We start from the raw sequence: 144179 nt of genomic DNA, 5'->3' as shown, positions 1-144179 counted from the left end.
AATCACATATATACAACGAGAAATTTTATAGAGTATTTGTAGATTTTGTGAAATTATAGGATAGGATTTTTTGATTAGGTAGGAAGTGAACCAAAATTAATCTCGATATGATTTAGCAAGAAAATTTTCCTGAATTTATGCAGAAGTTTACTGAGAAAGTTGAAAAATTCTTCCACGGCCATTGAATAATAATAAAAAAACTAGAAACGATATTTTTTTATTCGCCATTTTTATCAACCGTTTCTCCCAAATTTGAAAAAAACTTGAGAAATGAGAAGATATTAAAAAAATAACCCCTTGAACCGTACTGTAATATTTCACCAATTAAATGAAAAATCAGGAAACATTCCCCAGCTCTGAGCAGATATTCCTCGAGAAAAATAAAAAAAATTTCCATAATAACGTGGTGGCACGTGCCCATATGGATAATCCCCGTAGCAGGTGAACCGATACCAATTGATACTCCCGGCCACCGTCGAATCGCAATTCCATATTGAATTCGCATGAATGACACGTATGATCAAGCCGACAAGAAAAGAGCATGCAACTTGCGGATACTATTGTATCGCACGGAAGCAGATGACGTTTCTACAAGACATTGCCATTTTCCCAATAAAAAAAATATGAGATGAATGCTGAAGAGTAGGCCAGGGTAACGAAACTCCTACCTACGAGCCCTCCCCCACACCCCCGACCATTATATCATGTATTAAAGCTAAATTTTTTAGCTATTACTCATGAAAAAAAAAGAAAAAACACGAAGAATCGGGTAAACACGCTACGCACCGCTAGAACTGTGCAAGCAACCGAAGCAACAGATGACACGGTCCGCTCTGACTTTCTATCTCTATCCTTCCCCCTTTTTTTTTGCCCCGGTGGGAGATGGCACGATACCTTATATTAAGGGGCGTTGCGACTCGTGCCATGTGGCACAATCCGGTGCCTCGTGGTGGAATTGAATACTGGGGGTAGGTGTGCATTTCTATTCAACTCCCCATCCACTTATTATACCGATACAACAAATTTCCACACGTGCGTCATTGAGATACTCAATTTTTGAGGGGTTGAAAAGATTGGTGAATTCGAGACGGTTCAGAGAAAAAAAATTCCATTTTTGAATATTTCGACCAGTTGCGCCCTTTTGATCCTCGATCCATCGCGTCATCGCATGAGGGTCGGTTTTTTAAAGGGGTTATTGCTGATATCTTCTCATTAAAATTTTTTTTCTTCAAATTTTTGAGGATCTGTTAATAACATTGACGTTGTAGTATTTAGTTTATTTAATTTAATCATAACTCACAGAGTGTCATTACTGAAGTTTATTGTTAACTTTTGCATAAATTCACAAATTTTGACACTAAAAATGCTGTATTTTTTCTTTCTTAAACACCTGAAAATATAACACCTTAATATGTTCAAGTGCAGTCTCTAGTAAAATGTTTTATGAAGATGACTCCGGTGAGAAATATTCATCCTGACGACGGAAAGAATTCAGGGGTAATGGAATGTGGGGGACAGAGAAATAACTTTGTACACAGTGGATTTAATACGTTAATTTAAGTTTATTGAAAATGGCACGAGGAAGAAATGTCTGTTCACTACGACCTACCACAGCAGACTAAAAGTGGTCAACGAGACCAAAAGAAAAATCGTCATAATGTGACAAAGGATCCCCAGTTCCTTTGCCACATGACCTCATGGCTTATGTTTATGTCTAGTCCCAACATCTCTTTCTATATTGATACATTTTTGAAACCATAGACTAATAGAAATTAATTCGTACAAGACTGAGGCTATATTCCAACAAGGGGTTATTGCCAATATCGTCTCATTTGTTAAGTTTTTTTTTCAAATCTCAGAAGAACTGTCAATAACATTGTTGTGAAAAAAATATATCGTTTTCAAGTTTTATTATTATGTAAGCACTCCCGAAATTTCATTATCGTGGATAAGTTTTACAATTTTTTGAGTAAACTTTTGCATAAATTCAAAAAACTTCCCCAAAAATTTAGAAAAATAGATGCACGGCTATGAAAACTTTTGGATGATTGAATAATAAGAAAATTAATAAATGGTATGTTGAAAAAAAGGAAAAATGAGAAGATATTGGTAATAACTTCTTAATATAATTAAGTGAAGTGTTTCAGTCTCAAGTAAATTGTTTTATAAACAGAACTCAGGTGAGAAATATTCATCCTGATGATGGAAACAAGGTAGATCCAGGATTGGAGATCGAGCCTCGGAGATCCAGCGTGGCAGCAATCTTGATTCCATCGTTGAATCCTATATTAATTCAACTTGAGTGGTACATGATCCTTCGAATCTTAAACCAATCTTGAGAGAGTCTTGTTCTTCCAGGTTGGAAGACCCACGATACAACGAAGCTTGATTTCATTGTCGAATCCAAGACTCATTCAAACTCAGACATAAATCTTCCATTCAGCCCATATAATTCTCAGGTTTATAAATAACGTATCTCAATGTAACCAATTGTATTCCACTAAAACACTTCAAGGAGTTATCAATGGTACTTAATTATTGGGGAATTATCAGGGAATTCGAAGGGTACGTTGAGCGAGCCTCCATCGAGCCTGAACACTTAGTGAGTTGTCAAACTAGGCTGAATTTTGAGAATCTAGGCTCACTCCACCTTGCTCAATTCCCAATCAAGTTTGTTCCAATCTTCATTCCATCTCACCTGAAAAATACATAACTTTGGCATCAAATAAATAAATAAATTATCGATTTGATAAACTTAAAATAGCTTCATTAATAAGATGAACATTAAAGCTGCAATTGTCCATGAATACTTCAAATAAAAATATTATTTGATTCGAAGAGATAAATTTTTCGCAATTCGCTAATCTTTACCCTCTTTGAAATAATGATCTTGTCGATGTATTCTGCTACCTGCTCCGACACATCGTCGACCCGAGATAACTAAGTAATCCTGTTGTGAGTGAACTTGGACGCAGTCTTGCTTCCGAAGATCCTAATCGATCGGAAGTCGATACATTTCTGTTCTTTTTTTCTCCGGTGGCTAGACGGCTCGAGACAGAAACATGAAGATGGGCAGCGGTGAGTTTTTTTATCTCAAAGAAAGTAGAAAAAAAATCTGCCTCTGAATGAAATCGAGAAATATGTGAGAGGGTGTCAGGTGATGGTGAAAAATAGGAAAAATATTTACTCACGAGGTTCTACTTTGTTCACACCATAAGGCTAGCGAGATAACCCTCTCTCGCTACCTGAAGCTACTGCATCGATTTTGCCCCCGTGATGTGGAAAAAATTGAAGAGAAAACATTTTTTTTTTTTGGTCAACCCATTCATCAATTTCGTCATATCATCAATAATTATTAATTGGATAGAACTATCTTCCCAAAAGACATTTTATTCGCGCGAAAAATATTTCTTTGGGAATCATCACTGTAAAATCAGGCAAATTTCCTAAGAAAAGGAGTACAATTCAATTTTATAATTTTCTTCCTACGTTACAGATAAATTTGATTTTCTTCTATTTGATTCAGATTTTTGTCAGAGTTTTCAAAAGTTCGAGAGCCTTCAAAAGTTTTTCTTTATGGAAAACTGCTAATTTATTTTGGCTTAGAGTGGGCGTAGCTCGTCATGGTCAACCAAAATTACGCCTGAAATCGATTTAACCGGTCGATTCTTTTGAAGAAGCTGATCAGTCAAACCCCTTGACCCCAGTGACTACTCAGTCAATCTGCCATGTCACTGTTGTTTTCCACCCATTCCTGTTCCCTCGGTTTAACGAAACTCTTTATATTTTCTCTGAATGATGGGGTAAAGGGTTCACCCTCAACTTTACACCTCAATTTTTATTACTTCATAAACAAAAGACAAAGCCTCCCCTATTATTTATAACATAATAAAATTACAATATTCAAAATATTATCAAATAGTGTTAATTAATTGAAAATTATTGCAATAATAATATTGATATTAATTTATTTAGCAGAAACAGACGTGAAAAAATCAAAAGCGAAATAGTAAAATGAAAGGTCACTTTTACTGATGCCCAGCTGTTGATGAATATCTCGAAATCTACGAGAGATATGAAAATTTTCATCAAAATCTTTTTTCTGAAGAAAATTGAGTACTGCAACAAATATTATTACAACAATTTCGCTATCTCGCTTAGATTCGGAGAGATTGCTTGAAAATTGGACTGAGAAATGAGTTAATTTATCTCGTTTTACTACTTCGCTACTGAAATAATATTAATATTAATAATCTTTCAAAATTTACAATGATTTTTTCTTACTGTTTTTTCGCTGATGATTATCTCAATGTTGATCAATTTACGATTTATGTCGTGAGAAATCTATCAACTGGGTCAACTCCATAGACACGAATTATTTGAATTTCACCTGTGCGCAGTGAAATGCTTTCTTCCTTTTCATTCTGAATATCCTTCGCCCTGGAATTGTTTCCTGTGGTCTGCAGTTTTTCACGCCGGATCTCGTGGCTTACCGACATGTCTCATAGCGATACGTTTCTCTTTCAATTCGGGAGGAAGGAAGCAAGTTCCGCCAACGAAGTTGAGTATTTTAGAGAGGAAACTGAGGCATTGGTAGGTCCTGCGATGTACAGAGAGGAATATTCCACAAAAATTTGGTAAAAATTCCGTAATTCGCGAGGAAAAATCTAGGTCCGAATAAAATTAGGGAAAAAAGTACAGAACGCTCAGTAAATAGTACCCAGCCAGTTACATAATTTTATGAATTTAAATTTTTAATTTTTACAGAACTTTTCATCCTTTTTATTGAATCCTTTGTTATAGTTATGGGACCTTTAAATTCCGACTCTTGCGCGTAATTTCTAATGAAATATTTCGTTTTTTTTTTATTTCTTGGTTTTTCATCAATAATGATTATTTTTCAAAATAATTCATTGACTGATGTTGACCAAATAACATATATAAATAATAAATAAAAATGTTCAACGGCAAATTTTTTTCAGGGTATTTATTCCGTACAAAATTTATTCATTTTATATACTCAAACACTACATACTTTGATACAATTTTACATCGAAATTCATTTACAAAATCAGGGGGAATTTTATTTACAAATCACTCGGGTGATGAATGGTAGGTATTAAAAAATATTCATGCCTCTATACTATTAGTTTAAATAATAAAAAATACGGTTCATACAGGCTTGACTAGAGCAAAACAAACAATCCAGTAAATATTATTAAAAACATTCACAACTTGAATACTTTTTCATGTCATCTATTATCTATTAACCTAGAATCAACTGTCGGCACTCCTTATTGTTTAAAAAATCTTATGAATTATTTACGAGTGAAGAGAATTAAATTCTCGGTCAATCTCGCAATATTACCACACAATCTTTGGTCTCTTAGCTGTCTCGTACGGTCTGTTATGGCATAATCCACATTGTCAATGGTATCCGTCATTTTTCCTCCATTAAAAGTTCCCGACAATTTGTCTGCGGTATTTCCGTCGACGTAGACTTTACTCCAAAGATTTTACTCAGTTAGAAAAAGCCACAATTTTTTTTGCACTTTGAAATTTGATTCGCTGTTTCTCAAACCCATTTTCTTTTGTCGTACAGTTAATGACAAAAATTTATGACAAAATATTTCGCAGATTATTTATAATATTAAGAAACTGTGGCTTTCCATGGAATACCCCCCCCCCCCTCTACGGTTCCCCGGACATGAGAAATGAGCCAGTGTTGGCCCATAACTGGCGGAGTGTTGGGCCAAGACTGCCATCACTGGACCAGCCCTAGCTTGATTCTCATCTTATACCAGGGACTGAGAAAAAATATTATTTTGTCCATTATATTTGTTTCGGACAACCAAAAGCCTAAAATTTTCTGTCAAAAATTCACTTTAAATTCTCGTCAGACGAATATTTGATGGCAGAATTACATTTTTCTCTCAGAGTAATGAGCAATATTTCATTGAATGGGAATAAATTTATGCCGTGTTCAAATAACAGTCTACTTTCATATTTTCAAGTGAAATTTAATTTTTTTTTCCAAAAGATTTATCTCCCAGAGAACGTTTTCATACTTTTTTTAAGGGAAAAGTCTTGAGAAATTTATCGGGGGATTTTTGAGGGAAAAAAATCCGGATACCATTTTAATAATTATCATGCAAATCTACAACTATTAATGATATAATACGGAGAGAAAAATTCAATAAAAAACATCCGAATAAAGCATGAAACTCACCTCTTAAAAGATAATCCCTTAGCAAAATGGAATTTTAATAGAAAACACGTGTTGCAAATCCGGGAATTATTACTTAAATTATACTTTTCCGGATAAATTAATGAAAAAAATCCTTCAAAGTCTTCGATTTCTTGTCTTCCACTCCCATGATTACAGAAATAATTCCGTAATTTTTATTGAATATTTTTCTCCGTGTAGTAATATTGTAAATTATTGTTTCAATGTTCGTTGTCGTGATTCTCGAGTAAATCGCAAAGTGCAGCAATATATGTCTGTGCCATTTGCAGTGTCTCAAATTTACTCAATTTGTGATCGGCTCCGAGACTCGGTACAACTTCTCTCAATTTATCAAATGCATCGTTCAATCCGTTCATTCTGCGACGTTCCCGCGCATTGGCCGCCAGTCTTCGACGTTTGAGAACACCTGGTGATGGTGGGACATCGCGGGATCTCCGTCTCCCTCGTCGAGGGCTCGACGTCGGCGAGTCGTGAACCTATTAATTACATTTTTATTCATCACTGATGCTCATTCGATTACTGCATTTAATTCTCTATTTCAAAGAGCGAATGGACGTGGACGGCGCCAGAATCCAGTAATTTTTATGTAAATTCTAAGAAACAATTTGAAGTTGGAGTCAGAGTTTATTGTTCTACTATTATTGATCGAACTGGTTGGTGAATCAACGTCACCATAAAGGAGTCACCAAAAAATTGATGGATTTTTTAAAATAAACTCTGAGGGTTTACGGGAGCAGACGTTCTTAAAAATAATGTTACAAAATGCAGAAAGAAAATTTGGAAACATTAAATAAAGGTGAATACAATTAAAAATTTTTAAATATGAATATTGTAAAGCTTTAAGGGGTTACTCTCATGTGATCACTTCGAAAAATCGATTTTTTTTTTATATTTTGACAGTAAAACCTATTGAAAACATGCTGTGAAAAATTCAGACCGAAATTCATAGTATTTGATGTACTTGATTCGTAAGCGATTGTCTACCAGGCTTTAAACTTTAAACGCGTTTTTCTCGAATCATCATTTTCCGAAACGGTCAAGGTCCTACAAGACAAAGTATTTAACCGATTGCTTTAAAATTTACATATGTTCTTCTACTCATTTATAGTTATCGTCTCTATCAGAATTGTTTATTTTCGAAAATATTTTCATATTTTTTTTAAACGATTTTTAACGAAAAAGAACAAGATTTTTGTGATTTTTTTTTTGAAGTTCGATATTTTTTTTTTTTTTAATGAAATTGATTATATTTGGTAGGGACGATAGCCGCAGATCTACTGAAGAATAATCCATTCGATTTTTTTATGTCAGACAACATGAACAGCCGCTATCACCTTGACCAGTGAACTACCTTTTTTTGTTGGGGACTGCTTTGACTTAGAAAAAATATATGTTAAAAATGTAAAAAACGAAAAAAAAATTTTTTTTCGTACATTTCAAAATACAAATAAAAATATATTAAAAAATCAACATGATTGAAGTTTGTTGTCGCATAAAAAAAAATTTCCTAAAAAGTGGTAAAATATAGGCGTTCACATGAGAGTAACCCCTTAAGAGGACTCTAGACAAACCCATCAGTTCTTCCGCCAAATGATTCTCCATTGAATTTTATCAAAAACATAATGAAAAGACCTCCATGTTGGGGGTAAATAAATCAAATGTCCCTACCGATGCTGCCTCCCAATAATTTTTTCTCGAATCCCCAACGTCTTGATTCCTGTCATGTTTCACATTGTATCCAATCTCCTGGGACGTCTCGTAGCAATATACAGGACCTTGATAATCCATTGAATTCTCCTCTACAGAGCTATGTGACGTAAATCTTCAAATCAAAAACAAATACGGAAATTTCGCATTAAATTCTGGCCAACACGATTTTCTCACGCATAAAAAAATAATTAAGTTGAACGAAGAGAAATATTTAGAAAAATTCTCGATCTCACATTCCTCACTCATCGATTACGCAATTGGTGGGGAAATTTCACGCAAAAATGACAGAACTTCGAGAAAAAAATCCGTAACGGTCTCGTAAAATTACAGGCAGACACGTTCCTGCGGAGTTATGGAAAAAATGTGAAATTTTTATTGAATATTTCTCTCCACGTAATTAAAAATCGTCATTTCCCTTAATTATTCCGTATTAATAAATTACTTGTGTACTGAAAGGGTTAAGCTACTTATCTCCATCTACATAAGCCTTTTTCCCCAGAAATTAAATAACTAAAAACATCAAAAATTGCAGTTAATCCAAATTTCCTGAAATTTATCCTCTTTCACTTGGTAAATATCTCTGCGGTGTGACTAGTGTCAGAAGTCAATTTAAAATCGTAATTTCCCTTAATCTCATTTGCATAAATCCTTTCTCAAAGAAATTAATTAACTAAGAACATCGAGAATTTACGTTTCAATTTAATTTCAATTTAAAAGTATTTCTCTTAATCATTCCATGTCAATAAACAAATTGTGTACTGAACTGACGAAAGGACTTATTTTCATCTCTATAAATTCTTTCGATACGAGATTAATTAACCAAACAAATCAAAAATTTAAGTTACCAAAACTCCCTATAATTAATCCTCTTTCTGACTAGGATCAGAAGTCAATTTAAATTCTTCATTTGCCTGAATCATTTCATGTCAATAAACAAATTGTCTACCGAAATCGTTAAACGGCTCATCTCCATCTGCGTAAACCCTTTAGCCAGAATATTAATTAACTAGGAACATGAAGAATTTAAGTTAATGAAAATTCCCTATAATTTATTCTCTTTCACTCTATAAATACCTCTGTGGTGTGACTGGTGTCAGAAGTCCATAAGTCTCTCTCTCATACCCATCGTGCACAACATACTCATGACAATTATCACTGCCATAACTGTCATTACACTCGACATTTCTCCTCGGAGTACCAGCGACATCACCAGCATTATGATCATTGTAATGACCCGTCACATGATCGTAATCCGGTGAATTGTACGGCGACGGATACAGCGGTTCGTAGGTTCTGACTGTTGAATACGCTGGTATCAGCATCTCCGATGACGATGATTGGTACATACTGGGGGCATTGGACAGCAGTGCCATCATTCACCTCCCCAATTCACAAAAAAAAAGGAAAAAAAAAATTGCACAGATCAATTCTCCCCAATTTCTCCAATCACTCGTCCCCAAAACGAAATTTCCCTCTCAACATCGCACATCCCTATCAACCCACTGCACCTTAATATCCACTGAGGAGAGCTGATGACACTTGATGTAGACTGTCAAGGGTCTCGTCCTCACTGGATAGTGGTTGGCGTTTAAATGTGGCGCGTGCCAGGGCGGTTTTTTCTTCTTTTTCGATGTGCATCAACATATGGTACCTCATTTTCGAGCTCATCCCTAGATAACGTACACCTGGTGCCATTGGTCTGGTATTCTGGCGCTAAGGGAACGTGCCTCTCTTCCCCCTGTCCCCACCTCTGTCGTCTCTTTCAACCGCTGGACGTATCTCCAGACCTCTTCGAGGGATCGTGCCCCTCGTTTCGCATACCTGCACATACGGTGCAACAAGCGCGGGAGATGTGATGTTTTTCAAAGTGTTGGAGGTGGTTGCCGGTCTCGAGGGTCGGAAGGGGGAGGGGAGATGACGAGTGCCAGCTGATGGGCTTTGATAATGAGATTGGTAGTGGGGTGGGGAAATGGCAGGTTAAAGACATAGTAACGTCAGTGTAGGTGACAGTGTTGATAGAACAATTTGGTTGATATTAGGAAACGAATCTCCTAGACGGAGAGAAAAGTCCCAGAAAAATTACTCTCGGGCCCTAGAATCAAGGTGCAAAATGCTAGAATACTGTAATGTATTTTATTTATACATAAAATTTTTTATCAATACCATACCATACCTTTTAAAATTCCTATCTAGATCAGTTTATTTTACTGTACCTTCCTTCACTTTTTACTGTGCCCCACAGTAATTTTTCGTTAACTCATTGTGACTGAAATATATCCGATTACTGCCGATATTTTACTCTGTCATGGAACCTGTTGCATCAGTCGTTTAGCGTTCATCTCGTCGTCAGTTATTAGACTTTAATTTTTTACGAGACCGGTAAAGAAATTTTCTCAAGATGAAGAAATTTTACTAGACGGAGTCGGAATTTTTCTTGTATGTGCTGGGAGAGTGATGGAACAGGTGGATGGATTGGTATCTAATGAGAGTTCTTAACTGTTAGCATGATTTGTGAATTGTGAGGGAACGACCGGTCGAAGAGAATTAGGATTAGAGAGACAAAAATGACGGTTTACCGGAGCCGGGAATTGAACCCGGGTCTCCTCGTATCGCACCAGGCACTCTTATCGACTGAGGTAATTTGTTTAAAAGACATGTCTGCTTAAGCAAAAGGAAGAAGGTTGACTGGAGGATATGGTACAAATCTGAGGAAAAGATGGTGTGGTGGTGAAATTGGAGAATGTGGGACATGTGTACGAGCTGAGTATTGGAATATTTTAAAATAATATGTTGTGAACAAGTGGGCGTTTAGGAGGTCTCGGTGACGGTCGGGATCTGATTGTTTATTTAGTATGATGGAAATAGATGATCAAATAGATGGAAAAATGCAATAACTGTTCTGGTAACACGTGCAAATATCTGTATTAAAATATCCAAGACCAAAATATCCTTCAACAAGCTTTTTTTCGTAATTTTTTTTCCAAATTATCACATATAATACCACAAGTGGTTCAAAATTATCGAATATTTCCCGATAGATTCGTTGCAAACAAATGAAGGAGTCAAGTTTTTCAGGCTAAAAAATCACGAGTGCGAAGCACGAGTGATTTTTCCTGAAAAACTTGACGAGCTTATTTGTTTGCAGGGAACCTTGAGGGAAATATCAGATAATTTCGAAGTTCGAGTGGTATTCGGGGGATTATTTTTTGCATCCAAATCTTGGCCGATAGAATTGCACCATGAGACATAATTTTCAACGAATTGCCATTAATCTGTCAGATACAATTGAGGGTTACTTCAACATTTGTTTTTTTTATATATATCAACATGCAAAATTTCCAGTGAAATTTCCAAGAATATCCGCTGAAATACCGTGTTGACTATACAAAATAACGTCGAATGGTGCAATCCTATTGGCCAAGATTTGGATGGGAAAAATAATCTCCAAAATTTTGATCATTATTTTAATTCCGGTATTTAATCGGAAGGTTCCGGATTCGAATCTCCGTCTGACCGATCCACTTTTTTTAGTTAAATTTTCGTGTAATACGTTATCGAAAAATCCTTACCGTGAATAGTGGTTTTAAAAAACACTCGAAAAATCGTTTTGAATATATTTCGAAAAACAATGTCGACAGGATATTTACGTTGCGGATATTTCCGTCGTGGATATTATGATATGGAACCACGAATTATGGACTTGTTTTACAGATTAACATCTATTTGTTCCCCACAAACGATCATCCGTTACTTACTAACGAATGTATATTTGATAAATCTTGTTTGACTTGACTTTCATGATTCGGTAATTATCAACGAATATTCATGTGGTCATATTCAACATCGTCACTTGTTGATAATTGATCAATGTCATTTTAAATAAATAAATCGTTTTACCAGTCTGTAAATGTCAGATTGAAGACCTTTGGAGGATCGTCTGCGGCCCAATTTTTGTGACGAATTTCGTTACAAATAAAAAAAAACAAAAAAATACTAGTAAAAATTGAATAAATCAAATAAATACTACTAACAATAGTAGATTACAGACTCGATTAACACAGCATTTTTGATCTAGCACTCGACACAGTTAAAAATTGCTTTCGTCTGTGATTAATGACAAATAATGTCATAATGACATGAATAGTTATTTTATTTTTTACTAATGAAGTCTTTAGTTGAAAGAAAGAAAGTATTTAACCAGAAACGTAAATTATTTGATCGCAATAAAGACAAATGAAAATAGAGATTAATGAACGTTGAATGAGATCATTATTGAAGAAATTGGGGGGTAATTTCCGAAGTTTGAATTGAATTTTTTAAATATATTGTTGTAGGTTTCACCGGCCCCTCGTAGCGAATGAATAAAAATGAATTATCAATTTTCGATTTCCCGCTCATGATACAGTCCTATCCAGCGACTTTCACTGGTATATGTGAAATACTTTGTCGAAGCGACAGATGCTTTTACAATAGAGCTCATACCACGCTGTTATAATACCGAGGTATCTGCCTTAATGACGCCAAGAACAACGGCATCAGTCGTATATTGCAAGTCAAGACAGGAAGTTGTGAGTGGCACGCGACTTCCAATCACCGACGAAAACAATTAGAGAATCGGATGGGAGATGATATCAAGATGTACTTTCTTGAATTCTGTATTGGTTTCCTGCAGGGGTGATAGACTGCCTCACGAAATTAAACGCTCAATTGTCACGCCAACGATGGATTGACTTCATCCAGTTTTCAATGAATATTTGGGAAATTAAGGGAGAGGGAAGAATTTTTCTCGCAAGGTTTCTGGTGAATTCTAAGAGGATTAGAATTAGGGAGAGGAATTCCCGCTTTGACATAGCCGGGAATGGAACCCGGGTCTCACAGCTTCGCGACGGGCCCTCTTACCGACTGAGCTGTCGGGTGCCTCCTAATCTGCTTCAGCCATCAAATAATTCTAAGAGAATTAGATTTCGAGAAAAAAAATTTCTGCTTTGTCACAACCAGGAATCGAACCCGGATCTCCCGACATCACCACATTGCATACATCCTGAATAAATGGAATAGATTGACCGTTTCATTATCGATGATTGACTACAACAAGTTCATGAATATACATAAATGAGAATAGTTACAATAAAAAATAGTTCGGGTGAGGGTGATACAACCGAATGATTCAAGTTACCAACGATGTTTTTACCTACGGTAATCTGCAGGTCTGTGATTTTTAAACCAGAGTATGAACCCTGTCGATAACTTAGCGCTGTTTGAATTTAACTTCGGTAGCATGACTCTCCCTCAGTCCCTCCCTTCCCAACCGTCGATAAGTCAATTTTTGTCAAAAATTTCTCATTTTCAAATCCCATTTGAATTTTGTACTTAAAATTTAACGATCGATCCCGGACAATCAGTTGCATTGTTGGGAAAGACTGTGATATTTCCCTTCAAACATAAACTTCTCTTCGAACCTACGTGTCCACTTCAACAATTAATTTGCATTAATCTCAAAGAAAGGTTATCCTGATAAAACCAGGTCATCATTTGACTTGAAGACCTTGCAACAATTTCTGCCAAAACATTGGATACGTGAAAAATTTATTAAACTCATTTTCCATAACATCTTTAATTTGTTTACAAAAAACAAAGGATTATGAAAATATTTCGATGTACAAGAGAATTGCGAATGCAAGACTAGATATGAAGAGTGTAGTGGTTGCGAATAGAGCGAAGCAGCTTTTCTTTTTGTCTTTGGTGGATTTAGTCGCTAATCGAAAGTCTTTTCGCACCTGAAACAATAATAAACAATAATAAAGCTTCTGTGACGAAGTTCGTATTAAGTATTTCAATTATTTCTTAACAATTAACAGAAATGAGAATCATTAATGAACTGGGTGAATTCATGCCGAATTAGATAGCACTGCTCAGCGATTTTTCTACTGAAATGATTGGTGGAGTGCATTTTTTGGAATGATTAAACTGAATTATGTTGATTATGTTAATAAATGGCTTGACAACTGTCTCGATTATGCTGTGTAAAAATCGGGGAAGCAAAGAACATCATACGAATTTTAGATTAACATGTGATACAAGACGTTTTCAAGGAAATCACCAGACTTCACTTTCTTGTAAAAATCTCTGATAAGGCAATGAAAAATTGAGATAATTGGATGCTTCAGCGGTCAAATTAACGATAATTTGATATATTCTTATCGAAAATAGCACTGTTCACTGCAATTATAATAAAAACTTTGAAATTTTCATATTAAAGAGAAGAAAATTTTTAATTTCCCACGCGTGACATATACTATAGATATTACATTTTACGGGGTATATTATTTGTCTTAATCGATAGAATGAGTAATCTCGGGTGTCTTTTGAAGATCTCGATGAGGTCCTGAGACTGATATATAACTGGCAAAAAGTATCATTTTTTAAGTGTGACATAACGTAAAAAATGCAAATAACTTACAATAACTCAATGAAAATTCAACGAAAATGGATTGCTCATGCACCATTTTAAAGAACTATTAACACATTTCAAACTATTTTACAGATATTTCTGTTGAATTTACGCAGGCCTTCAAAAAAACCTATCAAAGTGAATTTTAAAGGAAAGCTTAACATCAATTTTTCGCTTCAAACTCTGTTGCCTATGAAATCAGGCGAAGTCATAATTTTCTTTTAGAAATGAAATTATTCAACTTATGTGTAAGAATTTTCCTTAATATATATTCAAATAGTTTTTCTCCCCAACCAGATTTAGTAAAACCTTATGATGACCAATTTCGCTATTTTATACAAACAATAAAATCCAAAATTCTTTCTATCATCCTTCTTCAGCTCTGGACCTGTTAAATATTTTTATGGAGATAATCCTCACTACCTGTTCAATTGCTAAATTATTTTATAATTCCGTTCTTCCATGGGCCTATTGCCCCTTATTTCTACATTTATTACATTTCACCCTTCTTGATTCTTCCAGGCAATTTTTTTTTTGGGGAATCGTCTCGAAAAGACACCAACCTCTCTCTCTACTTGCACCTCTCCAATCATAATATGGTCTTTCCCATCCCAGATAATTTCATCAATCACATGGTATTTCTAGAAATTTTTCCCCCCCTTTTTTTTTCATCCCTCCAACTTTTCTTTCCAAGTTGTCTCCATAATTAGTCCTACTCCTCAGTATCATCCCAACTGCCAAAATAGTCACCTCATCCGAGGTCTCCAGTCTCATTATATTTGTGCATAATAAATTCAATATTTGAGATAAATCGTGAGTGTGATTCATCCCCCCAACACAAATTAGCTACACAAAGAACAATTCGGCGTCTAGCAGAATTGTAAATACTGCTCTGTTTAGGTCAGAACTCTGGATCTTACAACGTCAAAGTATTCAAATTGAACGCAGTATTAAACCAATTCAATAGAAACTCACATAAGACAACGAAAAATGATCAGAATTGAACACATTACACAAAGAAACACATTCAGCAAAATTACGGAACTCTCGGTTAACTCATCGATTACGGAAGTCTATTAGGAAAGTTTATGTGACTGTATCATAATTTTTCACTGACGATTCAGATATAAAATCCAGAACGTTCAGGAGAAATTCTCCGATAGTTCGGTAAAATTTCCTACAACTGTACTTGGCTCCGGAATGACGGAAAAAATGCAATTGTTATTGAATATTTAAGCTGTAATCCAAGTTAATATCAACTCGATAAAATTTAAAATTGTCTACCGTAATCTCCAAAGTCTGTGCCTTCTTCACCAACTCATCGAGCCTTTCACCCCTGTCGATGATCTGCTGCACGGAATCCAGCAAAATCGTTCGAATATCCTGCAGCTCCTGTTGGACTTTCGGAGTTATATTGAGGATAGTCTCATGTCCGTATTCTTCCTGCGTTAGAAAAAGTGACAACATCACATAAAAACGAGCGAAACCCTGCGAAATTACCATAATCTTGCCCAACGGGCGGGAGAGATAGCCCACCGAATTGTTGGGCAAGTCCTTCGACAGATCCGCCAGGATGGGCAGCTCTCGATAGACACATTTTACGTGGTTCAAGAACTCCTGAACTTCAAATGCAACTTGTGACGCCTCGACAGGTGATCCTTCTATTGGCGTCAAGCAGGCGTACCACAGTTCTCCGAACAGCAAGTGAACTGTGAATCTACACTGACAGAAAATTATCTTTTTCACGAAGTACTCATTTCCTTGGGAGATTAATTGATTTTTATTTTTGTAGATTGTGTTGTCAAACATAATAATGTCAACACGGAGAGAAATATTCAGTAAAACTTAGGTAGAAGTTTCTCATAAAGATACGATAAAGACCCTTCGGAGTTTCTATTGGACCTCTGTGTTCATTCGGAAATTGAAGAACTTTCGCGTAATTTTTATTGAGCTATATGTAGTATCGGAAAAAAATTATAGGGAAATCCTCAGTGTAAAAATGATAATGGGTCGAATATGATAGACAGATGTCCTCCGTATTTTATTAAGATAGTACCAGGGCTATAAGATTATATTGTAGTGGTAGCGTAGGTGCTATTTGTGGAGAAACCCTGCAAATAGACGTGGATTGGTACAGGGATGCAAGCCTGTACGATAAAAGCACTTAGAGGGTCATATTTTGTGGGTTTATGAGGTCCACAGATGTGACAGGCGGGAATACTTGCAGCCAGCGAGGTCCAGGGATGCTAGGAGCACGTGACGTGATTAGGGCCCAGTCCAGGGTTGAGAAAGGAGACAGAGTGAGAGTTGGTTTTGAGCAACGATAGACGATAGACGTGTGGTTAGACAGTTAGGACTTAGACGTTTCGTTTTGTTTTGTGTGCTTAAGAGTTTCACAAGAGTGTGTTAAGTGTGTATTAAATAGTGAAGACATAGTATATAGTGTTAATATCAGTTCACCCTTTTTCCTAGAAAATAAACTGTCCTTATCTTTTTAAAAAGTAACCCTGCATATATTTCAATAAAAAAAATTATTAATTAATTGGATGCGTGAAGGCTGAAGGCTGAGAATGCGACTTAATCTCCGGCTCAGTAATGAGTAATCGGTGAACACCAAATGAAGTGTATTGAAAATAATGAGGCAAGGGTCAAGAGAGATTATACCGTTGAATTTACTTCTAGTATTAGTCTAAAGAAGGTTAGACGCAGTAACACATAGATATTTCGTGAGATCATCGGTTGATTAGTTGTAATATCATACTGATGTATCTTGAAACGTAAGATACATCAGTAAGAGAAGGTAAGAGGAAGAGTCTGATTGTAAGAAGTTGTTAGTCACTAAGAAAAACTTCCCAAATTTAATGAAAATATTATAGAACTGTTGTTTTTATACTAGTTTTAAGTTTGCAAATATTGGAAATACTGATTTTTTTAGTGAATGAAATGTCTGATTAAACAAGAAAAATTAGTGGGCCCCGCGCGATTCTGGGAAACGCGGGTTCGTCTCCCAGTCGGATTAAATCGGAAATTTTTTCTTTCTAATTCTAATGCGAATTTCGGATAACGGATAATTGAATGCAAAGTTGTCGTGCCTCGAGATACATCAGTATTATCATCCAATTCTTGACCGAATCATGGCTTACCCGGAGAGAAAAATATAAGAATTTTTATAGTGCGATTGTACTGAAAAGTACTACTATATACTATATATAGTACTGAAAAATTACTGTGTGGTACAGTAAAAAAATGAAGGAATGCCCAATACAATAACCCGACCTAGATAGGAATTTTCAAAAGATTTCTATCAATTTTTCATTGAACCTCAAATAAAAAATTAGAGACCTTCAAATTTTATAGTGCCAGTTAGTAAGTTTTACGAAGCCACATATTGATTACAAACTTTACGGTGTTGACAGGAATTTCGATGTGTGAGTAAAAGACCTTCCAGTATCTAACATGTTGTACCTCGATTCTGGTGTCCGGTACAGTAATTTTTTACAGACTTTTATATCCGTATCCAAATTTTAACAGAATTGCATTGTGAAATATTATGTAAAAATTCCGTTATTCTAGAGCCACATATAGTGGAGAAAAAATTTTTTCCAAGTGTTCCACAATTTTTATCTAAAATTTCTGTGAAAAATTGCGATACCATCACATAACTTTCCTCAGTCACTTTCATAATGGGTAAGCGAACTCAAGTTTCATCACTTTTACTGAATATTTCTCTCTCTCTCTCTCTCTCTCTCTCTCTCTCTCTGACTCTAAATGAAAATAGCCCAAAAAATTTTTGTATCATCTCAAGTGTCTACTTCAGCGAAAAAGTTTTGATTACCAGACAAATAACTTGTTCTTCAAATCGATATTTGAGTTCTCACACTTCAGCGACATAGACGCGTATTCATATTCCATTTCTAAATTTTAGAATGAAAAGAATGAAATTTTCACTGGAGGAAATTTTCTGCTGGTAGATACTTTTCTTGGGCCCAACGCATTTTGTTCAGCTGAACAAATTTTATTCTCTCAGTGCCTGATAAAGACAAAAATTTTAGTTACAAGAATGAGATTTCCCAAATGGAATTTCCCAGTTGGATCGATTACTCGAAACTTTTTTCTTATTTGAAATTAAAAAACCACTTGACTTGATTGGAAAAGTCAACTCCTTGTTGTGGGCTAATAACATTCGCACCTCACATTTCGTCGAATTACAACATTTCTTAACAATAATTTTCCCTCTCTCACTGCGCGAAACTATTCCCTTCTGAAATTTCAGCCAGAATTTTCTCGATACAGTTGTAATATTCATATCAATTTACTTGTCACGAGTGATGCTTATTCGGTCCTCCTCAATGCTCGTTAAGTCTTGCATCGCTGATATCACAATATCTCGGTGATGGTGCGTGTCATGACGCGGATAGCACGCTATTATCTGCCGTTGCTGTTTATTAAAGTAAACAATCACCGTGTAAAGAATCGTTGTCACCATGATGGAGGACTTGGTGATCGGATCTGACGGATGGACCTTCAACACTTCGTATTACAATTTTTTTAACAACTGACTAGGCCTTCATTAATTCCAACGAAACGGTCCGGTACATTAGCGATTTTATGTGTCGCCTTCATTATCACGAGAGGAATGACGATAGAGAGAGAGAGAGAGAGAGGGGTGAAGCAGTCGATTGATGGCTGAAATTTATTCCTATCAACCGAAAAATTTCAAAAATTTCTACAAAACCCGTTGCAGTACCAGGATTTTCATGATTTTTTTAATTATTCGGATTGTCCTAGTCGCAGCGACAGGGACTATTCGTACCAGAAAAAATCAATAATTTCAAACAAAGAAAAAAAAATATCTTTAATATTTGGACGTTATGGGGTTCATTCCAAGCGCGAACCCCGGGCGATGCTGAGTGCTCTTGGGGCTCAATATAAATTCCTAACTATTGTGCGTTGAGTTCAATTTGAATGCTTTAAAAAATAGATTTCGACATATTTCGCCTTCCAAATGAAATCACTGCAATCCTCATTTTTTTCCGTTTATTAATATTTATTGGAAATGCTTGGACATGTGATTGTTTGTGTATGTATGTATATTTATGGTAATTTCTTAAAAATTATTATTATTATTTATTGGGAGGATTAGAGACGAGTGTAGAAAAATTAATAATATGCCCATAGGTCTTGTCAATCCATGTCAGTATTTTAGTTTTTCGGAGAACAGTATCACGATATGGAGAATAATTTAAGTAAAGAGAAAGAGAGAGGGAGGAATGAACCTTTGAAGGGGCCTTTTGCCAAATGGGTTCAGAGCGTGAAAATTTTGGTTTCTATGAGTCAGTTGGTCTGGAGGTCATGGCAGAAAGATACACCTTCTGCGTGCGATTAAATAGAAGTTAAAGTTCATACTCGACGCATTTTAGTATTATTTAACAATCAATCTTCATAACCCCTATTATTGAAAAATGGTGGGTGCAACGACACCCAAATATATATAAATTAATAAATATACGTTAAATCCACATTATATAGATTATGTGTAAACTATATATTATACATCACACTTACAATTTATTTTACTTATAATTACGAATTTATATATTAAGAAAATAAATTAAGTCTATAAATATACATACACACATGTCTATATTTATTTCAATTTAATTTCACAATTAAATTGTATAATTTATAATAAATTTTATTGCATGCTCTATTTAATGCATTAAATATATATTCTATGATACGAAAAAGGGCTACATAATGTAAAAATCCGAGAGGGTATACATATAGGGAATAAAATAAAAAATATATATATTCTGTAAAACATGTACTCCTTTTTTGGAATGTGTAATTTCATAGAACACAATTTTTAACATTTTTCATCTTAAAACAATTCCATACTCCTTTTCCTTTCACAACACACCCTAAAATACGCACGATTATTCGAAGAAGACTTTGCGGTGCCCTATATTTCTAAGGAAAACCCCCGTAAATCATTGGTGTCCTAAAATCCAATGTCACAGTTCTCTCCTCGAATTGAAGATGCCAATAATTTTTATCACATCCCCTGTTGATTTCATCATAATTAAAGAATAACATTTGTTATCTTCAACTCCCCTAAAATGTCAAGAGCGCGGGGGAGATTACCGAGTATCGTTGTAACTATAGTCTCTTTCCAGAAACTGTACTTGATGCCCATTCACGAGGAAGTGGGAGATGACAATGTTTGAAGAGGGGGAACACACAGGCGTCTCCTTAAAACTTTGTTCCACATGTAGCTTCCGATAGTGTTAACAAACCAACTCCTCGCTTTCTTCAACATCAAATCTATAATTTGAACTATCTGTCTTCTGAAATCAATTTGTGAGATCGATTGCCATCAGCTCTGGCTCTGAGTGTACAGAGATAAAAAAATTTGTAGGAGAAATTCTCGATATTGAACCGGCCACACCCGTGTCATTCGCAGAATCCAATATTTGGAAATTGTGTCAACATGCCCCACTACAAGCTAACGTACTTTAATGTCATGGGCCTGGGTGAGCCCATACGATTTCTTCTGAGTTATGGTGGTGATGAGTTTGAAGACATTCGTGTCATGGACCGTGAGAGCGAGTGGCCTAAAATAAAGCCAAGTAAGATCTTCATCTCTCAAAAAAACTATTCGTTATCGTGTTAATAAATATCTCATGTCTCGATGTTTAATCAGCTTTATAACATTCATATTCTCGTCAAGAACTCGATATAACTCTAGCGAGGTTGTTAATCCGATGTGGTTACGTAGAGAGATCGTTGGAGAGTGTCCCTAGTCCTCGGTTGGTCTGGAGTGAGAGGTCTACTCCAAAGACAAGGCCTTTCGACTATTGGTTGGTTCACGGGTTGTGCTGTTTGGTCATAAACAGCTCGAGTGTTTACGTTATTCTCTGAGACGTTTATCACCGGTCGATTGTCCGAGTTAATGGCAAAAATATTTCCAAGAGATAGTTGTATAGTTTCATCCCACCAGCCCGAGAGTTATGACTTTCAACAAAATTGATTCTCTCATGTGCTCTAGATTGACTGTGTTACTCTTCTGGGGTTGACTTCAACAATTTCGTAGCGCAGTGGTAAAGCAAGATAGGTCACTTTACTGATCCGATCTGTTTTGGATGAATATCTCGGAATCTGGGGGAGATAGGGAAATTTTTATTGGAACCTTTTTTTGGAGTGAGTTGAGGACTATAATAAATGTTATTATAAAACATTCGCTATCTCTCTTAGATTCAGAGATAAGTCGACTCATTTCGTGGTACCAGTGGCTGGGTGTAGAGCTATTTTATTTAGAAACTATTCAACAGCGAGTAATAGTTCAGATGTTTTTCGAGGATTTGAAAACCAAACAATGTTACGATAACTTTAAATAATTTTTGGACCTTTTATTCACCTGAATTGCCTTTTCCGCTTTTTTAATAGTTTTTTCTCAACTTTTTCCCTCGAGAACCATAAAATTTCTCTTTATTGCATTATGGACAGGAATTGTTAAATAATAGCAGAACGAACTGGCTTATAACCACCAAAGTTTTCACACTCTCGACCCATTCGACAAAAGCCCCTTATTCATTCATTCCTCTCTGCGTCCACCTGAATTATTCTCCTTATCCTATTACTGTTCTGAGAAAAACTGTAAAATATGAGTTGCTGGAAATATTTTATACATTAACTGGCACCAGTGATCCGTTGTAAACGTCTCAGGCAAGAACGAAAACTATTGAGCTGTTGGTGACCTGAACAACCTAACACGTGGACCAATCCAATAGACCAAACCGTCTGGTCTTTGGGGCAGACCTCTTACCCTGGACGAACTGAGGCCTGGACTGACTCTTGAATGGTCACTCGAGTAAATCACATTGGAGTAATAATCCTAGCTCGTATTATATCGAATCCTAAACTAGAATAAAATGGTAATTAAATACTAACTAAAGATTGAGACGTGTAATTAAATAGAAGGAGATATTTCTTTACATTTCACGACATACTATTAACTTTTGTACAGTTATATCAAGTACTCTCAATACTCTTCTTTGATTCAGCTACACCATTTGGCCAATTACCTGTCTTGGAGATTGATGGCAAAGCCTTCTCTCAGACTCTACCAATTTGTAGATACCTCGCTAAACCATTGAATTTAACTGGAAAGACTGATTTGGATTCGTTGGAGATTGATGCTGTTGCAGCTGCTCTTCATGATTTAAGAAAACGTTCGTAGGATTTGTTACTTCTTACAGCATGATTGATGTTGGTGGTGACTATGAGGTTTATTACAGAGGTTGCCATGTTCTATCGTGAAGAAGATCCTGTACTTCGGGAGAAGAAGAAAGAACAGACTCTTAACAATGTTCTTCCTTTTTATTTGAATAAATTGGAGGAACGGGCGAAGAATAATGGTGGTTACTTCCATGGTGGTGAGGTGGGTCCACAGTACTCTGGTGATTCTCATGGAGATCTGCATTGAATTCGGCAATTTAATGGCTTTTACTTTTTGACAGTTGAGCTATGCTGACATTTTCTTCACTGCAATTCACGATTCACTGGCAAATGCCTGCAGTGTTGACATTACAGAGGGCAGACCGCATCTGAAAGCCATCAGGAATCAGGTTTTGGATATTCCTAACATCAAGAAATGGGTGGAGAGACGACCTAAATTGCAATTTTAGACTGAAAACAGTTTAAATTGATAAATTCAGATTTTAAATTCTCTGAATAGAAGAGAGCCAGTCCGGAATCTTTTTGTATTAATTCCTGTTTTGCCCCACAGTTGATAATTGCTTTCCATTGTTGAACAGATTATCGACGAGATTAAAGTCGCAATTCTGCAAAAAAAAACTTGAAAAATTCTGCTTTCGGAAAAGGGCCAAAAGTAATAAAAGAAAACACAAAATTGTGATTTTTTGTTTAATAAATTGCACATGATTCTACCATTTCGAAGAAATTTGCAATAACAAACGTGGTAATATCAAATCACCATTAGAACTCGATAAAATATTCGATTTAAACCCCAATTACCCATCAAGAGATTCCCTCATTACCCCTCCCCAAGTCTAAATGAACAGTAAAAATCCTTCCCCCAATCATAACCACACTTTCACCATTTAAAATTGGCGCTCTCAACTGAAACGACCAATGGGATTATTGTCTCAACTTGACCAGATTTCGATTCGATTCGAGATTTATCGGTACCATACATAGCGCATTTTTAGACGAGGACCACAAGATGACTTTTCTCTAGTGTCTACAGACCGAAAAATGAAAAAAAAACTACAAAAGACACTGCCGCCATCTCCTAGAATTTGCTCCAAGCCTCATCATCCCACACTCGCCCTCCACAACCCACCCACATAACGAAATACGCATGTAGCCTAGCGCCTGCTAGCGGCCACAAAAGACCTTCCCGTGACCTCGAATGATTGTTGCGCGGTACTGAATGCGCGGTAAATGCACAGTGGTGGATTAATCGTCAGTGCTCGTGCCCGCGGAGCTGAAAGCAGAACCAGACATCTTGTAGTAGAATTTAGCGGCGTGGTCGACCGTGGGTGTCGAGTCACGGTGCGTCGTGGTGGTTACGGTGGTATCGCTCGTGTGAACGACGTGTGATTATCCCTCGTCGTATCTCCGTGGCCCCATACCCGTGCGCCCTTCCCCCCCGAAAAAATATCAAAAAACAACCCTCCCCCTGGCACTCGAAAAATCCAACACTCAAAAGAGACGAAAACCAACGAGAGAAAGAAGAAAAAAACATCCTAGATCCATAGAGTGCATACAGACAGCCACCACATACTCACACATTCTCACCACATACGCCTATCTCTACACAACATCATTAAACTCTTTCATATCCGTGTAGTGCATTAACACATGCACAGTGTCTCCAAATTGACCCCCGCGACGGCCAAAAAAACATAAGTTTTTTCACATTTTTTTTTAGAACATTCTGTGCGCGTAATAATCACAAATAATTAACTCGTTGGTACCTTCAATAATTCACTGTCGATAGTTGACGCTCAGTGACGCGCGGGATAAACAACAGTAAAATCTAAACAATATCGTATGGATAAAGAGTCCATAATTATCTGGAGTTGATACCAACGCCCGTGACACAATCTCGACCTTCGTATTGTCGTTTATCGTCATCGTATTCGTGGAATAGCCCTCCTGGTGTGTTATCGCGTGTGCACAAGCCCTTGAGCCCTTAACATACAAAAAAAAAACAGCCTAAAAAAGGAGATTGTCTACGGCAGTTGACGAGCCAACGAGGGATCATTAATTTATTCATCAAATTTATTATAAACAAAGTGCTTGTGCTCTCTGATGGTTAACAGTGCGCGATAATATTAAGCGCAGTCTGCAGCTGCTACCGCCTTCTCGTCATCATTCACCCTCCCTTCTCCTGAAATTTCTCCCCCCTGTTCCCACCTTCGTCCCCTCGTCGTCCCTCTTGTCCTCCTCCTCCCTTTCCCCCCTTCCCAACCCCCCACCCCTTGTGCGGTTACTCGCGCCATAACGCGACGGGTGTCTCAGCGGTCAAGATACTCATCCTCCCGTTCTCCTTTCCTCCCTCGTTTTCGCTTCCCTCCACTCACCCCCTCCAAAAGTCACTTGTGTTTTTACCCCCACTCCGTGACAATCCAAAACAATTACATATTCATCGTGTGTTGTTAGCGTTGAGACTCTGCAGACACGTTTGTTGGTGTTATTATTTTTTTTTAGTTTTCATTTAACTGTGGATTATATTGTACATTTGACCAGTGTTACAATTGTATTATTGAGTGGGGGTTTTGTTGAGGGTGAGGTGGTGAATTTTTTTCGTTGATACAAAGTACGCGGCCGATATCAGCCGCTGAAATTTCAAGAAAATTGAGACCTAACGGACGACAGGATGACCACCAATAATTCACAGAAGCTCTCCACCACGGAGCGTGTCATTAAAAGTGAGATTTGTATTTTTATTTATACGATGAATCCTTACATTGACAGATGAATTTTAGATTAAATTGATCATTCATTAAGTTCCTTGGAACAAGTTGGTTAATTTCGCTCATTTGTTCTATTTTATCTTTAGGGAAATCTAGGGAAGTTGAATGTTTTTTTTAGGAAAATTGGAAATTGTTGTTGGGGATGAATTTATTTAGGAATCTGTTTGAACAAATCAAAGTGTCTGTTTTGCCCCATGAGTGCCTTTTTATCGAATAGGAAGTGAGTTTGTCAATGGGAAATCGTTAAAATGATGTGACCTGAACTCACCTGAGTGCAATTTTTTTATTTTTCTGTGGTCGCGAGATATTTTTTTGGCTTTCAAAATGAGACATCACTGGGAAGAATTGTTTGATTTTCTTGGAAAATATTAACAATTGCCTGCCCCCCCCCTTTTTTTTTTTGATTCGTTTCATTATCATATCTGTCTCCATTATTTTCCCAATTTTTTTTGCTGTTTCTTGTACCACAGTCGGTACGTCAGTCCTCTGTTATTAAGGATTTCTTTATCCTCCTGTTCGACATACATTCTATTGTCGTAATAACCCTTTTATAAATCATCATGATCTACTGCAGGATGTGATAATTGTGGCGAATGCCTTCCTGGTTGGAATGCATCTCAGATTAAATGGAAAAAAAACAGCCCTCTGGAACGGCAATCCTTCACATAGGAGTGTCCGTAAACGTGAAAACAAGGCCGAACCGGCGTCGAGCTGAGATTGATTTTCTCCGCGGGGCCGCGACGCCATTGCTATCGACCAGCAACCAGCCCTCGAGTCACGCTTTTCCGTTTTCCCGACTAACGGAGTTCTCCATACCCTTCTGAGCCGCACCTTTTCTTCATTCATTTTGTTTTCAAACGCTACGAGCTTCTTTTTTTTCTATTGCTCGATGACGAGAGAGGGAGAGGGGCAGGAGAAGTGGAGAAATTCTATTTTTTGAAGGAAAGTGTTTTGGTAATTTTCCTGGTGCACTCGTCCATTCGTTTCAGTTCCAGTGGTCTTCACTCGAAGCTGGGGAGCTAGAGAAAAATTCGGGTTGAGGCTAAGGGTGTTGAAACTTTTTTAAGTGATGCACTGATGGAATGGTTCGTTTGTTTCAGAGTTGTAGAAAATTAGATCTGAAGTTCGAAGTTGAAATTTTGGAATTTTTGATTCTGAGTTTTTATTGTTAGAGGGAGGAGGGAATTTATTGACTTGACGAAAACAATTTTTTTCGTTTTTTGACGTGTCTTATGAACTATTATGTATAAAAGATTAGATTTTAATATTAGAATCTTTTAGGAATTTAACGATGGCGCTGATGGAATGCTTAGTTTGTTTCAAAGTTGTGGGAAATTAGGTCTGATTTACCAGAGTAAAAATTTTATAATTTTTGTATTATGCGTTTTTTTATTGCTAAAGACCGTACAGGTTTTATTGGCTTAACGAAAATATTTTTTTTCGTTTTTTGATATATCTATGACAGTACGAATTTGTCTGATGAACTATAATATATATAAGATTAGATTTTAATATTAAAACCTCTTAGGAATTTATCGATGGCGGTGATGGAATGAATTCAAATTGGTGGAAAATTAGGTCTGATGTGGAAAGTTGAACTTTTGGAATTTTTGATTATGGATTTTTTATTGCTAGAGGCTGTACGAGATTTATTAACTTGATGAAAACAATTTTTGTCTTTTTTTAATGTATCTGTGACAGTACTGATTGGTGTCTTTTGAACTATTACTTATGTGAGATTAGATTTTAATGTTAAATTTTTTTAGGAATTCATCAATGGTTTTTATTAGGGCTCACTCAATGATAGAAATATGCAGGTCATATGGGGAAGGGGGTACTTGGTTCTGGATTTTCTTCAACATTTTAACGGTATTAGGTTAATCACAGTTTTTTACACGAAATTTTCATTCAATTTGTTACTGATAAATCGGATGAATTGGGAAGCATTCTAAATGTTTCTAAAAGTATCAGCGATAATTTAAGAAGTTATTACTAATATCATGTAATTTCTCGTGATTTTTGGAAATTTCTGGGAAACCGTGTAATAGATGGGCGTGGAAAAATATAAAATTCTCAGGGTTTATCAGTATTCAATGAATCATAAATTTCCAATTGCGTTTACTTTTCTAAATTTATGATCAAGTTTTGGAAGTTTTTGCAAAAGTTTAATGAAACAGTTGGAAAATACTTCCACCATGATAAAATTTCGTAAGCCATTGAATATTAATAAAAAGTTAAAAATGGTATATATTTTCATGGTAATTGGGTTGACCGTTTCTCAGAAATTCGTAAAGAAAATTCAAAAATTGGAGAACCCAATTATCTTGAATTCCAAATCTCACAGCACTGCACGGAGGAACATTTCTAAGATAAATTTTGGTAATCGCCCGAGAAAGGAGGCGCAAAGTAATGGCCAGAGAAGAATTTTGAAACTGATACCTGAAATTTTCTTCATTAAAATAGGAATTTCCGCTGAAATTCCCTAAACATTTTTCAGAATTTCCCATACATTTGATCAAAGATTTCTAAATATTTCTAACAAAAGTTTTGGTGATCGCCCGGGAAAAGAGGCGCAACAGGATTTCAAAGGTAGCACCCGAAATTGTATTGATTTAAATAGGAATTTCTCCTGAACTTCTAAACATTTTTCAGAAATTCCCACCAATTTGACCAAAAATCCCACGAAATTTTACCTTAATTAGCAGTATGGCATTTTTCGATAACTCAGTACACAGAGAGAAAAGTTCTTAAAAAATTACGCACCTATTTAAAAACTGCCAGTCAAAATGACGAAACAGTTACACATTTTTTCACCGAATGTTCCATACTTTTTCTGGAACATTTTAGACTTTCTCCTAGAAGTTTATTGAAAAAGTGCGTAATTCGTCTGCAATTTTTATCGACTATTATTTTGACTGGTAAATTTCCGAACAGGCAAGTCATTTTCAATAATTTTTCTCTCCCTGTAATTATAATTTTTTCACTATTAGTATTGCAATATTTGCAAAACATCTGATAGAAAAGACCGTTGCGAAAGTTTAAGAGAACTCGTTTATTCTCACCTCCACTAAATAAATCGTTCATTAATTTCATAATCGCGCGATATAGGGGAGTCATAAAAATTTCGGTACAGATTACTAACTGCATTATTAGAGCAACATAGTTGAGAACTTTGGGACTCTATTCTGGGGAGAGACAAATGCCACGTGGGTGGAGTATAATTTGTTGTTTCTCGTAAATACATGATTTTATATCTAATCATGTAAACAATTGAATCATTCAGGGTATATAGCGACGCGCCTTATTTGTTGCAGGTTTGGAATGAATCCATTGAATTTCTAAGGGGGCGAAGAGAGAGAGAGAGGGGGGGGGGTCTGATGAAGCACTCGTGCTATCCATCAATTTGGTGGAAAGGGGGAACGTTGAAGAATAGAATGAGTCGATTTTTTTAGTTTAGTGTTATCGATTAGTGGAGGTGATAAGTGATTTGCGGCAACATTTAATTTTCTTTACTAAGATTTTTTCGGAATTTTTTTGAAAATGATGAATGACACAAAAAATTGATTGATTTCTTTTGTTTCGAGATTTTTTTTCTCTGAAAAAATTTCATAAAAAAATAGCAAACAATTTTAGTACGAAAATTTGGAAGAATAATTAATTCTCTGTACGAAATGAGGTGAATAATTAATTAAATGGTGAATTTCGCAATTACTAAATAGATTTTTTTTTCTTTTGAAAAAGATTTGACAACCATTAATTTTTAAAAATCCCCCCACCTACATCTGTCGCACGTAAATCATGATATATCTCTGGTGACGTTGATGTAGTCATTAATGACAGGCTAAATCGACAATTAATGAGCGATAATGATCCCTGTAAATTGATGTACGGAGTTAGTCCCCCCCAGGAACTCGTAAAACGAATCCAAGGAGTCCCTTATCTCCCCACTGGACATCCTCATCCCCATTAGACATGAATCTAACAGTTGGAATCACCGATGTGACGGCAGTTAAGTCAGCGTTGAAATGGGCAGGCGAACCTCCTGGTAATATCAGTAGACTCGGGGTTTGGTAGCTCACGGCCGGCTGGAGCGTAATAATAGACACAAACAAACTCATTTGGCTGGGTGGCCAACTACATTTGGCCTGTTCTTCGTTCTCTTTAAACAGTATCCCAAACCGTGCTAACCAATAGTTGGAAACCACCTCGACATTATTTTCGAACACTTTTGCATTGATAAAATACGATAATTTTTCATTTGTCACCAGTTGGATTATCGGCCATCATTTCCGGCAAGACATTGACACAGCTGAAGATATTTATGGGAATTCTCTACAGTATCGTCGATCATGTTGATGTGAGGATACTCTTGGGAGTGAGAACTTTGAAAAAATTTAGGGTATCTCATCGAGGCTTTGCTAATTGGTTTGAGGAGATGGACAATATCGTTGGCAACAACCGTCAATTTTTGATTGACTGCCATCATGACTGATTTTATTATTATCTTCTCAATATTCATGACAGGTGGGATAATTTCTTGTATTTCATCTGCTCAAAATTCCATCTGTTTAAAATATCTTGAGTGTCAGATTCTCAAGGATTAGGAATGTGGTGAGAAATATTTCAATACTATGGGAACAGAATTTTCAAAAAATTTTGAATTCATAAAATACGAAATACAAAAAGAAAAATTTTTGTCAAGTTGGATTATCAACGATCGTTTCTGGGAAGACATTGACACAGCTGAAGATATTTATGGGAATTCTCTACAGTATCGTCGATCATGTTGATGTGAGGGTACCCTTGGGAGTGAGAACTCTGAAATAATTTTGGATACGTCATCGAGGCTTTGCTAATTGGTTTGAGGAGATGGAGAATATCGTTAGCAACAACCGTCAATTTTTGATTGACTGCCGTCATGACTGATTTTATTATTATCTTCTCAAAATTCATGACAGGTGGGATAATTGCTTGTATTTTATTTGATCAAAATTCCGTCTGTTTAAACTATTTTGAGAGCCAGCTTTCTGATAAATATTTGAATACTATCGGAAGAGAATTTTCAAATGCTTTTGAATTGATAAAATAGGGAAATTTTTCACTCGTCAAGAGTTGGATTATCAGCGATCATTTTCGGGGAGACATTGACACAGCTGAAGATATTTATGAGAATTCTCTACAGTATCGTCGATCATGTTGATGTGAGCACACTCTTGGGAGTGAGAGCTCTGAAAAAATTTAGGGTACGTCATTGAGTCTTTGCTAATTAGTTTCACAAGATAGGGAATATCGTTGGTAACAGCTGTCAATGTTCGATTGAGTACCATCACGACTGGTCTCATGATTATGTTCTGAATATTGATGACAGTTGATCCGATTTCTTGAATATCATTCTAGTTAAAAACAAAAACTGGTAATATCTCGAGTGTTCGATACTTGTGAAACTTGCGACTAGAAATGTGCTAAGCGCAGACTCGTCCTTGAATCGAAGTCCTTGGGCACGCATCAACAGGTGAAATAGTCAGAGAGGGTGGGAAAACGGTCTGTCGGCTAAATTTGTTTTTATCCACGCCAGCTTGAAGATTTGATGAGACCAAAGGGTTTTACACATTGCGATGTCAATGGAGGAGAATTTCAGATTAAATAACCACATAAATGATGCGTGTTACCTCATAACTTAACAATTGACGAATCAATTTTATCATATTGAAAATTTTATCCAATTCTTCATCAAGTTTATATAAAAATTGGTTCAAGTAAGAAATACTCGTCGTTTCGTTATCTTATTTTTACATTTTTATATGAATTTTTTTTGCGCAAATTTTATGTTCATTTGATTGATTAATTTTATTATTTTGGCCGAAGAAAATTGCGATACATCTCCTGACGTAACAAAGGACTCGACAAACAAGTGGAGAGAATACGTGGTGATGGTGGTAGTATTCATCATGTTGAATTTTTTTAATAACCAGATTTTTTATAGTAAAATTGAAAATTTGAAAAGTCAATGAGTTTTGAATTCAAATGAGCCCCTTGAAACCATAGAACCAATGGGAAACAAGCATAACAGAGTTTTTAGATATCGATAGTCCCAATGTTTGTCCTTTGTCAATAAAAATTGTCTCCAAAACTGTGAAACATGACTTTCCATGTTTGAATATGATTTGTCGATTGTTACCTTCAGATTGTAATTCAAATTTATGTTGAAAACACATTTAGTGCTGGTGATGACGAAAAACTAAAAAAAGTAAGCAGAAATCTGCGTGACCCTTGTGACTCTTTCGCTATTCTTTTTCCTTAGGTATACAAGAAGAATTCTCTTGAATTTATATTTTTTCAAATTCTATAGCTTCTCATATCTCCTACAGAGCTGGATATCCATCCCCTCATTTATTATCTACACCCTCAGCAGACCAATCGGAAGCTACTTATTATTCCATTTTCGAAATACTCTTCATATTCCCAAATATCTCAGATTTCGAAAATGTTTGTATTTCGTACTCTTCCATATTTTTGTATTCAGTATTGTTCACGAGGAGGGGAATATTCGGGTCAAATATTTCGATTTAAAGGGGAATCATCACTTCCACACGCAGTACAATAGGATTTTCATGAATGGAAGACAACAAAGCGAGCCTCCCTTCTATGTACATTCGAATTTAATGCTGAGAGGGCTAATTCAGAGGGGAATGAATCATAATAAATGAATAATTAAATAAAATATAACGTGTATATAGATAAACATCGTGAGTTGAGGCTTAACGAAGAGATGGAGCTCGCTGTTGGATCAATATATCCACTTGTATCCTTGCAACTTACAAATTGTTGTATTCATTACTTCTCAACATTGCGAGCATTTACTCAATTTCGGTCTTTATTCCAGTTTTCAGTGGAGCGCAGTTCCATCTGGGCCCTCCTTTACCCCTCTAACCCCTCACCCAGATCATTCTGGTTTTGTGATTTACTCGGTGGAATATAATCTCAGAAATGCCTAGAGTCTAAAGTAGTTGCATATATTACGGTGAGCTCTAGTGCAAATTTACTCATTCTTCTCTCCAGCGAAATTCTCGTGGAACTTTTCCATATTGCATGAGTAGACTCGAGATTTAATCATTCTCGGTCTCTTTCTGCTGGATCGATCAATATTTCGACATTGTTTCGAGGAAGCTATTTATTTTTTCAAATAAATTCTGCATGAAAAATAAAAATGATGTGTTTAAAAAATAGTCGGCATTAAAAATACAGATAATAATTAAAAATTTTATGCCTTAAAAAATATTGCCTTCTTATATTGAAGTGATGGACAATCAACAGTTTAGAACTTTTATTGATGAAATTTTTAATGTTATGGAGTAGAAATTCAACTGTTAAATTGGAACTAATGAAATTTATTGTAGATAACATAAGTGTCGGGAGAAGTGGAATTCCCTCTAGATGAAATTGCCAATCTCTTGCCGGCATTGTGCTTGAGATTGAATAAATTTCAGTTTTTTTTATTAGAGAGCTGCAAAAGTTTTAATGATGATTAAAATGTTCCAATTTGAAGGAAAAAACATTTCGGTCATAAAATTGAAATTTAACATTTTACTCAATGACTGTGAATGTTGAGAGACTTAAATTCGACTAAAAGCCACAAAAGTCAAAATTTTATGAAAATTATGAAAAATTTTTTACTTCACAGTGAAATAAAAAAGTGTATGAAATTTTCATTTGGTGTTTTAAACATCGATTTCCAAAGGGAAAGACGACTTTAATTATTGCAAAACAACATTTAATGTCATCTAAAATAATAAATTGACTTGGGACTTTAAAAAATCAATTAACACTCCGAAATGTTCCTTAACTTGGACTGAGATAAAAAGAAAGTGTCTGAAAGTCCTTGGAAGTGCTCGGGCCATCAAAACGGAGAGAAAAAATAACGATAGTAATAAAATCAAGAACATTATCGTGCTCCAGTCGCACCATTGATAGCCGACTAAAGCCGTGTACAACCCTCTGTGTCCTGTGGCGCGGCACTACATCCTCTCCAGCCAATCGATGCATTCGCGCTTGCGTCCAAGAGAATACTCCTCTCATCTCTTTAACTCTCACCTCCACTCTCTCGTCTTCGGACTCTCCTTTCCCCTTTACCTCAATGAAACAGTCTTTTTTTTTTTTTCAAAATGCTGAGCTCACGTTAAGGGGAAAAATTCGACCGCAAAGGGACTCTCGATCGACCTAAACCTAGTGAAAAATCCCAGGTTAAGGCGTTACCTACCTAATTTAATTCTGAAATAATGCTCTGATCACTAGCTGCGGATTCAAAATTCCAAGAGAATTAGAATTAGGGAGACAAAATTTCCACTTGAACATAACCGGGAGTTGAACCTGGGTCTCCCAGTAACCTACCGGGCACTGTTACTTTTTTTTATTTTTAACCATGTTTTATTCCACAGTACAAGCAATATTTACAATTACCTACAGCTATTTACGAGACAAAAAAAATATACAGAACTAAAATTTTTATGAGAACAGTATTCCGTCCATTTATGGCGATCTAAGAGCAAATAGCAGAAGGACAGTCGATTATACTCCCAATTTACATTGTAAATTTTGTAAATCGTAAGAATTTAGTGCAGAAGCCTATTGGTGGAGAAGATCTACTGGATGGTGAGAAATATTCAATAAAAATTACGCATCTTTTTCATAATTCTGAAGCGAAGTGCGGTTGTAAGAAATTTTACTGAATTTTCCTTGAAAGTACTATAATTTTTAGCTGAATTGTCAGTAAAAATATGATGATACTATCACGCATAATGCCCCAGTCGATTCCGTAATAATTTTGACTGGATATTTCTCTTCGTGTGGACCAAATACTGATTAAAATCACGATTACACACGGAGAGAAATATTTACTAAAAAGTACCGATCTTAAACCGATTACGAAAGTGACTAAGAAAAATTTAGATAAAAATGACGGAATCCCTGGTAGGAGATGACGAACGGCCAACAGTGGGCCGAGGCTCGGCCAGTATTGGCCGACACTGGGCCAGTATCGGCCAATACTGGCCGATACTGGCCCAGTGCTCATCTCCTACGTGGGATGCTCCAAAATAATTTCGTGCTAGTTTCGTAAAATTTTCTTCCACTAAATGTCAATCTGGAATTACGCAAAAGATACATAATTTTTAATGAATATTCACGTCGCGTATGATAAGTAATATAGAGAGAATTCAATCCCGCCCACGTATCGGTCTATATATTTATTTGTAAATTCTAAGTTATAGTTAATTCTAGATAAAAGAGACCGCTTTTTCTGACCATTTTGGGTTTACAAATGCACAATAAAATGTTTAATCCCGCGATTCTCCTCAAGGCTAATGTTCACCTCAATAACGCTAATTTTGAAATTGATTTGCTCAATCACTATGGGATTCTGACGGGGGTTTTTAATATGAATATTTCCATTTTCCAACTATTGATATAAGTTTCATGTGCGTTAGTTCATTATTCGCACTGTATTCGTATATAATTTCGATTTAATGAATCAGTAGCGAGGTTTTAAAAGGATATCAGTGAACTGATACTCTGAGCTGTTTTTGAGTAATATCTCCTAATCTAAGAGAGTCAGCGCAATTTTTATCATAACATTTATTGTACTACTTAATTTATTCCACAAAAAAGGTTCAAATGGAAATTTTGCCATCTCTCCCAGATTTTGAGATATTCACCGAAAACCGGTCGAAAGCCATGAGGGACTGACATCGTTTTATCACTTGACTACTGAAGTGTTCTATTAAAAAACTAGGAGGAAAAATGTAATCTAAGAAAATCTGACGCGACCATGGGTTCGACTCCCGGCTGAGGACAGCATTTTTTATCCCAGAAATTTATAAATAATGGACAATTACTGGATAATGAAAGTAAATGGAGAAATCCTAGTGGAAAATGGAAGGGAGGGGCTTACACGCCTGATCAAATTCTAAAATCATGTCCTGATCAGTGTTGAGCACTGGATGGATCAGAATTTTCACTGGGGGACGTCCCCCAATCCCAGGTTATCTCATCCATTTACCCGTGACATTATTTCATTCTCCTCTGTATACAGAAGCGGAGTAAATAAAAACTATCTTTGATCAGTTATGTGGATTTAACAATTGTAAAGGTTTTGCACTCTGCCATTTAAATATCCCGATACATACGTTTGCGAGGGGATGGGATTTATAAATAACTTTCAATTTTTCCTTGTACGTTTATCACTAAGGTGACATTCTAGTTATTATTCTAGTTGGGAATAATAGATAATAATTGTTCTTTAACGACGACCATTAACATTTGCGCAAAAGTAATTATTCCGCGCTGATCCTAATAGAACTTATGGAATATTCGATGCCCGGAAATTCTATTCACGTTTTTTTTAGATTTTTAGGGAAGTGTATAGATCATATGACTTAGAGTCATGTTAGAAACATTTTTGCAATAAATTCTGAATGCGAATATTAAATGGAAAATTAAAATTTGAGCACTGCACAACTGAATATTTGAATTGCTGACATTTTTTATATGCATTTTTGAAGTAGCAACAGACGTTTCAATGAATAAACAATTTTTCTGAAGTTCACATATGAAATAAGAATTTATTTTAGGTGAATTTTGATTTTACTTGTACGGCTTTTCGTGTATGAACAATCTTTGCAAAAGGTGCGTCAAACTCAGTTGGGAAATTTGATTTATATCAAAATAATTATATATTTTTTTCACTGTAAGAACATTTTTATATTTTTATGTTTTTATAATTTATATAAAATGCTTTCATAAGAAACAGCAATCAACGCCCCTGCAAAAATTGTAATTCCCCTGCGATACTTAAACTAGCAAAATACTCGACTGCAAACAAATAATCCTTTTCCAGATTTTCGCAACTTGATCTGTATAAGTGAATTGCAAAAATATAACATTATGAATTACTAATCAAAGCTAGTACCGAAATAACTTTAAAATTGAATTTATCATAATTGAATTGTCTGATTTTTCCCTCGTACCCAATTAAATTTAACTTTTATTTTACTCAATTTTTGATACATTCAGGAGTAAATTGCGACGGTAGTGAGGTATGGTCGATTATTAAGCTTCCACAGTAAAAATAATTTTATATTTTTACCGTAGGGGAACGAGTTGGCTCATAACTTAGAAATATTTTTACAGCTCTGGATTCCCCTTAATAGCATTTTTATCATCACTAAGGTGACATTCTAGTTATTATACTAGTGTAAAATAATGGATGATGACTAGTCGTTTAAGAATGGCTATTAACACGGGTGCAAAAGTCATAATCCCCCTGTGGTGATAAAACTAGCGGAATATTCGGTACCAGAAAATTCTATTCAGGAGATTTTGAAGAATTTTTCAACTACGACCGAGTGCGCTCCTCACTTGAAAACTATTTGACACGAAAATGGAATTCATTTAATTTATTCATAGAATTAAAATTTACTAATTTTCCAAATCGGATTCACCGTGACTTTCATAAATGTAAAAATATGCCCACACAGTCATTCCTAAATCGTTCAACAAATTTCTATCAACACCGATTTTAATTAATGATAAGTGATTTCAATTAAACGATATAAAAACGATTGAGCTTAAACTTTAACTTCTATTTAAACGCAATTAGAAGATATATTTTTCCCCTATACATTTGACTAAAGGCCCTCATTCCTTCAACCCTCTCTGTTTCTATTTACCTGAATTATTCTCGTTCTCTTGACTCTGTCCCGAGAGAACCTAAAATAGCTGCATAGAAATTCACAATGGGACCAAGCCTGGAGCAGCTTTGAAGCAAGGCAAGCCAAGCCTGTTTCTAGCTTGGTCCAAGGGTGAGGCCCAACATATTAGGGCCACCAGTATAAATCAGGCCTGATCCAAGTCAATCCAAACAAAAGCCTGGTCTCAGCAACACCCTGGAATTCAATATACTGCAAATCAAAATTAACACATATGTTTCATTTATAACATTGTTATAAAAATCCACTATCAAACACTTCAATATAATGCATAAAAAACTTGGTATTGCATACATTAATTAGTGCAGGTGATGTCTATTCAACTAGTCAACTTGAAGTTACTCAGCCAGTAACATAAGACAATCGTTGATTTTTTAAATAAAAATACAAAATAATCGACTTGAATAAATTTCCCACAACTTTGACTCTATTGGTATGACCATTGGCTGATGCCAGAGCCACTCTAGAGTGCTCCAAGCCTGGCAACAAGCTGGAACCAGGCTAGGCTTACTACCGGGCTTCGGGGTGACCTATCGAACTAACGTCGGCCTTAGGTTGGCATCACCAATCGGTTGAAGCCAGACCGATCCTAGGAAATGCCAGGCTTGGCCCGGTTGTCACTGCTTAGCAATTCCTACCCAGCTATCCATACCATTAATTTCTCTACCCTCAACATCTCCTAATTCCCCAATTCAACTATCTCCACTCCCTCCACATGAGATATTTTCCAAAATATCCCCTACAATATATAATTCTCAAAGCCCCAATACAATGTTTACTATCATCACATCCAGCATTCATGCACTATTTATATTTTATCTGTTGTATTCACATGCCTCGGGTGTCTGCAAACAACTTGAACAGATAACACCGGATAAATTCCCGGTGAAACTCATTTTTACATTATTCGCAAACATGATTGAACAATATGTACATGGGCGGCATTTAAATATGAAGAGCCATAAACGGAGCCGACGAATAATCGTTCCATAATCGAAATAATCGGGTGAAAAAAAAAAAAAAGAGAGAGAGAGAGAGCCCCCACGAGCATAATTGGATGTCAAACATTAAACCGGAGATGCCCTAAACCTGTATCACCGAGAGGTGATGCACGTGGACGTGTCACAAGCAGCTCATGTCGTTGAATGGCTTACAAAACATTGGAAACGTCAAGGGAATGAAGAGACTCGGGGAAAATATATATGCGTTTAACACACACAGTTAAGTTTAATCCATTGGTATGTGTATCCTATGTCGGGACATACGAGAAGCACCAGCATAGACAGCTATCGCGTTGCCTCTACCCGCGGATCAATATTCCGTCCGGTCCATCCTCTGACCCATATCTCCCATCTTTTCCCTACCCTGTGCTTGGCGCTTGTCAATTCTTAATTGTTAAATTATTACGGATTATTTATTCATCTCACTGCTATGAGAAAATATTTTTACTCTAGCACTTGTTCCTCATTTATATTTATTTTTTATTAATCTTGTTATTTAATGCGAATGATTATGCAGTGGTGGGGAATATTTTCGATTCAATATCTCTTTGAAGATTATTAATTCACCGGTAAATGCTCGAATATCTCGGCAATCACGAATTATTTACGACTCATAATTCAAATTCACCCCGAAAAATTTCGAGGTAGTGGGTTTGGTATTGGTCGTAAAGTTTTGGGGGAAAAAGTTAACTGGGGCTTTTCAAGTCGTAAGGCTGCCACCTGTCGGAACTCTTATCGAACGCCCTCCTCTGAATTTCATCTGAAAATACGACTTACCACGAGGGGGAATGATACAACGAGTGGTGACAGAGCGCAACCGACTGGCCGACCGCCAATCCGAATGATCGTTTTCTATCAATTATGTTGTCATGTGCGGTGGATATAAAAACATTGGACAGGGGGGGTTTGTCATTGAGAAATTGGTATTCGTGGCTGGGAGGTATTTTACATGAGAGGGAGTTTGTTGATTTGGGAAAAGTGGATCTATTCATTTACCAAATGCAATTTTCTGTTTTTTTTTGGGCGAAAAAAGGCCCTGGGGACCCATTTCAATGGACGGAGAAATTGAGTTTTTCATTTAGAAAATATAATATTTTGTGTTCTTTTTTTTTTTTTAATGAGTTTAAGGGTTTAAGGTCCAGGTGCAAGTCAACGTTGAAATGAAGATTGGATAAAGCTTGACTTGATATTAGAAATGGGATAGTTGTAATGATTCAAATGTGTAAATGTTATTTTATTCTCTTATTTTATATGCCCGAAAGGCACAACCGCTCTGGTTCGTTTCCTTAGAGGAACTACCTAAAAAACTAAAGGGCCACAACACCCTGGATCTGATGACTCACATTAACAGTGGTCCCACTCATGCACCTCTGTTTAGACCCAAGAAAACAGAGCATACCCATCATACCCCAAACTTCTCAGAATTTTCACCCATAAAAATGTTTTCGAATCTCAAGTGGAAACACGAGAATACAAGAAGTACAAATCGTACAAAGACCTATTCAATCCAACTGTAAATTAATTTTTAATAAACAGTTTGAAATGTAAACTCCATTAATTGAGAATTGAGGGAGGTGGATCGAGCCTAGATTGTCAAGGTTGAACCAAGCTTGGGTAAAGTTTGAAAAGTCATGTCCAGGCTGGAATTGTCAGCTTGATCAACCCTTCAAGTTGCCGGGTAATTCCCCAATAATTAATTATCATTGATTACTCCTTCAAGTATGTTAGTGGAATATAATTGGGTACATTGAGGTACGTTATTTATGAAGCTAAAAATTATATGGGCTGAAGGGAAGATTTACCTCTGAATTTGAATAAGTCTTGGATTCCACAATGAAATCAAGCTTCGTTCTATCCTGGGTTCTCCAGCCTGGAACAACAAGGCTCTTTCAAGATTGGATTGATATTTGAAGGGGTATATACGGTTCAAGTTGGACTAATATAGTATTCAATGATGGAATTAAAATTCCTTCCACGCTGTGTCTCCCAGGCTCAACCTCCACTTGTGGGTCTACCTTGTTTCCATCGTCAGGATGGACATTTCTCACCTGGGGAGGGAATTTTTGTTGCTTTCACTGGATGGGGGAATTTTTGACGTGGAAACATCTATGATTTTAATAGGAGAGTGGAGATTTTAAGTAAAAGAGGCTTACGCACTGATATAACGAAGTTGTTATTACAAAGGAATGGATGTTGATTGTTGTTCTGGTCCATTTGGTGTCACCAAACGTCCATTCGTTAGTAGTTAACGAATTTATGTTCGATAAAACCTCTTTGACTTGACATTGGCCATCCAAGTCAGTCATTCGTTAACTATTACCATCAAAAGATTTGTTAATTATGACCATTATCATGAGTAATTTTCGTTAACGAAAATTCATATCTTCATACTCAATGCTACCATTCGTTAATAGTTAGGGAATTCCGTTTGAAATAAATTAATCGTTCTGTCAGTCCTTCAAATACCGACATAAAAGCCACAGCCGAATCCACGTACCAACACAGCTACATCAACGACACAATCGTCTTCAACATTTCTATAAACCTTCTATCAACTTTTTTAAAATCAATTTTCGATTCATCGAAAATTTGGTATAATAAGGAACAAATGAGTCATCCCGTCCATTGGAAATTGAAATTAGTTTGGCGATTCCCGCTTCCTCGTCACTCCAAAATTCTTAATGTCATTTACTTTCCACAGAAAATAGAAATTTCATCATCCTCCCCCCCCCCCCAAGATCCGATCCCATGTCAATCTTGTAAGAATGACTAGTCAAATGTCCATGAATTATGATTATAGTTTCGATATTGTGGTACATCTCCCTCGAATGTCAACAATATTGGCCCTCACACCTATACATCACTACTATCACCCCTCACCAATACATCTAGAACCTTTTTCGTAAGCTAACATTTGAGAATGTTCGACAAGCGATTATCGTCAGGGAGTTTAAGCGGCACCGTGGAATCGTATAAATCGGTCTGAGTTCTCTTAAAAATCGTTACGCTCACATCGTTAAGATTATCTCCCCAAATTTATTCATTTTTTACTTGATTTATTTGATTTAAAGTCGTTCTTGTGATAGTTGATAATGGCGTATCGGCAGATTTCCTCAGACTTCATGGAGGAGTCGCCGATGAGGCCAGTGAAGCCAAGAGCACCCCAATCGTCTCCAATATCGGAAGACATCAACACGATGGATCTTCCTACACCAGGAAGCCATCTTATCAATATGTCTCCCTTCAAGGTAGAGTCCTTTCTAACTCCCCGACGAAATTCAAAGCCGGAGGAGAAGATGAGCCCCTCCATGGAGATGCTGATCAAGAGACTCAACACCTTGACTCTGAAGACTCCATTGCCAAGATCAAAGAAGGCGGAGAATATGGAGGGCAGTTTCATCGAGAAGTCGCCGGAAGAGCAGGATACAGATCGCTTGAAGTCGATAAGAAGTGCGTTGACAGCACGGATGTCTGGAGTTAGGGGTAAACAACGTAGCCAGAAAACCGTTGATACTGATGCCTTGAAGCGAGCGTTAGAACGGGAACATCAGAGATGCTCGAATCGCAGCATAGACTTCGAGAATATCGATTTGAACAAATTATTCCTGGAAGAATCCAGCGATTATTCAGCGATGGATGAAGGCAGTGAAAAGCCAAGAGATTTGTGCCAGGATTTGGTGAACGCTGATAATGAATCCCCATCGCCAGAACTCGAACCACCTCTCCAGTGTCTAGCTCTTGCTGATGATGCCTCGGAGTTGGACAGAAGCCTTCACGCTGTTTCGGAAGTCGTGTTCTGGTTAGCTGTGAGCAATAAAAATATGCGGGAGGTGAAGGAAACACATCGTCAAGACCAGGCCGAAGATGAATCCATCGATTTTGGCGAAGAAATACTGAGAACTGCCGTCCAGGAGAATGTTGGTCATTTTGTCACAAAAGAACAGAAGGAAATGGTGGAGCAGAGCTTCCTAAAAGAATTGTACACCGAATTCGGAACGAAGGAGGGAGAAGTTCATGATACTTCCAGGTGGAGTACAATGCCAGAGGTGGGAACTCCTCCCACTGCCGTGGAAAATCAATCCAGAACTGGGGATAACGTTCCTGAGGAAGCAGTGGATAACAGAGACTCTACGATGAACGTGAGCATTCAGGATAATGAAATGGCGTTTACACCGTCCGTCAGCTCAAGCATCATCTCCAAGGATGACAGGGAGCCCCTGGCTTCTCCATCCGAAGTTTCTGAAATAATGCAACCGTTTGATATCAGGGAAGAATCACCTGTTATCCTGGAGAAGTCCCAGGATATGATTCAATTTACACCAGATCCAAGCCGAAACGTTAATGCACTTGATGTGAGCTTTTTGGAAGATAGCAGCGACAATTCTGTTGTCGAACTCACCGCCACCTCAATGTACTATGATTGCCAGGATGATATCAATGAAGTCATTGATCTCTGCAGTCCTCTGAAGACTGCATCTAGTTCTGATGTGAGTGGAGGTTTCAAGTGGAAGAGCATATCTCCCAGGATGAAGATTATTGTCAAGCGTTCAGAACAGTCGTATTGGAAGATGCCCTATTGTCCCAGACCTGAAGGTGTTGCTTTTCGTTTTCATTTGTCGAAATATTCTGTATTGTTTTCATACTCATGATCTTGGAAATTGATGAATTTGAGGTGAGGTGCGTTATTGGGGGAGATTATTAATTACTGATTTATTGATTTACAGGTGTGCCATTTCCACCATCACACAAACTGACAGTGGCTGAGGTGTTTGATGCACGGACTGGCAGACCACGTCCCGATGTCCTCAAACATCACTTTATCCTTGAGGGTAGAATCGATGAGGCAGCAGCACTACGTATTGTCAATGATGGTGCTGCACTTCTGAGATCGGAGAAGACTATGATCGACATCGAAGCTCCAGTCACAGGTAATAAGTTTTTGAAAACAAATATATTGGGGTTGATTTTGATGGAGGGTTCTTTGATCGAAATTTTTTTAAAATTAATTTGTTGACGACATTGTCGGCAATTGCTTCTACCCAAGGGCGTAAATTATTCTCGTTCATTTCATCAAAGTTAATGGAAAAAAACGTGTTCAGAAGGGGATGTTAGGAAGAGGGAGAAGGAGATATAGTAGACTAATAATTTGAAAATTTTTCTGGGATTAAATTAGAAGAGATTCAGTGGAAAATGTATGATATTCAACGTCGTCAGTGTCGAAGGATTTCTAAAAAAAAGAAATTGTTGAAGTGATTGGATATTCTCTGGGCTTGACCTATTTACCTCGATTGAGATTCATTAGGAGGGGAATGCACATGATCCAAGGTTCATTCATGTCACCGTGACCCTCATACCCTTCACCCTTCGCTCGAGCGACCATATCTTTTTCCCAACATTTTTTTTTCTTCATGATTATAATCGTTCCATCGATTTATCGGGATGCAAATGAGGGCTGCACCTCTTGCAGGGTCGGTAAATTCGGTCCAGTACCCTTGGCATCATGCTGATGAACAAATGAAGCGCTATATCATGCCTCGATTATCCTCTCTTCAATCAATGGGAAATCGGAGGTGGAATTGAAGGATTTTTATACCGTTTCGGGGGTAATAATGGGGATGATTATTCGTTAATTAGTGATGAATAACTCGTCATAAATAGATCATTTTATTCTCTAGTTTTTTCGGAGGATGAATTGAAAAATTGATAGTCATTTATTTAATTAGTAAAATCGTTTTTGTTCATTTCTTTTTCTCCTTTTGCATATTGGATTAGTGAAAGAGTTGAAGAAAAATTCTATGGGTTTATTTTTAAATATTTTTTATTAAGTTTTTCAATGATTTAATCCAAGTAATATAATGTCCTAATTAAATAGTAAGTGAATTTGAGGCCGAATTACTTCATCAATTCGTTCAGCATTTTTTCTTCTTATTGAGAGTACGAGGGAGAAGAAGAAGAAGAGTCTTTTCCACCCCAACAGAATTCTTGACGAGCTAAGCCTGTAGACACGTACAATCACCTGAATAAACAGACGGTAGTTCGGTTCTTCTTGTTGAAAAAAAAGGATGAAAAATGTGGTCACGCGCTTCGTTCTTTCCACTCTCCCTCAGTCAACTTCATTTCTCGTTCACCCTCCGTCGCGATGAAAACTTTGTCGATGTATGTGTGCTTCACAATGTTCTTCACCACTCTGTACTGAAGAAAGTGGAGTAAGGGCTCTCGATTGGCTTTGTGGGAGATGAAAAAACAGCCTCTGGTCTTACCCTTCAGACAAAATGAACTGGCGCAATAAATGGAGAATCTATCAGCTGGAAATACAACTGCATTTATTGGTTCCCCAAGTAATGAGATGGTTCTACTCTTGAAATGACAATTTTTCATGAACAATTTGCGGGATAATTGTCGTTCGTGATTCCAAATGGCGAATAAATTGATTTGAGAATGTTCAATTACGCGGTTTTTGTCATCGAATGTAGTTATGAGTTGAATCTTATACATTGCAAAATGTGAAAACATTCGAAACTCTAGTTTTGTCAGAAAACTTGGGAATTAATTTAGGCATGTAATTCTTATTGGAATTGTATATTTCAGTACATCTGCATGGAAAGTTTGTGCTTTGCTCATTGATGCACGGGAAAACATTTTAGATAAAAAGGAGACTTTGCGGAGAGGAAACGAGGGACGAAAGTTCATTTTATCAGAATAATTAGTCTCCCAAGTCTAATTTTTTCCAGAAAAATCAGCCCCGAGTGCTCGAATCGACCTTGAGTGTCATTTCGCCCCACGGTGCACCCTCTAGAGATCTAATTTTCACCCAAAATTTGTTTCCCTGTGAGGGGGAGAGCAGTGAGCACTTTCCACCCTCGATGCACAAATTTTACTTCAATTTTCTTAAAATGATTCCCTAAAGATTAGTTTTATTGCAAAAATTATTCTCCCAAGTCTAATTTTTCAGAGAAAAATCAAGTTGAAAAGTGGTTGAGTGTCATTTCATCCCACGTTCTACCCTTTGGAGGTTTAATTGTTATCCAAAATTTTGTTTCCTGTGAGCAGAAAAAAAGTGAAGACCTCCCACTCTCGATGCGCAAATTTAATTTGCCTTCAATTTTCTTAAAACGATTCTCAAAAAATTCCGGCCCTCCCCCCCATAAAAAATAAAATAATCATTTTCCCCACTCTTGTTTACCCTTTACGACCCCCAAAGGACCTATATCGCAACCCCACCGTAATAATCTTATTTCGATCTCGCGAGTTGAGGCCCATGGGTTCCATTAAATCATCACGCAACAATAGATCCCTTGAAATTCAAGCATTTTCCTCAATTTTTAGGGAAATTTGAAATTTAATTTCAATGTTTTCCCCCTCAATCGCATTCCGTGTCACTGCCCTAAAAAGTAATAGGCAACTACACGAAAAAATTTTTTTTTCATTTTTCAATTCATTTTGCTTCGAAAGTTCAACTACAAAGTATCTAAAATGTTATGAAACACGAAAAAAATATGTTTTTTATATTATGTGTGTGTCTACGTTCTGAAAAATTCACAAAATTTCGAAGATTAATTTGGAGAAAATTCTTAAAAAATCCGGTTAAATTTGTAGCGAAAAATTTGAATTTTAACTTATTTTTCATTTAATTTCATGTTTTTTCTACCAGTGACTTACGTCTGGTGATATTTTTTTTTCTGCTCTTCATTTCATTCTCCCGGAGATAAAAAAAGCATCAATAATTTCCACGACAGAGAGAGAGAGGCTCAATGGATTATTCAATACTAGCTTATCTACATTGTAAAATGTGTCTTGCTGGCACACACGTGGCAACGATCGATTTTCCATGTATGTATGAAGGAAAGGGACTCTGAACTGCTCATTCTCCTTTTATTCAATTCAACGAGTTGTATTCCGCGGTACTAAACACGCTCATCAATGCAGCTGGTGTATTTGGTGATGTTTCGACGCATTTGCCAGCTGTGTCCGCGGGTGTAGAGGGTACAGTATACAAAATTAATTTAGCACGACAACAGCTATTTCCCGATGATAATGTAATTGGTCGGTGGGGATAATTGGTAATGGCGTTTGTTGTTCTTTGGGGAGCATTCGGGATGTCATAAATGATGTTCATCGTGTCCTTCGAGTTCAATCGATTATTTCCGAATGGAAATTATCATTTTCTGTGTTTATTTGTTTGTCGTGCTTGGAATAGCCTCTTGACTTAACATTTTTGCTGGTATACTTTGAGAAGTTTGATGGTGGGTCTGTATTTACGGAAAGTTTCGTTGACTTATTGTCTTTGTTGTCGGAGTAAACAGTCCAGTTCGTGTTGTCATCCAGAGCCAGAAGAAATTCATAAACGAGCATTGGTTAATCATCGATAACGCCAATCGAACTGAGTTTTTGATTTGTCAAAGTTTATTTTACCGGCCAGACAAGTATCTTTCAGGCGAAAAAAAAAACTGGAGACAATCTCGAGTTATTGAAGATTGAAAAATAGACTTTGTTTTTGAGCTCTCTTCGGCTACTTCACGCTTTTTGTCGCTAATCGTTACCCATCTTCTAAATGAGTGGTTTTGAGAGGAAAGATCAGGAGATAACTTAGTTAGATAATTAAATTTCCTGTAAAAAAGGTTTCGTAGGATTTTCTCGTAGGATAAGTCCTTACGGAGATAATCACCTTTCAAAGACACCGAATGAGCGATAATCTTGAGTTTTGCCCCCAATTATGTTTTTCCTGTTACAATTTTCAAGTTACGTTTTATTTCCAACAATTGCATATTCCACAACTCGCCTGCAAACTGTTTCTTTCACCGATCGATCGTCAGGTGCATGTAAATCCATCGATCTGACGTGTGGACCCCTTATCAGTCCTCGTTCACATGTTTTAGTTTATTTTTTTTTTTAATCTATGAGAGTCGAATGATATTGGAAGTGGCTCTATCTGGATAGATATGGATAGTCCTGACTCGTAAAATATTTATCATAGGAGAAGATGCTTCAGCCCTTTATTCCATAATTCCTGTCATTATTATTACCATCACTAACTTATCATTTACGACAAATGGCCTGGTTTCCCCGGAAGTTATGGCGTATTGCACTTCGCATCAACTCGATATTGTGGCTGAGTATCACCATCAAACCTACCCAACTGTGGAGTACATTGAAGTGCTTCGAGAAGTTAACGTCAATGATCCAATAGCCGAGGACTTTCTATGAGCGGAATATAATTGAAATGATGCTGAAAACCGCTACACGATGAGAAATATTCAGTAAAAATTATGAAAGCCCCAGTTTGCTCACCGATTAAGAAATCCACTGGGAAATTCTACACGACAATATCGTAATTTTTATCAAATGATTCAGATTAAAACTACGGAACGTTCCTGAAGAATTATCTAACAGTTCTATAATATTTATTACACTAAGGGGTAAAATATCGTAGATTTTACAAAATATATCTTGTTGAATGCATATTCTTTTGTATTACAATGGTATTTTATTATTTCAACGTTTTAATTATTTCTTTTCACAGTGAGATGTCAATAGAACGGAGATAATGAAATATTCCCTTGAAAATGGGTCATTATTCCATTAAAAATATCTCATTGCGTGTGATTACATTGATATCGCCTACCATAAGTTTTCAGATCAATGAAAGGGGATACATTCAAAACACTATGAAAATTCCATTAAATGTTCAATAGATTCGACCCTCATTTGTTCGAATCATGAGGCTCATGTTTGGAGCCCTCAGCATCAACCATTCAACCTACAATTAATCACGCAGTCCTTTTAAAGTGTTGATATACATGGATATCGTTCCATCAATTAACTATTTCGTTGGCACTATTGAACAAGACCGAGTGGTTCTGTCAAAAAATAATCATTCCGTTCTACTCAATTTTTCCCTCTCAACTTACGAAAACAACTCGTAATTTTTATTGAATATCTTACTCCGTGTAAATTCAACAAAGAAAAATTCAGTTGACAATGTTTTCCAGGATTTTCTAGTCAGAAAATATTTGCGTGGAGCTTTATTCAATGGCAAATGGGTGTAACCCATGAATTTGAAATCATGTGTCACCCCTACACCCCTCCAATCGAATTATGAAAAATGGATTTTGGAAACGAATGAACGAGTGCATGAGGAAAATTTCTCGAATGTACGAGCGATTTATTCTTCTGAAGCGAGAATACTCCAGAATTTCCTTTAGTGGATCAACGAGCCAATTTTATTCAAGTGTTTTTACACCCCTAGATTCCCCTAAATCAAATCATTCACAAGGGAACTCTCGAGAATCTCTGCTTCATCGAGTAAAAGGACTTGTGGCTAGAGAAGGACTAAAATATGTGGAAAGCACAAGATTTATTTTCCACGAATTGTCAATTGATATTTACAATTCATTATTGCAATTGCGTTCAACAAAATCTCTAGCAGGGGAACAAACAATCCCCTTTATCTTAACTTTTAATCTTAAAATTTAGTCTTGAAGATTAAAAAAAAAAATTTGGAATAAAAGAAAAAGGATAATCCGAGGTAATTCAAGTCTGACTGAGTGGGAATTTTCCACTGGCGAATTGTTAGGCAATTTCAGCTTGACTTAATTAACGGTAGAAAATAATGCATCGTATTTGGTAATTGGGAATTAGGGATAATGATGATTGGATCACGTGGGCTGGAATTATTGTATTCTTCTGAAGTGGTGGGTCTTTAATTATTTTTTTATTTAGCCTTTATTTGGACAGGGGTGAGTCCTCTGATTGCATTAAATGCCCGAGTGATACACGAGATTGCTTATTGGATTGTAGACGCCTCCGAGGCGTCACAGGCGTTCAATTAACGTTAACACTGGCGCCGGATGTGTCCGCTGGTCTCACAGGGGCTAGAGTTTATCTTCTCATTTCTATTGATTTATAAGCATTGTTGTGGATTTCATATACCGATGTTTACGGGAAATAAATCTGAGGAGAGAAGGGGAGTATGAAGATGTTGAGGAAAAAAAGCAGGTGTAGCTTTGAGGCTTAAGGGATGATGCTTTTAATATCCGGAGGCGTCTATGACAATATCGTCTATGAGAATCTCAAAGAATGTTACGGTTCAACAACATCTAGCTACCGAGGGAGTAAAAAATTTCGAGAGAAAAGGGTCGCAGGGTAGGAAAATGGGGCAGACGTGTGGTACATTGGGTCATCATCGATGCAGAATTGATATTAAAAAAATTTACTGTTTAATTATATATCGTATCAACGAAGCAGTCGACGAGGATTTTTGATAGAGAGATTGGTTTTCCACAGATAATAGGAAATTTCCCGAAAATTTTACTATCTCTTATTGTCTTCGAGGTACAAGACCAAATGTGCGCTGTGACAATAAAAAAAAAATTCAATCTAGAAAATAGAAAATCTCAAAATTAAATATATTCTGAATCGAAATGGGCCACCTTAGACAGCTGTGAACCAATGAAGAATCAATATAGCAGACTTTCGATATATCGATGGCCTCGATATTTTTGTTTTGAGAGTTTCTGGTCATGATCATTGATGTCATTAACTTCCAGATGAGGGCCGCCACGTTATGTTTCAGCGTTCTGCCGACGTTCCCCAAACATTGCTGAGTGCAAAGGATCTAAGATCGCCCCTGAGGATACCAGGAGTGTACAAGATCCCCTGCTCATGCGGAAAAGTGTACATTGGGGAAACCTGGAGGAAGATGAGTACACGAATCAAGGAACACTACCGGCTCTCTAAATACATCACTTAGAACAGTTGTCCCTGGATGAACACTAGGTGGACACTGGACATATCATTCAGTATGATTAGACTAGAACGTTGGCCGTATCTCAAGAATGATGATATGATTTTTGTGGCGCTGATTGTTGTTGTCTTGCAGTTGTAAATCTCAAAGACATCTTGTAAGGAAATATCGAGAGAACCTAGAAATCCACAAAAATTCTAACAACTTCAACAGGGACAGAGGATATCAAGTGAACTCTATCTGGAGAAAGGTCCTCCCGGTCAATTAGAAAACCTGATTGGCTGATCCTTTCCTCCCTCTTTGCTATTATCGCGGGAAAGGGCATACGCACTATCCACAGATATCGGAGCTCACAACCCTGAAGATGCGGAGTGCAATGTTTGGGAAACGTCGGCAGAACGTTGAAACAAAATGCCACATCCATTCGGAAACCAATGATATCAGTCTCGATGTTTCTTGTTTTTACAGTAAAGAATTCACAAATGAATTTACGCTCAACGAAATTGTAATTCCTATAGTGTTTAAAACATTTTGTGTCCCTTCAACTTTTACACGGAAATAAAATTTGAATAAAATTTACACCTCTGGAGGGTGAAACGTGAGGCGAAATGACACTCAACGAATTTTTAGGTAAAGTTTTGTTGAAAAAATGAGACTTTGGAGGGTTATTTTTGCGATAAAACTAAAGTTCGTGCTTCGTTTCGCTCTCTGGAGGTCTAATTTTTGTCTAACATTTATTTCCATGTAGTATTCGAAATCATTATAAATTTTTGAAATTGAGTTCAATCGAATATTCAGTCGTTCATGGAACAAATGATTCTATCGAACACATTATTATAGTAAAATATTTCAATGACTTTTCACTCAGAATTTGAACTGCAATAGAAAAGTAATTTTTCATTATTTGTTTCAGTTTGTGGTGATATTCACGGACAGTTCTACGACCTCATGAAATTATTCGAGGTTGGAGGACCCCCATCCACAACAAAATACCTCTTCCTCGGGGATTACGTGGACAGGGGTTATTTTAGTATCGAGGTACGTACGAAAATTCACTCGCATAATAAATTATATTAAAAACATTTCTCCACATTCACCACGATAACAGCCAGTCTCATTCAACCCAACTCCAAAAAATAAAGTTTTTCAAGGTGAACATTCAACCGAGTGAAATAATACTCCAAAGTGGATCAAAGCATAGCTTAAAAAAAAAACTTTTAATACTCGAATGTTATATGAAAACGTGGCGGGAGATTAAATTCATTTGACGATGCCAAGTGTTATAGTTTACGTGCCACACCTGTTACAACGTTGGCGATGGTAAATTGTTAGGTCACCCACGATTCGGTGAATTTTTATCGTGTTTTATTTCTCCATATATTCTATGGAACAGTTCGTGATGTTTTCAAATAGATCCAGATGCTCACAGACTCAATAGTTATGTAATGAAGAGTAATGGCATTCGTTTGCATGATCATTTGTGGAAGATGATAGCGTTTGAGGAAGACATTTGCAATTTTGTCAGCGAAGTTTTCATGCGAGAACAAATGCGAGAGGAATTTAGCGCAAAATAACTCCCAGAGAGAAGCTTTTGAGAAAAATTTTGATGCTTAGACGAGAAAAGAGATGTGAAGGAATGATCTGTAAGAAATTCCAGGGCTGAAACTGGAAATTTTATCAACTTGGGGTCCGGTTGTGCCCCTTTTGGAACGTCATCTGGATTGCTTTTCATTCGATTTTTTCATCTGCTAAATCAGTGTTAATTTACGTCGATTTTTTGCCACTACACGATTCCAAAATATGAGAGATACCTATTTTTCAAATACAGTAAAAAATAGAGAATATTTCAATGAGTTTATTTTACAAATATGACCATTTGTGTTTATAAAGGAAGAAATTAGAGATACGTAATTATGACGGCTGATGCCAGCCATCCAACGTCAACATGGGGGAGGAGGGCTGAAGTCCGAAATCTTTCAATACTTTGTAGACAAGATATTGATCAAAAAAGGCTATTAGAAACAGTTTTATAAACATTTCTAAACTTTTTTAAGTTTACTTTTATGAGGAGCGAGACCAATACCGCACTCCGGGTGCCGTATTTGAATATCCCGTCTCCAATATGAACATATGGTGACTATATTGACCAATGAAAAATAAGTCTTAGCTTGCAGTTTCGCAAATATGTCAAGTGACTAACATAATTTATGTGCTTCTGCCTTCATACATAGACTAGGGACACACTCACGTTAAAAAACTTGGATTATTCCTCCATCAAAATCTCGGCCAATTGGAGGGCGTCAGGTGATGTCACGTGGCACAATCTGCACGGGTTCAAATCGGTGAATTTTGGTGGGACCACGGCACATTGCCAGGGAAAAAGACACAAAATTTAATAAAAAATATTCAGCTTCAATGGGCATACGACTTGCCATGAGACTAAAAGTTTCAATCCCATTGTTTTCTAGGCTGAAATGTCGATTTTTCGAAAAACTCATTCTTATGGCCTTAATAATGACCTTACACAGAGCCTAACAATTTGTGTTTTCCAAAATAATCATCTCATCCTACAAAATAATCGGATTGAATTTTTTACTCTGATGGTACGTTCCATGGCCACTTCATGGAAGTGCCAGTCGAAGTGAACCTAAACTTGATGTACCACGTTGACATCAAATGCCAGCCTCACGCAAGCCCTCGACATTTTTAATTTGCAAAACACCACTTTCATTTGTTTGCAACAAAGTACTTGGGAAATACTCAATCATTTTGAAACTCTTGAGGTACTACTATTAATTATTTTTTCCATCCGAATTTCACCGAATAAATTCGCACCATTCGTGATTATTTTGCAGAGTCAATACAGTATTCAACTGATAATTTGTTATAATTTCACTAATTAATTTCCTCTGTCGGATTTCAGCCAATCAGAGCACAGTATTTGTGACTGTCAAACAGAATTTCATCAGATATTTTGCAAACATATGATGGTCTATTAATGAATTTCCGTCGGACATTGGTGCTTCGTACTTGGAATTTTTGATCTGCAGAATTTCATACAATTCTTTCTAAGGAATGAAACTGTCGCAAATATTTGATAATTTTGGATAAAGTTTGTGGTGGAAAAAGTTCAAAAGCAAAAAAACCCAGTTCAACCTCTATTTAATCTAACAGATTAAATGTTTTAGAGTAAATTTTGACTCATGATAATTCTATCAGTCAAAATTTGAATGGAGAAATCCCCAAATACCACTAGAACTGAAAAATTAATCAGGTCAATTACGAAAAATTCTCGGGAACCAAGTGAAATCGTCAGATTTACCAGAATCATTCATGATTCACACTCTTTTCTTTTCAGTATAGAACACTTAACATCTTTATTTGTTTGTAAGGAACCTATCAGAAATTGCTCGATAATTTTGAAGCTCTCGTGGTACGATATGCGAAAATGGTACTGCCAAGTAACTGTCACTTCAATCAATTTCTCCGAGGAAGAGTTAAGACCAGGGACCACTTGAAGTGATAAGGGATTGACAATATAATTTTCAATTAAGTTTTGTGTCGTTCAACCAGGTTATTCTATCACAGCAGTGAGCTTAAAAGAATCACGACATTCTATAAAGACTTTTCAAAGATTCTTTTTTGATTAATGACTTACGTGCGGAGTATTGGAAGATTTGGATTTTGTTTTTCACTTTCCAGCCCTCTCAGCCCTTTTTCCGGCCAATTCCCCATTTTGATTTTGTCGCTCTACACGAGAGAAATATTCGAAAAAAATTACGGAACTCAGAATTTGCTCACCTATGACGAAATCGACTGGGAAATTTGATATGATAGTATCGTAATTTTCACAGACAATTCAGATGAAAATTACTGAAGTTTCAGGACAAACTCCATGATAGTTTCGTGAAATTTCCCACAATGGCACTTTGCTTCCCATGGACGAAAAAAATACCCATTTTTCATTGAATATTTCTCTCTGTTCACTTACTTCTCAATATTTATCAAAAGGACTCTATGGAAATATTTTCACGTTCCTGTAGTTTTAACAAATATATGTATATTTGTAATTTTTGGGATCCTCCTAGTGATAAAAAATTAGTTAAATATAACATGACTGTGTAAGTAAAAAAATTAAATGGAAATAATGGAAACTTTCGGAGAGGAGCAGGCGAGGAACCGGACCTCAGGTTGTTGTCACACAAGAGTCTCTTTACAAAATTTATCGGTAGTAAAATGGTCCAGATTAATGCACAATCTCTTGACAGCACATGCTCTCACTTGATTAATTGCACTGTGTACGGACAGCTAATATATAACTATATACGTTCCCTGGAACTTTTCTCAATTATGTAAATCTATCAACTTTTTATAGCGCATTTTCGACAGTAAAACAGTTCATCGATTGATTTTTTTTTGTTTGTATTCAATGATGCGGTTTCTACTCCGAACAATTTTTATTTGAAAAACTATCCATCCGTTGATTTAGAAAAAAAATTTATTCGTGACCCTCCATTTAAAACCGTGCGAAGTTACTGAAATTGTAAATATTTCTCTCTTAAGTTGAAACCGGACAATCTCAAACAGAAAGTAATCATTTTGCAGTTCCTTTTTTGAAGTTCTCATCATAAAACCTCAAACAACAACTGTGGAGTCAATATTTAGAAAACAACCTTAAATGTCAATTTTATCAGAACTGGGATAAAAATTTTCTAGAAATTCCGAGGAATCTGAATTAATTCTCAATTAATTTGCTCAATGCCAATTAAATTAAATTCAAATGTTTCCAAAACAAATGTTTCGCTCAGTCATTCACTGCTGGATAATTAAGATAAAACTATTATTTCACCGGCAAAGTCAACAGAAGTAATGACGGACAAAGCCAAACAGATAAAGTATGTCGAAATTCCCGGGGAGAGTGAGTCCACAATATTTGAAACTCTGGCTGATGTCATGATCCCCCGGGTGAAAATCCCCTTTTCGTGCCTTTTCACGATTCTCAGGCGCATGAAAATCTGACGGATAAAATCCAAATCGTGTATGAATAGTATTATCTGCTCTCCTTTCCATTTTATTTATTTATTTTCGTTTTCCAAGAATTCGTTTAATTCTCGGTGAAGATATTTTCTTTCCAGTTTGAAATGCCTTCAAGACATTTTCATTTGCTTTGAGAGATTCTCGTGGGCCAATTAATATTAGTTATAGTTTTTTTTCCCACTCTTTGTCAGTGAGGATCTCATTAATTCTTTCTTTCATTCTTTTTCAGTGTGTACTGTACCTGTGGGCATTGAAACTATGCCATCCAACGACACTCTTCCTTCTCAGAGGCAACCACGAGTGCAGACATCTCACAGAATATTTCACGTTTAAGCAAGAATGTGAGTTAATGATATGAGAATATTAACTTCTTAGTTATCGGCTTGAAAATGACAAATTTGACGAAATTTGGGGAAATATTATTAATTTTTTTGCGTTGAAAAAGTATAAAATGCCCACTAGTTTCATGAAATTTGTGTTCGGAACTATGTTTAATTAATTTCAGTTAATTTCAATTGATTAATTAAGTAATTTTGACTTCAAAAAATTTCTTCTAAATCCTTTTCAACGATTTTTATTTACGAATTTTTTTTTTGTTGATTATGAGTGAAAATTCTCGGGAAATAACTCTTTTGTTTGACCTTCTTCTATCGAAAGACTAGTTCTATTAAACTTTTATAGTATTCATTTGCTTGACAAAATTAAAAATTAATTTTAATGTAATATTTTGCATACCGCTATTTTTTACCACTCAAGATAAAAAAAAATTATCGCTGAAAATGGGGAAATTTATGAGGAATTAATGAAAGTACATTTAATTATTTATTTTCATCATAACATCAAAAAATCAAGAATTTCGAAAAAAAAAATGAAAAAGCACCATTTTTTATTGTTTTCCTATAATGGTGTTAAAGCTAAATAAAAAAATTATTTTCCCTAGATTAAAAAAATTCAAATTATTTACTTGAAAAATTCTGAAAGAATGTCACAGAGTAAAAAAAAATGAACGATGTGAAACTTGGAACCACTTGGCACTAGCCCAGTCAGACACGTGCTTACACCCACAGCAGGCGAAATCTTTCGTAATCCCTCATACCCCAGCCAAAAGCGATTGTTTGCACCCGAGCATGGGTGGTATATAAAAAATACGAGGCTAGTTGTTGAAAATCGCAACGACCCGGTTTATTCCGCTGAATCATTTGTTTCATTGCAGCTTGTTTATCCCAAGATTTTCCCAACCAATATAGGTGAAGAATTGAGAGTAAATTGCTTCCCCTTTTTACCCTTTTTCACCTTACATTGACTTGTCAATCAAGCTCTATCGAATGTCCTTCAGGAAAAAAGAAGGTCCCTTAACATTTTCGAAGAGTATTTTTTCAATCTATAATTAGCAGGAAGTAAAAATACATAAATACATTTTACGTATTTTCATACGATGGAAAACTAACAGAAAAGTGAAATAATGCAGTAGAATATTGATATTCATCACAACATTTATTTACTTACTATTAACAGAAACTTCAAAATTCTGTTGTTCGCTCGTCAAAAATTACAAATTTCTCTTTACTTCCAAAAAAAAAACTTACGCAGTTATTTTTTCTGTCAATTAAGCTCCACCCGTATGTCCTTGGGTGAGGAGTATATTAAAGTATCCGAAGATTATTTTCTTCAGTCTATAATTACCAGAAGGTAAAAATAAACGTCGAGATTTTCCTTATTTTAACATATAAAAAACCACAGAAAAAGGTGAGCAAATGTAGCAGTATATTGATATTTGTCATGGTCTCCACCAAAAACATTTTTTGGGCGGTCGCACATGGATTATACCGTTTGTCACTATAAAAAAGCAAATCCGCTGAGTGATATTTGAAAAAAAAATAAATTCGTGATTATTGCTGTTCACATTTTTTCCAAAATTTTGAATAATAAATTTTTGTAGTTTTCCGTAACAACTATCCCCGTGTCTTCCTCCTATCAACTTAAAAATTACGTACTGTACTTTCCTCTTTAGAATTATTTGTTGCCGGAGCATTTATTCAATAATTATTAATTTTCAGGTAAAATAAAGTACTCTGAAAGGGTTTACGACGCATGTATGGACGCATTCGACTGTTTACCACTTGCTGCGCTCATGAATCAGCAATTTCTCTGCGTACACGGTGGTCTTTCTCCAGAAATTCATCATTTAGAAGATATTCGAAAGGTAAGAGCCTAAACGGGCAAAACGGAATCCTGAATTAAGCCATCCCCAACCCAGTCTAGTCCCCCAATTCATCCAGAGTTTGATAATAAGATTTCACGGCCGTGAACTTATTCCGATGTAGCCAGAAACCACAATTTACTATATAAACATTTTTAATTTAAAACGGAAAAGTTTGTATATTGGTTAATTTATATTCAATTTTTTACGAAATTTTATCATATTCTTGCATCCGCATGAAAGCCGTGTAATGGTGATTTTTTCCAACTTCCAATGTTCATTGAAAATATTTAGACATGTGAACTGCTTTTCCAACAAAATGTTTTCCTAGACCGTCCATATTTGTATCGGTTTGTGTGTGTGTATATACTTGTGGTCATATGTCCAGAACTGCCCTTATTACTCGAGAACGGTGGGTGCAACGACGTTGGAAGTTTGCCTGTCAATTAGTCCTTCCATTAGTTAAATTTTGATACTAAATTCAGTTTCATTCGTTCAGCGGTTCCGGAGATACAGCAATTTCTCACAAATAGTTTTTGACCGATTCCTCTTTATTTATAGCCAAAAAAATCACTAAAACTTTAGTAGACTTGCCATTAAATTCCAGGGTCGGTGTTAAAATAATCCTGAAAAGAAGTAAATTTGTTCCTATAAAGAGTACAATTCATTTTTTCTCAATTTTTATTCTGAGTTTCAGAAAAAAAATACCACAACATCACCTTCTTAACACAATTGTCCCCATTTTATTGTAATATTTTCTTATATTTTTCTCATCGTTCTATAGCTGTTGGTAATTTAAGTTAATTAAATTTGAATTAATCAGTCTGGAGGTTCATTCTCTCTAACCCCCATCTATCAGTAAATTCTGAAGAGAAACGGAAGCAAAACCAGGGAGAGGTTGCCCAATGTGCTGCCACCTGCTCTATCGATCGTCCACCTACGGTTATATGTTTGCCCCCTTCTTCCTCCCCCGGTCCCTGCCCGCCCCTTTCCCATAGTATAAACTCAACTACATTTGAAACTTGTACAGAGAGAAATATCACATGTATATGAATTTCCCCGTAGATATAACTCAAGATTCTTCAGCCTGAAACAATGCTTTTGCGCATTCTTGTCGATGGTGGGGCGTAGGGGTGGGTCGAGGGATGGGGTTGAGAGGAATGTTTATCTCTGAACGATTAAAAAAAAATTAAATGCTTGAATGACCCCCACGATGGTAAATTTCACTTTGAAAATAAGCATTATGCACATGACGGGGACTAATGAAACCTTACGAATTGAGGGAACAGTGATTTTACGTCAACTCGAAAGTTGCTAAGTTATCTTGACACTTGCTAAGTGTCTTTAGCATTAACCTGGTTTCTTCCTTTCTGCGAGAGAATTTTCGAGAATTATCTACGATTTTTCGTTGGAGTTGGAGGGAATTTGGATATTTTTTGAAGAGAGAGAGGACATTTTTGGCGGCTAATGGGGGGAATGAAATGACATGGGCGAAGGGAGGGATGGCAAACTCACACTGGTCAGGGGACCTTGCTGACTGGGGACTGGTGCTGAAAATTTTCTTTTCGTTTACTACGCGGAGAGAAAAATTCAGAAGAAATTTACCGTACCGTCAGTTCAATTTGTCAACTGCTGGGTAAAAGTTACTTAATCTTGCTAGAAAAATTGCCTATCAGTTGGTTACTTTTTTTGAATGACTGAGTAACTGTTACTAAGTGGTTGACCAAATTTCCCAAGACGGTATGGTAATTTTATCCGAATGATGAAAACGAAACACGATTACCAAACGGTACGGTAATTTTTCTACTGACTTTTCCTCTCCGCGTAGTAAATGCAAAGTCGAAAGCTACCCCAAATTTTCCGTGAAAATTACGGAAATTAAGTTTGCTCACCGATTACAAAAGTTACTAAGAAAAATTACTTGATGCCATTGCAATTTTTCCCGGAAAAATTGAATAAAAATTACGAAACACTCCGAAAAAATTGCGCAACAGTTTGATTGGAAATGGAGTTTAATTAAATATATAATGCAGTGGATTTAGACTAAAGCCTAATTACAAAGACAAAAAGAATATTCGTCATATAATGAAAGATTTCTTTGTTCTTTCTTCCCATGGAATCATTATTTATGATTATGTGAACTTGGTGGAGGCTCTCTGAAGCCTTCGACATCGATTTGTATTTATAACAATTGTCATTGAAAATAATTCTATAAATATACCTAAATACTAGAATAAGTTTGGTAAAAGTTTCCTCCACAAAATGTTTAAAAGATACGCAATTTTTATTGAATATTTCTCTCCGTACCAACGAAACAAACATTTTGCTGATTTGTAAATATTTTTATAAACGATTAATAGCGTCATTCGGCACTCGTTGAAGGTAACATCACTAACAAAAAATAAAGTTGGCCGCATGCACATGCACTGGGATGTTTTAATTCGTGTGATTGATAGCCTTTGGCTTTGCCTCGAGCCACCAATTTCCCATCGATTACCACTCCTTTGTATTGGTATTGAAATATACTAGTTTGTTTATAATGATTTTCGCAGAACTGGGCATCATCTCATGGAAAACAATTCTAAGTAGTTTATCCACCTGGAACTCCATGAATTTCATAACTCTCCTTAGTTTTTTTTCCTTTCCTCTTTAATTCTTTCCGCAGAAAAAAAATATTATCTCTGATTTCCATTCCTTCAAGTCTGAGGGATATTGAATATTTTTCATGCAGTAAGAGGAAAATTTTAAGGGAAAAAATGAGGTATATCGAGAGCTCTACGTGGCTTGGAGATGCAGAGAGGTAAATCCTCTCTTGCCGACCTCATTCGAATTGCATATGGTAAAGCACCGGAACGTGTACACAGTGCTTTTCCAACGGGTTAGCCCCCTTCCCCTATCCCCTCCTTTATATTGGAATTGCAGTATATACTGGCTATATATGCGCTGGCACACTTTTTTTTATAACGTACTTAATCCAGCATCATCAATAACATTCACGGATTTATGAATTTACCTGGTAAAATTGAGCCTCTACATGAATGAAACAGTGGAATTGAGGAGGTACCTGAGGTACCTGACACAGCCGATAATAACTCTCAGGGAAATCCTATAGAGTTTTCTCCTCCTTCAGTAGTCGAAAAAATAACTGATTTTTGTTAACAATTAATCAAGATAATTAAGCCTTAATTACACTGCTAACCAAAGTATTTTCACGAGTACTTAACGAAATTTTTTAACACTTGATTTTTATTGAGAGTTTAACTTTTTTCGCTATTGGAAATTCGTAAATGTCTGGAAAATAGAGCGATCATCATAAATTTCAAGTCTATTGCTTCTGGAAAATTAAGGGGAAACGAGATATTCTGGTGCATCTGTACTTGAATTTTGATGATAGTGACACTCAATGCGTGTTAGAGGGTAAAATAGGAAATTTCGGAAAATGAAAATTACGGAAAATTCAGTGCAATTCGGCACTAAATATTTAAATTCTCTTGGAAATTCCAATGGATAATGGGATTCTCGTTTTTATGCTGTTTAAAATCCTGGGATTTCACAGAATTTCCCGTGAAATCGGATATTCCATGATTCCTCTTTCCCCGAATGGCATTCAGTCTACCATCTTGAGAATTGAGGGTCAATTGTCCATGAAAATTTATTTTTTCCTACCAGCGATATGACTCAAGTTAAAAAATATCAAAAATAAATATTCAACTTGGTCTCGATATACGGAGAGACATATTCACTTATAATACCACAAGAGCCTCGAAATTATAGGAAATTTCCCGATAGGTTCGTTGCAAATAAATTAATGAGTCCAGGTGTTAAAGTTCAAAATTTACGAGTGCGAAGCGCCAGTGATTTTTCCCGAAAAACTTGATGACGTTATTTTTGTGAGAAAAATGTTGAGGGAATTTTGAAGCTCGTGTGATATTCAAGGGATTAGTCTTCCAACCCAAATGTCGACCAATAAAATTGCACCATGAGACCGATTTTCCCTCAATATATCTCGAAGTTTCCACGATCGGATTCAATCTGTCAATTTTGTTGATTGATATTTGAGTCGGGAAAATAAGCAGCAAAAATTACGAACTCGCAGTTGACTCATTGATTGCGGAGTCGAGTAGGAAATTTCACGTGAGAGTATCATAATTTATCTCTAACGATTCAAATAAAAATTCCGAAACGTTCCGTGACAGCTCCGTGAAATTTCCTACAACCGCACTTCACTCTGGAATTCCGGAAACGTAATTTTTATTGAGTATTTCTATCCGTATGACTGTACCAGATTGAGGTACCAGAATTGAGGAGTGGTATTTTACTCTATGGAATGCTCTGTTTGCATTTACTGGGAGGCCTCGTGTTTCACTCTTCAGCAACGGGAATTGTATTCCTAACTTCGTGAAATTGAATTTACGAAGTTTAGTCACCAGTCAATACATATTCGTGGAGGCGTGAGTGCCATTGCTTTGTGTTTGGCAGATGTCATTAGACACTAGACACTGAGTACTCATTACCTCGTAATGCCCATACGTTTGTGGATGCATTGGGATTACATTGGGGTGGATAATTATCCACTGCAGATGCTTAATGGAAATTCATTCGATGATGTAAACGTGCCGAACATTGTACTCAATCGCCGATATCGTGAGAGCCTACCATTCGATTTTGACGAATCAAATTTCATTCTCCAATCGGAAAATGGATCTTCAAAATGAAAAAAAAATCGTTGAGATTCACTCTGCCAATTACGACTTATTGGATATTGAAAATTAATTTCCCTCTCAACTACACTCCATCTATTCTCTTATGCTAAACGTCACTTTATCTTCTAAATGAGTCATTTTAGAAGGAAATGTCATAAAACATTATTTGCGAAGAATCAAATTTCCGATGGAAAATGTCATGCAACATTTTTTCGTAGGGTCACTTGTTGTGGACTAGAAGCTGCAGACAGAAATCTTTTAAAGAAAATTCACCCCCATGCTTTCCTAACTATTTATTGATCTATATGCAAATTTAAAAAATCGTAACTTGTTCAATATTAACAGTTATTTAACTGAATTACAGTTGGATAGGTTCAAAGAACCACCAGCCTTCGGCCCAATGTGTGATCTCCTCTGGTCTGATCCTCTCGAGGACTTTGGAAACGAAAAGAATGCCGAGCATTTTTCACACAACAGTGTCAGAGGCTGTTCGTACTTTTACAGGTGAGTAAATTATCAAAAATCTTTATAATTTGGTGGATATGAACAGTCAAAACTATTCAAATATATTAAAAATAATCAACCACAAGCTCCTTATGTTGGCTTGATGGTGTTAGGCATCTGGGCATCTCATGTGTTCTATAACGCACGCGAGGTCAATCTAGTTGGGGGTAAAGTTGCACCAGCACGATATAGTTGGAGTGGAATAATTTTACTCCGAAGGTGATAAGGTGCTTTCAGATTGTTCAATCGTTGGAAAATTATAATGCCCACAGACGAAACGCTATCGTCATCCTCTCTATTCTATACGTTTTTTTCTCTCTCTTCTCTCGTTTCGTGCGACATGACTAATTAACTGTTCATTTTCTACTTGATGGAGCGTGAGAGAAGGTCAAAGAGAATTCTGTAACTCACATTGCCTTTTGCAACCTGGAAAAAATAATGTCATTGAATTTATATATTTTTTTGTGGATAATTTTCAGCTATGCAGCGTGTTGTGACTTTCTACAAAACAACAGTCTCTTGAGCATTATTAGGGCACATGAGGCACAAGATGCTGGATATCGTATGTATCGTAAGTCTCAAACGACGGGCTTCCCATCGCTTATCACGATCTTCAGTGCACCCAACTACCTCGATGTGTACAATAATAAGGTAGAAATTCATTTATTTACTAACTTTTTTACTGAGTTGGAATCTTTTTTAAATGAATTCATTCTAGACATTACTTCGAGGGAATATCTTCATTTCAGTATTTCATCATTTTTTTTTTAATTAACGGTAGCTAGTTAGCTACACTGCACGTAATATATTTTAAATTTGTGATATTGGTGTTGTGTAATAAGTTGATGAAACAATGATCAGTAGGAGGAATTTCCACTGGCATATGATACATTAATTTTTCCATAAAACCACGACACCTCATTTTCATAGTAAAATCTCTCAGAAGGCAATTAAAAATGTTGATTATTGGGGAATTCAGGGGTCATATTGATGACAATTTAATATATTTACATCTAAAACAGGACTATTCACTAAAATTGAAGTACGATTTTGGACACTTCTATATTTAAGAGAAAAAAATTTTGTAAAAAACACAAAAATCGACGCGTTATGGCTTATAATATTTATCTTAATAGATAGAATGAATAATATAGGCTGTCAATTTGAAGATCTCGATGATATCTTGAAACCGATATAGAGCATATTGCCATTGGTCATGTCTAAAACCTCACTAACTGGTAAAAACTATCATTTTTCAAGTGTAACATAAGGAAAAAATGGAAATTACGTCCAATAACTGGACTGAAATTCAATGAAATTGAATTTATCATAGACTATTTTCAAGAACTATTAACACACGTACAAACAGTCTATAGATATATCTACAGAATTTACGTAGAACTTTGAAAAATCATACCAAAGAGACTGAACCAAACCGTAAAATTAATTTTTCGCTTAAAACTCTCATAAGTCAATAAAAAATAATCAGAATCGCACGCGTTTGGTGTCAATTTGAAGCTTATTTAATGAGCTTTCCAACCAATATATCACATTTATGGTGCATAGTATAGGGGGATGTAATTTAGCCTATAAACCATATTGAATGGACAAATTTATTTTTCATATAAACAAAAATTAATAATATCGAATTTCAACTGAATTGATAGAAAAAAAAAACGAAACAAATCGTAAATATTTGATTTAACAAATCAGCAGCCCCATGTCTGTACTGATAACTTGTAGTAATCGTGGAGAAATGATGAAAATCGATGCTGTCATCGACAAAAAGATTCCCTCTTTTCATAAGTCCCATTATTGTCAGGCGGCCGTGCTCAAGTATGAGAACAACGTGATGAACATCAGACAATTCAACTGCTCACCACATCCCTATTGGCTGCCCAACTTTATGGATGTATTCACGTGGTCCTTGCCATTCGTCGGTGAAAAGGGTATGTTGAGAAAAAGTTTCATTCAAAAGAATAATCTATTGGGTCCTCCAGCTATGTCTCAGCTGTCCCCTATTTTGTCATCTAAAACTCAATTTTTTCCCCCGTAAACTCCTTTTTCTTATCGAGTCCTAATAAATCGGATGTTTCCTGCTGAATTTTATTTTTTCAGGCAAAAATACTTGACAATTGCCCACATTTTCGGGGATGAACCTGAGAATTCACTCAACCTTTCAGATTTTTCGTCCATTCCTATAACAAATACCCGGAAAATGGTTTCCTATTTGCGGATTTATGTGAAAAGTTTCATCGTTTTTACTGAATATTTCTCTTCCTTCCCTGCAAAGCCCAAAGTGATGCACTTCTCTCACATTATTTTCCTCTCTCCTGCAGTCACGGAGATGCTGGTCAACGTACTCAACATTTGTTCAGACGATGAGCTCATGAGTGAAGGAGACGACGCCCTCGAGGAAGGTAAAACAATATTTTAATAATTCCATTTTCCAATTATTCGTCGCTATTGATCATCCCCTTTCCCCCTTTTTTTGTTTATTTTAATACTCAATTTTTCGTTACGCAAAATTACCACACGATCGAAGTTTCTGGCGGAAAAATAGTATCGGGGAGAACAGCAATTGCACATTCATCAGATGGGCAATTGGGTGAATGCATACGTGGGAATCTGTGCGTGTGTATCTGTTCAAATAGCGGAAATTCCACTGGACCGTTTAAATGCCATTCAATTTTACCACGAGAATCTCATCGACTAATTTTTTGAGTTGAGATTTTCATGGCTTTATTGAAATACCAGGTTTATTTGTATTGAAAAATGCTCATACACTGTTGGAAAAATAATTGAAATTTAATATAGGATCTGACTAATATTTTTCTGAGCGACATTGACTCCAATTGAGAATATATTAATCATAAAATTTTCAATTTCACGCAACAACTGTTGAACTATGATTGATTTTGTCCTAGAATTTAAAAAACTAAATTGATCAATGAAATTTCACTGAATTTACTTTTTTTTCAGTATAAAATGACGAAACTAATGCAAATTATATTGTAGATCAAAGAACGTGGATTGGAGCCTTAAGTAAATTTCTACAAATACCAAATTTCATTTTCGCAAATTTTCCAAGAGCGTATGAAAAATTTTACTGAAAATTTCCGTTGTATCAAAGAATTTTTTTATAATTATATTAGAGTTAATCAATTAAAATTCCCATTCCACCAATGATTCCCCCAGAATTCTAAACACATGGAATTTCTCTGTTTTCATATTAATCCGCTGATACGGACAGATGGTAAGAGAACTTCATTCATTAAAAAAAAGGAATATAAATCGTCCAATGTATTGCCAATCGCTTCTTATTTTATCATTCTCAAATCAGCTATAAGAATAATCGTAACGATACGATTTCCCTCACCACAATTTATCTCAATTTCCCATGTGTCCATATATCTGTACATATCACCTAGATCATGGTTTTTATTGCTCACGTACATGTATATTTTCCATAACTTTTTCTCGTTATCTGTATCGCTCTATATATATATCATCATTGTCTGCAGTCTCTTCACTCTCTTTTTTGATTACTCTTCATATTTCTATCACGAGTTGTTTATTCTGCTTCGTCAGAGCAAGCATTAATTCTCCCCCCCTTTTCCCCCTCTTGGATAATGAACTTCATTTGTTTATTTAGTTTTCACTCGACTTTTATTGCCATCACTTTGCACATTTAATTCGATTCTACTGGATGATAGACACGTAGGAAAATTAATTTGTTTTAGTTTATGAGGTTCTAGTTTGTTATTAATTATTCTACTCCTTTGGCCTGTTCCCCTATCCCAACGGAATACCTCATACCTCTGATTGTTATAAAAGACAAGTAATTATGTGAGATGATCGTTAACACCTTCGTCCAAAATCGAACATTTCGTCATCGAATATTTTGTCTTTTCAGTTGTCACATGAAATTCTATGATCAAGTGCTTTTATATTTTCAGTTTCTTTCGATTTACGATGTTCTTCACACACTTGACCCATATATTCTCATTATTGACTGTAACGCCATTATTCAGAATCCACCATTTTTGTTGTTTTGGTCATCTCGATGATGTGACTGTATTTATTGTCTCCTTCATCCGCCCCTCAGCGGAAATATGATTTACTCATTTACAGTCGCTTGATTAAACCCATGAAGTTCTCTAGTCTCAGATTATCGTACTACTATTTCATAATGCTCCAGTATTAAACTGTTTTTCGTAGTAATGAACACCAGCGGAGAACTTTAGAATGAGTTTAACAGAGTATCTGGTATATTAATTTTGTTAATATCGTTTTTATGTCGACCAAAATACCCCAGAAACCAAAAACTTTGTTAAATTCTCGTTTGATAAATAGTTTCTGTTCACGAAATATCCTGTGACCAAGTGGTCTTGTATTTCTCGTTGTCCTCGACTTACGAAATACTTCACAAGCATTGTTGAATTGTTCTGTGTCCCACCTATTCTCATTATTGGCTGTAACTGCATTGTTCAAAGTCAGCCATTTTTGTTGTTCTTTTTGTCATCTCGATGATGTGGCTTTATTTAACGTCAACTATTCATCCTTCCCCCTCTAGAAATATGATTTACCACTTTATATTCACTTGATTAAATCCTCGAAGTTCTCCAGTTTCAGACAATCGTACTATTATTCCATAAAATCCATTATTAAATTATTTTAATAGTAATGAACCTACGGAGAACTTCAGGTGAACTTTAGAGGAGAAGTTTATTCGTTGAATTAATTCTCTTAATATCGTCTTTATCGACAATTTATTTCACTCCCCCTCTCCCTATTTCTCAATTTTGTTTATTCACACAAATACCTTTGAAAAAAAAAATTGCACTGACTATCTTTTATCGTACTCCTTCTCTATTATATTTGTGTCAATCACACTGGCCTTGGACTCCTCCTATATCGGCACGACACTATGCTACTACTACCTTCTACTGTTTCTACTACTACCACTCAATACTCCGTTGATACGGCCAAACTCCAACCCCATTAAGTCGCAGCCAAAGTCGTTGTGCAAAAAAAAAATGGTAAGTCCGGCCTGAAGACTTACAATTTGATGCAAATTAACGCAAAAAACAACGTGAAGATAATATCCACGGAATTGATTTGTTGCAATTGAGAGATAGATTTTTTTGGATTTTCATTAAAACATTGTGGAGATATCGACAAAGTTTATTAATTCATTAACCCGACGACGCGTTTGTGGATTTGCATAAACTGTGTGTTTGCGTTCTGTGGGAAAGAGGCTGTTGCATTGTTTAAATTATTAATTCTCTTCACGTCAATTGTTCGATGAATTCTTTTGGCTTTTAGAATTTGATTTTAACAGTTTTTAGTACTTCTTCAGTGATGGTTTCCTCGGTTTTGTCAATCAAAAATATGATTCGTGAAGTGATTAACAGTAATTGAGTGCTTAATTGAATTTTTCACTGAATGCAAACAGCCGAAATTTTCACAGGTGCTCGGCACGGTTTAAAGTCCTCAGTGTTTTTTTTTCTATGTTCCGCAATTAATTAAAGTCAAGAGACACCATTGACGTTTGCTGTTGAATTTCTCTAAAAAATGTTTTTTTCCTCGTCGCCTTTATTGTAGGCCCATTGGGCCCACAACAGCTGCACGCGTACATGGCTCACACACTCGCCAATACGTCTTATCTTTCCTATTTCCACTCGACACAAACACTCTTTCTAATTTGTTTTTATTTACACCTCAATTTAATACCGAGTTTGATGGATTTTATCGACTAATAAATTTATGAAGTGTTCATTCGACAATGTCAAATCCCTTTTCAAAAAATAGAAGACGAAAAGGGCACAGGTGGGGCTAATCAATCCATACGAAACTTATCCGTTACTGAAAAAAATCAATTTTCGATTCCTTAAATGTAATAAATGACCTCCAAACACTCCGATATCTTCTCGAAATATTTTTGTCAACTGTAGGACTTTCCATCTGCCCCATGTATACTCAAAGGAGAGCACCTCTTTCAAAAATCGAGTAAAAAGGGAAATTAACTCACACAATCGATTAAATTACGAAATTCTCATCTCGCCTCCTTCGATGCAAATAAATTAAATTCGGAACGAATTTTTTTTATTGTAAAAAAAACTATCGCCCTTTTATTATATTTCTATCTGGCAGCTCAACTCAAAGGCCACTTTTCAAAGAGGACACGTGACCAAATTGCATTTTCTGATTACAGTCAACATAATTTTTTAATTTTTATGACAGCCAATTACCGACATATCCACCTCATAACTTCATATCGGAATTTCAGTTTCATTGAAATGAAAAAATTGTTTTGTCGATAATCATGTAGTCAATTTGATGACCTGATCCCTCTGGAAGACGGCCCTTAATATCAAGCTGAACTGATTTTATCGACTAACAGATTTATGAAGGATTGTTTTAACATGTTCTAATCCTTGTTCTTATTTCAAGATTCAAAATTTCTCGACAGTGTTGATATACCTTCTACCTTCAAGTGCCATTACCTCTTCCAACTCCTTGAATCCACTGGACAGTCTCCAAACACTTCAATATCATCTCAAAAATTTTCCTCAACAGTGGGAGAATCCATGTGAACCCAATGTGCACTCAAAAGAAAGTACCTCTTTCAAAAAACGAGGGAAAAAAAGAGGGAAATGAGTTCACTTGATCGATTGAATCCCGACCGCCCCCCCCCCCCACCCCTCTCCTTACCATTCCCACGTTTCACCCCTCAACCCTTCAAAAGATAAGACGAAAACTCCAATGCTGAGGCATCGATCAACGGTATTTCCCTTTAAATCCCAGGATTCCCCCCCTTCATCTCTCTATATCTCACTTGCCCATTTTCCTTATACGACGAGCGAATCGTCTGCGTCACTTCCACTCCACATAGCTCACTTAGCTCTACTTTTCCCGAGTGCTCGGGATACAAACCCACGTATGCGTTCTTCTGGGAGAAGAAACGTATGCTCCCTATTCCCATTCCCATTCTCATTTTCCTCACACACCTCAAAATCTCATGATATTCTGATATTTTTCCCCTTCGATTGCCTCGGAATCAATTGAAGGATTTTTTTGGATGATCACAATTCGTTGCCAGCACTAATCCTTGAGTAGATGGGAGTTATTCAGTGTGAGTTGACCCTAGGTGCCAATTTAAAATTTCATTAACCGATGAAATGATTTTTCTATTTGTAGTGATACAATTTCTCCTCAATGACAAAATTAGGTAAATATTGGTGGTTGAATGAAAATTATCCTGAGAGATTATTGAATTTCCTGATCTCCTGCTGAACCACTCATCCCTTTATTCTCTAGTTTTTAATTCACCTGTCTTCCCTTGAATATTTATTAATGGCCTAATCAAAGTATTTGAGCTTGAAGGTTACCACCGTCTTCGTGACACCGATGGTGGATTGCTTAATGAGTAGATTATTATCAATAATCGAGTTATGGGTGACTTGACTCCTTAGAATATATACAAAAGTACAAGTCCAAATTCAACGGAGCTAGTGAGTCGTTAACGTAATTGAGAGTTGAAATATTTTTCCATTAACTAATGCAATGTTTTTTTTATACTTCCAGTTTATATGACAGCCATTACTTGCACTGTGCAGGTTTCATTCGTTAAAATGGAATCATAAAAATTTTAATGCTCAGAATTTGGAGCTTGTAGTTTTCATTCTATTTTATCTTGATGCGAAAAATGCATATACTATTTTTTATTAGTATTTTTCATGCTGGATGTACAGAGCTGAACAGTATTTCGTGATAACAACGAAGAAGTTCCATTTTCAGTAATTGTTTTAAAGTAAAGTATCTAACTACTAGTGTACGAAAAATTATTCACACAAATTTGAAAATTTTTTTCGTACAATAATCGAATAATTGTATTTTTCATTAATGAGTACAGTTATTGTCGCTAATTAGTTTAGGACAATTTCCCATTTACATATATAATTAGTAACTTGCATAATTTAACTCTTCACTTCATATTTGATTCTTTAAAAATTGTATAAATGGTAAAATTCACACGGTGACCAGGCATAAGGCGCCTTGAAAAACCAATAATTTAAAACACGAAAATTTTGTAAATATTACCAGCTCTCAACGTACATAAATGCATATTGAGACTCATCGCACATGCTTGAGAATGCCACTGACAAAGTGCACAATATTTTTTCTGTTCTATGTGTACATTTTTTTTCCACTACACTTCTACTATCGTCGCCTTCTATCAACCTGCGAAAACTACATACCATCACGATAACCACCTATTGACCACCATCACCCTTCAATCAACCAATAAATAAACAACCTCACGAAAAAAAAAAAACATTTTAAAAAATATCCACATGGCTGCATTGACGCTGCTCTCATAATGTTGGTGGTTACTTCTGTCCTTTAACTCACGAATACCTGCCGTTGCCGTTCTGTTGCCGTTCACCATCCGGTTTATCAACCGTGTAAACACCTTGGTCCAATGGTAACCCAACGTGGTCCAACCCAAACACGACCCCAATACTGACCGCGTACGGTGAGTTTTTCTGTTGCTTAATTTTTTTTTTCATGGAACAAATGGTTAATTTAATTACATCAACGACATTCAATGATTACTCGGCGACGAAGGAATTTCACGGAGAAAATCAGCGAATTTTGAGGGGAAAATGCTATTGGATTTCTCTGCGTTTTTTAAATTAATGCAAATATGCTGTGGAAACTATTGGCAATCTAAGATTTTTATGATAATAAAACGGTATTAAGATACCAGAGAAATGCCAGGGAAAGCAAAGAATCAGCATATTATGATTTTTCTTGACAAGTTGATGAAGTGATGATTTCTGAAGTTAATTGATTTTTGGATGAATATTAAAATTTTTATTTTAATTTTATAAATTGAAGAATACATTGCTCGGAATTTTCTACTCATTTCCATGGAGTTAAAAAGTTCTTGAGCTTCGGCTGAATGTTTCCATTAATTTTACCATAAAATGTCAAATTTCAAGTGAAGAGGTCTTTGAAAGTTCACAGCGACCGAATGTGATAAGAATTTTAAATCACTAGAACAACGTAGTCTGCTCCGTTTTTTCAGTGGAATATTTCCCATCGAATATTCTTATTGAAACCAAATTCAGAAAAACAATAATTTAGTTTTTATTAAATTCCAGAAAAATTTCACAATAATCACCAATTTGTAAACATATCCATCGAGAATACCGTGATTTCATTTTCAACTTGTATTGAACGATTCAACTGTAATCGACAAATTTCATGTTTTTCACATGAAAATTGAAGTTTTATGTTGAAAAAGGGTTTATAATTTCCCTGAAAACAATATGATGAACTTTCCAACACCTTGTGAATTAGTATTGCATTTATAACATCACTTTTCCCCTTGAACTCAATTATAAAACAAATCAGCCAAAACTATGGAGTTCAGTAAATCCAATACTATTGTTCCCCAAATGCGCTAATTTTTTCTCTGAATATTTTTCGTACGTCAACGCGAAATGCAGCAGTTTAAACACGGAAAAATGTGAAACGTTGGAGATGATTGTTTCCTTTGACACGAGTACAGCAATGATTTTAAATGTAATCCTTATATTTCCTGCACGTTTCACATTTCTTCGATTAATTGCATTTAAATACGAAAATGTGAAGCATAATAAAACCCATGGAAAAATAATTATACTTAGAAAATAAATAAATAAATAAATTAATGCCAATGCAAGATGGCTGTATCGAGAGACACGTAGTTGACGCATGATAAGCCAGCACGAATTTATTATACTTCCCTCAGGACGAAATTGTCCTGGTTCTATTCAATTATCTTTTTTAGTTTTTTTTCGGTGACAAAGGGATATCGAATTTCAACAAACAGCGGGCAGTTTTGGTCCCTGACCCGTTAGCTGTGCGTAGATTGCCCCGATTCTATCGTATATCACCATCCCTCGGGCTGTTTTTTACAAGAACCTTTCGTCGACTATTGTTTCACGTCCCTCTTTTTTCTTTGCGGATGCTCGTGGGATCAATCGCAATTGATACTGGCCCTCGTGAACATGCTCACCTCTTCAATAAATAGATTTTTTTTTAAGCTCGAAGGAGTGAATTTCATGGATTAGACCGATTACTTATGATTTATTTCTGATGTGTAATCGGTTGGTTAATCCTGCTAAATGCACTGTTGGAAAGAACTGGAAATTTCACGGACAGGTGGACAAAAAAAATTATGAAACATTGAATTTTTTATTGAATTGAAAGTTTAAAAATTTGTTCATCTGGATTTTGTGCATTTAAGTGCAATTCCGCTGCGCAAATAAAGAGTAATGTATAGTTTCCTTTCGTCTTGTACGAAATTTTGAATTATTTTCGCTAGAAACAAATTGAAAATTCCGGCACAGGTGAGCAAGTAAATGAAATTCCCATTTCACTGAGAACTCAATTTAAAATCTTTTATTTTAACACGATGACAAGTATTTTTTGACTGTTGAGAGTTTTTCATTCTTGGAATTATGAAAATCAACAAGGATTTTGGAACTTCTATTAATTTTCACGAGTTTTATATTTTGATTTCGACGTGAAATGTTGATTTTTAACTGATAAAATTCCTTGGCAAAACCCCTTGATATTAAAAAAAGAAGAATATTATAAAAATTGCTTACAAAATACACCAGAAATTTGAACCAAAAATTTTCAACAGTGTAACAATAATAATTAATATATTATTCATATCTATGATATATTAATTATTGCTCATATTATAAACGCGAGAGGAAGGAATCCACTTTTTTTTAATGCATGAGCATGTTTTGCATTAATAGCATATATTTTTATTTTCTTACCACTCGAGTGCAGCTTTCAAAGAATGCACGCACCATAAATTTTTTTGTTCTATTTTATTTTTCACCGCGATGAAAAAGTTTATATGAAAACCGCTGCTAACTCTAACACAAGAATGCACAGAATGTTCAATAATGGAGAGAACGAAACAAAAAAAACTGAAACAGAACGGAAAGAGAACATTGAAATAACGGAGTGGACGTGATGAATTCTGTGCTTAGAAATAGAATTAGTTGATATTATGCAAATTGAAAATTTATTAACCCACAAACGAGTTCAATCAATGATGAATAATGTGAGCATTGGGATGTGTTTATTCAGCACTCGATGTAAACATTGATTTTCGTTGGATTGATTGACCTCGTACTTCAATGTGTGCTAGTTAATTATTTGTCGAGTGTCGGACAGTTAAAAATGATTTGATGATGACTCGTGCAGGTGCAGCAGCAAACCTTCGGAAGGAAGTTATCAGGAATAAGATACGGGCTATTGGGAAAATGGCTCGAGTATTCTCTGTACTCAGGTGAGCGTCGAAGTAATATTTCTTATAATTCAGTGGTAATAAGTGGATGGAGATTATAGCAGGAGTCAGTTGAGATGGACAAATTTTGAATGTATATTTACGAAGAAGTTAAAGAACTATGGAGGAATATATTCAGTAAAGTTTACGAAATATAAGTTCGTTAAATAAGTAGCAAAAACTATCATTTTTTAAATGTGAAATAGCATACAATGACTCTCCCGAAATTCAATGAAATTGAATTTATCATACCCCGTTTTGAAGGTCTATTAACATGCTTCAAAATAGTCTATAGATATCTCTGCGTTAAAATTAATTTTTCGCTTAAAACTCTCATCGCAATTGAACGCGTTAGGTGTCATTTTGAAGTGTATTCAATGAATTTCAAAATTCAGTATACCACATATATGTTTCATAGCATAGGGAGATGGATTTAAGTCTAGAAATCTCGTTGATGAATCATAAGATATAAATTGAAAAACTGTAGTGTCCAAGCTACATTTCACGTAAACCTATTCAATTTCTCGAGATCGAAGAGAAAGCGATTTTTTCATGAAAATTTCTTTGGTCAAAAATTCCAAAACTCGAAGGAACTGAGAAAAATATTGCTATTCCTCTTCCATTCAGAGATCTTCAGAAAAATATAACAGTTATTTACATAATCAATTTAATCTTTGTGGCATTTCATACATTAACGTTGTATTTTTAATGAAAAATCCTCAGGGAAGAGAGTGAGAGTGTTCTGCAGCTTAAGGGCCTCACTCCAACAGGTGCCCTACCCCTGGGAGCTCTCTCAGGCGGCAAGACGTCCCTGAAAAACGGTAAAATCAACCGACAAAAAATAATAACTTCTTTATTTCCTCGTTACCAATCATAATGTTCCCTTCGACATTTGCAGCACTGCAAGGATTTTCACCAAATCACAAAATCACATCATTCGCTGAGGCTAAGGGTCTTGATGCCATTAACGAGAGAATGCCACCGCGAAAAGACGCACCACCGACTCCAGTAAATGAAGAAAAACCCGTTATAAAAACACCAACGTCAACTACGTCTGAGAAACGGGAACACTGTGCCCCAGCGCCCCATTCGTGAGTCTCATAAAGATCCAATATCGAGGTAAGTCACCTATTTAATGTTTTCAATAAACTCATCAACAAAAAATAATAAAAACACATGTCTATAATTTTTCCATTTCGCAGGTGACAATTGGCGAGGGATAATGCTCCATTAAAAGTCGCCAAATTACAAAATACAAACATTGATCGTCTCCCTACTCTCCCCCATGAAATTAGAAATAGTTCATCGGGCTGAAAGCATAATTAATCGAAGGAAAAATCGTCAAATGAGAAAAATAAATGCATGATTGAGTGAGGATAATTGATAAGAGCAATTGTTCTCAAGAACAAAAAAAAACCGACGAGCCCAACGCCAGTATGAATATGAATAATCGAGTACTGCAGATGCGTGTTGCGAAAAAAAAGAAAATAATAGAAAAAAAAAAAAATAGTAAAGGATACACTTGGGGCATGCGCCTGTGCGGTCCAAACGAGGGAGAACAACGCCCACATTGAACAATCATGAATTAACCCAGTCAGCGCATTGGAAAATATTTAAAAAAAATAGAAGAGAAGATATTAACTGAATGGTTGATTTCAATGAATTATCAAATGAAAGCAATTACTCCCGTGTGATTAAAGAAAAATGATTAAAAATGCCAATGATAGATGAGAGAATACAAGGGTTGGGAGGCACCTGTCGTCTACTTGCAGCTGGTCTGCTACGATGTACGGTGACTGTTTTTTTTCCTTTCTTTTTTTAATTTACAAATGCTTAAAAATACAAATGAAAAATGAAGATGAAAAGTGCAAGGAGAGTAAACTATTTAATACTAATTAATTAACACAATTTTCACTCACATATTGCGAACACTCCTGAGAGAATTAATCATGCACCCTATGGTGGGTTTATTACCGTATTAATATAACATCCAGATTTTCACGTATATTAAAGGATTACATAATGGAATGAATTTTAAATTTTTTGATGAAATAGTATTTGGGGGGGGGGGGGATCACTTGGCGTCGTTTGGAGCTCGGCTTGTTGATTTTTTTCTTTCTTGTTGATTATTGATTTTCGAAAATGGAGATCGAGAATGTGATTATGCTCTCTCAACAGTATTTCGTTGATGTTCAATTCATTTTGGGATGTTTTATGATTTTAGCCTGTCAGTTTATAGTTTTCATTCATGTTTACATTTTATTTCCTCAGTAATATTTTGTCAATTTCTCTGAGATCTAGTCAATCTAGTCCGTGCAATTTCTCAACTTATGCGTGAATAAAAACTTGTGCAATGTTACTATCTGAATCTCAGGTTCACATTTAATTCCTTAAATACATTTAAAAGTAATTGTTATGGATAATTGTTGTTTAACTTTGGTTATTGTTTCCTGAGAATTGATTTTTTAAAGCCTTGAGCCTCCAGACGACGTTCAGGGATAGTGTTTGTAGAATATATCAACTTGAATCTCGCAATTAGAATGGGAATTGTAAGAGAAACGAAGATATTGTGTGAATGAAGGATGAGAATTATAAATTATCTAATTATTAATGATCAGCCATGACAAGGTGTCATATCTTTGGTCTTGAATTAATGAAGAATAATAAAAAATAAATTAATGATGGCTTTTTGGAGGCCTGTTTTCGTTCACTGGAAATGCAATAAATTCCCTTAATCGCACGTTTAATCTGGTATACAAGTGAATTTCGTTGATTATATTACGAATGAATCTCTCAAGCCATGTTATAATAAAATTAAGAAAATGAAAGTTTCGGCAATTTATTGATGAGAGATTAGTGGGGGACCGAGATACAAATAAAATGATTAAACAAGAGAATATATTACCATGAGAAGAGAAAGATAAATATGAAGATAAGAGGAGAAGAAAAATTTAATGATAAAAAAATAAAACATAATAGCGTTGAATCTTTTATGATTTTTAATGTGTGTTCTTGCTATTGAGGATAAGAAATTAAAGTGGCTCTCGAGCCACTAAAAAAGATGATTAAAATAAAATAAAGTAAATATATTTAAAAAAAACCAACTCTCTCCCTCCCTGAGTGTCGCTCGTCTCTTTATATGCACCGAATGCGGATCGTTTGTCGATTAAATATTGAAAAAAAAAATCTATTGAGAGACAAGTTATTGTGGGACTCTCCAGCACAAAATGTGGTTTAAAAAATAACGTTAATTATTCATTCAGCAGTAATTTTAGTCGTAATTGTCAATCGCCGCTATCACCATTTTATCTCCCTTCGAATGATTTCTCCCAAAGTGGTGCTTCCGTCGTTTGGAGGCTAATGCAAAATTCATAATTCATTATCAATGTTAATTAATCACGATTATCGATTAAAACTAAATGAAAATTTAAAATAAAATGACAAAGATCCGTTTCGAGTTGTTGAGCGACACTGATTTTACGATAAAATGATGAATAAAACTCTGTACCGAGGAATAAAGTGGAAAATAAGCAGAAAAAAAGCGAATAAGAGAATTAAATGAAACAAAAAAAATATATAAAGAATATCTTTCACTCTGTCTCTTCACTATGATAATTATATAATGAATAATAATGAATAATTCTATCTCTCTTTGCTACCAAGTTGTACTTATTCTTAATTGATTTACTTGTACAAAAAGAAAAAATTAAGAACACTGTGTTAAATAATAAAAAAATACATAATATAATATAAACGAAAATGATATCATTAATATTCATTAATATCTCTATCGAAAAATAATAATAAAATGAAAAGCAGGAGGAGTGAAATAGTTGAACGACTTTTTCAGTTGATAAATTCAATTAACGCTGAATCAATTTAAAATATATATTGCGAAGTCATGTGATTGTATTTATCATGCAAATTAGGTCAAAATAATTCTGAATTACGATTGGAGAATCAAATTTTTGATGGAAAATAACGTTTGAGAGAGAATTTTATGGTAAACTTTCTGATTCACTTCCTTGTTTTTTTTTCGTCTGTAAATTTAAAACTTCATGAAACTTTTAATAAATAAATAATTAAAATGGTAATGAAAATGAAGGTGTACAATGGACGATTGAAATTATCTCTTGAATGCATGTTCGAATGAGTGAGACCTCTATTTATTTATGAATAATTGACATCATTCAATTAACATTCTTCTTAATCGTATAATTCTTTTGATAAATACGCGAGTGAATACTTCATGCATGAATCCTACTTAACTATTTTCATTTATTTCCTTGTCATCATCTTTTATGCAGAATTTTAACTGAACTTTTAATAAACATGACATTTCAGTCATTAGGAATTTTAAACGTAAAAATTTTGGTGACTTCATCTGCATTTTATATGTCAAATTCGAGTGCAATTGACTGAATATTCGGATTATTTTTTCATCATCTTATGTATTATCAACGAGTCTCCACATTCCCTTCATTTCCCTCAAATTTACTCTATTGAAATTAACAGAAATCAGCATTATTCTAAAAAACGCATTGAAAATTTTCACACTGTCCTTCCGTGAACAAAACGAAATGACAATTGAAAAAAAAAATCATAAAATTGTACATAAACGTGCGTTTGCTATTACTAGAACTGTTACTAACTTTAAGATCTTTGACTATTCATTTTTTAAAATCGAAGCTGACAATTTCGAGGGAAGATAACAAAAGAAAAGTATTTTAGTGAAAAAAATGGGAGATTAAAATCATCGATCGAGCTGAAAAAAAAAATAATACGAATGAGTCTATAAATAACGGTTTGTTTATTGACATGTACAGATGTACCACATGTATCTTGTATGACCCAGTACATGTGAATAACGATGATTAATATTATAATGAAAATAAAAAAAAATTGTCATCATCATCATTATTATAATTGACCATTGACCACGTAGGGTATGTGAGGAGTTGATTATTCGAGTGAAAATGATCAAGTAAATAATGCAGTCTTACTCATACATTTATTCAATATGAAAATTACAACGCGACGATGCATACATTATCAATATCGTATGGTATCTTATTCTCTTAATATTATTACTATTTAAAATAATAAAAAAAATGAGATGAAAAACGACTCTCCCTATTGCCCGTTTGTTGTGAATGTTTACGTTGTTTAATGATACTCAAATGATTCTAAAAATAAAATCTATGATTTCCACCAATTGCGTTGATGGTCATTACGATTTTTACCTTTTGTTGACTTTTTTCAAGATTTTAATATCTTCTGATTGCGAGTCGTCGATTCATTTGACGTTCTCTTGCTCAGTTGGAAAAAAACGTTTGTTGAAGTAATTGACGAATTATTAATTAATTTGAGGGAGCACAATGTATTTTTAATGATTGCCAAATTTCTTTTGTCGGATTAAACGCGCTGCGGCAATATGAAGATTTTATATTGAAAATTTGTAGTTCTTTACGCAGTGGTTCTGCCCATATTCAAGATGGCTGTCACTCGCTGCCAAGCCAACCCCCTACCACTTACCGTATATTTCCTCCTTAGATGGTGTCTCAGATAGTGTTACTTCACTAGAGGGCGTTTCGATCACCTGGACATATCCCCCCGCGGTGCCTGCTCATCCCTTAATCAAAAGCGTGCCAATGCTACATTTATGCAGTTTACGAACCAGGGAAAAATTCCGGCATGTGTAACAATCGGTTGCAAATCCGAACCATCCAAATTGTAAAAAAAAGTGAAGAGAATGGTCACTTTCTTAAAATTCCTCCAGGGAAATTGACTTCAAAAAAGCTTTCAGACGTGAAAATAACAGCACACTAAATATGTTTGTCAAAATCATTTTAGACCAGAGATCTCATGGGGGAGAGAAATAATTTTTCCTGGAGGACAAATTCAGCAGATAAGTGACCTTCTCAATCAATAAATGTATTGGCGAAGCGGACCACCGGGTTCAGCAGATGGTGATATATTTATGAAGGTTATATCGGTTTGTGTTGTCTCACTCTGCTCTACAAAAACTATTTCCATATAAATTCAGCTATGTGTTTAGATTTCTAGATAATTAACCAAAATTTAATAAGGAACGAAGACCACTTGAACCGATCAACCACTCCGCTACTGGATATCCGCTGATTGATCTTTTTTTTTCTTTCTGTTAAGGGAAGAAATAAAATTCCTAGGTTAAAACTAAAGGGGTCATTCCAGCAACGTTTTCATGGAATGTTCCTCCGGATGCTCCAGTAGATCTTATCCCACTACAGACATTTGACACTCCACCAGTATCACCTAAGCCGACTCTAGGAGAATCGATGTCATTGACTCATGAATCCTCCAGTCCTACAAAGTCCAAAGTGACCTCCACAACGACAACAGGTTTCCCTGGAATCGAAAGAATAGAGTCTCATACTCGGTAAAACATACCAATGATTTACATTGAACGAATTCGAGAAAAATTGTCATCAGTCTGACAATGAGAAGCTTGTTTCGAAGCAGATTTTTATTGCAGCAAGAAAACAGAATTCGATGGGTAGACGTTATGATGAACCCTGGATACTCTTAGCCATGGTCATGCATTTGCAGTCTCTAAATGCCCATCAGTTTTTCCGAAGGCCCCAAATCCTACCGGTGCCGTCCATTCGCACGATGAAAAGGTCAATTGGCCAATGTATGACCTAAGGACGTTTATCTCACTCCCTCAGTGCCCTCACGTCGCTATCAGGACCAACCCACTGCCTCAAAGATGATAAGATATTGTTAGTTCCACCTAACAGGAAAACCACAATGTCAATTGTAAAAGGGCAATTTATTCCGTCATCAAGAAATTCAGAGAATGACAGTCCAAAATCATTTCAAGACAAGTGAAGTTAGAATCGCAAAACAAAAGCTTTTTCGATCTATACTTCACTTGTACATTGAAACGAAAGGGGAACTCGCAACAATATCATTAGAAACTAAAAAAAATTATGAAGAATTTAACCAGAACAGTAATAATCAAAACCGCATAAAATTTAAATAGATTCCCTTGTATACCGGAGTACAGGGTAATGAGGAAGCCGACCGACTGGCCAGACCGGTCACTGATTTACTCCCAATACCTTTCAGCGATTTTCATGAACATATGAAAAGAGAGTCATTGAACTCTACTCTGGAGATCTGAACAGAGGAAGGAAGAGGTGATTACATCAGGGGAAAAGGCAAAACGTATTTTAAAGAATTCTATAGAAAAAACAGAAAACCCTGATTCCACAACACGGGAATAGCGCCTCTCACGATCTTACGGATCAATAGAGTCGGGGCTAACCACTATCATCTTCCGGCTTCCTTTCAAAGCAAAGACATCAAAGATTCAGCTGAATTTGAATGTTTTTGTCCATCGGAAGACATTGACCATGCTCTCTGGGACTGTAGACATGACCGTTCTAGAAAGAAAATGTACTGCTTCATGTTATAGAACCAAATTTAGCGTCCGTTTAGAAGTAGGACAATCCTAAAAGATCTAGAACCTGAATATATGGGAATTATATCGACATTTCGCCAGGAGAGCAATCTGAGCAATCTGCATAACTCTCTCCTGAGAGAAGATTGCTTACCACACCAGTTAGAAACACCAATAAGCTTTGTAAACATGCTATGCTGTATAAACTGGTAAAATTACGCGGGTTAATAAGATAAAAAAAAAGCTTATCGGTAGTGATTTTCCCATTGATCGTTTTCCAATTTGTTTTCAGATATCTCTCGAACATTAATGTATCCTGTGACTTTGGTCTCAAGTATTTTCAAACGCTCAAGATTACCCTTGGTAGGAGAGGAGAACAAGAAAAGCACGTAATTCTGACGTTACATGAAGTGATCACGCGTAAAAGCGTCGGTGTGAATCCGAGAAACTTGTCCAAGTACTCCCCAGAATTCTAACCAAAAGGTTGATCACGCGCTAGTTATCCTATTACAGCCATTAAATGTCATATGGACAGTCAATGCCTTTGATGAAAACAACCTTAATAGGTTATAGTTTCCGGAAAGTGCAAAAGTGTAAAAATCCAGATCTGCCAGCAAGCTGGAGGACTTTCGCTACAATGCCACCACTTTTTGCTAAGTACCGATATGTCGCCCACGGAGAACCTCGGGGAGGTAGTCCCTGGCATAGCCCCAGATATGTAAGACTTCAAGCATTACTGCCCCTCAATGGCCCATCTTCTACCAGAGATCATAGGGGGGATGGGCAGGGCCAATGACGGGAGATCAATGACTAGATTTCGTAGCGGTGGCGTCGGAACTAATTTGCAGCCAAAATATTCGGTACGGCTGCAAAATCGAAGCAGAGAGAAAAGTCAGTAACGCAGATAGCGTGGGGTGGGAGAATACAAGCAAGTGGGGGACATCAAACGCCTGGCAGGCGTTCTGAATGTCCAAAAGTCGTTTGAGGGAACTTTTTTCCCTTCAAGTGCTGATTACAGCAGATTCGCCCTCAATTAAAAATCGATGTTGCCCCCTCTAATTGAGATTGTTGTATACCTTCCTAATTTACTCATTTCCTATTTTCCTTATTAATCCTCTTAATCCTCTAACGTTTTCCCCATTCTTAATCCTCTAACGTATTCTCCTTCCTAAACAAATAAGCACCTCAGGATATTTAGTGCCTCTTAAACGCTCACTCTTCAATTTTCCTCTCTTTCGCCGTTTTTTGAACTTATGTTGCGCAGAGGAACTCTCCCTTAGCTTCAGTTCAGAATCACCCTCCTATCTTTCAACACCTCTAAAAAATTAAGAGTCTCGCTTGAAGAATAAATTATTCTGTGAACAGTATTCCACGTCTTCAGTTTCTGTAATTATAAAATACAAGTATATATCTTTGGAATATAACAAGATCAAGGGATGAAATCAATGTCATTCGATTGCTCATTAAATTTTTAATGAATGACGATAATTTTATTTCTTACTCCCAATTAGGAGGGGAGGGATTAATTTTGAAAAATGCAACTTGACGCGCATCAGTTCTCGATGGCGTCAAGCAAGAATATCCAATAACCCCCTCACGATTCAAAAATCATTTCTCTCCCCCCCCCCCCTCTTAAACATGGCGCAACGAATCCAACGTTATTTGATTAATCATTAAATTGACAGATGACCACGGCATCTGTAAAGACAGGCCCACATCCCCTTGTCATGACATGTTATTATAATCGATGTAGAGACGAGAAGCACGTCCTCGTCTAGAGGTATGAAATATGGGCCCTACAGAGAGTGTGGATGCATGTAGAGAAGTGAGTGTCCGTACTTTCATTGACGAGATGAAGCAACACATGCATGTAGGATCACGATTATAAAAGGACAGGATTTGTTTATTGTATAAAGGTAACTAAGTTTATTTTCAAATAGTATACACTCAAATGTATGTTAATTTACTAGAAGAAGAGTATCCTCTCGCGCAGCCGATCAAGTCACAACTGACTTTGTATCGCTTTTCCAAATCCGAGAATACACGGTTTTTTGCTTCTTTCTTTAAACATTAACTTTATCCCTGAGTCCTCAACAATGCTGTTTGAAACGTAAACAGAAAATCGCCAGGTTTAGCATCAGAACATTCGGGAAAATTCTGGCGACCTTGAGGGCATTGAGATTCGGGGCCAGTTCACGCAGAACAACCTCAAAGCATTCAGTTCGTGGTGGAAACTCAATCAGAGCAGTTGTTATCTATCAATTATATCTAACGTCCCTATCGAGAATCTAGAGTCGGGCGTTTAGACCTGTTACGAGGAACGTATAAGTTCATCCGGTTTTTTTGAGTACATCATCTATTAAAACCTTATTTTGTAAATTCATCGGAGTGTTAATAATTCAACGGATTATTATTGAGATACGCAACGTTATAAATTTCCACGAGGAATAGTTTGTATAATCAGGACACAAGGCTCACGCCTAATAAAAGTACATCAGCAATAGGTTTAGTGGACCATTTGCGTTAAAACATTATTTTCTACCACCAATTGTCCCACTTCCCCTAAATCCCGGCAAAAAACATAGTCACTCCTCAAACAAATGCAAGGTCTGTCCTGAAAATGACCCCATATGGCAGGACAAAAACCCACTGTTATAGTACGCAGAAAATCCTTAAAACTCGAAACATGACCATCATTACGCTGTCATGTTCAGCCGACACGTCTTCTTTTCCTCGCTTTTCTTACGTTAAAAGCCAACACATAAATTAGAGTGAAAACTTAGCATCTAAATAGATCTTAACGTTAAGTAGTGTTATATTGTTCTCCCACACGTGCGCGAATATCCGAAAGAACAAAGCACTCACTCTTCACTCATTCCATCCATTCTCCATGTATAATTTGATTTTTTAAGCTATTCGACTAATTACAGTCACTTCCGAGGGAAATAAGCAAAAAATTTGAAAACAAATACTGTAGAAATGAAGTCAGTCGTAAAATCAATTGTTATCAGACCAAGGATACCGCGAAGAAGAATCGCAATAAATTTTGGAATTCACGGCTTGCCAATACTCGAAAGTCTACTCCAACGCTTTTCACGACTCCTCCTGTTCCAAGAACAAGAGGTATTTTTTTAAGCTGAATTCCATGCATGCTATGAACCCACACAGGGTTACTCACAGAAGATTACTGGATCCCTACCCCAAGGCCGTGGTCTCCGGCAACGACGGTTGGTTAGCCCCATTCATACTCTCCCTCTTCGTCCAAGCCGCCATCTCCGATGAACCCGTACACGATTTCACGCTTCACCCACGTGTACCGTTTGAAAAATCCCGCAAGCACGCCGAATGCCCGAGTGGAAATTTCATCAGGCGACCCTGAAGTCCGATCAGTATTGGACCCGACAATAGTCAGGTTTGCCTGAGGTAGTAATCCCTCATGAGAAACTGATCAAATCTTGATCCAGTTTGTCTAATCAAAAATAAGTCAGGTCAATTATGATCAGGTTCTGATCTGATCGGCAATGACCTTAATTTGATATCAGGTCGCCTGAAATAAAACGGATCAAATTCTTATCTTCCTGATATGATCTCAGCCATTATACACGGGGTTAAGAACCATTTCTGATGAGGTTGGGATGTGACTCAATTGATTTCAGGTTGAACCGGAAAAAGACCTGAGAATGAAATTATAAAATTTTGCATATATGTACTTTGACAAAAAGTCAAATGCTGGCTTTTTGTGTGAATGTTTCAGTATTGAATTATTTTCATCATTCCAGATAAATTAATTACTTTACCGTTAGTTGAGTCAATATGACAGCATACAAATCTGTTTCCTGATGAAACCGTGGCAACTCTTTCCCACGGAAAAAATTATTGTCTTTAATATTTCCCAAAATTCTTGAGAGCCATAAAATTTTGACGGATGTCCTGTTCCCAAGAATTTATGTAGACCCTTTTTTTTCTACTCCGCGTCACAACTTAGCCATCTGCAACACGGCAAATTCCGTAATAATTTACACCCTGCACTAGTTTTTCTTCCAACTAGGAAGTTTTCTTTTCCCCCTCTTCCTACAAGGGAACAATTGCTTGCACCCACTCTTCAGTTTTGTCCTTGAAAATTTTCAGTAAGTTAGTGCACCAAAAGATTTCACCGAGACAACCTCGAGATACAACCCTCTGTTGTAACTATCCAAAAATCCGATAAAACATCTACCGTGCAAGAGTTATGACAATAAATTTTTAATTTGTGTGTTATGTGTGAAGGAATTCATTAATTTTGTGATTAACTGTTCTTGTAAATTTAAAAGAAAAGATTTATTAAAATATATCATTTTTTTTGTGAATTGTGCAAAATACACGAATAGAATATTTTTAAGGAGTAACAATGACACATGAATCCAATTTAGGTCTTGCAACTTTTGTCTGAACTTGATTTAATAAACCGGATCCAATTCAGAACTGGAGATTTGATCCAGCCTGGAACCGGTGACTTGATCAAATCCTGATTCAAAACGCCGTTACGCTACTGAACAGGGCTTGATCAAGTCATCATGTCATTTTCTGATGCAACATCAGGCGCAACTTGATCCAATCCTGGTTTGGACCTGATCATACTTTCCACTCGGGTGACTCCTCAATGACACGGGCTTGTGTCGCATGGGGCTATTGAAAATTTTCGTTTATTTCCGCGATATACTCCCGCTACGAGACATATATCGGACAGTTCATAATGACTGTATCTTTGGCTTGGCTGCAATCGCAGACTCTTGAATCGACAAGACTCCGGTCGCTGCGCAGAGCTTTTCATGTGAAGCCGTCCTCTGTGAGGCTCAAACCTTTTGTAAGTCACGCGCCCCAAGCCGGAAGGCAATGGAATGCTTCCTGAATTGAATTCCAGACATTACTAATGAGATTACACCTGTGAATTGACTGCGCACCAGCACAAGGAAGAAGCTAGATAGCATATGTGTGATTTACTGATGAGTGACTTATTGCAGCTTCTTATTTCGACTGTAACATTGAGTGTTATTCTTCCGTGCTTCCCGGTTTTCTATTTCGTCCTGGCAAAGAGTTTGACCCTTACTAGAAATTCCAAATCGGCTACCCGATGATTGTAGTAACTATGACTCTGAAGAAACCAATCAGAAGCAGACGAGTTGAGAGCGTTCCTTAGTTCAATACTGATATCCTGGAGTATAGATGAAGAACTCCAGTGCTTCTACCAAATTCGATCAAAAACCACCAGCTGCAACCGAACACAATTTTGCGTACCTATGGGTTGGGCGAATTATCATCGTAATGTTTGGCACATCGACATTTTCATATTCGCGTAATTCTATGTACAACTCATTCACACAATGAGCATCCATAGGCGACTTGTACATGTCATTTTTGCAGCCTTCACACTTTTTTTATACTTTTAAATGGTACATAGCCTGCGAAGAAAGCGATAGCATTTGCTTCATAAAATGACAGATTTTCTTCATCACTAGGAGTCGCGCTGTTTGTTGCCTTTTGCTTGAGTTCGTGAAAGATGTCTACAGCTTCACAGATCTCTCTCTTATCACTGTTTTCTTCAACATTCATTTCACTCGGAAAGCTTGTTAGTACCGATGGACCATTAAACGCTGCTGAAACGCGTGAGGGCTTTGATGCCACAAGAAGCTCATCATCATCGCATGAGACATGTCGTATACGCCTATATGTTACGTTATATTTTATATTAATATTTCTATTTTCCACTCATTTATTGCTTGGGGTATACCCCAACTACGTCTGGCCCAAACTCTTAATCCCACCATACACCCTGGCGCCATGACGAATTTTCCATATTTTCCATTTGACAAAAGCAACCATCTGTATGCCCAAAATATAGGCATGCTTCCCTCCAACCCCTCCATATTCTTTTTGTATCCTCAGGTAAGGAACTGAGGACTGCGACATTATTTTGTTAGTTAGTAAGATTCTGAATTTCACCAAGAGCACTGAGTCTACTCAAAGATCAGAAATCTCTTCGAAAACATAAATCTATTGTCACAATACTTATACGTTGCGCGAATTTCGTAATAAATATCAGTTTTTATTTAAATATAATTTCTGTGTTTTTGAATTTATTGCGGGAATCGAACAGACATTCCCTTTATCCCCAATGCTAACATAACCCATTGAAAGAACATGTCTTGTGGAAAGTCGAACCATTCTTGCTGTGGGATTTTGGCAGTTCTCATTGCGAGATCGGAGAAGACCAAACCAGTGTTCTGATCGATCTTGATTTTCGCGGGAAGTAACAACGGTGAGATCGGGATGTTCCCGAGTCGTTGTTTTGTACACATTAATGAGAGTATTTCCAGTCAGCTTTAGTCCTCGAAAACAAGGTAGTACAGTATATCCTGACTTTTGAGGAATTCTCCATGCACTACTCCATTGGATCAAGTTCAGGATAAGCTCCTCTATTTGCGTATTCTCTGAAGATAGAGGCCTCCTATTGGGATTTGCATCAAAGACTCCTGCCGTGTTACATGCATCAATGATATCGTTCATTTTTGAAGTATATTTGGCGCTGTCGCTCCAAGTAGACGATACCACCTTGGATCCAGAAGAATTTTGCAAACAAGTACCCCCAATGTCCGAAGATTTGGAACGCTTGTTTCACATTCATAGCCCGAAAAGAATTCGGAGAGATATGGATTTCACAAATGTGTGACAAAGGATTAGAACTACCAAAATTTTTGTCGAACGTATATGCTGACGTGAAATCATGCCATGAAACAATCACTCGATCATCCTGCCAAATGACCCCGTGCGTTCTTGATGCGATAACAACACGCTTAATCAAGTGAGGAAAATCGAAAGCTGCGAAATAAGCTTTGCCTCCTTTGGTCCCCGTTGCTTCCCCATAATGAACGTGACGAAGTGTGTCATAAAGAGACACATTGTTTGAACCTTGATCGTAGACAAGAAGTTTCACCCTTACATGAGACTCCTCCAAACGTCGCAGGCATTCTTGTAATAGTCAATGAATTTCTTGTGCGGCCAAGCCACATGTTTCCGATAAAAAGTAGGCAATGGGCTGTTTCCATTTATTTGTGGTGTTTAAACTGGTAAGATTGCAGAAAAAAACGTTGTGTTCTCTCATGTCCCGTCATCCCAGAGGTCCAAGGTCGACTAGGCCTTTAATGGTGTCGTACTTCAAAGAATACTCCTCATAATTTCTGATCGACATTTCATCCCCCGCTAAGGAACAATATCTATCGATAAAATTAAAACGGACCATTTTTTGCTTCAGTTTCTCGAAAATGATAGAGCAGAATTCCGGACAAATGACTGAGTTATCCACGAGCGAGCCGTACTTTCCCCGGGGAGTACACAGCCCGCTTTTCATATGCGCGAATAGGCTGAAGCCGAATGATAATAATATGGTTTCGCCAAATCTTGCTCTTCCGGGCGGTAAGGGCTGTGGGGCTTGTGAAACTCAGAAGTGGAAATATTAAATTTTATCTAATTTAAATATATATATCTCCGGCTCACTCATTAAATTTCAAACAAATAATTGAAATTTCAAAATAATTCAACTGGAAATTGAGCGGACTTCCTTGTCTTGGGTTTTTGACACGATCTTCCCCAGTGAACGTCGGGCAGATGCCAAGGAGGCTGATATCGATGACCGTGTAATCGTTCCGTCGAGATCATACGCGCAAGGAGACAACAAATCACAAGTATTCTACCAATAAGAGACAATATCACAAAGAAAAATATAATACTAAATTCGAATAAAGAAAATACATAATCACCTTCGAAAACATAAAATGAGACGTAGCAGTCGAGGAATACCTGAGGGAACGGCACATCAACATCGAGCAGCGAGGAGTGTAGCAGCCGGGGAGTACCTGACGAGACAACGATCTTCAACGAGCAAGCAGCAGCAGCCAACGACGCAGAGGAGATCAACCAGTGAATAAATGTAATAAAGTTAAATAGAGACACCTAGTTAAATGAAATAGGAATTACACTGAAATCTGCGAATAAGTAAGTCAAAATTTCATTTTCACAATGCCGCGAAATACTCGAGCCCGATGCTTGAGTGGTAGTGGTCCTTTCGAAGCGGAACATTCAGAAAACCCTCCTGGAACTTCCGCGTACTTCCCGTCGCAATCCATTGTCATCCCTCAGAATGGATTAAATTCAATGCCTGGTTTCTACCCTCCACCGAATTTGAGTACAAATTTAACCCAAGGTACCCCTTACGTTACTTCTCCCGTAAGTAGTATCTCACCAATTAACATCGTTGAAGTGCCAACAGTTACTCCCACAACATCATAGTTGCCACTCAAAATAGCTTCAGAATTAATTTCTCCTTTTGATGGCACAGCAAAAAATCTAACAAAATTTTTGAAACAATCCAAACTAGCGAATTCCCGCGTTAATCCTGTTGAACGCGAAAATCTACTCGCGATGATCAAATGATGTAGCAAAATTAATGGCAATGCGGCGTTACTAATGACAAATCGGGAGGAACCGGAGACACTCGAGGAATTAATTATTACATTAAAAACTTCCTTTGCTCGATTCTTTGACGATGATACTGTGAATGACGAGTTGCGTAATATTTCCCAAAGCGAAAACGAAGGTGTGGAATTTTTCGGAGCTCGCGTATTAGAAGTTTTGGCTCGTGGGTTAGATGCAGCTAACGAGCAGTACAAAGAAGCGCAGGTCGTCGGTATTAGAACCCTGCTGAACAATTCTGCAATCAGTAGTTTTTGTCGTGGACTACGTGACCAGCTGACAAGCACTATTCTCGCGAAAGAAAGACCCGTCTCATTAAAAAAAACTATCGATATAGCTGTGAGAATGGAATTAGAAAATATCGAGCGTTCTCGCCACCAAACGCCAATCACTACCTGACAGTACCCGCTATTTGCATCGAGATAGAGAGCATAAACAGGATAACTGGCGCAGAAATGATCAGGAACTAAGTTACAATCGCGAACGCGGCCGTGATCGACGATATGGGCCAGACTACAAGCAGGGATCCGACAGAAGATTCGGCAATCGCAGAGATTACCCGCGTAGTAACAACTATGAAAACCGCAATAGCAACTCGAGCAACTGCGAGAATTGTAGCAATAATTGGAACAATAGCTATCAAATTCGCGCAAATACTTACAATAATGACAATCAACGTCGTCGTAGGGAAGTAAATCAAGGAAGCCGTCATCGAAATGACAATTTAAACTCGAACAGAGTCCACCGAGTGTGTTACAACACCAAAGCCGACGGAATTAGAAAACTCCCTTCAATCTCACTAAATGATATCAAATTCGTTAAAAATTCCTCAAATTTTCTAATTGTTACCGGATCACAATTAAATTTAATCAAGAGGGAAGTGGTGAACTCAAAAGCCATTATCGATTCTAATATTAAATACGAAGTAACAGGGATCGGCTCAGGTATTCTCACTACTGAAGGACAAATCGTAATTCCAATAGAAGGCCTTGAAATTAAATTCCACGTAATTAACAATAAATTTCCCATAAGACAAGATGGAATTCTCGGAATTGAGTTTTTCGAAGAACAAGAAGCCGCGATATTTTTCAGAAAAAACTATCCTAACATTCTTAGCTTCGGTGATAAAGAATTTTTTCTCGAGAGTAAACCTTTGAAATCGAAGCCTCACGTCTCACTAGAATTACCACCACGAACAAAAGTATTGGTCAATATTCCGATCGAAAACTTACAAATGAAATCAGGATATATGCCGAGGATAAATACCGGGCTAGGAGTCTTTTTAGGCGAAGTTTTAGTAGAACAAAACGTAGGGATAGCAAAAACCTATGCGATCAATTGCATCACTAGTCACGTCACTCTCGCTATACCCGCTGTAAAATTAGAAAACTTTAAAACTGCACCACCTGCCTCAAAAGAAGCTCGAATTAATGACCCATTTAAAACACGGTTGTAATGTCCAAAAACCTATATAAATAGTTTTTCCTGCATTTTTCATAAATATTAACTACAGCAAATACCTTCATTAAATACTAAATTCTACTTTCAATAAATCAATCCAATTTCACCATCACGGAAATAAAAATCCAAAGTCATCAAAAATTGGTTTCACCATACAGGTGAGTGCATTCGCCTTCGCATCAGAATGACACATGCCAGAGCATTGAACCTCACCGGGGAAATCATGCGCTGTCAAAATGGCTGAATTGACAGGTCAATTCCCTTTAAGACTTGGTAGTGGGAAAACCACACCATAATTTCCGTCAATCAAAAGTCAATTCGTGTAACCACCACGAACCGATTCGCTCCCCAAAATCCAAAATTGAGCGAAGTGTAGAAGCAACCGTTGGAGCGATAATTTGACTTGGCGGAAATTACTTTCCGGAATCGATCTGTCATTTTCGGGCCTCCCATACTATAATTCGCAACAGAATCGATATAGTGCGCGGTAACCTATTGAATCATAGTAATAGCTAAACGGCCGGTAGTGTACAGGGATACTGCATTCTTGAATCGAAAGTAGGAGTGTTTCTTGCATTTTAAGAGGACTGATTCATCAGTTTCCGTGGTTGTGGACATTCTCAAAACTCTTCAAAACTTTGTTTATTAATTATAAGCGAGTGGGTGAACGTGACAGAATAAGAAGTATTCATAATAGGATCAGAGACTACTCTTATTCTGGTGAAGAAAGACGATTGTGTCGCCGAAGGATCCACACCTATCAAAACATAAGGATTACATTTTCTAACATGGCTAAACTGTGAGTCTCCTAGAAATAGTTGCATTTTTTTCAATTCCAAGTTAATTGGCTATCGAAATCTCTAAAGAATTATTCAGGGACAAATATTTAATCGTCACTACCTTTTCGTTAAATAAAGTTTACATAAAATTCTAGATATCAACCAATCATTGTTAATTGTATTTCAAAAAGGTTCATAATATAGAAGATTACTTTTGAGCATAAAATTTACTCGGAATCATTTGATTACTCTTAATTCCTTAATTCCCCTTTCTATTTAAATTAACAACATAATCAAGGTAAGAGTGAAAAACAAATCTAGCGTCGTCCAAATAAAACTTCAAATATAAAAATATTCAGCTTCATTCCATATTTCTAACTTGGCTTTTCCATATTTTTATATCAAAATTTCTAGTTCTTGTTTTCTGTAAATAATTCTCTTATACAATAGTTGTCCTCCGACGCTGACAACGTCTCCGGACATAACACACTCCAAAAATACTGCCAACAGAATTTCCAAATTAGTAGAATCACTAGAACTGTCAAATCTAGATGAGGAGGAAAAAACAAGTGTCCTTAAAGTTATCTTCCAATTTCCTTATCAGTTCCACTTGCCAGGTGATAAATTACGCCCGACAAACTCTGCAAAACATACGTTGTTCACCACTGATGAAATCCCGGTCAACACAAAACAATACCGCTTCCCCCCTATGCATAGAGAGGAAATCAGGAAACAAGTAGATAGCTTATTAGAAAATAATGTCGTATCCCCATCAACATCTCCTTACAATTCATCTGTTTGGGTAGTTCCCAAGAAAGCCGATGCTTCCGGTAAACCACGATGGCGAATGGTCATTGACTATAGAGCACTAAACGAGAAGACAATTAGTGATGCGTACCCCCTTGCCAACATCACAGATATTCTACATCAATTAGGCTCAGCAAAATATTTCAGTACACTAGACTTGGCCTCGGGATTCCATCAAATCCCTATGGATGTCAAATCGAGGCATAAAACGGCTTTCTTAACCCCCTTCGGATTCTTTGAATTTAATAAAATGCCTTTTGGACTCAAAAACGCCCCAGCTATGTACCTGTAGTTGTACATTCCAGCGCATGATGGACATGGTGCTATCAGGGCTTTAAGGAATTGAGCTTTTTGTCTACATGGACGATATCGTTGTCTATGCGGCTTCCTTGGAAGAACACGCTCGTAAATTGAAATCGCTAATGGCACGTCTTCGAGACGCAGGGTTAACTGTTCAACCTGAAAAATATAATTTCCTTAGAAAAGAATTAATTTACTTAGGTCATCAAATCACAGACCAAGGTGTAAAACCCGATCCGGAAAAAATCCAAGAAGTTAAAAATTTCCCCATCCCCAAAACTAGGAAAAACATAAAACAATTCCTTGGCCTCGTCGGTTATTACAGACGTTTCATTAAAGATATGGCTCCAATCGCCAAATCACTCACCCGCCTGTTGAAAATACAAAACGCCTTTTTCTGGGATAATTCTACAAAAGATGCTTTTCAAAAACTACGCGACATTCTTTGCTCTGAACCCCTACTTCAATACCCGAAATTCACAGAACCCTTTCTCGTTACAACTGATGCCTCAAACTACGCGATAGGGGCTGTACTCAGTCAAGGTCCTGTAGGTAAAGACCTTCCAATTGCCTACGCGTCCAGGACTTTGAGTGAGACGGAAACGAGATACTCTACCACTGAAAAGGAGCTTTTGGCTATCATTTTCGCAGTAGAACATTTTCGACCCTATCTATATGGCCACCCATTTACCCTTATCACAGACCATCGCCCACTGTTTGGAACAACACCAAGGACCAAACTTGGTGTTGTTCCACAACACCAAGGACCCTACACCTAAATTAATGCGCTGGAAAATTCGTTTGAATGAGTATGACCATACCATCATTTACAAGCCTGGAAAAATAGATTTCAATGCCGATGCCCTGTTCCGCAACCCTGTTGACAAGTATACCTTACCTGAAACCCACACCTATTGGACGGAAAATGTAGAGTCTGAAACCTCTTATCCCAGGGATTTGAAAGGGATGCTCACCTGCGCAGGTGAGTCACCCCTTCCAGAACTCAATGAGGATGAGCTTTCAAGTGGAGAACAGGACCAGCCCACTGCAACTCCTGCTCGATAGCTGCCCAGATATTGTCACGTCCTAGGTGGCGCTGATGGCTACCTGCTCGGTCTCGCTTGGGAGTTTGAAGATTTGAATACGCGCCAGGGTTTTTGTGCGGGACGGGCATTAGGTGCATTATTATCGGGGCGTGGAAATACATTATCAGAACCCAGTCCCTCGTTAATGAGCTCTCCTTTGTGAATTACACCCCTCCGATGGCTCGCAACTAGATTCTCTTGAGCTGGGTTTTTTATCTGGAATTTCAAATCAATAGAATGGGGAACTTGCATGATTTTAAAAAATTTTTTTTTTACATAGTTAACAGTCCTAACAATAGATTTTTCATGAAAAATCATTTAAAAAATCGTTTAACAATTAATTATCGATTGTTCAAAAAGTGAAATTTTCAAATGCCCAAAAGTTGTCATGACGTCATCAGGCGGGTCCTATACTTCCGCATGTGGCGCCATCTACCGGATCATAGATTTCTACCGTTGATATATCAAATTTACCTAACCTTAACTGATTAAACCTATTTAAACTGATTTAACCTTAACTGATTGAAACACTCACAATTTCTCCAAAATGTCAAATGACAGTAAAAAAGTTAAAAAACAACCATACAAATATTGTTTTATACCATCGTGTGCGAACTCAACTGTGTCAACACCGAATAAAGTGTGTATAACAGTTCCTGCGTGCAAAAATATTCGAAAATTGTGGTGTGAAGCCGCAGGTTTCTCTCGCCCATTACTGGGCAGAAGTGACATTTAACAATATAACCTCTACTGTTTGTTGACACCGGCTGACGTTCAGAAAAATATCAGAGCTGTCATCTAGCGGCTGCAATAAGAACCCGGAGTCACGAGCGTTAAAACATGGTTCAAAATGGGGGGCTCCGTTTGTACATTCACAACTGTACAAATGGATGAACTGTAGAGAGAATTTTCAAACGTTGAGAGCAGCAGTGTGCAGGGATCCAACTGTCGAGACAAAAAGCTAAGCTGTACATATGGCGCTGGGTCCACATGTACAGCCACATTTTTGTCTCGACAGTTGGATCCCTGCACACCGGTGCTCTCAACGTTTGAAAATTCTCTCTACAGTTCATCCATTTGTACAGTTGTGAAAGTACAAACGGAGCCCCCCCTTCAAAATTATGCAATTTTCGATTGATTATTAAAAAAAACTGCAATGAGTTAGAATGCATTTTTCATTGGAGAGTATTTCATTGGCGTTAAACTATTTATTAATACATTTATTTCTCAAATCTGGGCCGCATGCAAGTTCCCCATTCCAGTCCTCGGTCCAGGGAAAAATGGGCGGAACTAGTCCTTTTTTCAGCCGGGGAATTTTTCAAATTGTCTAAGACATACATACAAATCTTTTCTACCCGACTATGACATTAGTTTTCATGAAAAAAAAATGTGTAAACATACCTTGCCGAAAACTTGTCCATTTCTAATTATAGCATCTCTCTCTGTCCAATCTATTTCCTGAGTTCGAAAATGTTTTTCACATACAGCTCTCCCAGCACTCAAATCATCGCGATTTAATGCAATTCTCCACTCTGCTAATTTTTTTTTCGTAACTGAAAAAAAATGTACTTTTTTGGGATTTGTATTATAACCCGATTTGCATCCGTGAACCGCACAAGATGGCATTATTTTTTCTTCGCAAAAACCGCAAACAGAAAAACACAGTTTGAACGCACATTCAATATTAGGATTTACCACAGAAACCGAGGAGGGGGGATGAAAATCGCAGGGAGGGGATAGAGCAGATGACATTCTGCGCAATCTGGATCGGTGACAATAACGGGGCAGCAAATCCGCAAATATGGGCTTTTAGATGAGTTTCAGTGGGCTGAACAGGACTTTCATAATATTGAAAAATCAGCCGGTACCTTGTTCCTGGCGCGCGGGATCATTGTACCTAGTTGTAATGAGATCGTGGACAGAACTTTGAAAACATATAATATAAAATCACGAATCCTTCATATTGACAATGACGACGACAGCCAATCAGCAGGGAAAAACGAGGAAGATATATCAACTTCACTCCAGCGAGCTCGCTCTGTTCCATCTTCCTGTTGGCTAATGGTGAATTCCTCCGGGTCACCGCTTCAGGAACTGGGCAGGGGAGTGAAACGTGGATCCACTGAACAATTCGACCTGCGAGCCGTGGTAAAACATGCTCCAAGAAGTGGGCTCCGGACTCAGGCGGGTGTTCAGCCTCCACCGACGTGGGCAATCACCATGAACGTCGTGACAAACCTCATCAACCTACCTTGAACCTGATCTATATTAATAGTACCAATCTATAGTTAATTCAAAAGGACAAACAGCGATTACCGCTACATGCGAAAGGATAACCTCATTCACTTTATCCCCCGAGACTTAAATCCCACTTCTCAGGGGAGCCAGAAATTAATCGATAGAAGTTTCTTCTCTTTTGAAGAATTAAAAAGTGATTCGATAGAGATAGGACAGGCAATGACATATCGAACCGAAAGAAATCACCTCGTTTTCCATTTGATTACCCGGGAATGCTCTGATACAGAAACAGATATTAGTAGCATTAAAAATGCTTTTATCAATCTCAAAAAATTATTGGATAACCTTAACGAAAAAAGCTTCAGCATTGCTGCTTACGACTCAGAACCTGCGCCATTTGAATGGTTTGAAATAGGAAATCTTCTCAAAGACATATTCAACAGTTCCCAGTATAAAATTTCAGTTTGCACAGGCGAAATTAAAACTTCTTCCGATCAAATACCAAAAATTATCATTGAGTATCACGAATCAGTCGCCGGTGGACATAACGGTGTAAATAGACTATATGATAAAATCAGAAAAAACTGTTATTGGCCAAAAATGCGTAAAGATATAGCTGACCTCGTCCGTACCTGTGTTAGTTGCCAACGAAATAAAATCCTAGGTAAAGAAACAAGACAACCAATGAAAATTACGGATACTCCTAAACGCGCTTTTGAAAAGATTCAGATGGACATTGTAGGCCCTTTACCGAAAACAAAGGGAAATAACCGATACCTGTTAACGATACAAGACAATCTCACAAAATATTCAGATGCAATCCCTCTTCAAACAACTGACTCAGTTTCAATTGTACATGCCCTCGCAGAAGAATTGATTAGTCGTTTCGGATGCCCCAGAACAATACACACAGATCAAGGAAGTAATTTCATCAGTAAAGTTATGAAAAACGTTTGCAAAATTTTCCGTATTCAAAGAATCACATCTACCGCATTTCACCCTGAAACGTTAGGCTCATTAGAACGGGCACGGCGGGTGTTTGTTGAATATTTGAAACATTATTGCACAAAAACGGATTGGGACGAATGGATTCGATTCGGAATGATTCGATTGAAATTTATCAACTTCAAACTTTAAATGCAGCGCCTTTTTAAACGCTAGCGCCAAACTTGTATTCTCGTAATGTAACTGTTGGTAAAACAGGAAGTTGTTTCCCTAGCGGAAGAAAGAAACAGCTCATATATACCTATGCGTATACTAATAGTATTGTACACTATGGTAAACATATATGTACCCCACGTGTTTCTCATTTTTTAGATAATTTTATTTAATAACGTGTTGCATTTGTTTATGTACTGTGACGTGGTATTTTGAGGCGTCACAGGTCCTCGACCGTTTCGCGGGTTTTCGAAGACTTCCACCAGACGGGAAGTCACCTCCAGTGGCGAGAGTCCGGAGAGAGAAGAATCAAATTATAGGGGGAGATGTTTTTTTATTTTGCGGTGACTGGCGAGCAACGGATGTCCGCGCCGCTACGCTCCGACGACGGATCCTGTGACCCCGAGAGCATCGGCATCAGGTCCAGGGACTAGCCGAGAGATGTCCTCAGGCTCTCCAGGGTAGATAGCCAGGATCCATGGTGGGGAGTGTCCAGCTGGCTGAGATGGGAGCTTCAGGGGAGAAGGGGGAGGTCTTTCCAATGGAGAGGACACCGGACCGTTGGTTGAGCGTGGTGGTGTCTCATCATTATCTCAGGCATTTATCGTCTTTAAGATTTTATATTATATTTTTTTTGGGATCTCTCGTGGGCAGAGATTCGTCGGGAAGTAATTTATTTTGGGGACGTCCCGTACGTCCGAGTCCTGAAGGACTTTCAGTGAGTATTCCCTCACCGAATCTGTGGCCACTCCGATCAGGGTTAAGCTGAAAATCTCTCTCTCCGGTGTTATATTCTCTTCACAAAAAAAACATTCGTATTTATTATAAAAATTGTGATCCTGGGAGTTTTCATCGATGTGACATATCGACAGTGCGTTTAAAGTTAATTTATCTCGAGCCACGGGGGTTGGTTAAGGAATGTGAAGGTCACGTGACCTCGCTGTTGTTTTGGGTCATTTCGCTCCTCATGATCACATTCCTTGGCCTGGGAGTTTTAATATCTATCATACTAGATTGTTCGAGTCATCAGGTCTTTAATGCAGATTTGGGTTACGGCCGTGACGACAAATTGTTATTAAGATTCCGACACGCTGATGTTCAGCATTCCGACTCTTCTTTAATTTAATGTTTGATGAACGGCAAGTGGATTTGCGAGCCCACTTGTCCCGAATTAGAGTCTGTTTGTTTTGTTTTATAATATCAACTCGAGTCACGATCTGCGGTATCCGATTGAAGGGGATTTTATTTTCGCTTGACCGATAATTGTTTGTTTTTGTATCGAGACTACTGATGACTAGTTATTAAAAATTGTGCTCCCCGCAAATTGCTCGAGTGTGTTTCTGTGTTTTTTTTTATTTATTCATTGTTCCGAACACCCCCAGTTGCATCCCCTTTTCCAGTTTCGGTGGATTAGAACTTTCCGCACTGAGCGCCGGGAGGAATCCGAGGCTGCATAAGGGAGGAGTACAACGGTGGTCATTCCGTATAATGACCTGGCGCCCAAACTATGGTGGTTGATTTTGTTTGAGGGGTTAAGGTGCCAGAGGGCGGGCGGACGGACGGAGGGTTCCGTGAACCTCCCGAAATACGTCACAGTACGTATCATGTACGTAACAAAATTGACTAAATAGCAGCAGTTGTAATAATGTATACAAGTGTAACGGTTTTCCTTTGGCCTCAGCGAAAACTCAATGCCCTCACACCCAAAGATCTCGACTATCCATAAACCTGGCCAAACCATTACCTTCGTTCTCGCAATCCGACAAGTCCGCAACGTCAAAAACTCAATACATAAACGGGACCCCGGGGAAAATTAACAGCTCAATAATCCTCTTTTACATAATTTTAGGGCGCCAGCCGATTTTTGACTACGCGGAATCGACGAACCGCAGATAAACCAGGCTTTAATCAAAAATGATTGCTAATTATTCCCCAAGATCCTCTAACGACGAAAACGGAATTCGAAAACCTTACTCGGAAATGTGGATTATGAGGGTACGGGATTGCGCGGTTGCTCAGTGTGTGGGTCGTGGAGAGAGGGGTGGATTCGTGGACGAGAAAAACAAGAACAATAAAAACCCATGATCGAAGTCGAAATCGAGGGTCTCACCCTTAATTCTAGATGATGGACAGGCGTAGGCTAATGATGGGCAATAAATGGTTGATCCGAATTTAATTAATCATCAATAATTTATTCTTAATCCTCATAATTTAATATATTAAATGACAACAATTCCGTCTAGGAAATCCGGACTTTTTAGAGTCAAACAATTAAAAGGATCGCTTGTAAATTTATCCAACTCTGGAGGTTATTCAAAACATCCCCCTTTTGTCGGGTTACGTGGGTGACGAGTCAGGGATTAGACACGAATCTGAGAGAGAGAGTACAGGTACCGTGAAACCGAGAGAGAGAGAGCGAGATAGGTAGCTTACCGGATTTTTCAGAGCGAGTGCGATTATGAAGGCATTTCAACAATCGGTAGTTCGCGATATTAATAATTAATTCCCTCGGAACGGAACTGATCCACGACGGGAATTATTATCGACGTAAGATAGCTGTTGATTAGTTAGATGAATTATAATAAACTATGTGAATGAACGCATAACAAAACCACTTCGCGGGTTCGAGACTCATTTTTAATACTTCAAATAATGAGTTGGTCCCGTTCAACGTGCGCAATTAATCCGAGTCGCCGATAATTCGTCAAATACATCGTTTGTACCGCCATTTGTGTCATTCACCGCCATCGCCCGCTTTCCTACCTCAATTCGATAGCTACGATTTTGGATTATAGATAGCTTACTTTTTAGTTAACGGAGATATTTGAATCCGTCAATTCCTTCCTTTCTGATTTTAAATCTTTATTTGGTCTCTTTGTGGGAATTCCAACCATAATTTTTAATTAACGTAGCAAAAGATAACGTCCCCATGCCCAACCGGAATTCCACACTTTAACAATTATTAGGTAGCCTAGGTAGCGTAAATAATACGAAAAGGTAGCGGAAAAAAAGGTAGCTGCGTCAATCGCCTTGGCGAGACGCCTTATTCGTCCTCCTTGGACCAAATCTTTTTATTCTTCTCTAAAACTTAAGATAACATTTTGATTCTTAATACATAAGGTAGCGTTTCCAGGCGTTTGGAAGGTTCTCGATCCTCCAAATCGCTGGTCCTGTCGTTGGCGTCCTTGAAGTGAGGTAGCGACGCAATTTCGAGCCACGCAGGTTAACTCGAGAATTCAGCACTCATTTCCCGCGGTAACACCACTGTAATATATACACTGGTACTTACCATCTCTGGAGAGTCGCGTTGGGCCGATTTCTCCATTGATTGGGATTGTGTTGGATTCTTCCGGATGATTCTCGCCGGGAGTTTCTCTGGAGACGATGTTCAACGTGTCACGGTGTAACAAAGACTCTCATGGCGGAACCTCGTGTCCCCGCTCATACCTATTGCGTCGCGGTGGGGAATTTTGCGGATTCGCCCATGTGGCGCTGGCGCGGTGGTGGTAGCGCGTACTATCTTTCGCGGGACAAGGGCGCGACATATTCAAAACTCTTGAATATTACATGTTTCTTCCTTTAGTATTATTTTTCTTAACTTATTGTTTTTAATCCATATTTTATCGTAGTTAGCTAATTACCTGGGATTTCCGAGGGGTTTTTGGCTCTGTTCGCGACTCGAATCGGGGAGTTTTCTGTCAAAGGTACTCTCCGGAGAGGAATTAGGGCTTTCGCAACGCAAACCGTAACTAAACTAAACCGAACATTTGTACTCAAATGGCGATCCGCTTCAACAATTGGGTGATTGTCTCCACGGCCTTCCAACTGAAAGCCCTAACACTCTCGCGCAAGGGAGCGCAAGTATTTCAACTCGACCTCTGTACTCACATGACTGATTAACCCAAAGAAGGGTTGCAGGTAACACCGGGCGGCACATTATCTCGGCCATGGGTATTCCACGGTGTTATCCTGGCCCTCAACCGGATTTCTCGCGACGATACCTCCAGGTATCGGCTCAATAATATTGACTCTAATTCAAAACTTTATACTTAGTTTCTCAAACTGTAAACCAATCCGGGATTTTCACTTTATTCTATTATTTTTCAGCATTTTAGTTGCCGTGGAGCGGTCTTTCTTGCTGCCCAAAGTCCCTAAAACATAGTACTCATTAGGTAGCAACCGTTAGATCTAATTCCGGTTTTCCGCGAGGTTTATTCCGTCGGATTTAGGTAGCAGGTAACACTAATCCATTTCTATAACAAAAAGGTAGCTTTTATTTATTCGAATCGCGAAATACTAAAGTGGTTTGGATTACGATTTTTCCCGGATTTTGAAGGTAACTCGGTGGTCTCTATTAGTTTCTCTCTCTCTCTCTCTTAGTCCAATAAATACCCTGTTGTTATTCGGAGTCGGAGGTGACGGGATGGCTTGAAATTTCGTCACACAAGATATAGTAACACTATAGTATAGTAAAGCACTACAACAATGTTTTTATTAATTCTATTAACACTTTAGATTTGTTTTTTTTTATCACAATAGCATTTAAATAAATAAAGTTTGCGTTTAATATTCATTTATAAAATAAATATAAAAAAAAACTCTCAATCTCGTCTGTCGCAAGGGCACGAACGAAGCCCATGCAAAGACTGCGTATACAGTGATGCCAGACGGAGGCAAAATTCCCACGCGTGGGGGTTTCATGCGCAACTCCCTCGCGCAACTTCTGCTACGGCTAGAGCGCAGTGGTACGCGGAGTGGGGTAGTGGGAGACGTGTGGGTCCCGCATCTGGCATCACTGTAAAATCTCATCTGTCGCGAGTTCACCAGAAAATGCTGACCCAAAAAAGTGCCCAACGCGCCATAAGAATTTTTCACTTCAAAAAAAAGAGAGTGACTAACGCGTATTCGAAGTCTAGTGCCAAATAGTAGAAAGATACCAAACCAGGATATTAATCATCGTTCCGAGGAGAGAAGAGCTAGATCTCTCACCCCCGTTAGAAGCCATTCAGGAGATGACAGGGGGAACGTCGAAGCAGCCGACGACATCGTCGGGAACGTTCCCGTGACGATTCCAGAAGGGACGGTACCAGGAGCCGTTCAAAATCACCAAGCGGTCGTCGTAGCAGAGGTAGCTACAGCAAAAGAAGCTCTTCGGCAAATGGTAGTCAGGTTAGTGGTAACTCCGATGTGGCCAGATTGCTCGAGGCTTTATCTGACACAATCCCGACAATAGTAGAGACATCAGTAGTTCAGGCTGAGGCAATCAAAAACTCGGTATTGATGAGCTCCGCGGACCGCTTGAATTCGGAAAACTCTAGAAGTCGGTATCTGAATGAAAAAGGGCTAGCAGATTTCGATCCAGCGAGCAAGGAAATGAGTGCCGCTGACTGGCTGGACAACATTAATCAGTGTGCAATTATGTATGGGTGGAATAATCGAGAAAAATTGTACTTGGATCCTCTAAAATTTAAAGCAACGCGAGGACATGGTGGAACGCCACTGCCCTTTCTAGTAGGAAAATATTGAGTTGGGAAGCATTCGAGTTAGCAGTCGCGAAACGTTTTCCTTGCAAACAAAGCTTCGGAAAATTACTCGAAAAAGCATGCCTGTACAAAGCAAGCCGGGCCAGGATTTGGAGAGGTACAGTTTTGAGAAGCTCGCGTGGAAAATGCCAGAGGAACTAATTGTCGATTGTGTCACTTGGGGAATTACCGATGAAATCGTGAGAGGACACGTAATTGCCTCCAAATGCACTACTTTTGCCGATCTGACGATATGTTTAAGTAATTTCGACTTGAAATCAGCAAAAGAAAATAAAGACGCGAAGCGAATAGGACCGAAATCTCTCCGGGGAAAACCCACCACATGTTTCCGCTGCGGAAAGACAGGCCATAAAATGCACGCTTGCCGTGACAACTCTGGGACTAGGACCCGAACACCCGAGGAAAACCCCAATAAAAATGGTCGTGGCGACACCCAACGGGCCAGATGTGGGTACTGCGGACTCTCAAATCACTCGGAGAAAGATTGTTTTAAGAAACGTAGAAATGAAGATGATAAAGGGCAACAAAAGGCATGACTAGCTGTAAACTCCGGGCCCTTAGACGTTCTTAAGATGGAGATCCGCGAGACAGGAAAACCGCTCAAAGAATGTCTTATTAATGACAAGGTTAAGCATTGGGTGATTGACCGAGGAAGTGACTGCTCGCTGATCAGAGAGAGTGTTGCAAGGGGGATGAATTTGAAAATTAAAGAGACGAGTCAGTCGTTGATGGGATTCAATCGCGCAATTGTTACACCGACAGGTCGAGCAAAAATAAGGATCACCGTGAATAATATCTCACTCAAACTACGAGTCCTTATTGTGCCGGATTTCGATCTAACGCGCGAGATATTAATAGGCAGAAATATTTTGGATAAGCCAGCTATCTGCGCATTTGCCGACAACAGCGGAGTTGTATTTAGTCAAACAGCAACGGAACCTCAGGTAGGAAAGGATAGGGACACAGCGGTCAACGGGACCGAAGTCGTAAACGAGTCAGAATTGGCAGGATCTTCTGAAGCAATTGAAGACGTTTTAATGATCGATGCGAGTACCCCACAACTAATCGAGCTAACTCAGGTAAATTGTCACGGTTTAAATGCCTCCGTTAAAGATAGGCTCTAAAATTTATTGAACAAATATCGAAAGAACGTTTCAATAAACCTAGAGGAACTAGGAAAAACACCCGCGGGAGAAATGATCATCGAGCTGACGAGCGACCAAGCCGTGTATACCAGACCTAGACGACTCCCAAGGCCAGATCAGGAGCTGGTGAGACAAATGGTCGCCGAATTAGAACGGAGTGGCATAATTCGCGGGAGTCGTTCGCCCTATGGAAGTCCTATCGTTTTGGTAACTAAGAAAGGGGGCGAACGTAGATTATGCGTAGATTATAGGGACTTGAATAAGATTACAAAAAAAATAAAATACCCTCTGCCAATAATCGAAGATCAGATTGACCAGCTCGGCGGTAAAAAGTTTTATATTTCACTGGACCTAAAGTCAGGTTTCCACCAAATGTCAATGCATCCAGACTCCATTGAGAAAACAGTCTTTGTAACTCCCGATGGTCAATATGAGTACTTGAGGATGCCATTCAGACTCACTAATGCACCGGCTGTTTTTCAAAGCATTATGAACAGATTACTGAAAGATTGTGCATTAGTTTTTATTGACGACGTCCTGCTCGCTGTGTCTGACAACGAGGAAGGATTCTCCCGGCTAGAAACGGTTTTGAAAAGGTTTCCGGAGCATAACCTCACTCTGAATTTAAAGAAATGTAAATTCTTCCAAGAGAAAATCGACTATCTGGGCAGGGAGATTTCAGCCAAAGGAGTGAGACCAGGAACTCAGAAGATAAGGGTGGTAATGGAAGCACGGGACCCCGGTAATGTAAAATAAGTACGCCAATTCCTGGGGCTCACAGGATATTTTAGACGTTTCGTGGAAAATTACACGCGGAAAGTCGCACCCTTTTGACAAAACTATTGAGAAAAGATTCGCAGTGGAACTGGGGATTACCGGAATCTCAGGTCGTAAAGGAATTGAAGGAAACAGAGGTACATACGGATGCCAGCGCGATCGGTGTAGGGGCTATCCTCATTCAAAAGCATGGGACGCTAAAACAACCCTAATCAAGCAAAAATACCACTCCTACGATTTGGAGACCCTAACCGTATTTACAGCCCTCAAGGCATTCCGGGTATACTTTTTGGGAAGCAAATTCACCATCGTTACAGATTGTAGCACTGTGCGCGCCACAGCAAATAAGAAAGACATACAGCATCGAGTGGCTCGTTGGTGGGTGTACTTCCAGGATTACGATTTCGAAATTGTGTACCGACCTGGGTTACAAGTTGCGCATGTAGATTATTTGACTCGTAATCCGGTGGAATGTTTATCAATTGACGTGACTGAGGCTGAATGGATTAACGTAGCGCAAGCCCAAGATCCGGACGTCGGGATTATTAGAAAAGTCTTGGAGAGCCGTGACGTACAACCCGAAACAAAAGATTATTTTGACAACTACACACTAAAGGGGGGGGGGGTTGTATTCCGGAGAACGGATGAAGGGAATGAATGGTTAGTTCCGAGAATGTCGAGATTTAATATCGTTAGGCTATGTCATGATGACCAGGGTCATTTTGCGTTTGACAGAACCTTATGGAAGGTTAAAGAAAACTATTGATTTAAGGGAATACGACGGTTTATCTCAAAGTACGTCAAGTCCTGTCTAAATTGTTTGTATTATAAATCCAACGCCGGGAGAAAACCGGGGGAGTTACATCCAATTGAAAAGATAGCTATTCCATTCCACACATTGCACATTGATCATGTTGGGCCTTTCATTCCAAGTAAACGAGGAAATACGCAGATACTGTCAATAATAGACTCATTCACGAAATTCTGCATATTAGAGCCAGTTAGAAATACAAAAACGAAACATGTCATTAAAGCCCTCGGACAATTATTTGCCATATTCGGAGTGCTCACGCGCATCATTAGTGAGAGGGGTAGTGCTTTCACCTCCCACACTTTCCAAACCTTCTGCAAAGAATACGGAATCAAACACGTTCTCAATGCGGTGGCCACGCCAAGGGCTAATGGTCAATGTGAGCGTTTGAACCCAACGTTACTCCACTCGTTAGCCACAACGAGCGCAGGTCAAGCTGAGAACATGTGGGACACACAGCTGAAGAGAGTGCAGAGCGCGATCAACTGCGCCGTAAATCGCACCACGAAGAGGACGCCGGCACAATTATTGCTGGGGTACCAACCACGAAGTGCGGCCGACGCACACCTTCAGGCGGGGATCGAGACGAAGTTAGACCAGATAGACTTGAGAGAAATGCGGAAAGAGGCAAAGATCTCGACAGGCGGGGAACAGGCTACCCAGAAAAAAAGATTTGATGCCAGAAGGTTCAAAGTTGAGATCTATGCAGTAGGAGATGTAGTCATGGTTGCCACTAGGCCAGCGGCAACGGGCGAGAGCAGAAAGCTGATTGCAAAGGCGAAGGGACCTTCAAGGTAAGAGCAGTCCTTCCGAACGATAGATACAAGGTACAGGACATGAGGAACCTCAAAAGGTCACCTAACCAGCGGTAGGTCGTTGCTGTAGACAGTCTCCAGAAATGGGTCATGTTTGATGCCATGGAGTGATTGGTGAGTAACAAGCACTGGAGTCAGAACAATGGTCAGACACCTTCGGGTGCCATAGGGGTTAGACCTCTAGAATGGGGTGGTCCTCGGACTAGAGCAATGGTCAGACACCTCCGGGTGCCATTGAGACTAGATTCCGACAGGACAAGGCAATTGAACTAGAACGATGGTCAGACACTCTCGAGTGCCATTTGAGCCAACCTCATGAAGATGAGTCGAAATTGGACAAGGAAAATGGTCAGACACTCCTGAGTGCCATCTAAGCTAGAAAGAAAAAAAACAGGGGCAAAGAGGAGAGAGAGGAGAAAATCTATTTAATTACACCGGCAGGTGTCTGAGGAACAACCTTGTGCTCCTAGGCGCCACCCCAGATAGCCAGCGCTGTCGTTGGGAGATTATGAGGGAGAATAAAAAAAAAGTATCGTTGTCAAAGGGTCTATCCTTAGGCCCCTCATAAGCCTTTTACTACTATTGCTTTATGACCTTTTGCTCTGAAAACCTTCCAGTAGATGGCGTAGGGTCAATTTTTCGAATCTCCACGTTCTGGTCGCCGGCGGTCGATACACCAGAGCGTTAGTTGCAGGCGGGCTGCCTGAGTAAACGGATGGACGCAGGGGTATTGGCGATTTTTCCAATGATTCCTCATCCATTGTTCTTCCCTCGTCATCCTATTTTTCTTTTTCTATTCATCTAACTCATTTAGCAGCCCTGTTTCATAACTATTGTAAGAATTTTGCTAAATGAAAAACGGACCCCGATTTTTTCCCCACTATCCCCCAACCTACTGCCATCTATTGGTCTATCGAAATTCACGGTAGTGTCATCTACCGTGGATCTCTCAGAAAAGGGTCTACCACCCCTTATGAGTCATCGAGCCTGGCTCGTAAGAGAGGTCTAATGGGGCCCCATAAAAAAACGACCCTCGAAATTAATCCGCTTACTACTGTCGATGTACTGTCGATCTTTCTACTTTGCCACTGTCGACAGTGCCAGGACAGTGGGTCAGCAATTTTTGTCGACAGTGACAAGGCAGCAAGTCGGATTTTGGCTATCTGGGACCCTTGGTAACAAAACCGGAATTAATTCCTACCGACAAGTTGGAGCCGATTACTCCGATGTGGAGGTAGAAATTGACCCAGGGTTGTACCACTTCCAAAAAAAAAACTTCGCAATGAGGCAATAATTTAATTAGCATGTTGGGAACAGCTGTTGCAGATTTTTCGCTCACTAGGAAAAGCCGAAGACGTCTTTCTGGTCAGGTTGGCCGACTAAAGCGGGAAAAGTTTGCGTTGAGTCGGGGACGAGGGAAAACCGAGACCCGACGGGAAAGGACGAGGGCTTGACACCCCCTAGTGACGTCGGGCCCAAACCAAGGACCACACAGGGTGAATGGACAAAGTCGGAGGACAATTAGACTTTCGGGCCTTGATCTGCCAACGAGACACTCCTTTGACTGTCCTCCAACGTAGCACATATTTGTATATCATTGTAGCGCCATTTCAGAGCTTAAATCATATTGTCTTATATGGTATCCAAATCCACTTATTAAATTAAATTCTCATACATTAAAAACCTTATAAAAGTTATTACTACAAAATACTATACCATTATTCGCCATTCGATTGTGGACTTATACCATATCGGATTTTTTAATTACCCCAAAACCCCCCGCAAACAGGGTGTAGCTGCTATCGAGCAGGGGTTGCAAAGCCCCAGGTAGTTAATTGTGATGTCCTGGGGGTAAATAAAATAGATGGCGCTATTGATCGGCCATTTTAATCCACGAGTATTTGAGTTATTGTTTCAAGATGAAATTTCAATGCCGTTGGAAAGTTTTGGAAAAAAATCCAAAAGAAAACCATAAGAACAAACAATGAACAGGGGATGAATAAATTGACTGTCATGAGAAAAACCGTTGCACGAAAACATAAATCTCAAGTTGTTGAGTTTTAATCTAATCCCCTCCAAAATAACCTTCAAAACTCCGGATAAAGGCTGTTCTTTGTAAAACTGAAACTTGAAGACAAAAAGTCAAGTCAACGGTCACGGTCCGAAGACATGAAACTTGAGCACTGCTTATTTTAAAGGTTTTCTGGGTTACATCTTCGACACATGTGGGATCCATTGTTCATTGTTTGTTGTACAAGGAGAACTCTAAAACCTTCCAAGAGGAGGACTTGCGTGCGCCACTTTTGGGGACTGGTGGGGGTTACTGGACCCAACTCTTAGTAGTTTAAGTTCAGATAAGTTAGTATTAATACAAATTTTCTGCTAGCAGCTTCTCTGCATTAGTCTGTTCAATTAGTTTTCAAGAGCTTAATAAGGATCAGTTATAAGAATACCTTTTGTATAAGGATCCAATCTACAGTTAGTTTTTACCAAATAAAAGTGTTAGTGTGCTCTTCTAAGCAGTTGTGTTATTGATTTATTATTGAATTACCCAACAATTCAATTACCCTCAACCTGGAGAAACAGACTTCGATGGAGTCCTCATTAGAGGTTTAGCGGCTAACGAACCCACATTCTAAGATTGGCGCTAAATATTCTCAATGGCGCCACTGTCCTACTGGTGATATTAAGGTATGATTTAAGGCCCGGATGGAGGGAATTTTTTTACAATTGGCGACTTTACGCCCTCCCACTTCGCGGTCAAACCCAGAAGCTTGATCTCACGCGATGCCCTGTCGGTAACTACGGCATTCGCTGAAAATCAGGGCGACATCAAAGAAGGAGTTTTGGAGGGCCCCTAAAAATTTTTTCATTTTTTTTTTCACTTGAAAATTCCATGGGGTATGCCGCGGAGGTTGAATGGGGGTTTATAGCCAGACCACGGGGCGGGAGTGGGAGGGGGGATGTACGCAAAACTGCAATGTACTACCCACCCTTACCAACCCTTTCCACAATGATGTAATGCGGTCATAAAATAAAAAATTCGACCCCCATATGCACATATAAATTTCGACCCCATTTTTCCCACCCTCATCCCATAATTTCCAAGCCGACCGACGGGGTGAAAAAAAATGTCTCTGCAGGGGTGGGTAAATCGACTCAGGGGGTGATTCTGAGTCGATCTTTACCTATAAATTTTGACACCATTTTTCCATCCTCACTACGCCATTTCCAAGGTGGCCGACGGGGTGATTAAAAAATATTTCTACAGGTGAGTAAGGATAAAAAAATGGGGTGGATTTTTATAGGTACAGATCGACTCAGAATCACCCCCTGAGTCGATTGACCCACCCCTGTGGAGACATTTTTTTTCACCCCGTCGGGCATCTTAGTAAAGGGGTAGTGAGGGTGGAAAAATGAGGTCAAAATGTATAGGTACAGATCGACTCAGAATCACCCCCTGAGTCAATTTACCCACCCCTGTAGAGACATTTTTTTTCACCCCGTCGGTCGGCTTGGAAATTATGTGATGAGGGTGGGCAAATTGGGTAGAAATTTAAATGTGTATATGGGGGTCGAATTTTTTATTTTATGACCGCATGACATCATTTTAGAAAGGGTTGGTAAGGGTGGGAAAAGTACATTGCAGTTTTGCGTGCATCCCCCCCGCCCCCGCACTCCCGACCCGTGGTCTGAAATTTTGGCAACATATTCTTGGATAGTTTAGAAAGTGATTTACGCAAAAAAAAAAAAATCGATTTTTTGAAGCTTCTAAAGCAGGCTCCCCCCTTAAGCTGGTTATGGCATATAATTTCATTTCGAATATGAAGATCTCTCAATCATTTATATTTTTATTACAAAATAGACATTGTTAATTTGATCAATTGACAGAAATTTCAACAAAATTTGAATCGTCAAAATAGTTTAATTCTAAATTGATTTTTGATGTTTCGTAAATGTCGGAAGAAAGCCCCTTAGGTACTACCTGGACGACACCCGAAGCACCACCGGCGGTCATTCCTACTACCTGACACGGAACCGTCATTGAGGGTATTTAGCTTCGACCCAATTTTTATAACCCTTAACTGCCAGTAGGTCAGACATTTTACTTGAACTTAAAACGCTTCGCGCAACCACTACAATTTGTTTAAATTTTTTTTGGAAAATTTTCTTGGGTAGTCTATTAATGGAAGAATCATTTTCCGGGATAGGCTCTCAAACATTAGGGCATCCGAAAAAATGGGCCATCCTAATATACACATATAAATTTCGACCCCCTTTTTCCCACCCTCATCCCATAATTTCCAAGCCGACCGACGGGGTGAAAAAAAGTCTCTACAGGTGTGGGTAAATCGACTCAGGGGGTGATTCTGAGTCGATCTGTACCTATAAATTTTGACCCCATTTTTCCACCCTCACTACCCCTTTACCAAGATGCCCGACGGGGTGAAAAAAAATGTCTCCACAGGGGTGGGTAAATCGACTCAGCGGGTGATTCTGAGTCGATCGGTACCTATAAAAATCCACCCCATTTTTTTATCCTCACTCACCTGTAGAAATATTTTTTAATCACCCCGTCGGCCACCTTGGAAATGGGGTAGTGAGGATGGAAAACTGGGGTCAAAATTTATAGGTACAGATCGACTCAGAATCACCCCCTGAGTCAATTTACCCACCCCTGCGGAGACATTTCTCCAGGACCCGCACACGGTGCAACCCCCCACCCCCTCTCATTACAATAATAGCATAATTATTTCAATATTATTATTAGTACTATTATTTACAATTATTATTATTATTGTTATCACTACATTATTAAATTTATGGGGCGTGGGGGTGAGACGGACTAACGCCTGGTACCCGTGGGGCCCCATCGTAATACGTCCCTGATCCACCGCACTCAATAATCTTCAAAACTCATGAATCCTCCGTCATGAATTTTTGTATCGTCGATGGCGCCATCCCACGGATTCGAGCGGTATTTCTAAAAAAATATGGCTACAGCTGATCGCTTCAATCCCGGCTTTCCGAATTTACGCTGACTGTAGTGGTCAAATTGGTCCAGGAATAATTTTAAAAAATAGTGCATTATATCCCATGAATCGGAAATTAGGTGTGAAAAGTGTCCAGTGTCTGAAATAATTATAATGAGTGTTTTTTCAAGTGACAGTTAGCCACGCCATATTGACCGGGTGCCACGGTGTGCTAATTTGGACAGGGGGCGAGAATGGTGTTTTTTTTGTGTGATTTTCCAATGACAAAAAAAAATACTTCCATTCATTTTCCTCCTTCCAGACCTAATTTCCGATCCATCGGAAACAAACGTTCAATTTTTGTGACCAAAATTGGATTTTTTCGTCCAATAACCCGGTCGTAATTTCGGAAACTGGAAATGGTCAATTTGGATCAGTTTCCTAGGGAATTTCATAGGGACTTGTCTGGAAAAAATCCCTCCAACCGGGCCTTAAGGAGGTATTCTCAGAGACCATGGGGGAGATCAGCAGGGCCAGTCCTGGGAGATCAACCACGAAATGTCCTAGCGGTAGTGCTGGAACTAATTTTGCAGCCGGATTTGTTGGTAAGGTACCGAACATTACGGCTGCAAAGTCGGAGCAGAGGGAAAAGTCGGTAACGGAGATAGCGTGGGGTGGGGGAATGCAAGTAAAGAGGGGAAATTAAACGGCTGGGCAGGCGTTCTGGATATCCGAACGGCGTTGAGGGAAGCTTTTCCCTCATTAGAGGGGGGGGGGGGTTAATTTTCAAAAATGCAGCTTGACGCGCATCAGTTCTCGGCGACGGCAAGCGAGAATACCCAATAACCCCCCACGATTCAAAAAGTAATTTCTGCCCTTCTACTGGAGATGAAGAAATGAAACCAACGTCATTCAATTGCTCATTAACTTGTTCATTAATGACGGTAGTTTTGTTTCTTAATCCGAGTTCAGAAGGGAGGGAATAATTTTGAAAAGGTAGCTTGACGCACATCACTTCTCGGCGGCGTCAAGCGAGAATACCCAATAACCCCCCACGGTTCAAATTTCATTTCCCCCTCTGTAATTGTGTGCGGGGTAGTTACCGTGATGATAAACTCAAAGAAAAAATAGAGCCTTCCAGCTTGATCCTTCCCTACGGTTGGAAGTCGCAGGTATACAACTTGGTGCGGCAACACTGTCTCCTGCACTGCTACTCACGAAAAGTAATTCGCAAGCAGCGATGTTTTTGTTTATGTGAAGGGAATAAATAATCTAATCTAATAATTAATGATTTTCTAACTATTTGTGAACATCAATTTATGTGATTGAGATTAATTATTCCCTTCACATAAACGAGAACATTGCTGCTTGCGAATTACTTTTCGTGAGTAGTAGTGCAGGAGACAGTGTTGCCGCACCAAGGTGTATACCTGCGACTTACAACCGTAGGGAAGAATCAAGCTGGAAGGCTCTATTTTTTCTTTGAGTTTATTATCACGGTAACTACCCCGCACACAATTACAGAGGGGGAAATGAAATTTGAACCGTGGGGGGTTATTGGGTATTCTCGCTTGACGCCACCGAGAAGTGATGTGCGTCAAGCTACCTTTTCAAAATTATTCCCTCCCTTCTGAACTCGGATTAAGAAACAAAACTACCGTCATTAATGAACAAGTTAATGAGCAATTGAATGACGTTGGTTTCATTTCTTCATCTCCAGTAGAAGGGCAGAAATTACTTTTTGAATCGTGGGGGGTTATTGGGTATTCTCGCTTGCCGTCGCCGAGAACTGATGCGCGTCAAGCTGCATTTTTGACAATTAATCCCCCCCCCCCCTCTAATGAGGGAAAAGCTTCCCTCAACGCCGTTCGGATATCCAGAACGCCTGCCCAGCCGTTTAATTTCCCCTCTTTACTTGCATTCCCCCACCCCACGCTATCTCCGTTACCGACTTTTCTCTCTGCTCCGACTTTGCAGCCGTAATGTTCGGTACCTTACCAACAAATCCGGCTGCAAAATTAGTTCCAGCGCTACCGCTAGGACATTTCGTGGTTGATCTCCCAGGACTGGCCCTGCTGATCTCCCCCATGGTCTCTGGTATTCTAAAGTGAAAAACAGGGGACAAGGTCTCGCAAGCGCCACGAGGGCGCGCGGCGGTCACTTTCACCTTCCCCTCAACTTCTGGTCTTCCCCACTCTTCTAAGCCTTTCGGCACTGCTGAGATTATTTTTTAAAATGCAAAATGATTTTAAAAAGTACGGAAAAATGTAAAAAATTTTTTTACAAAGAAGATAATTAAGGAAAAGCACAAAAATAATAAGAATCATTGGTATTGTTTGGTTAAATTACTATCTCTTTCCCCATGATTTTCCCACTCATTCCCGCGAATTAGTGAACTATTTGATAATGAAATATAGAATAATCTTTTCTTCTATTTATTACGAATAACGGGATACTACTAGTATTCAAAATAATGTGAGTAAATTCATTGATTCACCCACAAATCAGAATGTTTTTTCACGGAGGGGCGTTGGAGTGAGGGGAGATTTCTTTACGATTCGCCATCGCCCAATTTAAATAAAAAGCGTCGATGACTCTGCCTCTTGGGGACGTGGAAAGTCTCCCTGTGAATACTTTATTCGTGCGAAAATGGAAAATCGTGAGCGAGAATGTATGAAGTGACGAATAGATTCTTTAAAAAATCATCATATATCCTTTCTCTATCCATGTTTTTCTTTATAATTTTCCCATGTGCATGTCAATAATTTTTTGGGAGAAATTGAAAAAAAAAATTGAGCGCCTTCGCCGAGATTTGAACCCTCCACCGCAGAAATTGCCGAGTGATGGGGACGAAACGCGCATGAGGGGGAGACGGTGTACAGCGCCGCGTGCGGCTTCCGGAGGTACTTGTCCCCTGTTTTCTTGTCGGCAACATCAAAGTTTGAGAATACCTCTCGAAATCATACCTTAGGTGATATCAATAGGACATAACATGGGGCCCATCAATGATCGTGAGTGGCTTGTAATGTGATGACAAGTCACGTGAATTCGAGAGTCGATCGGTAAACAATAAATGGCCACGTGCGAGAGACTCGTAGACATTTACTTGGATTCGGAACATTTAATCCTTTGGATGACACTCTTCGACTCTGGTTGAAGGCGTTGAAGAATCTCTGCGGTACAAAATGAGCAGATTTTCAAAGTGGTTTGATATTTTATGATTTTTTCTACTGCTTTGGGAATTATGATGACATTGCTGGTGGCATAACCCTGGTACCAGATAGCCAAAATCCGACTTGCTGCCGTGTTACTGTCGACAAAAATTGCTGACCCACTGTCCTGGCACTGTCGACAGTGGCAAAGTAGAAAGATCGACAGTACATCGACAGTAGTAAGCGGATTAATTTCGAGGGTCGTTTTTTGATGGGGCCCCATTAGACCTCTCTTACGAGCCAGGCTCGATGACTCAGAAGGGGTGGTAGACCCTTTTTTGAGAGATCCACGGTAGATGACACTACCGTGAATTTCGATGGACCAGCAGATGGCAGTAGGTTGGGGGATGGTGGGGAAAAAATCGGGGTCCGTTTTCATTTAGCAAAATTATTACAAAAGTTATGAAACAGGGCTGCTAAATGAGTTAGATGAATAGAAAAAGAAAAACAGCATGACGAGGGAAGAACAATGGATGAGGAATAATTGGAAAAATCGCCAATACCCCTGCGTCCATCCGTTTACTCAAACAGCCCGCCTGCAACTAACGCTTTGGTGTATCGACCGCCGGCGACCAGAACGTGGAGATTCGAAAAATTGACCCTACGCCATCTACTGGAAGATTTTCAGAGAAAAAGGTCATAAAGAAATAGTAGTAAAAGACTTATGAGGGGCCTAAGGATGGACCCAAAGAGGATAGACCAAAGTAGAGGTTCAGTTCTGGGGGTTTGACCAGAGACCATAGGGGAGATCAGCAGGGCCAGTCCTGGGAGATCAACCACGAAATGTCCTAGCGGTAGCGCCGGAACTAATTTTGCAGGCACGTTTGTTGGTAAGGTACCGAACGTTACGCCTGCAAAACCGGAGCAGCGGGAAAAGTCGGTAACCCGGATAGTGTGGGGTGGGGGAATACAAGGAAATAGGGAAAATTAAACGGCTGGGCAGGCGTTCTGGGATTAATTATCAGGGATTAATTATTATTAATTTTTAGAAATGCAGCTTAACGAACATCAGTTCCCGGCGACGGCAAGCGAGAATTCCCAATAGACCCCCACGATTCAAAAATTCATTTCTCCCCTTCTACTTGAGATGAAGAAATGAAACCAACGTCATTCAATTGCTCATTAAATTCTTCATTAATGATGGTGGTTTCGTTTCTTAATCCGAATTACGGGGAGGGGATTAATTTTCAAAAATGCAGCTTGACGCGCATTAGTTCTAGGCGGCGTCAAGCGAGAATATCAAATAACTTCCCACGATACAAAAATTAATTTCACCCCCCCTAGTTGTGTGCGGGGTAGTAACCGTAATGATCAACTCAAAGGAAAAATAGAGTCTTCCAGTTTGATCCTTCCCTACGGTTGTAAGTCGCAGGTATATACCTTGGTGCGGCAACACTGTCTCCTGCACTACTACTCACCAAAAGTAATTCGCCAGCAGCGATGTTCTTGTTTATGCGAAGGGAATAAATAATCTAATCTAATAATTAAAGATTTTCGAATTATTTGTGAACATCAAATTATGTAATTGAGATTAGTTGGCCTTGACAATTTTTACAAAATTGGTTACATTTCAAACCACTTTATATCCTGAAAACATTCGAAGGAATTCTAGGATTTTATTAGTCTCGAAGGAATGTGCCTGAACATTTTAAGTTTTATAGATTTATTGGGCAATTTGTTCAAGGTAGAAATTTGAATTGTACAAAAGAAAAACGGGAATGAAAAGTAGGAAATAAAAAATCTACCTCGCGTGTTTGACACACAACAATATTTATATTCAAAGCTTCACATTTCTCAATATTTTTTATCATTCTGAATTGTATAAAATTTCTAATATTTATATAAAATACATATGATTTCTGTAAAACACGTCAGCCGGTGTCAACATACAGCAGAGCTTATCTTATTAAATATAAATAAATAGCAGTTCAGGATTAAATAGCTCATTGCTAAAAATACTAAAAATGTAATTATACGTTCAATTTTATATACCGACGGTAAGAGTGTATGATCCGGTGGATGGCGCCAGATGAGGAAGTATAGGACCCGCCAATGACGTCATGAGAGCTTTTGGAACATTTGAAAATTACATTTTTTGAAAAATCGATAATTAATTGTTACCATTAACTATGTAAAAAAATAATAAAAAATCATGCAAGTTCCCTATTATTTTTCTTTTTCACAATACTTGTCTTGATATCTCCTACTTGAAACAAACTCCGCTTTCGAGACGGTTTAATCCTAAACATGTGCTGAAATTTCAACAATGGACCGCGTTCATTTTGAGTCATAAAACTGTTTTTCTTTTCCCTGAGAGCGTTTTCCCTTTGATATAGTTTTCAGTCTCTGGACAACGGTCCTCTACCTAAGACGTGTCTTCCTTGTGGTAATAAAGACTATTCTAAAAAGTATTTTCACTGTGTCTCAAATACTGTGCAACAAGTTAACATTAAAACAATAAAAATTCCACCAACGTGTAAAATTTCCGATGAAGAAGCACTTGCGATTCTGATGAAGTACGAAATTTATTTCCGATCAGGAGAGATTCCGATCTACTTACATACGGTGTGGAAAGATCTTCAAAAAGAGAAAGACAATGCTTGGTCCCATCATAATTGGTACAATAAACTGAAACAAAATAAAAAGCGTCAAAATAAAGCGGGTTTATGGTCGTTGCTTATGAAGAAATTGTCAGTTGAGTCAGTCCAAAACGAAACGCTGGACAGTACATTGGACTTATCATGGAAGACCATTGATATTCGATCAATTTGCTTTGATAGTCAATATCTATTTTTTTATTAATTAAAAACTTTTTCAAGCAAATGTTAGCACCCCATTTTTTATTCTTCGATTGAAGGTCAAAAGTAACCTCGTCATTGGATTGAAAATTGTTTGTAGGTCATATATAGTCCATTGTCATTAGTCTATCAATCATCATTTATGGGCTATTAATTAATTAAAGAATATTATTCTGACGGACGAGTGCGCATGCGGATGAGCACATGCGCTACAATATAAGAAAAATATCTACTCTTAAACAATAAATGATTTAGATTTAGATTCTACAAACGATTTCTTATTGATGACAGGAAGAGAATATTGTGATACTGTATTTTTCTGACCTGTCTCGGCTAATATAGTTCAAGGGGGGAGGGGGAGCCTATGTCAAATGGTATTGAGAAAAAAATATGATTCATAAAAAAATATGGACTCTTAAACGATAATAATTATAGAGGCGGATTGTACAAACGATTTAGAATCGAATGAAAAAAAAAAACTCAAAATAATTGATTTTTTAAAATTTCGTTGGCTGACTTCACGCATTATTTTGATTAATGAATTAAAGAAGAATAAACAACTCTTAAACGTTAAAAACGAAGGTACAATCACTTGCTAACGAAGTACAAACGATTCTATAAGTTTTTTTGTTCAAAAATCGTTTTTTTGCGGCTAATAGGATACTGCTCAGCCAAGCGGGGGGGCTCCGTTCGTACTTGTTCAACTGTACACAGAATTTTCAGACGGTGAGAGCACCACTGTGTAGGGATTCAACTGTCGAGAGACAAAGCTAGGCTGTACATGTGGACCCAGCGCCACATGTACAGTCTAGCTTTTTAGAATTTTAGAATTTTCAAACAGTGCTCTCACCGTCTAAAAATTCTGTGTACAGTTGATCATTTGTACGGTTGACCAAGTACGAACGGAGCCCCTCCGCTTGGCCGATATGCAGATACCCCAGTAGGACTCGTGGCGCCCCGTCTCCTCGGGGGTGAAATCGTGTCGGTAACGTGGAGAAACTGGCAGCAGTCAAACCCCCAGAACTGAGCTTCTAGTTTGGTTTATCCTCTTTGGATGGACCCTTTGACAACGATACTTTTTTTTTATTCTCCCTCATAATCTCCCAACGAGAGCGCTGGCTATCTGGGGTATATCTTCAGTACACACTAATACATCAATCAAGCATTAAACAACAGAAATAATACAGTTCCTCATTTACTCTATAATTAACTATAAAAAAATTTTCCAACATATGTTTGTCCACACATATTTGATGAGAAAAAAAGTTTTTTGATTGCATTGGAAATTACCTTTGAAAATAATTACAGGAAAATGGGGTAACATAGAACATTTCCAGTAGTCACTGAATGAACTGATTTTTTAATTTCATAGGTTACAAACAATATCTCCAAATATAAAGAATTTATTCAAATTTATATCATCATATTTTTTGTAGATCTTCCTCCACTTTACAAACAAGACAAACATCAAAATCTCTACCACCCTTCCATGTACAGATTTGAGTTGCCTAATATCTTTTCATGATTTTACCGTAGAATTGATTTATGTCATTATCTTATTTACCTTTACTGAATTAACATACAAGCGTATCGAACCTGGCAGATCCGCTGTAAAATATTTGGAAAAACTGACATCAGTTTTTCTCTGTGCTATTGAGATCCGCACTGCAGGATAGTTGTTCCACATTCACACGTTGTATCCGGTTTTTCAACTTTAGTTTGAAATACCATAACGGACACTCATCGTATGACATCCACAGTTGTTCAGGTGGTTCCGTCGGAAATGTGCCATTCTGGTACATCACCTGAATTGAAAAAAAAACCATCTCATTGTCTAGATAATAATGATTCTTAATCATGTTATTTTTCTCCAATGACTACGAACCTTAACAATGAATTCTTCATCAATGTGGTGCAACTCCAACGCAACATAACTACCGTAATAAGGAACATGGGGCTCCCAATGAACATGTAGAGCTCTGATAAGTCCCATAATATTGATATCGTTACCTACTAGAATGGATAATCTACTCATTTCCACATTATTCAAGTAATTCTCTACATTGCGTAAGAACATGGCAAGCTGGATGCCTCCATTGTATCGAATGATGTCATCCGTTGCAGACTGGATACCATATTCGCACAGTACGAGTGATTGCAATAATCCGTCAGGGTATACATCTTTGATGCACTCATCTATGGGAATGCCAACCTGTTCCTAAAAGTATTTTAGTATATTTTATTTTAGGGTGTCATTCATGATCAAGCTGTGAGTTTTTGGGTTAAGTCGACTATGCTAGCTATTCTCGGCGAAATTTTCACCCCAGCTAGTACCACCAAGAGCCTGGTGCCTCTAGCATTTTCATTTGGATTATGGTCTTTTATATCAATATACAGGGTGTCCCAGAATTGCGCGTCCAAACTTTAAACTTAAGTTGGGGGTGAAATTCTGGATCGAAAAGTCCTGAGCGACTTTTTGATCAGACGCACCCTCTTCAACTTATTCAGGGTTGAAGTTGACGAATCAGGGGCGTGGAATACCCGGTCGCACGACGGTGAGGAAAACATACGAGTGTGGTGGTGTCCCCACCATACCGTACTACTTCCCTGCGGCGGCAGAAAGAGATGACAGGCGGCGGCGGGTAAGAGGAAGGGGAGGGAAATTAAAAAAATGAAGGTGTGAATGAATTAAAAAAATAAGGTAACGCGACTATGAAATGATGAATTACATATGAATTAATTAAAGATGGTAGTTAATGAAAAAGTTTCAAACCATAGCACGAATTTGACGATACAGAAATCCGCTTCGAAAGTTCCAGAAAAAATTACTACCAGTGCATTCTTCAAAGTATTGCTGATATAATTCTGTGAAGTTCTTCCAGTCTTCAACCAATTCGGAATGCTGGACGGCTACTTTGGACAAAATAGGTTGACATTTAAGCCAGCCAATGAATAATGGATCCACTTCCAATTGAACTACATTGAACCAAGAATTGTTTTTGAACGTCATGTTGGCGATCTCTTGATCGGTTGGAACGTAATCTGGGACCAGTCCCTGTGCTAATTGCATCGCTGATTGAATTGATACCTTTGTTTTCTCCGGACGGAAATAAATTTTCTTAGCATCAATTAAATTTTTATACGCCTCACGCAGGGATGCCCCTAATTCGCGTGCCTTTTTTTCCCCAAGCTGTAACAAAAAGTGAAATTAATTTCTTGTGCATTTGATTTCCTCCTTGATAAATGGTGTCATACACGGTGTTTCGTTTAAGCTAATTTTTATGGTGCAATGTTGGGTCTAAAATTTCAATTTCATGGGGACACGACATTTAGGCCCAGAATAACCCTCCCCTCTCTATACATCCAAAAAAAAAATCCCAATTCACAGAACATGTGAAGTTTTGTCTTGGAACTAAGAAATATTTTTTGGATTATTTTTTCTAAATGGGATCATTTGAAGAGGAAGAAACTTGGATCGAATTAATCATTGTTTTCTTATCCTGGGCCTAAATATATGGGAGTCCTGTTCCATTTTGCTCTGCTATGTACCTCTACCAACTTTTTCAAGTTCCACTTCGATCAACTACAGACTTGCTCCACCCAGTGAACTAGGAATTCTTAACTCTATGGTAAAAAAAAAATTGCTCGGTAGAATAGAGGTTTAGAAAATTTTTGCCCTGGATTAGTTATTTGAATATAAAAGTGGAAACTGCGTTGGTATAGAATAAAACCGATAGTTCAAAAACACAGTTACTAATAATTGCTTCATACTTTCGTCAATCTGTTGGATCCTTCTGGTATGTAGGACTTATTGATTTTTGATAGCAAAGGAAACTTAGCTTGTACACTAAGTCGACTTGGAGTAGACTCTGCGTGATGTACAAGAATTTGAGTTAGCAAAAGTTCTGCATGGGAAAACTTTAATTGTAGGATGAAAAAAACTACTGTCCATGCGTAATCGAGCTTCATCGTTACAAACTTGTTGATTTACGGGGAAAGTACAGAAAACTGATGGACTGATGGTAGCGCAACTGGTTTAAATAGTGTAGACAAGAAATTCTGAGCGATAAAGCGCCATTGTATTATGACACTATTAAATTTAGGAATTTCTCATTTTTGTCGCTTCCGTTTTCTAATAAAACGTATATGATATGGCGAAATGATGAAAAATACATTTACATTTCCAATCGATTGTTGTGCATGAAAACATCAATAACATGTTATCTCGTGAAGCAATAATAATTGTTTTGTCGGATTCCAAAATAATGACGACAACTTTGCTACATGTTACTCGTAATCTTTATTTATGCGACAAAAATCATTATCCGAATGGGTATTGGTCTGAATATTCAGAGGCCTTCAATTTAATTCCTTGAGGGTATTGGCAAGTCAAAGGGGTTTTTCTCTTAGTTAGGATATCGGCACTCTGAGGTGAGAGGGAGACGTGACATCAGGGTGTTAATAGAAATACGTGGATAATTGCAGAAAGGCTCGGAGGAGTATTAGGGAAAACTCCAGGGAACGAGTATTATTTTGTGCGAGGTCCGCAATTAACAACTTTCGTTAAGACAAATGTAGAGGCACATAGAAGGGGAGGCTCTTAATTATTAGTATTGATAAATAATATTATTATTTTGTAAAGAGGTGACTCATAATGATTACATAATCAAAAAGCGCCAAATCATACAGCAGTAAAGACAAAATCAAATTCCAATCTATATGTCGTGAGTCATCATTTCCCTCATCTATTTTTTAAAGTATTCCAGAAAGTAATAATTCTATGCCTCGGGGAAGTTTACAACTTCAAATAATCTTATCGTATTGTATTCCACGTGTAACTGCAAATTCCATAAAATCTCTTGACGTAAAGAAGATGAATAAAATTGATTCTTGAAAATAATTTCCGATTTCTCATGGACAGATCTCGTATATTTTTTGTGTGTCCTTTTTATGTAATTTATTATGATTTTTCAAGTATATCTTCAAAACCACTTATAAATAATATATGAGAAAACAAGAGAATAAGATTTTTTTCTAGGTATTTTTTCGATTCAATTGTTTTTCCTTCCAAAATACACATTGGTTCACGGATTCGTAAATTGACAAAGAATCTATGGACTATCGGCGGCAATCAAGCCGACTAAAGCTCTCTAGCTGCATGCAATCATTAAAAATGCTCTCAAATGTAAATAATGGACAGTCCGGGGTGGCCGAACACTCAGGAATTACCCGAGGTACAGGTGGTTCCCTGGAAGACGTGCCTTTGTGATACACAACCTAAATGTAAAAATAAAATCGTCATATCATCGAAAAAAAATGGTATTCGCCTCGTCTCATTGTCATAAAATATCTGCCAACCCTGACTATCAATTTTCTATTGATTGCGTGCAGTTCTAATGCAATGTAGCTACCGTAATCGGGAATATGGTGTTGGTCATAAACATCTAGAGCTTTGAGAAGTCCGACCATGTGGATATCGTCACCAACAAAAATGAATAGTTTCCTATTGTCCACATAATCTAAGTAATTGCTGACTAAACGCAGGAAAAGTCCGCTGTGGGCACCTCCATTCAGACGGATGTCATAGGTCGACTGAGCCTCATACTCCTCCATCATGAGTTTCTGTAACAGCCCATCGTGATACGCGTACTTCATTCAGGGCTCTAGGGGAATGCCAGCGCTCTCCTAAAAGAATCCAATGGTATTTTACGTGAATTATGAATGTAGACGATGATGCGGTATTTTGAAAATAATCAAAATCCGAAATATCGATTATTTTTTGGGCGAAGTGTTGGGCTATTATCCAAATATCGGTCTATGGAACTTGTAGAAATTTGACCAAATTTTTACTGAAGCCTTTTCCTCAATCAAACATGAATTCAGAAGCGAAGTAGTAAATCGAATGATCTCCCGACTGCGAGACAAGTCAATTATCTCCTTTTGGTGTTTCGCTACTCAATTTTAAGGAAATTGTATTCATTATTATTATTACTATTCGCCGGAAACATTTGTGTAGTGTTTGAATCGTGTCGGAAACAGAGGAAAAATTTAGAATTCCTTTTAGTTGAATATAAAGGGATAAAAATTAAGAAAAAAGTCGAACCCTCGCGTGCAGATGACGGTACAGAATTCCACTTTGAAGGGTCCCGAACACATTGCTTCCTGTATGATTTAACAGATATCCGTACGGGGAATCTAAGGGTTCAGTAATCATATCGCCATATCGCTCGAATCCATCGTGAGCGAAAAATTGAGAAAAGTTTTGACAGTGGAACCAGCCCATGTATATCGGATCCATTCGGAGGATAGCTATATCGAACCATGGGTTGCTTTTGAATTTCCCATGGGCGACATCTTCGTTGGGAACGTATTCAGGTACAAGCCCATGTGCAATTAGAGAGGATATATCAATTGCCTCCTCGGTGCACTCTGGGCGCATATAAATTTTCGTATTGCCATACAAATTCCCATAGGCCTCACGTAAAGAGACTCCTAATTTATCAGCATTCACTCTTCCTTTCTGCAAAAAAACCCATCACTTTCTGTTTTGATGATAGTGATGATCAAAATAGGCATTCAGAAAAGACTGCATTGAAGATTTTGGAATGTTTATCTGGATGCGTAAATATCGACTGTCGAAGTCTGCAACATTTAACGGCTCTAGGGTTGGAAACTAAGGGGCATAACCTTTTCCACATTCCACATTTATAAATTAGGTCACACGGAGACATATTGTTCAATAAAAGTAACGCAAAAGTTCTATAAGTATCGTGTGAAATGGTCTGATGCGAATTAGGAAGGCTCCATAAAAAAGACCCTCTGAACTTCTACGTAATCTTTACTGAATATTTTTTTTCCCATGAATACGAACTTATTCCACTCTATGCAACTAAAAATCTGGCAATGGCAATGGCAATAGGAGCGTTCTTCACATGGGGGGCATTATATTCAATAATTTGTTCATACTTGCGTCAACATGATGGATCCCTGCGGTATGGTAGAACTGTTGATGCTAGGCATCAAAGGAAACAAATTTGTCATGTTCTTGTCTGGTTTATACTCTGTGTGATACGCCAGGACTTGAACAAGTAGAAGTTTTGCATTAGAGAACTCTGAATGCAAGAGGAAACAAAGTATTGTCCATCCGTAATGGATCTTCATTGTCGAAGCTTTCTGGCTTTCGGTGATGACAAAGAAGACTAACTATGATTAAGGCTAGGTGAGTTCGCTTAAATAGTTTGACCAGGTCTCACAGAGTGATTCAAGGGATACGTTAGCCTTGGGGTATGGCATAACCAACTTTATCGATAAATTCACAAATTAATGGTAACGATAGTCCATTAATAGGTATTAGGGATCCCACCATCTTTGTTCGACCTGCTTATTCCAATAGACATAACGTGTGATAGATACTCAAAAATCTATTTAGCTCCTAAGCGATTATTCAATAAAATATACTTAGCATGTCAATTCTTCAAGAAAAAATAATGAGATTTTGATAATTGTTGGCATGCCATTCGTGATGGTGATAGAATTTATCAAAATTTATTTTTTTATCTACTTTAAACTGGATATTTATACAGGGTGGCCCAAAATTGAACGTCCAGACTTTAAAATTAAGTTGGGGGTGAAATTCTGGATCGAAAAGTCCTGAGAGACTTTTTGATCAGACGCACCCTCTTCAACTTATTCAGGGTTGAATTTGGACGAATCAGGGGCGTGGAATACCCGGTCGCACGACGGTGAGGAAAACGTTCGAGTGTGTTGGTGTCCCCACCAAAGAGGATAGACCAAAGTAGAGGCTCAGTTCTGGGGGTTTGACTGACGCCAGTTTCTCCACGTTACCGACATGATTTCACCCCCGAGGAGACGGGGCGCCACGAGTCCTACTGGGGTATCAGCATATCGGCCAAGCCGGTAACGACTCAGTAGCAGTGTTGCCAGACCTACCATAATTATGGTATCGCTACCATAATTATAGGCTTGATACCATATACCATAATAAAGCGCTATGGTATCACAATTTTACCATAATTTCAGTTCGAGGTGTTTTTGAGATTTTCCTAATTTTTCGGATTTCTCGCAATTAAAAAATATATTTTTTGAAAGGTCAGGCTCTGGTACATCATTTTAATGATTCCGATTCCGCCTCAATGATGGTAGATCAATTTTGTTCGTTTTTTAATAATTCAGTATTTCACCGTTTTGGCACTCTGCGCAAACGCATTCAGTTCAAAGGCTCCCGCCAGCGAAGTTTATTGAGAACATGTTGAGACAAGAAACTTGACTCTATTCTGGAATGGTTGATAATGTAGGTAGCGAATGCCTGAGTATAAAAATTTATTGCTGTTTTGAGTTTTAACCAATGATGGAAGAGATTCTGAAATGTGAACCAATCGCAGCGCGTGTACTATGGCGGCCACTTTGGACGGTCATTCTAGTGCACGGAGCTTATTCTTCCTGCAGACTGTTCTATCTGCATGCCAGGTGACTTATATATCCGCCAAACTCGAATAAAACGCACTATTTCACACGTTTCATCACACTATTTAGAGCAGATAGTCACTTTCAGCAATCGTCAGGTAAATAAAGATGCTTTCAGCTTTTTCTTCGTCAATAATGACCATGAGTGCAATTCGCAAGTACGTATTTATTTTTCATCCAGCATGACAGATTCAGAGGGAGGTGAACAGCCCGATACTCCACCATCGAGTCACCATCGTGTCAAAAGAGTTAAAGTAGCTCAGAAATTTCGAAATGACTGGCTATCCGATGAAAGATTCAAACGTTGGCTCGTCAAGATTCCAGATAACCTATTTAAAGCCAAATGTAAATTGTGTGATAAGGTTCTCACCGCTGATGTCTCAGTGCTACTTTCTCATCGAAAATCAGCGAAGCATGAGTCCAAAGAAAATCCTGTAATATCAGAAACTTCGAAAATCACACAGTTCTTAAAATCAGTGAACTGCAATGAAGCTTCAACATTGGATACAAGCGTCGCCATTGCCGAAATACGGTTGTCAGGTTTCTTCGCTGAGCATAACATCGCACTCAATTTGATGGATAAATTGACTCCCACATTAAAAAGCATCTTCCACGACTCACCAATTGCTCAGAAATTGGCCTTGAAAAGAACCAAAGCGACAGCAATTATAACAAAGGTGATAGGTGAAACTGAGAAATCTGAACTGGCTAAGAAACTACAGAAAACAAAATTTAGTGTTCTCACAGATGAATCGACTGATATCTCAACCACAAAATCGAATTGTATAATAGTTCGTTTCTATGATGAAGCAGAACAAAAAATTGTGAGTAAATTCTGGGCATTGTCACAAGTCTTTCACGAGGATGGGTCTGTTACAAGTGCTACTGGGGAACATTTGTATACAATTCTCGTCAATAGCTTCAAAGAGCGAGATATTCCGATGGAGAATATTATTGGATTCGGATCAGATGGCTGCAGTGTAATGATGGGGCAGTGGAATTCGGTAGCAAGCAGATTGAAACGTGATTTTCCGGGAATTATCATTTTCAAATGTTTATGCCACTCACTCCATTTGGCTGCCAGTGCCTCATGTAAACAATTACCCCGAACAATTGAAGATCTAGCTCGAAATGTCTACAATTTTTTTCATGCAAGCGCGAAACGATTATCTGCTTTTGCTCAATTTCAAGTTTTTACGGACTCTCCTGTTCATTCATTACTACACCCTTCACAAACTCGGTGGTTGTCGTTGACGGCAGTGGGGGAAAGAATGCTAGAACAGTGGTCAGCGTTACATTTATTTTTCACTGAAAAGAGATTTGAGGAGAAGTTGGTGGTAGCAGAAACTATTTACAATAGTTTGCAGGACCCTTTCAACAAATTATATTTCCTTTTTTTAAAATGGGTGCTACCACTGTTCTCACAAGCTAATCAATATTTCCAATCCAGTAAAGTGGTCATCACTGATGTACATGACAAAATGACAGCGCTTTACAGAGATCTCCTTTGCTCCTACATGAAACGGAGTTACGTGGTCACGACTGATTTGATCAAAATAGATCCTCAGGAAACTTCACAATTTCTTCCTAATTCCCAGATGTATTTGGGTGTTCATGTGATGACAGAAATGTCGAAGGAAGTATTCAGTGAGAGAAAGGACTTAGTGGAATTCTTCCAGAATAAATGCAGGAACTTCCTAATGACTGCATGTCTTGAAATCAAGAAACGCTATGAGTTTGACAATCCTCTCTTGGATCAAATTAGAGTCTTCAAACCTAAGAATGCATTATCTCACAGAACAAGAGAATCGATGCCTTCTCTTGCGTCGTTACTCTCTCCTCTCCCAAGGATTTGCCAAAATTCAGATTTCCAAGCCATTGATAACGAATGGCGCAATTTGCCTTTGCATCAATTTCGCGAGAATAAGCTCGACGACTTGCTCAAATTGGAGACAGATGCTTTCTGGGCCAAGTTATTATTTTTGAAGAATGATGATGATGGTGGGTATCTATTCCATAATCTCTCTACAGTGGTGCTGCAGATATTATCTCTCCCACATTCCAATGCGGATAGTGAACGTATCTTCTCCAAAATTAATTTGATTAAGACCAATGCCAGGAATAAACTGATCATTTTTACTGTTAATGGCTTGGTTTTAACAAGTCAACGAGTGAAATCTGATGGAGGAAGCTCAGAATTCAAACCATCACCAGACATGTTATCCAAAATGAAAAGCTCATTTTTATACGGAGATAAGAAGAGTACTACTAATCCACTTGTGAAGCCTTGTTTTGCTACTTCTACAGTTGCTACTGATTTTCATGTGCAATCCACGGGTGAACCTTCATCTATTGAGGAAACTGATGATGAAATCATCTTTGATTAATTCATATTTCTGACATTGTTACTATTTTTTTAAAATGAGGTACCAAAGTTTATGCTTAAATCCTAGATATATCAATAATAAATTGACTATTCGCTACTTAAGAATGATTCGAACAATGTTATTTTAAAGTTTCGTACCGTTTTCGGAAGATTCTACCTTACCATCCCTTGATACCATTATTTTCTGCTGAATACCATAATTTTGGGGTGTGGATACCAGAATCCATTGCCTCGGGTCTGGCAACACTGCTCAGTAGCGCTCCCGCTGCCACGGGGACAAGTCGAGAGTGGAGATATAAGTTTCTGCGCCTTTGAAATGTTTCTTTATGATTTTTCAGCCATAATATGTCGTTTTTAGGTTTACAAATTTAATTTAAAAGATCTATTTTTCCCGGTCAGGAGAGAAATATTTTCACCTGGCCAGTTAGTTAAGCATGTACCAAGAGCTAAATAAAACAATTCAATTACTATATTGGCGCACAGCGAGCGTCCTCAAATCGCATGCTCTGGATTCGAGTTCGATCCCAGCCTCCATCGTTTTTTTTTCTTTTTTATTTATATTATATCAATTTTTTTTCTATAAATCATTAATCACTAATCGGAATACCTCAAGAGAATCATATCAAATGGGAATTCGAATGATGATTCGAGGGGAAGGGCAGGGAGCATTAGGGTGGCCCATGAAAAGTGTAGTTTAAATATCTGCATTTACAGTGTTCTATTCTGATAGGGTAGCTTATAAAACATTTATGTGAATTTTTTCAAAATTTTTTAAATGTTTTTAACCACCGCAAACGCTATTCAAAGTTTGAAGAAAATGTTTGACCTACTGGCAGTTTGCAGTCACTAAGTTTGATGACAAGTCAAATTACTTTATGGCGGTTCTCGCTAGGTATGTCATAAAAGTGTTCAGTCGGTGCACGGGACATCTTCCAGGTACCCCAAAAAAACCTTTGCCTATCCATTCCACTGAATTTTCGACAAACATAAGGTAAAGCTATGTAAAACGAGCCCTGTGGAATTTTTTCTTGAACGTTAGTGACGGATTCACTTAATAATGAATTGAAATAACAATTTTTTCCAAATGGAAAATACATTCGTCTTTTTTTGACTCAATTTTTTTAATAGTATTTTTTTATGAATTATTTCATATTAAAGGCTGGCAACCGATTGACAAATACGAAAAAATATCAATATTGTATTTCAGAGGAAGTTTCATTGCAATTTGCATAACGATTTTGGTTTTTTATGTCTTTCACCTAGAACATTGGGCTCAACTGATCAGAAACTCTCATTTACCGTATATCATGAAATATTTCCCCGATAGAGTGACAAAACTTTGTAATTATCGATATTTATTGAAATTTCATAAGGATTGAAATATAGTAAGCTTACTTCAAATGAAGCTATTCCTACGAATCAAATTTCATTAGATTCGTCATGATATGAAGCATTCCACTATGTAAATTTTTAATCGAAATCATTGAAAAATTAAAAATTCACTCATGGGCAATGAAGGGTACACTTTTATATATTGGCTGTAGTAAAAGATTTTGTCCCGTGCCAGTGAAGGGTCAGACGGTTACCTGACCCTCTCCATTTCATTTTACAGCTCTCATTAGGAGCACCAGATAATCCGAGCACCTGCCGTTTCCAGAAATTTTAAAATTTTCCAATGCAGTTTTCCTTGATTCACAATGTAGAAAAATATTAGTTTTCTAGTTGAGATGATAGTACAATAGTTGGATAACCATGCAGGCGAATCGGAAAGGAAATCGGATAATTTGGAACGCTTTTACAAGCCATCCAAAACCTTGATTTTCAGCTAATTTCGTACTTTTTTATGCCATGAAAAATAAGTATAAAAATTGCAAAAAATAATACTAATATTCTTAGGCTTCTCGTGATGCATGCTGGAGAAGAGAATTGCGAAATTCGTATAATTTCCAGGTATAATAATAAATATGAACTTTTTTCGTTTCTCTACGTATCTATATTATGTGAAATTCCGAGAACCCTTTGCCGCCTCAAAAAACAATTTCAAAATCCTGAAAAAATTCACACTAATATTTCATCAGCTATCCCATCAGAAGACAAAACTTTAAATGTAAATTTCAAAGTTTTCCTTTTTTGGGCCACCCTAGGGAGCATGTTGTCTTATCTTGACCACCATGATTTTTTGTTGATGTCTATATTATGAAGATCAGTGTTTGGATGGTTATTGAGACTTAATTGAAAGTTTTCGGTTAAGGAGGCTATGTGATCATAGATGGGGTTTATGTTTAGAGCTTCATGAATGGTGGAGATACGAGTTCTATAAGGAAAGTTTCCGATAATTCTTAGGAATTTGTTTTGGGTGGTTTGTAGTTGTGATAAGTGTGTGTGTGCTGCATTATGCCAGATTGGGCAGCTATAGGTAATCGTCGGTCTGATGAGCGCTTTGTATAACGTTAACTTTAATTTTGCACTGAGAGAGTTGGATTTGAAAAGCCTGTATAATCTGGATAGCAGTCTTTTGGCATTGGCGTTAAGTTTGCTGATATGTTGGTTCCATAATAGTTTTGAGTCTATCCATAAACCTAAGTATTTAACGCAATTCTTTGGAATAATTGCTTTTCCCCTAATTTTTATCGTGGTTTTTGGGGGTTTACCACGTGCGAATATAGTCGCTTCAGTCTTGGTTTCATTAACGTTGATTTTCCATTTATTTAGCTCATTTATGATTATGGATGAGGCGTTTTCAATTCGCGACACTGCCTTATTCAACGAAATACTGGAGGTATATATAGCTAGATCATCCGCAAATCCTGCTATGTTTACGTTTTTGGGGCAGACCTCAAAAACAGATGTGATATAGATGTTGAAAAGAGTGGGCGATAATATTGAACCCTGTGGAACTCCAGCGACGATTTTCAAGGGTAAGGATAAGGTAGAGTCCACCCTTACCTGGATGTATCTATCTTGTAAGAAGGAGTGTATAACTTTGCAAAGGAATTTTGGTACCTTTAAGGTAGTGAGCTTTTGGACCAGCCCACATGGCCATACCGAATCAAAAGCTTTTTCACTGTCCAGAAATAGAGCCACCGAGAATTCTTTAGCTTCACTTGCCTTTTTAATACAATTAGTAAGTCTTGCGAGTTGATGAGTGGTGGAGTGGAAAGCCCTGAAACCAAACTGCTCTTTTGGTAGGATTTTTAATTGGTGGATAGATTTGGTTAGTCTTAGTAGGATGATTTTTTCTAGGATTTTTCCAAGATTTGGGAGGAGGCTGACTGGTCTATAGCTTACTGGTTGGGAGGCAGATTTACCCGGTTTGAGAATGGGAATAACCACAGCTTTTTTCCACTTTTCAGGGAAATATTGTAGGAGAAGGCAGGAATTTATGATTTTGGTGAGGAAAACTACAGCTTTTTTAGAGATATTTTTAATAACTATATTAGGAATTTCATCGATGCCAGGGGCTGATTTGGTTTTCAATTTCCTTATTATATTGTATACTTCCTTGGGCTTACACAGGAATCCGATAGGGGTTTCAATTTTGTTGGCATAGAGATTTTTGTTTATAGTAGAATTTATTTGTTGCTCAAAGGAAGGGTTTCCTCTTTCTGACGCGATTTGGTGAATACTTGCATAATGGGAGCAAAGTGTGTCTGCCTTTTCGGCATTGTCACTGATTATTTTGTTATTTATGGTGAAGTTAGGTATTTTTTGTTTAGGGGTATTATTAAAGCTTTTTGCAATTTTCCAGATGGAGTGGTCATTTTGTTTCCATTCTAGAATTTTAATGTGGACTTCCTTAGCTAGTTTGTTGAACCAGGACTTCAGCAAGGAGTTATCTTTATTTTTTTGCCTGTAATTTCTGAGCTTGTTTTTTTGTTTAATTAATTCCTTTAAGTAATCTGGAAGAGGAGTATGTTTTGAGAGGGTAGGGAACGTTGGGGTGTTTGCTTTGTATGCCTCTATGATTTTTTTGGTGAATAAATTTATGTTATGATCCGTATGTTCTGTCGAAACGCAGGAAGGGTTTACAGTATCTAATGAGTTGTCTAGATGCTCCCTGAAGTTATTCCAGTTGGATTTCTTGAAATTATATCTTTTTACAGGACTCACAACAGCGGTCCTACCCTGAATTGAGAAGAATAAGGGCATGTGGTCTGATGGAGATTCGTGGAGAACTTGAAAATTTGAAACCAATTGGTGGTTGTTTGTTAGAAGGAAATCAATAGTAGATGGGTACTTTGAGTTAGGAGGATAGTGAGTTGGTTCATTTGGTGCAAAAAGAAATAGGTTTGAGGCTGAGGACAGGTTTAAAAGGATTTTGCCGGAAGTATTGGGAACAACGGGTGTCCAAGCATTATCTTTAGCATTGAAGTCTCCCGCTGCAATAGTTGAGCAGCCTGGTTTGAGTAAGGATTTTAATAGTTCGGCATCTAGTGTTGTATCAGGAGGGTTGTAAATTGAATATAGGTGAATGGGTTTATTATTAATGACAATTTCTATTCCCACGTATTCCGTGTTGGAGTTAATGTTGTGGGGGAGAGTATTGTGCTTAATTGAAGAGTGAATGGCTATAGCCACTCCACCACCTAACTTGTGTGATCTATCCTCTCTGATAAAAGTGAAATTTGGTAAGTGAAGTTTTTTAACATTAGGATTTAATTTTGTTTCCGAAAAGAGAATAATTTTCGCTTTTTGCTCAGTAATTAAGAGCGATAGCTCGGATAGCTTCGATTTCAGTGAGTTTATGTTCAGTGCAATGATGTTGATTGAATTTAACAGCGCCATGTTACAGATTTTCGTCGAAGATATCTGAGTAAGAGGCTATTATCGTGAGGCGATCAATAGGCGACTTTGTGGATTTTAAAGTTTTTATCATTTCTCTCAGTTTGTCGATTAATTGGAATATATTTAGTTTCAATAAGTCGTCCATAATGGTACTAGCGTTATTTATACACATTTTTATGTTGCTAAAGTCTTTGGTGGCTGAAGGGAGAAAAGGTACCTGGTGACTGTCGTGGCTCCGCAAGATTCGGCGAGGCTGGAGGTTTTGCTGCTGATGAGCCAGTTGGTAGTTGGCTTGTGAGTCCGGCATGGCTTCGTATGGTGTGGAGAGAGACGTTTCGGTCTGATTCGGATGATGTGTGGTGCTTGGTGGGATTACGTTCGACAGGACGTTTGGTGGAGGTTGGTTGGAAACGACGTGTGCGTAGGGTCGCAATGGGGTAGTTGGGCCCAGGAGTGTGTGCTTGGGTATTTGAGTTGGGCCGCAGGGTATGCTCCTCTATTGGTTTTCCTCATGGTGGAGATTTCGGTGAATTTTACCCTGGCCAGACATTTTCTGTAACTGGCCACATGTTTTTCACCACAGTTGGTGCATTTTATGGTCTCGTTTGTGCAGCTTTTAGCATCGTGTCCATCACCACATTTAACGCACTTTGGGGTGCGGCTGCAGTGTGAGCTCGCGTGTCCAAAAGCCTGGCATCTGAAGCACTGTGTTGGTTGACCATTTGACTTAAATTTTTCAATTGAGAAGGTATGGTATTGTATTGTCTTCATTTTGGCAAAGCTGGCGAGAGATGTTTCAGGGCTCACTGTGATTGCGAAGATTGGTAACTTTGTGGCCGAGACTTGTTCAGTTGCCTTCTTGATGAATTGTCTCACTGAAATCACTTCAATGCTTTGCGATTTGAGTTCGTTCTGGATATCTTCCTCTAAGAAAGAGGTTGGCAGTCCTTTTATGATGAATTTCTTAAGTCTATCCTGTTTATATCCGTAGGTATAGAACTTAAAATTTGCTTCTGAGAAAAGTTTGACCATCTTAGCGTGGTCAGCCTTTGACTTGAGGTTTATAGATGTATACAGGTGAAAATATTTCTCTCCTGACCGGGAAAAATAGATCTTTTAAATTAATTTTTGTAAACCTAAAAACGACATATTATGGCTGAAAAATCATAAGGAAACATTTCAAAGGCGCAGAAACCTATATCTCCACTCTCGACTTGTCCCCTCGGCAGCGGGACTGCTACTGAGTCGTTATCGGCTTGGCCGATATGCTGATACCCCAGTAGGACTCGTGGCGCCCCGTCTCCTCGGGGGTGAAATCATGTCGGTAACGTGGAGAAACTGGCGTCAGTCAAACCCCCAGAACGGAGCCTCTACTGTGGTCTATCCTCTTTGGTCCCCACCATACGGTACTACTCCCCTGCGGCGGCAGAAAGAGATGACTGGCGGCGGTGGGTAAGAGGAAGGGGAGGGAAATGAAAAAAATGAACACCCACAAAAAAAAATCATCAGCGATTGATCATTTTTTTTCTCCTTCGCTGAAAGAAAAAATGAAAATCTCATACAGGGCTAATGGGGCTTTAGAAAATTAAATCGCCGGGTTTTTTTTTCCAGCGCTGTAATTTTCAACGCTGTTTTTTTCTCCTTTTCGATTAGATTAAGAGATGTAATGGGCCTCAATCGATGGGGAATTTATTCCTCCATCGAATGCCCGTGGTTTCATCCCTTGGCATTAATTAGGGGAGGAGTAAATAATTTTTATGTAGCGGGCGGGTGTTCATTTTTTTCATTTCCCTCCCCTTCCTCTTACCCACCGCCGCCAGTCATCTCTTTCTGCCGCCGCAGGGGAGTAGTACGATATGGTGGGGACACCACCACACTCGCATGTTTTCCTCACCGTCGTGCGAGCGGTTATCCCACGCCCCTGATTCCTGATTCCCCTGATTCCAACTTCAACCCTGAATAAGTTGAAGAGGGTGCGTCTGATCAAAAAGTCTCTCAGGACTTTTCGATCCAGAATTTCACCCCCAACTTAAGTTTGCAGTCTGGACGTTCAATTCTGGGACACCCTGTATAGTTTTTATCGTAATGAATGTTTGCGAATTTGTCTTTACTTTCTTCCATTTGATTACGAAATTGATGATGAAAAACCTTGCACTCGAAAAATTCCTGAAATTTATGCCATTTTCGAATCAATCATTGACAGTGGTCCATATTGTCCCCATCGTCCCAATGAAGAAAATCTCTCTCGAAAAAAAACTCTTATGCTGTAATTTCTGCGTGATATCAGAGGTCGCAAGTGTTAATGATAAATGTAATACGTTTCAGAGCCAAATGAGACTTTTATCCCTCGGAAAACATGAGATAGTACGTGTACCAGCTTTTATTGAACTTGAGATTGATAGTTGGACGCTGGAAGACAGTGGGAAGGCATCATGAATTATTATTATTATTATTATGTCGGGGTTGATCTGGGGACTGGTAGCACCGTGGCTGCACTTTTTGACGGCGATGGGAAATTAATCAAGATCTCCAACAGTCCCATTGAGATATTTAACTCAGTTCCGGATTTTTATGAACAGTTCTCGGAGGACATCTGGGATTCTGTCAAGAAAGTTGTCAAGGTCTGGATTTTTAGAGAAATAAAAGATTTATTTCCATGATTTTTTGATGAAGGGATGTTTATAAAATATTTATAGGGGCATTCATCGAAAAGTTGGTGAATATTTCTTTACGAACCCTATAAAAAGTAATTGTTTACTGTTTGAGTTTTTCAAAGTGATTTTATTTTATTTGCGTAGAATATTGTTAATGGAACGCCCAAGGAATGTATCAAGGGTATTGGGTTCGATGCGACTTGCTCTCTGGTGCTTCTGGATGGAGCTGGAAGGTATGTGCCAGCGAGTTTAAATGGTAAATGATTAGTTTGTAGGGGAATCAGAGGGAGCGTGGAGGGGAAGGAGAGGAAGGACAAAGAGGGGCGGAAAGAGAAGGACCCCTGTGAGCCACGAGGAGGAAGGGGGAAGAGAGCGCAGAAAAGGAGGAGGGAGAAACCACACCAAGAAGGGGCGGAAGAAGAGAGGAAAGAGGAGAAGAAATGACTGAGAAAGAAAGGAGAGGGCGGGAGGGGAGGAGAACGAGGACAGACAAACGAGGAAGAAAATAAGGACAGCCCCCGCAGCACTGACAGAAGAAGAATGAAGGAAGGAGGAATTAGAAGAAAGAAGAGGAAGAAGGAAAAATATAAAGATCAAAGGGCTAACACTAGTAACAAGGAGGAAAAAGGAGGAGTTGGAAGCATTTTTCAGGAAGGAAATGGGGGTGGAGGTCAGAATAAGGAAGATGAGCAGGATGGATGAGGAGGGGTGGTTGGTGAGAATAGAGGATTTGGAGGACAAGAAGGCGATAATGAAAGAGATAAGGGGACTGAACGAGAAGGGTTGGGGGGTATACATTCAAGACGATCTAACTGAACGGCAGAGGAAGGTAAAAGGGTGGCTGGAGGAACAGGCGGGAAAAGGGAGGGAGAGGAGTTGGCCTGCCTGGACAGCGTACAATAGCATATGTGTGGACGGCACGTGGCTAGAGTGGGATGAGAGAGAAGGAGAACTGAGGCAGAGAGAAGAAAGAGGAAGAGAGAGGGAGGGAAAACCCTTTTAAAAAACAGGCCAGGGATAGGGGGGAGATTCCCGAATCACTCAAAATAACACATTGGAATGTCGAGAATGCGGGGAACATAGGGAAGAACGAAGAATGGTGGAGCGAGATGGATGTGGTAGCATTTCAGGAGACAAATCAGGAGGCGAAGGGAATGAAGAAAATTATAGAGAGGCTCAACAAAGACTTTGAGTGGTTCGGGAAAGAAGCGATAAGGGAACAAAAAAAGAGGAAAGGCGAGTGGAGGACACCTGATGGGGGTGAGGAAATCGTTGGAGGCAGAATGGGCAGTGCAAGAGTGGGAATATGGACTAAGGCTGAGAATAAGAGAGAGAAAGACTGACAGGAGATAGGTGATAGTAAGCACCTACAATAATAATAGGAAAAATTTAAACAAAGTGCTGAGGAAGCTGGGGGAAGTACTAGAGGAGCTAGAAGAGGAACAGGCAAGGATAATCATCATGGGAGACTTCAACGCGAGCATTGGAGAAATGCAGTGGGTGGTAGAAGGAGGGATGGAAGAGCTAAGTGAGTTCAAAGGAAGAAGATCGCAGGACAAGACGATAAGGAATGAGGGGAAAAGGCTAATAGGTTGGTGTGAGGAGAAGGCGCTACTCATACAGAATGGGAGGAGCAACGGAGACACAGAGGGAGCAATCACGTTCATAGGGGATGGCGAGGGGCTGGGAAGTGGAAGGAGAGGGGAACCCTGAATGATTCAGGGAAAGCGTGATAGCGGAACAGGAGGGCTCGGATCACCTACCGACAAATTGCAAAGTGGAATGTGGACGAAAGAACATAGGTGGAAGAGAGGGAAAGAAGACAGAACAAAGACTGAAATGGGAAGAGGCAAGGAGAGAAGATTTCATAAAGAGATGGAAAGAAGAATAGAAGGAAAGTGGAGGGAGGACGTAGGAAGGCGTGAACGGCGGATGGGAGAAGCTAGTAGAAAGCACAGTAAAAGCGGCAATAAAGGCGGCTATTGGGATATGGATAAAAGGTATAAATAAATGTAGTGATTTAATTAATCATAAAACTCTTTATTCAACTTGCACGAGGAAGGCACGACCGATCTAGAGGACTGGTGTCCAGAGACTAACCTACTTCTTATAATATGAAAAATCTATACTAGGACAAAAACAATAGAACCTTTATGTTTCTTGAGGACAGAGTCTCCTTTGAATACCACTTGTGGTAAGGATCACTGTGCTCTCAAGTCCAGAGCACAACAGATCATAAATCAGTCCCTTTTCCGGAAACTATAGTTAAACATATACTAAACCTAGTCGAGTGATTTTTGAAGAACAGAAGAGCTGTGTTCTAATTTTCCAACAGCGGCAATCACAACGGGAGTAACCGGAAGGGAAATGGCGCCGTGGGATAATGGGGAGTACACGAAGGAGAGAAGAAGAATGTTTAAAAAACTACGAAGATACAGAAAGGAAAGGAACTGGAAGAACAAATGGGAATACAACCAGGCGAAGAAGAAACTAAGGGAAATAAGGGGAAGGCTGTACAGGGAGTGGATTGAGGGAAAGCAGAAGGAGGTGATGGCAAGCAGGGCGATGGCGGAATGGTGGAAGACGATGAATTGGTTTAGGCAATCGGAGAGAAAGGCAGCAAGCAACATAATGGAGGAGGACTGGTTGCCACATTTCAAGGAACTACTGGAAGCAGAGGAGGGGAAAGAAGAAGAGCCAGAAGAACAGACGTGGAGAGGGGCAAAACCAACCGAGGAAAAGGGGGTCAGAGAAAAAGAAAAGGAAGAGGAGATAGAAACAGAACAGATAGAAGAACAAAGGGAGGGCGAGGAGGAAGAAGAGTTGGACAAGGATATATCACAGAAGGAAATAAGAAGGGAAATAAATAGGCTGAAGAGCGGAAAAGCGGCAGGAGACGACGGAATAGCGGCGGAGTTCTGGAAGAACCTGCCGGAGGGCGGGAAAAAAGAAATAGTAAGGACGATCAAGGAGCTATGGAGAAGAGAGGAAATGATAGGCAGGTGGAGAGTGGCTACAATTTTCTCAATCCCCAAAAGAGGAGAGGTGGATAAGGCGGCGAACTATCGGGGGGTCTCACTGTTGAACATAGGATACAAAATAATGACGGGAATAATGGCCAGAAGACTAGGAAGGTGGCTGGAGAGGATTTAGAACAAACAGAAGCACGATGGAACAGGTATTTGTGCTAAATACAATAATACACAACAAGCTGAAAAGGAAAAAGGGGAAATTGTACGTGGCATTCGTGGACTTTAAGGCGGCATTCGATAAAGTGGACAGAGAGAAATTGTGGGAAAAAAATGCGAGCATGGGAATAGAGAGAAAGTTCCTGAGAATAACAAAAAGGATCTACGAAGACACACGGAACAAGATTATAACGGGGAAAGGATTGACGCAGGAATTTAGGACGGGCAAGGGGGTAAGACAAGGATGCCCGCTGAGCCCAGTATTATTCAATATATTTATAGAGGACCTAATCGGGACATTGGAAAGAAAAGGGGTGGGTGGCACGGCGATTGGGAGGGGGAAGGGGGAGAAGGTATATGCGGACGACGCAGCAATGGTGGCGGAGGAGGGAGAAGAGCTGGAAAAGATGCTGAGAACAATGGAACGGTGGGCGGAAAAAAATAAGATGGAAGTAAGTGTGGAAAAAACAACAATAATGGTATTTAGAAAAGGGGAGAAAAAAAAGAAAGGTGGAGCTTTAAAGGAAGGGAGTTGGAAGTGGTGAGGGAGTTCAAGTACCTGGGATTCTGGTTTACAACTGGGAACAGGTACAGGGAACACGCAAAGAAGCTAGCGGGAATGGCACAGATGCTAATCAACAAGGCGTGGGGCGAGATGCGAAGAAGTAGGTTGAAGAGCCTAAGAAGAAGGCTCTAGTTTATGGGAGCAACAGTGAAGGCGGCGGCATTGTACGAAGTGAAAGTCTGGGGATGGGCGAGACAGGGAGAGTCTATCAAATCGAGTATGGGGCTGGCAAGAAACACACCGGAGTACATCTGGAAAATGGAAGCGGGAGTAGAAGGCATAGAAACGGAAGCCTTCAGGAGAGCAGCAAAGTTCATGGTAAAGATAGGAAGAATGGAAGAAGGATGATGGGCCAAGAAATGCCTAAGGGACGAAATCAGGGGAATAAAAAAAAACGAACAGCCAACGGAGTGGGGGAGAATGGTAAGGGACAAGTTAAAGGAGCTAGGCGACGGCGAGGTACTGGAAAGGCTGTGAAAAAAAGAGTTAGACGGAATAGAGGAGAGGATAGAGGGGCTAGTGGGGATAATTGAAGGACTGGAGAAACAAAAGGACTGGGCAAGGATAGAGGGATCAAGGTACTGTGACTACTACAAGCACATCGAAAAGGACACGGAGATGGGAAAGTACTGGCTGGACAAGAGACTGAAGGGAGAGCAGAAGGTAGTATGGGCTAGATGGAGATGTGGGAACGCGCTGATTGTAGGAAAGAGGGGAATGATAGAGGACAGCTCCAGGGCATGTAAAAGGGAAAAGGAGGAGATGGAGCATGTCGTCAGATGTGGGGAGCTAATGAAGAGGCCGGGGAAAGAGGACGAGAGGCGATGGAAAGGTTGGCGTAGAGGAAGTAGTCGAAGACACTGGAAGGAGAGGATGGTGGAGATCCTGGGAGAGCCCCCAGAAAAGAAAATGATTGAGAGGCTAACGAGTGTAGATGAAGCGCTGAGGAAAGCAATAGAGGAGTGAAGATGAAGGGGAAGAGGAAGGAGACGAGAAGAGAAGAAATTATTACAGAAGCGGGGCTTACGGGGCTGTGTTTATACATAAATAAGACCATTGTTTTCTTTCATACAGATATATTAATGTTAATATTAAAGTTAAAATAGAAGGGATTTTAAGAGAGGCTGGGGAGGATGTAAAGCAAAGAAAGACATTTGAAACATCCAAGAAATGAATAATAATAATAAAAAAAAAATAATCATTGATGTCACCGTGGTATCAAGCCCGGCAGTGATCTTGATCCATACATAGTCAACCGCACGTGTAAATCACCTTCTTTGTTTCAAACTCTCACTGTTTTATAATACAATATCAAATGATTTGTATTTTATGAGAGTTACTATAAACATTGTTTGTTATGTATCGCTACAGGTAGTGAGAAGCTTGAAGGATTAGCTAAGAAAACTGTAATGATTGAATGTATACTGCGTTCGATTGAACACTCTAGAATTGTAAGTTCTAGAGTTCTGACCTACACAGAACAGTATTTTCAATTCTGCTACACGCCGAAGTGTTCTTTGTGTAGCGGTTTAAATAAGGGGATGAATCACACACGATTCTATTTATTTATGAATTTATATTTGATAAATACAATTATTTGTTGACCTCCAACGAGGTTACTATTTTGGGAGTTGGGAAGATACTGAGGAGTGGTACAAATCATAAAGACAACCTTGGGAAGACAAAAGTGGGAGGGATGAAAGAAAGGAAGGGGAAAATTTCCAGAAATGCCATTTATTGGCGAGATGCACTTAGAGAGAAGCGAGAGAGAGATCACTATCTCTTTGGAGATGATTCCCGAAAAACGTCTGTCCGGAGGAATCAAGGAGGGACAATGTAATAAAAATAGGGATGAGGGGCAATAATAGCACCGAGTGAAATAGACCGATGGGAGTACGGGGTCATAAAGTAGTGTAGAAAATGAAAAGGTAGGGAGGATTGTCTCCATAGGTGCATTTTAAGAGGCGGAGAAGGATGATGGAGAGAAATTGATTTTATCTTATGTCTAAAATGGTGAAAATTGGCCATCATAAAGTTTACTAATCTGGCTGGGCAGAGAAAAATTATTTAAATAAAATATTGAGGAATTCGTATACATAAATTTAATAATTCTTATTTTTTAAAGTAAAATTAAGACATCGCCTGATTTGATACGCAACAAAAACGATACTGCATTATGGACTCTGCAAAGGACATTTTTGTAAGAATTCATATACAAATATCGATCAGCAACGGTTGAACTGCAATGCAGCTCCACTTACATATGTTAGCGAACCAGAGTCTTCAATGGGAATTCAGGTAATCAGTAATGATCCCTTAAATCCAGACGAGACCAGCCAAGGGCTAGCAAATCGAATTGGGCCTGAGGTTCAAGCGGCTGTATTCATCGAGCCTACTGACCCTCCGATGAACACTGACGAACCGAACGAATCGCTTGCATCAATTTCTTCATTTCAGAGATTGGTGCGTGAAAAGGAGGAACTGAAGAGAGAAATGGACTGATTGAGAACTACAAATAAAATATTGCGAGCAGAAAACGACGCGTTTGTTTTTAAATCCGAAGAACGGGCTGTGAAAATCAAGAATCTTCAATACCATCTTAGGCAATCTCCGAAAATCACTGAACAAGCAGTTGCTGCGCTGACAATCAACGATTTTTTGAATTCTCGTGATTACCCCTACATCCTACTTCTGAAACCATGGTAGTGTTTAACTTGATAAATATAATTAATTAAATTTACGCAAACTGTTGGAATGTCTAGAATTAAAAGGTCAAAAAAAAGATCACCAAGTCACTTTATTTAAAAATTGAATACATTTTCACCTATTTTTTTACACTCGAAGATTTTCTGACAAAATACTGTAAGCCTGTTGCATCATGAGATAATTAACATTTAAACAATTATCTCCGGAATGCCAAGGGGGATGCCTGTGGTTTTCGGAATTTTTCTAGTTAAAAATACTTTTTGACAAACATCTTGTAAACAAATGGGTTTACAGCATTTTCTCAAAAAGATTTTTTTATGGATAATTCAATTTTAAACATTAAATGTCTGATCAGGCAATTACATCAATTATTCAGGTCATTTAATAATCGAGGATTATTGTTTAAATTTTTGATCTCATCAGATTATTCTTGTATTCTAATAAATCATCCTAATCTTAATAATAATAGGTTTTTATTCCCCCCCCCCCTGAAAGGACTGCCTTGAAATTGGCAATGAGCGAGAGAGAAATATCTTTCCCCCTCTCTCTCTCTCCCTCACTATCCGTTATTCACGTGAGGTGACGTAATTTTTTTTTTTAAGAAATGGTGAATCATCAATCGAATTACCATTTGATATGATTCTCTTGAGGTATTTCGATTAATGATTAACCATTTATAAAAAAAAATGATATAATATAAATAAAAACGAAAAAAAAACGATGGAGGCTGGGATCGAACTCGAGTCCACAGCATGCGATTTGAGGACGCTCGCTGTGCGCTAATATAGCATTTGAAATATTTTATTTAGCTCTTGGTACATGCTTAACTAATTGGGCAGGTGAAAATATTTCTCTCTTTACCGGGAAGAATAGATCTTTTGAATTAATTTTTGTAAATCTAAAAACGACATATTATGGCTGAAAAATCATAAAGAAACATTTCAAAGGCGGAGAAAACTATATCTCCACTCTCGACTTGTTATAGTGTTTCCTTGGGTTTCACTATATATAATAATAATGCACTAAAGGATTATGATAAACTAGATATTTATTGTACATCTAACTTAAGCAACCCAAAAGGTAAGTAGTCTTAGAATTACAAAGGGTCCAGCAAAGAGGATAGACCAAAGTAGAGGCTCAGTTCTGGGGATTTGACTGACGCCAGTTTCTCCACGTTACCGACACGATTTCACCCCCGAGGAGACGGGGCGCCACGAGTCCTACTGGGGTATCTGCATATCGGCCAAGCGGGGGGGCTCCGTTCGTACTTGTTCAACTGTACAAATGATCAACTGTACACAGAATTTTCAGACGGTGAGAGCACTACTGTGCAGGGATTCAACTGTCGAGAGAAAAAGCTAGGCTGTACATGTGGACCCAGCGCCACATGTACAGCCTAGCTTTTTAGAATTTTAGAATTTTCAAACAATGCTCTCACCGTTTGAAAATTCTGTGTACAGTTGATCATTTGTACAGTTGAACAAGTACGAACGGAGCCCCCCCGCTTGGCCGATATGCAGATACCCCAGTAGGACTCATGGCGCCCCGTCTCCTCGGGGGTGAAATCGTGTCGGTAACGTGGAGAAAGTGGCGTCAGTCAAACCCCCAGAACTGAGCCTCTACTTTGGTCTATCCTCTTTGGGGTCCAGTATCCACTATAGCTGTGGCGTCGTTACTGGAGTACAGATAAGGCAGACACCCCGCGCTAGCAGTCAAGTCGGGGAGATAGTTGCTGCTTCCGACGTTGGCGCTTGGGTGTCACGATTGTGGCAGGAGTCGAAGTTACCGACGATCGAGCTGCCACATTGTCCCCGTGGCAGCGGGACCTGCAGGA

The 144179-nt window shown here is 38.0% G+C and overlaps 6 protein-coding genes across 15 annotated transcripts; 2 read left to right on the top strand and 4 right to left on the bottom strand.

Moving 5' to 3' along the window:
* Positions 1-6447: 6447 nt before the first annotated feature.
* On the bottom strand, positions 6448-9407 carry LOC135162059 (neurogenin-1-like). Its single transcript, XM_064120152.1, has 3 exons — positions 9032-9407; positions 7916-8069; positions 6448-6723 (listed from the first exon to the last, which is right to left on the bottom strand). Exons 1-3 carry the CDS (start codon positions 9331-9333, stop codon positions 6448-6450), a joined length of 732 nt encoding a protein of 243 aa, XP_063976222.1. The 5' UTR covers positions 9334-9407.
* Positions 9408-13540: 4133 nt separating this feature from the next.
* Positions 13541-19013, bottom strand: LOC135162788 (uncharacterized). Of its 2 annotated transcripts, none has more exons than XM_064121642.1 (4): positions 18725-19013; positions 15909-16125; positions 15693-15851; positions 13541-13734 (listed from the first exon to the last, which is right to left on the bottom strand). In XM_064121642.1, the coding sequence occupies exons 1-4, from the start codon at positions 18892-18894 to the stop codon at positions 13597-13599; spliced, it is 684 nt and encodes a 227-aa protein (XP_063977712.1). In that variant the 5' UTR covers positions 18895-19013; the 3' UTR covers positions 13541-13596. The 2 variants fall into 2 exon arrangements, with proteins under 2 accessions (XP_063977712.1, XP_063977713.1); XM_064121643.1 differs by having other exon boundaries at positions 15909-16130; positions 18871-18959.
* A 1883-nt stretch (positions 19014-20896) lies between these two features.
* LOC135162790 (glutathione S-transferase-like) lies at positions 20897-23359 on the top strand. The gene is made up of 4 exons (XM_064121644.1): positions 20897-21037; positions 22472-22639; positions 22706-22848; positions 22928-23359. The coding sequence occupies exons 1-4, from the start codon at positions 20899-20901 to the stop codon at positions 23093-23095; spliced, it is 618 nt and encodes a 205-aa protein (XP_063977714.1). The 5' UTR covers positions 20897-20898; the 3' UTR covers positions 23096-23359.
* Positions 23360-41038: 17679 nt separating this feature from the next.
* LOC135162787 (uncharacterized) lies at positions 41039-77826 on the top strand. Of its 9 annotated transcripts, none has more exons than XM_064121633.1 (14): positions 41104-42767; positions 42899-43102; positions 50831-50955; positions 55184-55295; positions 57012-57157; positions 62222-62361; positions 62841-63012; positions 64184-64310; positions 64701-64781; positions 67371-67403; positions 73654-73729; positions 74450-74547; positions 74625-74845; positions 74929-77826. In XM_064121633.1, exons 1-13 carry the CDS (start codon positions 41267-41269, stop codon positions 74819-74821), a joined length of 3012 nt encoding a protein of 1003 aa, XP_063977703.1. In that variant the 5' UTR covers positions 41104-41266; the 3' UTR covers positions 74822-74845; positions 74929-77826. The 9 variants fall into 9 exon arrangements, with proteins under 9 accessions (XP_063977707.1, XP_063977708.1, XP_063977710.1 ...); XM_064121632.1 differs by having other exon boundaries at positions 73645-73729; XM_064121634.1 differs by lacking the exon at positions 67371-67403 and having other exon boundaries at positions 73645-73729.
* Positions 77827-92225: 14399 nt separating this feature from the next.
* Positions 92226-101048, bottom strand: LOC135162058 (uncharacterized). Its single transcript, XM_064120151.1, has 4 exons — positions 101021-101048; positions 100793-100918; positions 95509-95660; positions 92226-93181 (listed from the first exon to the last, which is right to left on the bottom strand). The coding sequence occupies exons 1-4, from the start codon at positions 101046-101048 to the stop codon at positions 92897-92899; spliced, it is 591 nt and encodes a 196-aa protein (XP_063976221.1). The 3' UTR covers positions 92226-92896.
* Positions 101049-118917: 17869 nt separating this feature from the next.
* On the bottom strand, positions 118918-121590 carry LOC135162008 (venom acid phosphatase Acph-1-like). Its single transcript, XM_064120050.1, has 4 exons — positions 121349-121590; positions 120351-120767; positions 119463-119795; positions 118918-119382 (listed from the first exon to the last, which is right to left on the bottom strand). Exons 1-4 carry the CDS (start codon positions 121544-121546, stop codon positions 119212-119214), a joined length of 1119 nt encoding a protein of 372 aa, XP_063976120.1. The 5' UTR covers positions 121547-121590; the 3' UTR covers positions 118918-119211.
* Positions 121591-144179: the final 22589 nt, after the last annotated feature.

Source organism: Diachasmimorpha longicaudata, chromosome 5 (genome assembly GCF_034640455.1).
Source record: "Diachasmimorpha longicaudata isolate KC_UGA_2023 chromosome 5, iyDiaLong2, whole genome shotgun sequence".
NCBI lineage: Eukaryota > Metazoa > Arthropoda > Insecta > Hymenoptera > Braconidae > Diachasmimorpha > Diachasmimorpha longicaudata.
Note: the sequence above shows the minus strand (reverse complement) of the source record. Positions and strands in the feature narration are given on the sequence as shown.

Excerpts from the sequence above, each read along its gene's own strand:
- LOC135162059 (XM_064120152.1), bottom strand. The coding sequence starts at position 9,333 with ATGATGGCACTGCTGTCCAATGCCCCCAGTATGTACCAATCATCGTCA. Across the intron at positions 8,070-9,031 it reads ACACCAGTCACACCACAGAG|ATTTACGTCACATAGCTCTG; the intron begins GTATTTATAGAG and ends TTTGATTTGAAG. Across the intron at positions 6,724-7,915 it reads ATTATTGGGAGGCAGCATCG|GTTCACGACTCGCCGACGTC; the intron begins GTAGGGACATTT and ends TGTAATTAATAG.
- LOC135162788 (XM_064121642.1), bottom strand. The coding sequence starts at position 18,894 with ATGGTGACAACGATTCTTTACACGGTGATTGTTTACTTTAATAAACAG. Across the intron at positions 16,126-18,724 it reads ATAAGCATCACTCGTGACAA|ATTCACAGTTCACTTGCTGT; the intron begins GTAAATTGATAT and ends CTGTCAGTGTAG. Across the intron at positions 13,735-15,692 it reads CACAGACTTTGGAGATTACG|GTGCGAAAAGACTTTCGATT; the intron begins GTAGACAATTTT and ends TTATTGTTTCAG.
- LOC135162790 (XM_064121644.1), top strand. The coding sequence starts at position 20,899 with ATGCCCCACTACAAGCTAACGTACTTTAATGTCATGGGCCTGGGTGAG. Across the intron at positions 21,038-22,471 it reads GTGGCCTAAAATAAAGCCAA|CTACACCATTTGGCCAATTA; the intron begins GTAAGATCTTCA and ends TCTTTGATTCAG. Across the intron at positions 22,640-22,705 it reads TCTTCATGATTTAAGAAAAC|AGGTTGCCATGTTCTATCGT; the intron begins GTTCGTAGGATT and ends GGTTTATTACAG.
- LOC135162787 (XM_064121632.1), top strand. The coding sequence starts at position 41,267 with ATGGCGTATCGGCAGATTTCCTCAGACTTCATGGAGGAGTCGCCGATG. Across the intron at positions 57,158-62,221 it reads ATTTAGAAGATATTCGAAAG|TTGGATAGGTTCAAAGAACC; the intron begins GTAAGAGCCTAA and ends ACTGAATTACAG. Across the intron at positions 64,311-64,700 it reads GCCATTCGTCGGTGAAAAGG|TCACGGAGATGCTGGTCAAC; the intron begins GTATGTTGAGAA and ends TCTCTCCTGCAG.
- LOC135162058 (XM_064120151.1), bottom strand. The coding sequence starts at position 101,048 with ATGTCGCGCCCTTGTCCCGCGAAAGATA. Across the intron at positions 100,919-101,020 it reads CCCTTGTCCCGCGAAAGATA|AGTCTTTGTTACACCGTGAC; the intron begins GTACGCGCTACC and ends TTCCGCCATGAG. Across the intron at positions 95,661-100,792 it reads AACGCGACTCTCCAGAGATG|TTACGAAAAAAAAATTAGCA; the intron begins GTAAGTACCAGT and ends ATTTTTTTTCAG.
- LOC135162008 (XM_064120050.1), bottom strand. The coding sequence starts at position 121,546 with ATGAAGCTCGATTACGCATGGACAGTAGTTTTTTTCATCCTACAATTA. Across the intron at positions 119,796-120,350 it reads ATCGTCAAATTCGTGCTATG|GAACAGGTTGGCATTCCCAT; the intron begins GTTTGAAACTTT and ends AAATACTTTTAG. Across the intron at positions 119,383-119,462 it reads ATGAAGAATTCATTGTTAAG|GTGATGTACCAGAATGGCAC; the intron begins GTTCGTAGTCAT and ends TTTTCAATTCAG.